Source organism: Sphaerodactylus townsendi, linkage group LG01 (genome assembly GCF_021028975.2).
Source record: "Sphaerodactylus townsendi isolate TG3544 linkage group LG01, MPM_Stown_v2.3, whole genome shotgun sequence".
Lineage (NCBI taxonomy): Eukaryota > Metazoa > Chordata > Lepidosauria > Squamata > Sphaerodactylidae > Sphaerodactylus > Sphaerodactylus townsendi.
The window spans coordinates 85,402,307-85,546,485 of NC_059425.1; the positions used below are offsets into that span (position 1 = coordinate 85,402,307).

A 144,179-nucleotide genomic window follows, 5' to 3' on the forward strand; every position below is an offset into this window, starting at 1 on the left:
ACTTTCAATGTATGTAGTGGTTAAGAGCAGGTATCTAATCTGAGGAACTGGGTTTCCCTGCTCTGCCACTTGAACTGTGAAGACTTATCTGGGGGGGAATTCAGATTAGCCTGTGCACTCCCCACGCAGGCCAAGCTGGTGGCCTTGGGCCAGTCACAGCTTGGGAGCTCTCTCAGCACCACCCACCTCACAGGGTGTTTGTTGTGAGGGAGCAATGGCAAGAAGCTTGTAGTTCCCGTCAGTCTCCTACAGGAGAGAGAAAGGAGATATAAATCCAAACTCTTCTTCTTCTTCATTATTAATTGAGGACTCCCAGATTTCTCCCTTTAAATTCATGCTTAAGAGGGTCATTTAAAACAAGAATCTGGAAAAATTTGGTGCTCTGTTGTCAGTAATTGTTATTGTGAAGCACTAAACTTCTCAGGTATCTTTAGAGCCTTCCTTTATACTAATTAGGTTTGGTGATGAACCAGGGGTCCAAAGCGGACCCCTCAAAGGTGTAGCCCCCATCTTCTATTAGCCCCATTGAAAACAATGGGGATGGGCACCCCCCTTTGGGAGTCCATAGCTTTGGACCCCCCCTGACCAAACTTCACAAAACCTGGTGGAAATAGCAAGAGACTCTCCTGATATAAGATCTCTCAGGTTTCAGGAGCGACCAGGGGTCCAAAGTTATGACCCTCAAAGTGTAGCCCCATCTTCTATTAGCCCCATTGAAACAATGGAGGATGGGGTGACCCCTTTGGGGAGTCCATAACTTTGGACCCCCTGAACCAAACCTCACCAAACCCGGGTAGTATCATTAGGAGAGTCCCCCAAACAATCTCTGAAAGTTTGGTGCTGCTAGCCCAAACAATGCGCCCCCCCTACGGGCCAAAACAAAAAAAGCACTAAAATGTTTTAAACCCACAAACGGGTGGGCGGAGCTGGATATGAATGGGGTTTCAAACTCCATGGAAAACCCCCCCTTTACCTAATACGTGCATGTGAGGGTAGACATGGTGGGCATAGTACCAGAGTTAATATGGATCTGCCCACCAGTTGGAATATAGGGGATGGCATTTCAATGGCTAACTCCCCGCCCCGCCCCCCCCCCAAAAAACCCCAGTGGAATAATTCCATTTTGCAGGCCCTGTGGAATTGGTTAAGGTCTTGCAGGGCCTGGACAGATGGTGGCAAGGAGTTGCACCAGGCAGGGACCAAGGCACTAAAGGTGGAAGCTAGCCATATAATGGAGAGGCCTTGGACCACCAGCAAATTGGCCTCTGCAGAGGCTGAGCGGGGACATAGGGGGACAGACGGTCTCTAAGGTATGAGGGCCCCAGGCTGCGAAGTGCCTTAAAGGTTATTACCAACACCAGGAGAGATATGATCCTGTATTGAACTACCTGTGAGCAGCCACACTGCAGCATGCTGGACCTACTTCAACCTCCAGATCAGTTGCAAGGGAAGGCCCATGTAGAGCAAGTTGCAATAATCAAGGCTGGAGGTGATCGTAGCGTGGATCACAGTGACCAGGTCGGTCTGGGAGAAGTAAGAGGCCAACCACTGTGCCTGGCATAGAGATGGAAAAACACAATCTGGGTTATAGAAAGAGACTAATCCAAGTGGACCCTCCAGGCTGCGAACAGAGGAGGTCACCGGCAAGGAGACCCCCTCAAGCAAGAGCGGCTGAAACCCCTCCCCCCATCGCAGTCCATCCACAAGACCTCCATCTCAGATGGATTCGATTTTAACCTGCTGTGCTTCAACCATTCAGCCTCCAAACTGTGCTGTAGACCTGCAGGGGCAGCGGCCAGCCCTCCCTCCATCAACAGAATGAGCTGAGTGTCATCAGTGTACTCTTCTCCTGTAGGGGCAAAGGGCAAGTATAGCCTTGTTGCTAGGAGATAGCTTTGTGGTGTGTAGTTGACTACAGAATTGGTGCAGCATCTGGAAAACAAAACAAAAAAAGTGGGGGGAATGAAGTTTTCACTGGCGGGGTGTTCAAAATTGAAAGAGGTTAGTGGAAGAATTTGCTGTGCATTTTGCAATGGTTTCAAAGTACCAGTAAATTGGGTTCACTAGCAGAGAAAATGATTTCAGTGTTACTTCCAAGGAGCTTGCTAAGTAGGTGTGCATAGGAGCTGGCTTTTTTCAAAATACCATAAAACCTGTCTGAGCAGAGTTAGCAACAGGACAAAAGGATACACAAGCATTCCCACTCACTTTTGATTCTCTTCAAAACTGTTATATGTTTCTGGTTGTAAATGTAATAGCTATGTTGTTTACTATTTCTCCTTGAACATATTTCCAGTTGAAGGGGTTATTCTAAATTCTACCATTTCTATATTTGTGTCTGGTTCACCCTGGATTTACCACATTGAACCCAACATTTAAAAACTGCAGTTAAGCTATTCAGTCAATATAAATACTAACTAATCAGTGTACAGCTCTTACTTTGAACTTTTAGAACTTTTTTAAAAAGTCATGTTGTAATAACAATAAGATCTTCCAGACAGAGTATTTCTGGGAATTACTGCTCTTGCATGGTGGTTAGTAACTTGGCCTTCAGCCATTTCTCTGAAAGTACAAAGAGTAATGGATTTGAGGGTTTTAAAAACATTTTGTGTGTGATCTCAGTGCTGGCAAAAGGTGCCAGAGAGGCAGCTCAAGAGACAGAAGTTGTCTATTTATCTGCAGACTAGAACAGTATTAAAAGCATTACACACTTCTCCACCCCAACACCACAGATGGGCCTTAACCTTGAGTATGTTGCAACCCTTTGGCATGCTCAGTTTGTCTTTGGATTATGATCATTTGAGATCTTTTTCTTTCTTCCCTAGATAGTCCTCTCCTGGAACCGTGGCTTTCAAGCATATGGCCAACTCTAGAAATTTTGGCACCTGAAGTAGAAAAATCCAAACAGTATGCTCATTTATGGCAAAAAATATAATAGTCCATTAAATAAGCAACAAACTGCTAGCCTTTTATTGTGTCCAAAATTCATTGACTGAGTAGGTCACTTCATTTTACCTAAATTGCCAAGGTGAAGATAAAATGGAGAAGAGACTGTAATCTGCTGTGGGCTTCTTGGAACAATGACAGATATAAATTAAAAAAAAATAGTTCGATGGCAATTCAAAGGCTAACAATTTTTGTGACATATTTATCAAAGAAAAAACCCTGCTTTTTCAGAAAGCTCATTCCACAATAAAATGCCCTGAACTGAATGCTGTGGGCTATCCTGGATACTTTTCTATTTTTCTGGAATTTTGTTGATTTAGGGGATTTAACCATGTCATTTATTGGCCTAATAGCAAAAATGCTGTATTTATTCTATATTACCCTAACACCTGTTGCCAGTAGCCTAGAGGGTTCAACTACAAGGCTTCCAGGACTCCACTGTCTCCAAACCAATAATTGTTGTATTATGTTTATAGCAGGAAGAACAGGCATGTTTATGCAAGACACAGAAAAGGGCTAATTTGGAACTTCCATTCATGGTGTCATTCTAAGCAGGTTACTCAAAATCATACTCAGGCCTGTCCCAGGAAAGAACTCACAAGATTGCAATAAGTTATGTCTAGGGTTTACAAAACATATTTTAGTCCCTAGTGACCAATCTTAAGCTTTTAGGAGGATTTGAACCTTTTAATTGCTTCAGTCATTTACAGTGTTGTTAGCCATCTCAGTGGAGACTCTATCTCATCTGAGTAGGGCACTGATAATTTTATGGTTGGCAGCAGCAAAGTTTCTAACAACATCTCAATTAAAACAGAAAAACATTGGCCTAGCAAATGACGGGTTTGACAGGGGGAGGAAGATCTTCATGCTAGATAAAGTAGAACCCAATGGAAAATAGGAAGCAGCTCCGTTTACTTCAGCAATGCCCATTGCCATTTGCCATACACGGGGAATCATTTAAGGTACCTGTAATGCTTTTGCCCACAGGGCAAAAAGGAGCTCAGAGGTCTTGTTACAGCGGGAGAATAGTAGGGTGAAAGGGCTAAATACCCTATTGACCAATGCTACTTCCCCTGCCCTGTTCCGCTTTTAAGTTTTAAAAAAGGAAACCTGATGAAGATCAGCTGTGTCATATCTGCTATGATCCTGAGTATCTTTCTGACTAGCATCAGCACACGCTAAATTTGAAATGGTGGATGTTTTTTTTTTACCCATGCCCCTGTTAACTACACTAGTCACATTAGTTACTCCTATTGTCTCAGGGATTTTCTAATTCCTTTAATTTTAATATCGGTTACCATCTTTTTTATTATACTCACATTGGGAAAGTCTTTCCTGTCTATGTTTCTGTATGTCTGTCTCTGTTAAAGACACAAGAGTGAATTGGTAAAAAAAAGTTCCCTGTATATGAAAGTTTCAACATTTAGTATGCAGGATGAGAACTAAAGAGCCTTACCAATCTGTCCTTTTAAATGAAATTATTATTATAAGCAATAATTTTTTCTTGGATAAAAATTATAGTTTATTATAAAGAATGTTATTATCATTCATTCATAATTTAAATTCCTGCAGATTTATATTTCAGTATTTTCATTAATACATAATATAAAATATTTAGGGGAGACTATGTCACATCTACTGTTTGGGAAATGACAATTAAAATTATGTTGTTGTTAGAGAAGGATGAGGTGGCACTGGAGTTGTCTAACTTCATGCCCTTATTAGTATTTGAATAATAGACAGAATGCTGGAAGAAGAAAAATAGTGTAGAAGTATTTTTTATAGCCCAACTGCAAAAACACAATATACAAGAAGGAAACAGTATGAAATTGCTAGCTGATAATAGATTAATTCCTCTTATTAGCTTGCCTAGGGGGATTTCAAAAGATCACTTAATGCATATGTGTTATCCTTCAATAATCTTCCATATCCTGGAAGAGTTTATTGTTGCAAACTTCCCAATTAACAACACTAGGCTGAACTAGAATAGAGGCATTTTTCAAATAACATGATAGTGGTTTTGTGTTGCAATACTGGACTGACAAATTATAACCCAAAATTCCATCAATCCCTACCTGCAGTTGAGGATACTCAGATGCTTGCTGTTTGCCAGAGATGATTTTTCTTCAGACGGAGATGATTTTTCTTCAATCAGTTTGTATGGTCAGAAACAATTTGAACCTGTATTGTCGAAGGCTTTCATGGCTGGAATCACTTGGGTGCTGTGTGGTTTCCGGGCTGTATGGCCGTGTTCTAGCAGCATTCTCTCCTGATGTTTTGCCTGCATCAGTGGCTGGCATCTTCGACAATATATTGAACATCTCTACGGGGAGAAATTGTTCCAAGACACACGGAGATTGGAAAAACTACGGCTCAGGAAAGCACACTTACTGTGTTCTCTAACCTTTCTTCTACGCTGCAGAGACACAGGTACTATCCCATCATTTCTTGCAGCCAAAAGGACTTTCAAAACACCATTCAGATCCTCTGAAGATGCCAGCCACAGATGCAGGCGAAACGTCAGGAGAGAATGCTGCTAGAACACGGCCATACAGCCCGGAAACCACACAGCACCCAAATTTGAACCTGGTCTTCAGGTTACTTTTCATGTATTCAAGCAGTACAGTATATTGGAGTCAGCAGTGTTTCATGTAGGCATGTTTTCACAGAGACCACTGGGAGTTCTACTTTTGTCTTCTCACCCACAGACCTGCTATCACTGTATATTGCTTGGCAGCCAATTATATAAATAAGTAGTGAAAAAAAATCAGTGATTATAAATAAAGACTGCATTTGAAAACAAAGGTCTTGGCATCTGGTGTCTAAGCCCATGATATCAATGTTATTTCCACATGCACCTTTGCACACAGCCTTAGTTCCCCATGCTTGTCATTTAATTACCTGACCCAGCCATCCATGACTGGGTAGCATCATCTCATCTACTGCACAGATGCAACAGCACCCATGAGGCAAAGAAATGAAACTCCATCAACATAGCTTCAGCACAGCTGTAAAGTCATTTGAGGCACACAGTGGAGAGGTGAACAGATTGGAAGTGTGGCTCATGGAAGATTGCAGCTGTTGAACATGGTATGTTCACCTGTCTTACATATTTGTTGCACATTTGATGGCACTCCTAGCTACAATCCATTATTCTATCCCAAAATATTTTCTGGGCAATGCAGACAGATAAAGAGCCTCCTGAACCCTCCCACCAGTCGTGCTTCTACCCATATGTTTGCCAGACTGTAACCCAGAGAGAATGTGTGTTTACCTCAGGATGCATCCTGATAATATGGGAGACAAAGTTGCATTAAGGTGTGTTACTGCAAAAGGAAAGATGAAAGTACTAACAATGAATAGGAGAGAGTGGCAGCAGTAACCTCATTTCCTGCTTTATCAGCGTGTACAAAGGCTAATGCATGCAAACCTATCTGAGTTCAACCCAACTATTCCTCAGGAACTCTGTGTGCTCAGATTAACTTGGCTTCGACAATATTTTCCCTATCTATCCTGCTCTGTTGTACTGCGTCTGTAACCCAAGAACTGGCTTAATGCCTACCATGATCAACATTCAACTCTCTCTGATCCCAGGGTAAGTGATTGCGTGAACAGTACCAGGACTTTGGGATGAAATGCAGGGGCCTGTGAATGCTCCAAGACAGTAAGAATGAATGGCTGAAATACCCAGGCTTTACTTTTTCAGCCAGTAAATAACTTAATACATTTGGCATTCTATAAGACCCACATTTGATTAAAAGCAAATATTTATATGGTAAGTGTATTTTAATCTGATTCTGGTCTACATAATTTTTTTTAATTGGCCACTTTTAAATTAGGAAATCTATATTGTTTTAATTTTCTCAGATAAGCAAAATTACAGCAATAGGTGGACTGGGATTGCATTACCATCAACAAAGTCTGTATCAAGAAAGCAGCTGATGTAATGTCTAGGTGTATGAAGAAGAAGTTGGAGTCAGATACATGCTATTTGTAATTTTTTTTAAACTGGAGCCACATTCTTTAATATTGGCAATAAAACCAGCTGTATTAGGGAAGTAACATGGCAGTCATTCCCTTAATTTGTTTGTTTGTTTTTAGAACAATTAAACACATTTGCCCTTTCCTGTACCTCAATTGGTTAATCTCCAGTTCTTTCAGCATTTTTTCCTAGCCATGCTGTTTTCACTCATAGCAGCCTGGCCAGGAGAAAATATGAATAATCTGTGATGGTGAGGTATCATAAATATATAAAATGAATACCAATAACATTGTATTGAAAAATGGTGGGGGGGGAAGGGGGGCTGATCTGAATTAGAATTCTGAGCCAAAAGGCTCACTGGTCCAATTTATATGTACATAAATTGTGGAGTGGGCAGTGTATTTTAAAACAAAAATACAGCGTGTGGCAGAGGAGCTGAATGCCAACTCCCAACTGTACCCTGCCTTGTTCTTCTTGGTTGATTGCTTCTCATATTTTCCTCACATTTTAACTCTGACACTGCAGCCAGGCTGAAGGAGTAATACTGAAACAAAAAAGTAATAAAATAAAGCATGGAAGGTACAGGGTTTAGCTCCTCTCTCCATTCTCCCTTGTTTAAAAATAGACAGCCAAAACACATAGCTGAGGTTTGTCAAAAAGAAATAAAAACTTTCCCTCACAGATGTTGTCATACTTACATGTGTCCATGCTGAGAGAATTTTAATAGGCTATAAAAATGATACCCATTCTCCTATCTGCCTGAAATTGGAAAAGGAAGATTCCTCTGGTAAATATTATCATTCATGATAAGTTAATCACAATACGTTAGAAAAGTTCCAGGTAGATATATTTCCAGTTGAAGCCAAAGAACAAATATAATAAAGAAAATGAACAGATGTTATTACAAGAAATAAAGGTAAAGAATACAATGTTTAAAAATGAAAACGAACTGAAGATTTTCCCCTCATAATCCTAGCAAGATCTACTGGTTTCCATGTGTCTGACTTCCTTCTACAGATGATTATAACCGCAGTCTTAAACACATTTCGTGATACAAAAAAATAATTCCATTTGTTTCGGTTAATATTGCCTTTTGCTGTATACTTTCCTCAACTATTCAAATGACGGAATTAACTGGAAGCATCTGAAATGTTGCCTACATTCTTATGAGCTTTGTGTTTGCGATATTTGATTACAGACAGTAGAGTTGCCAACTTTGGAACAGGTCATTTAGCTATATTTTGTCTGCAGCAATCTGCAGGTAGTCACATCATCTTCGTGCTAGGAAAAGTTCCACCAGTTAAGTTCTGCATATCAAGTTGCTGTTCAAAGTATAAGAACTTCCAGGGTATCTTGAGTATTTTTCTTGGGCAGTAAGCAACCCCTGTTCTTTGTGGAATGCTTTGTTCACTATTTTTAAAAGACAAATTCCAGTAACCACAAGTAAGTGAACAGTGATCTAGAAATCATGGCTTTTCTTCTCAATGAAAACTCAATAGTAGACCAAAGTTTATCTGTTTGGGACAGAAAAAAAAACCTTGCTGTGTTACAACTTGCTTTAGTGGATCTCCTTTCAGAATGCTCTTGCAAGTCCACAGTTTTGAGATTAGAGTACTATTGAATAACAAAGTATGTCTGAGAGTGCTCATGAATGTTGTGACTTAAATAGGGATTAAAGTGGGTACTTTAGAGACAAGGCCAGGAAGTCAGAGCTAGGTTGAAAAGTTACATTCTTGGAATAGGTGGAAGCCCAGGATGAGAAGATAGCCCAGTCAATTACACTACAGCTGAAATTCATTTATTCAGACATTTAACACCCAGTTAACTTAAAATGTCATTTTAATATTCAAATGTTTTCATGTTTGCTGCCTTAGGGATGCTATTTGGGTGGAAAGTGGCATAATAATGTTTTAAATAAATAAATAAAATCTACAGCCTACAGTGGCTGACATGCAATACGGCTATTGTGAACAAAATGTTATAGCTGATAAATTACATTTGTCAGCTGTTTCATTTTTATCAGTGTTCTCCATGTTTTAACTCAAATAATGAAAACATATGGTGTATAGTATGAATTAAATTGAATATAGTGTGAATTGGAGGTTTAGTTGTTCATTTTCTTCCTGGAACTGGTTCTGAAATGTTCAAACTATGATAAAATGAGCAAGCAAGAAGTTCCACCTGATTGGACCACCGCAATTAATAGAAGCTATGGAGCATGTGCAGCATGGTGTTCTGAAACTAAAGATTTGCCCAAATATTCACTGAGAGCATTTTAAGCATTTTTTAATTACATTGTTTTATTAATTTAAAATTTCATTTGGAACATGATAACGAAGGAAAGTACGGTTATATAAACATATTGCATTGGTGATTGCTTATTTTGTTTTGATAAATGTGAATTAAGCTTTGAAACAGTTTTTAGAGAAAGTGTATGTCAAACTAATCTAGCATTCACATAGAATAAAATTATATTTTAGGGAAATCACATTCTTAGGAACTGCTCTAAAACTATATTTGAAGCATTCAGTTTGATGTTTTCAAAAACAAGATATGAAACCACATATAATCTTGGCCTCTCCTACAGGTCAAAGCCTCAGAACAAATGTATATCAGCCAGGACCAGATCTAAGGCACCCCCTAAATTTCCCCAAATTTTCCTTTTAAATCCACCCCCTTCCTGCCAATGCTTGTTTTCTTTCTTTCTTTTATTCTCTCAATGCCTAATAAAGGTTATTATTATTATTATTAAATCCACCCCTTTGGCATGGATTTAATGGGAGAATCTGAGGTCCCCAGTTTAAACATTGAAAGTGATGCTGTTTCAGGGTGGGGGATAATCCATCCCAAAACAGCATCACTTTCAATGTTGTTTCAACTGGGGACCCCAGATTCTCCCTTTAAGGTGGATTTAAAAGGAGAATCTGGGCTCCCTAGTTTAAACACCTTTTAAAATAATGCTGTTTGAGGGTGGATTCCAGCATCACTTGTTTAAACTAGGGACCCCAGATTCTCCTTTTAAATCTCCTTAAAGGGAGAATCTGGGGTTCCCAGTTTAAATAACATTGAAAGTGATGCTGTTTCCCCCAATTGGGGGGGCTGGATACAACACCATAAAATGTTTTCATAGCAGTAATAAAACATTTTGAAAGCATTTTGTTTTCAAAAAAATATTTCTGCTGTGTGGCATGGCCCATTGCAGTATTCAGATTTGTGAGTTGGGGCACGTTCTATAATGTGATGGTGACTTTGAAATGACCTGGTGGAAAAAATAATTGTTTGGTCACGGTGGGGAAGGGTGGCCGCCCATTGGGGGGTGGGAATCAAACTCAGGTTTTGCCCAGGGCTCCAGTTTGCCTAGGTACGCCACTGCTGCCAGGAGGTGGGGGTGAGGCTGAATTACACAGAAGAGATGGCTCGTTCTGCAGCACTTGCATCCTACTCTCCAATTAGACTGCTGCTAGGAGGTGGGGGAGGCTCAACTATCTAGCAGTGGTGGCTCATTTTGCAACATGTGCTCCATTTTCCACTTTAGGCTGCTACTAGTAGATGAGGGAGGCTCAATGTATGAACAAGATGGCTCATTCTGCAGTGTGCATACCCCGTTACCCTTAATTAGGCTGCTAAGTAGTGGGGGGAAGGAAGAAGGAGACACAGTTCTCAAAGGGGAGTTGCAGCTCTTGGGTAGACAGAAACTGCAGCAGTTAATCAGCTGAGACTATGGCAAGTGAAGAGGGAGGGGAACTAAAGGTTCAGGAGGAAATGTTCAAAGATATTAAGTTCTATATAGTGGGAGACATAGACTCCCAGGTAGCCTTTCTTGGCATTACTAATCAAGCTCCCTTTGGGGGCTGGTGGTGACCTTAATGGTTTAGAATGCCTGATGCACCCGTCTTTCCTGGCCCCCTGCCTCGGGCTCTGCTGAGGCATTACAAACTCTGGAGCAGCCTGGAACAACAACAACAACAACAACAACAACAACAACAACAACAACAACAACAACAACAACAACAACAGGCTTCTGGGTGAAGCTCGAATTGTAATGAAGGCCAACAACCAGCTAAAGATCTGGCAGCTGTGAAATCTACAACAACAACAACAACAACAACAACAACAACAAAAATTCAGAAGGCAGCCCTGCTGGGAGCCGCACAAATACTACGCCGATACATTACAACTTCCTAGGCCTCTGGGTGAGGCTCGAATTGTAATGAAGGCCAACAACCAGCTAAAGATCTGGCAGCTGTGAAATCAACAACAGCAATAATAATAGGACCCATGCGGAACATTCTAGAACAAAGAAGATCCAGGAAATGCCAAATTAATATACAATTCTACTGTCATCTTTTGGTGGAAAAAGTATAGTCTGCCTCAGCTGAATAAATTTGGCCTTTTGGAATCAGGACTGGGGGATATGTTAGCTTATTGTTTCAGCAACAAATTCCTAGGCAAATTGCTACACAAAAGAATCACATATTTGACTATCCCTAGATAATTTATCCTAGTTTGATGCAGACCACACCCATTTCTATCCCCTTAACTTGATCCGTAGCATCAGCTTGGACTGTTATAGCTATTGCCTTTGGTTATATCCTTTTCAGCAACTAAGTTGAACTAAGTAGAATTGTAACTTCATCCGCCATGTGCTGGACTGTCAGTGTTTCAGAATGCTCCACTTGGGTCCTAGTGCCTATCTAACAGAACTAGGTAGGCACTAGGACCCAAGCAGAGCATTCTAAAACAAAGATGGTCCAGCACCTGCGGGATGAAGTTACAATTCAGCCTGCCAGCAGTAGATCCACAATAGGAACTATTCTGGATAAGAATTTGAAAATGAAAACTTAAGGAAACAAAAGCAAAGATTAGGAATCAAGAAGGGAAACAACAACAAAACAAAAGAAATGCTAAAAACGATTTATTTTGCAGATTATTGTATGGAGCTTGAAGATTAAACAATTTCTCATTCCTAATGAACTGTATTTCCCCTGGGTGGCAATAAAAATTTCAAAAGTAATATTTAGAACCAGTGTGTATCATAAATACAAACTCCTTAATTCTCTTTCTACATAGCTATTACATCTAGACTATTAACTGATTTTTAAAAAACATTTAATATTAATCAAACAAATGTGACAAATACAGGACCAGCAAGATAAAAATGTATTCTTGTAAAAATTTAATTTGCCAAAATAAAGGCCACTACATTAATAAGACTTAATTATATCATCAAATATTTAACAATTGATTTTGAAAATGTTGTGTTTTTGTTTCCCAGCCTTTAAAAATTATCAACATAAAACAAGAAATAGAACTTGATCATGTCTGCTTTCTGCAGTTCAAGTTATTACAAACTTAATTCTATTCTCAATGAAAATTTAACTTAATGGAGCCAGTTTTTGCGTTTGCCCCGTCCCCAATCAAGCAAGAGTCACACTAGTTCTTCTTCCCTGCAGTGTTTTTTGTTAACACTCATACACATCTCTCAATTAAATGCAATAGCCTCAGTGTTAATTACATAATAATTTCTTCCAGTAACACTTTGGTTTTAGTTGACACTAAGAAATGAAAACACTTTAAGCAAGTTATCAAGACATATATTATTGCAATATATATAATATATTTCCCGGCATATTATGATCAATTCTAGCAGGTATACATTTACTGGAAGAACATAGCTCTAATTTATAGTATACCGCAACAATAACCTTCACATTCTAATTATTTCATTCACACAGTTGACTATGTTTTGGCTAGTAAATTAACAACATAAACTCTTAACAGCAGCATATGGATCAGAAGTGTAGGCATCCTTCCTCTTTTCTGGTAATTTGGCACCATTATCCCATTGATAACATTCATCCTTACTACATGCTGATCAGGCAGACAGTGTTTTCTATTTCCCTAGTACAGATAGACAGACACATTCTTCATGTAGCCATTCTCTCCCGGCATCTATGTATCCAGCTTCAGTTTGCTTAGAAACAGCACAAGGAATCTCACATTCTGTATCTGGGCATCAGCAGTGCTGTTTCTAACTACTCTAGGCCAAAGCAGATCTTCTTAGGTTACCAGCAATCCAATACCAGTTTCTTTAACACAGAGGAACAGAGATGTAAGGAGAAATTTTACTGGGCCTAGGCAGATTCCACATGAGCCAAAAACAGCAGTGTGAAAATGGTGTAAAATGGTTTAAAATGGTGTAAAAGGGTTTACAGTGCTTTCACACTATTTTCACACCACTGTTTTTAGCCCATTCAGAATTCATCTTTGGCTCTTTCCGCACGGGTGGAATAGAATACCCCAGGGACTCAAAAATGCTGTCCCTGGGGAGGTGTTTGCATAGCAGCGCTGTGCTCGCACCACCCAAGCAGCACGGAAATGCTCCTTTTGAACCTCACTCCATGAGCGAGGTTTTTCAAAAGGGGTGCCTTCCAGCCGCTGCCGTGTGAACGGCAGCGGCTGGAAGGTGGCGTTTCCCTCCCGCCTTCCCCAGCCAGCTTACCTGCTTCTGCTGGCTCCTGTCGTGTTATGGAGGCCAGGAGACACGCCCCCCTGGCCTCTGTCTCCAGCGCCGTCGCTCTGGCCAGGAGGGTGTGTCCCCTGGCCTCCACAATGCGACGGGTGCCAGCAGGAGCAGGTAAGTCAGCTGGGGAAGGCGCAGCCTGTGCAAAGACTGCGCCTTCCCCTGCGCTCCTACCAGGACCGTCTGTGCAAACGGCCCCGCGGGGGGGGTGCATCAGCATAATTTATGCTGATGCACCCCTGCTCAGTGCCCATGCGGAAAGGGCTTTTGATTCAGATAATTTTGTTTATTAAAATGTTGTTTGGCTTTTTAAAAGAAAGATAATAAAATCATAACTATGGGGTCATTTTCCACCCCATAAAACTACATGGTGGCTATCATGGAATAACTTTGTATTCCACCTCACATTGCCAGCCAGAGCCAATTATAATTTTATTAAATATTACTGATTGAAAGAAGAATTATTGTATGTTGAGCAAGTATAGTATAGTGGTAAACAGAGGTGGATTCTAATCTGGAGAACTGGATTTGATTCCCTGTTCTTTCATGTGAGCAGCGGACTCTAATCTGTAGAACCAGGATTGATTCCCCACTCATGAAACTATGCTGATTTCCTAAGCATGGCAGAAATGAACAGCTCTTGTCAATGTATTGTTGTAATTTTTTTGGTTAGTTTTTCTGCTGCCTAGCCTCAGAAAGGATATTTATTCTTTAATAGCTACAGAGATGTTTTGCAGTGGTGAATTCTCCACTACTGCAGCACTGTGAAACATACACATAAAGCTGTCTTATACTACATCAACCCAATCAGTCCATCAAGGTTATCATTGTCTACTCAGAGTGGCAGCGACTCGCCAAGGTCTCAGGTATAGATCTTCCACATCACCTACTGCCTGGTCCATTTACAGGTAAAGGCTTGAATCACTAGTCCCTCTAAGCTTTCCCAGTTTATTTATTTATTTATTAGATTTATACCCCAAAGGGACTCAGGGCGACAATAACAATTAAAACACAATAAAATCATAACTTTTTTATGATTATTTTAAAACCCAATATCAGATAGTGGCTTACTATCACATATCCCCCCACCTCCAGGAGTCCAAGAAGATGTTAAAGATGTTAATCTGGTTGGCCATCAGGGAAAGCCTGGTGGAATAGCTCCGTTTTACAAGCCCTGCAAAAACTACTCAGGTCCCGCAGGGCCCTGATCTCAATCGGGAGTATATTTCACCACATAGGGGCCAGGACTGAAAAGGCCCTGGACCTCATCGAGGCCAGCCGGATGGTTTTGGGGCCAGGGATTACCAGGAGGTTCCCCTCTGAGGAGCGGAGGGGCAGTATGGGGAGAGGTGGTCCCTAAGGTATGTGGGTCCAACTCCGCTCAAGGCCTTAAAGGTTAAAACCAATACCTTGAAAATAATCTGGTACTTGACAGGCAGCCAGTGAAAGTAGTAAAGGACAGGTGTTATATGGTCCCTACTTGAGGCCCCTTCCAGGAGCCTTGCGGCTGCATGTTGAACAAGTTTCAACTTCTGGATTAGATTCAAAGGTAGGCCAGCATAGAGTGAGTTACAGTAATCTAACCTGGAAGTGACCGTTGCATGGATCACAGTAACTAGATCAGAATGAGAGAGATACAGAGCCAACTGCCTTGCCTGGTGGAGATGGTAAAACACAGTCCGAGCTGTTTTGGTGACCTGGGCATTTAGGGAAACCCCTGAATCCAGGATCACCTCCAGACTGGTCACCGATATGGCTAGATGTAAGGCCTCGCCATCCAGCACAGACCAACTAAAGTTTTCTGGCATCTCCCCATGACCCACCAACAGGACCTCTGTCTTTGCTGGATTCAGTTTCAACCTGCTAGTTCTTAACCAACCAGCCACAGCATCCAAACACCGCTGGAGAGCTTTAGGGGCTGAGTCCGGCCAGCCCGCCATTGTAAGGACCAGATGGATGTCATCTGCATATTGATGACACCACAGCCTAAAACTCTGGACCAGCTTGGCCAGGGGGTGCATATAGATGTTAAAAAGCATCGGGGAAAGGATAGCTCCCTGCAGCACCTCACATTCAATGGGATATCACCTGGAACTCTCCTCTCCCAACATTACCTTCTGTCCCTGGTCTTGGAGAAATGAGTTCAACCAGAACAAGGCTGTCCCCCATACCCCAACCTCGGTGAGGTGGTGGACCAAAAGGTCATTATCTACCGTGTCGAACACTGCAGTGAGATCTAACAATACCAGCAGCACTGAACCTCCTCTGTCTAACTGGCACCGGAGCTCGTCCACAACAGTGACCAGAACCGTCTCAGTCCCATGACCAGGATGAAAGCCAGACTGGAAGGGATCCAACACTTTAGTATCTTCCAGAAACACCTGAAGCTGACCCGCCACCCCTCTCTCAATTACCTTACCCAGGAACGGAAGGTTCGGTACTGGGCAGTAATTGACTAAGTCCTGAGTGGGGTCCTATTATGTAATTTTTATGTCATATTAATACTTATGCTGTGTTTCAGTTCTTTCTGGTTAGTTCCAGACTTCTAAAACTCTATGGTATTGGTTATTGAATATTTCATTTTGCTGATTGTGCTGACTCACTATGTGTAATCTGCCTTGAGTTTCAGTGAGAAAGAGAGACTATAAATAAGGTAAATACCGGTAAATAGATAAACATGTTACCAACATCTATGATTCTTTTAATCTAGATTCTTTATCTGCTTAGATATTTAAATACTTTACCATTTAGATATTTAATCCTGTACATTCACCTGGGGTATAAGGGATTGCAAGCTGACTATGCTATATAACAGAATATAATTGTCTGTATCTTGGAAATGGTATCTTGTGTTCCAGCCAGTTAGAGTTGCCAACAATTATGAACATATTTGACAAGTATAAAACAATACGAATTCAATTTTTACCTACGTAAGGGTGAGCGATACTATTCCTAATACAATTTCTCAAAGAAGCAGAGGACGAAATACCCAGTTCTAACATTCCTATCACCCAATCAGTTGTGGGGAGGGAGCATCAAATTGAAGCTCATGGGACCACACCAGCATGTTTGCCCCCTCCACCAGCATCAGGGGTACTCTCACCAGCAGAAAGGGCAAGGTTGCTGGTGTCCAGGCTTCCCACAGCTCCACAACAGCAAAACGCAAAATGTTTCATGACTGAGCCAAAGCCAGTCATGGAGGACGGGGGGAGGCTGGGGTGTTCCCAGGGGTGGAGCCAACTGTACTTGGCCTCCAGTCAGACTTCCAAGCCAGGGACGCTTGGGCCTTGTACTGGAAGGGTGGGGTAACTTGGACTACAGCCAGGGCTTGGACTGAAAGGGTGGCATAAGTCCATTTAGCGCTATGGAACTATTTAGCCCTATGAAGCTATGTAGCTTTTGTTTGGCAGGGGGATCTTTTTGTTTCTGCTGTCTCCTCACACTAACTGAAAGTGGTGCTTTCTCCAGCCACTGGGGACTTGTGGATCGGGCTGCCATAACAGCATGACCCCCTTCTCTCATACCAGTGAAAATGCAATTGATCTGTATGGCAGTAGCAGCAGCTTGATATACTCACCTATTCCTTAAGTCTGCTATCTCTGCCTTTGGAGGCAAGGAAACACAGGCTCCATCTACAAAGAAAATAGCGGGTTTAGTCAATATACCGTTCCCTCAATTATGCGTGTGAGAAGGGTGGCAGAAGAAATGTAAGCATAGGTGAAGAATATTTTTGCAAATGTATATGTAATGAGGAATTTTTGCTGATTTTTTTTTGGTTGGGGGCATGGTTCCAATTCAAACTGATTACAAGCCGTTGAAACCAATTTGCAGGAAACTAATTATTTATGGTAATTTGCAGCCAGAGTGCCCTGGGAATTTCAGTCGCTGCATGGCTCTAGGGATGGGCTTCGGCAGCAGTGACAGCTACTAGGCTCTCTTAGCTGAGCATGACGTGCACTAATCATTATTCTGGTGTGGTGAGCAGACTCAAAGTTTCCCAGTCACAAGAAACACGCTCCTTTGGGCTTTATCCTTCTAACTTTTATGGCTGGCACCGTGACGTGAATTGCAATGCAGGCCTCTCAAGTGCAGCAGCAGTGTCTACGTGCCAGCAAGGCTGCAGTGCAAAGCAAACAAGACAAGGCCATTTTGTCCACTGAACTAGCTGAACGGTTACTCTCGTCTTCCTGTGGACTGCATGTGAGGACCTGACAACGATGACTTTGTGTTACATTAATGTTTCATTTTTATTCGTAAAAGTCAAGTACAGATCTGGCCACACTTCACAGCAAAAAGTGATAGTTGATTTGAACGGTGCTACATGTATTTTCAAAATCTATTCAGTAGCACCGCCTACTGTTAAGAAAACACCTGCCTGTGCTGTGTGATACAACAGCAACCATAGTACAAGGACCTGTGCTAATTTTGAATGGGAGCGATAGGTGAAGGGACAATCAGTGGGAGTACACATTAGTATATACAGATTAACTATGTATATCTGCTCCCCAACTATCTGGGATTAGGGAACAGGGCTTCTAAGTGAACGGGTGAGATCTTTAAGGAGGCTTCAGCTTTCGCATCTCTTACTTTTCATGTTAAATATTGATTAGAAGCAAATGACTGCCCTTTTAGAAAGTCAACAAATATGTTTCTCATCCATGCATGTTAATGAAGTACAGCTCTAAAAATTTGGCCGTATATATTTAAGAGTACAGCAGAATTGATTTTGATTTCCCTTCAGCGCCAAAAATTTTCAAGACTATTTACATTTCATGGGAAAAATAAATCATTATTTTTTCCTGACAGCATTGTGATCACTGGCGCTGGACAGAATTCCTCTTGCTCTGGATGACAAATTCTTACTAGCACAGTAGTAGTAAACATCTCTTAGCTGCTGATTGCAGAAAATGTCCAATATTCTGTTGAATTCACTTTTACTGCAGACTTTATCATTCACCAATATAATGTACACATCTTCATTTAACTCCCTTTAACATAAATCTCCAGTAGTTCTATCCTGGATGCAAATGATAAATGTAGCTAATCTCATTCTTTAGCATCCCTTGAAAGGGGTCCTAAAAATATTATGATTCCTTCATTTCTGGTCTTTGCCTGCCTGCTTGTCTGTGTGGGTGCTTTTTACATTAGTTTCCATAGCAACAGGCTCTATTGTATCTAGGATGGAAGAAGAAAAGGATTCATGCAAATCCGACACCTTGCAGCAACTCTTATGGTGTATTGTCCTCTTGTTTCCTGCTTTAATTTCTCTCATTGCTGCCTCTTCTGAAATGGTACACCCATATGGTGGCTTAAAATTTGGAGCTGGGCACAGGGGAACACCATGATTTTTTATTATAAAACCTAATCTCTCTTCAGGTTTTTCATGGGTAGAACATAATGCCACGAAGCCAATTAAAGTGCCTGCTAGATCTGGGGTGCCTGTCAATAATTATATCAGAGGATTTAAAAGTTACTAACACAGTGTGGCATTCATTAAAACTTAACTTGAATAGATTTTTTTTCAGGGAAGTATGCCATATCCATAGAAGAGCTTATGTTTTCATCCAAGTGGAGTAAATTGCCATATTTTGGAGGGTTCTCATCCTCACCTTTAAGGTTGGGTGCTAAAGATAAAAATCTATTCTTTAAAAAACCCAGTAGCATTGATGTTATGATTGTTCCATCTATGATGACAAAGGGGCAGTTTTGTATATGTGTCTTGAAAAAATGCGGGGGGGGGGGGGGCTGATTTGTGAAACCAGCAAGTATTCTCACATGATTTCCATTGCAATAAATGAAAACTGCCCAAGAGAACTACCAAGTTTATATGCTACATTTCAGTGGAGTGTTTCATGTTGGAAAACTGCTGGTTGATTTTGCCAATTCTTTGTGGGCTCTGTAAGGTCCTGTATCTTGGTTCTGCATCTGCATAGAACCAACTTTGCAAACATCCTTCTAGGGTTCTAGTAAAGGAGCGGGTGCTTTGGCTCTTCAGTTTTGTTTCATGGGTTATTTTCTTGCCAAGCATTCTGGATATATTGAGTAGTTTTTTTAAAAAGTGTAGCACTTGGAGGTGGACACAACAGCTTTCTAATCTGTGTTGGAGAACAATATCAAGTGGACTCTTGTTCACTTTTTGAACTGCTACCAAACAGTTGTTTTGTAATCATTTGGGAGAAGACTTTGGTCATTAGCATTTTGGATGAAGTCATAAAACTTCAAATTTTGATCAGAAAGGAATAAAATGTGCCAGGTGAGTACTTCCAGTTTCTCCTGTGAATAAAGAACCAAGATTCTTCAGGCCTTGATACAAAAGCTGCTTCTTTGGCTTCAGATCCTGGTGCTCTGGATGAGGAAGCTATTTTTTTCCTCTTTATATGGTGATGTGGTGAAGAGAAATATTCTGCCTCATGAAAATACAAGAGAAAGGCCGTTTTTGCACGGTCAAAATATCCTGAGATGAGCATGGAAAATATCCCTGTGCAGACAGGAATTCCGCTTGTTTCCCGAAGCTGCACAGGGTCTGCCCCGGTGTTTCCCTGCTATTTTTCCTTTACTCCGTGACTTTCAAAAATTGCCAAATTGGTGGTTCTTTTAAAATACCCCTGGGTCACCCCGCTGCTGTGCAAACAACACGGGAGCAGACTTGGAATATTTTTCCATTCCCTCTTGCCTTTGGAGCCATTGAGGCTTGGATCATGCAGGGGAAAGAGGGGTAAATACAAAAGACCCAGGCAGTGTGGGTCAAACTGGAGTATTACCTCCCGGTCCTTCCTCAGCTAATGGGAAGAAGCGGGGAGCTGTGCAGACGCAGAAACCAGGATAAAATAGCCCTGCTATATATGATCCCACATCTACCCTTATGTAATTATGCTGTGCGGAAACGGCCAAAGAGCACTTTATGTATTTGGGGGTGGGGAGTAGTTGCTGCATCTAGAATGCATGTGTAAAAGCCTCTTTACTTCTGTGGAATTTTGCATTATAGGACCAATCTGTATAATAAAAACGTAAGAGAAAAGCTTGTTTGGGAGGAGGCATTTAATTTTTTCCTCATATGCCACATCGCTCCAAATTGTATATCATTCAAGTGAAACATATGTGTGCCTACCATGTGACTAGCAGCATCTTCCTTCCACAACTTCATGTGGACATTCATCCCAGCCAATTAACACTATGTATTATTTATTTATTTATTTATTACATTTATATCTCATCTTTCTCCTGTAGCAATCAAAATGACCCACTCAGGATTTCCAGGGAACCTCCCACACAGATAATCACAGATCAGACTCTAGCATGGAGCTCTCTGTGCATTCAAAGTAAATAGTATTTGTACCACAAGAATGACTTTTGTATGACCTGGCACCTTCAACAAAGCAGATTTGAGATTGCAATACTAAATATTGGAGGAAGTTTCACTAAATCATTGCATTTCATTTCCAAACACATTTAGGTTCTGCATGAAATTGGTTTTGTAACATTATTTTTTTCCCATTTTGAAGCAAAACAAATGTTTGCTTTGGGGCGAATCTAATCCTGATTAAAGCAAACCTATTATTAAAAGTTTGAATAAGCTTGCCTCAATAGCAGCTTTTTAATTTTTTACTATTCCTTTCCAATTCAAAATATAAGTACATGAAGTTATTGGTGACATTGTAATCCCAGGTAAGAATGTATGTGGACTATCGTTTTCCCAGAAGAACTCCAATGCTATGATTAACTAAAGTATTTGGAGTATTAGGGCATATTTACACTGGGTTAGTTTAATATTAATTCCCTGTCACTAGAAAATACTGGGAAATGTCATCATGTGAGAAGTGGGTGGATCTAACGATCTCTGCCAGAATTCTCTGTATCTTCACCAAACCAGAGTTATTCCACCAAATTCCTTGGTGGAAGCCATAATAGCCATGTTGCTATAAAAATTATAGGGGGGGGAATAAGCCCCACGTAAGGTAAAGTGCGATGACACAAAGCAGGGCAGGGCAGAGGGAAATTTCCCCCTCGAGTCCCACTTCTTTTATATGATTGCTTATAAAATAAAAGTGTTACCTTTCTTTTTTGGTTTTTGATTAATTTACTTATTTGGTCTATTTAGGAGAAGGTGTCACTATCAGATATTTCCAAATTCATAGTATCTCTGAGACCAGAAGAGTCCTTAGGCAGAGGAACTGTTTTATGGAAAATGGTGAGAGAACTGAAATTAAAGTATTATATTCTCTGTTATGTTAGCCTTGGAGGCAATGGTTACATTAGGATGTGCTCAGATGTATGAACTTGCTATAAAAGAACATCTAAAACTTTGTTCCCCAGATCAAGCTCATGAAAATTTGTTCTTTTGGTTTTGATCAGAAGTTGATTTCCATGTGACCATCTTGCCAGTTTTATTGTCTATCAAATGCCCAATTCCTCCATTTTCTAGAGCAGTTTTTCAAAACTGTACAAAAATGTTTCGTAAATGATTTAGCAGATAATTGTGCTAGGTGTCTGGAAGGAGCGGAACAAGAGGATTCCATGCTTGAAGAACAGAGAGGAAAACTTGATCTGGAGGCTTTATCTAGATCCAGTTCTGAATCAAAAGATGGGGAAGCAGATCTTACTCTGCAGCAGAAAGCTTACTCTTTCTCTGTGTAAGACTGTTATAGATTCAGAGAAGCACAGAAAAATATTCAAAAAGAAATCTGGTTTTATTTAAAATGCATTTGAGATTACACAATTTTTAAGTTATTACATTATGTATGCTTCACTTTCCTTACTGAGGCTCAAGGAAGATTACTCAGTATGAATTGGTACAGTCAATAGGATAGGACATCCAGTTATCAATGCAATAGAATTAGAACTGCAGAAACAGTATTGGGTTGTGGAAAGAGTAAATGTGATTGGTGGTGTGAACTCTCTGGTTGGCAAAAGAAACAAGTTTATCCAGTTGTTGTCAAGTATGACTAAAGGACAAGTCACTTTGCTACAAACATCACTTATACCTTCACTGTAAACATTTTTTCTACCATTAACTACATCCCTCCAGAGCTGATATATGTTGTGTCTGGTAACACTGTGCGGGTAGAACAGTTGATATGCTTCATTACAAACATGAATTTGCTGTCAATCCAAATGGTAGAATTTCTTCCAAAATGGAACAAACTTATTTGATATGTGTGCTTTTGATGTATTTGCAGTATTTTGAAGTTGCAGTAATGTAGATTTGCCTGTATATAATTTAAGTATGGTTTGACAGGTATACCATGTAAATAATTAATTTTGTTTGATTTAGCTTTGTGATTGGCTGCATGTAAATGACAAGCACTTTCAACGGCCTTTAAACTGTGGAGTGCCTCAAGACAGAACATTGTTAAATGTTTATGTGCAATCTCTTGTACAGGACTATCTGAAAACACCTCTAGCCAATGGTAAGTGACTTTATACATAAAGGATAATATGTACAATTTGATATATTGCATATATTACTGATGATTCAACCTCGGGAATTTTTGCCAACAAATCTTCAAACTTCATTTGGACAATGGTGTTTGGAGCTATGATTATGTTAGCAAAAGTCCCTGTTTAACAACCTTTTGACAAAGATTAGATGAGGAGAACTTCAGTTCGTCCTCAGCAATTGAACTGCTGTGCTGCCTGACTGAGTTTCTTGGAGTGTTGGGAACACATGAGAAGAGGGTGAGCAAACAAGCAGTTCCGTACATGGTGGAATATATTGTTTTAAAACTCACATTTTGTTAAATGTTTTAGTAAATTAAACAGGGGAAATTTTAACTGGATTTGTTTTGGAAGAGGAGACTTGTAGTCAGAATCAAAGATCTGAATCCCTTAAGGATTTCCTTCATGCACGAGAATCCCCATTATTTTAGAAAAGGAGTCAAATTAAGCAAATAATCTGAATCAGAAAAGATGTTCAGGCAAAGAGCTTCCCTGACATAAAATCCTGGATTGATGGGGATTAGACTTCTAGAATTCATAGCTCTGACATTGCTACTAGTGCTGAGTATTTTCTAATTTTGTTAAATTAAAACATTATATGACACACAGCTAACAAATTTAATAGCATTTGGAATGATAGAAAATCTTTTATAATTTTTTATAAAGGCTAGGACTCAGAGAACAGTGCAATTAATTTTGAGAGCCTAAATGGCATTAGAGCTTGTTTTTCTTGAACAGTTTCCAGTTACAATCGTTACAGCAAATTAGCAGCAAATTAGCAGCAAAAATGCTGCTAGAACACGGCCATACAGCCCGGAAACCACACAGCACCCCATTACAGCAAATTACTTTTGAATCAAAGAGGAATTTCAAAAGTACTTGTGATGTGGCTCTACAGGTACATTGTTCAAAGCAAAAATGTCAAAAATCCCACTGGCGGTGACCAGTCTTGAGCATTCATAAATTAGGTCTTTCAATTACAATTATGTTATTTGCTCAGAATTTATTTTTCATGGCAACCAGTTTTACTATTCATTGGGATTAGATTCTGTGCTTCAAGTAAATATAGGTGAATTACTAAAATAACTGAAATTTCTGAACATTATTCTTGATTACTTATGTTTTATTTAACAAATGTTATGCTTCTAAAAGTCCTTTATCAGAAGGTGAGACCCTTTAAAGCACATGAGTATGCTTGAAATATTCTTAAATGTTTTCACTTGCATTTGAGCACCCTGTATCTTTCTACAAACCTGAGAAAAGTCCTAGTTTTGCAGAAAAAAAATGAAACTTAAAAGAATATTTTCCTCAATGACAGTGAATGACCATGAAGATTTCAGTGGCCATTATGTGGGTTGCTAGGCAACGTATTCTTCCCACCCTTCAGACCTTGGTTGCTGTCAGTAATCTCTCTCTCCCTCTGGGGAGATTTCCAGACTCTTGTGATCTCCCAAGCCCAAGCTGCTGTCTTCCCTAGCAACCACTGGGCAACTTGCTGTTATGTAATTTGAACAATTTATCCAGCTGCAGTGGTGGCTGTCAGACAACTGGATGCTACACAACTTGCCTACGCCTGGCTGCTGCCTGCACACAACTTGTGTAACTTAGCTAGACCTGGCAGTAGTCACCACACAACCCACTTGAGTGACTTCCTACTACACAGCTTTTGTGCCTGGGCCAGACTTTCCCAGGAAGAGGCTGCCAGGGAAGGGAAAGTTGGCAACAAATGTGGTTTAGTGGCTAGTGTGTCAATAGAATCTGGGAGATCCAGGTGTAAACCTTCAGTCATTAGCCATATTTTGATTATATCATCGCTTTTGATGTTCATTATGCATGTTTTCCTGTAGTTGTGAGCTCATGTAATTGTGAGCTCATACTTGAATTATATACAGAAGTATTAGATTTGACCTTATTTTGCTTTAGAAAAGATAATGAAGACATGTCAGACATATTCATAGATGTACCTGTTTGATTATTAATAGTTAAGTCATGTATCTAGTGTATAATCACATGATTAAGATAAAAGAGCTTTAGAGTAAGAATGGACTAATCTTTTTCTATAAAATGCATTGACATGGTAAGCAGATCACATTTATCTGGATGAAAATCTCAGATGAGATTAATTAGATTTCTCCCTGTATCTGTGTGACTAAGGTTTATAGAAAATCTCTGAGCAATTTAGACCATAACCTGAAACTGGTTTGTTTTACATTTTTATTTGATTAAGTAAAAATTTGATATGATTAAGAAACGTTAAGAGCTTTGATAAGTTTGGCAGTTGCTTTTACAGTAGCTGTAGGGTTAATTTTCATCTGCTTGTATTTTCTAATATCTTGCCTAATAAGGAAATTTTTTTTTCCAAAGAAGATAAACTCTCGTAAGGTTTCCTTCATGGTTTATCAGTCTTAGTTCAACGAACAGAAGTCACAGTTATCTCTCCTTTCAGATTAAAAAGTTGCCAATAGTATTTTTACAGTTTTGCTGGCATCTTCATAGGCATGTCAGCCATAAATGCAGGCAAAATGTTTGGGGTAAAAACAACCCATCCACCACTGCACAGCCCAGAGAACCCACAACAGCCACTGATTCTAGGCCTGAAAGCCTTCAACAATACAGAAAGAGTAGAACTTCAGTTCTAATGAATAGTAGGGATTTTAGTTATTAATTTTTACATGACTTAATCAAGCAAAATCAATGCAGTTGTCAAAAGATACTTAATTCCATCTCTAAATCAGTGATTATTACTCATTGAAAAATCTGAAACATAGACAGTACTTATTATTATGGCAGTAGATTTGTCCCTTCTATTTACCATTTCTTATAAGAGTGTGGTTTTAAGTGAGGGTGGAATAAAAATCCTTTGAATAGCTAAACTGGTTACTTTTTATTGCTTTCAAAATTAATTATTTTGTTATTTTTTCCCTCTTATGTTGGCAAAAACTTACTAAAGTGTGTCCAGAGTAACAATAATGCTCGTGATGCTTTTTGAGAATATCAACGCATTTCAATAACCTTACAGCTATTTGGAAACTATTTGATTCCATTTTCAAACTAAATATTTTGAAATATTAATGCAAACATAGCCAATTATTAAAGCATTTATTCAGGCATAAATGTTTATTTTAAAAACTGGAAATTTGATTTTATTTGTATTAGTAGATTGCCTTGTGCCTGATTGGTTTGAAGCTAAACTTGTTGCTACAATGATTCTTCTGGCTGCAGATGTGGAAGAGACGACACATAAATGCAAGTAAGCAGAAGCTTCATGTTTTCCCATTGAATTTTCTTAAGATTCACTCCACAAACCACTTAGTTCCATTTGCCATTTACCTCTAACTTAGGTAAGGTTAGAGGTAAGTGTGATTGCAAATAGTGTATGTAAGGGATAGGTCCAGAATAAATCCTTGGATTATTAAGAGTTAAAAAAAGAATTATTGGGAGATCAGGGTTAACTGCTAGAGATGTGATCAGACTTGGCATTGAAATAGCTCAGATGTGATTGCTTAAATATATTATAGGTCATTATGTATTGCTTTGAAATTTGTGCCCATTTTCAGAGTCTGTTTTTTTTTTTACAAAGTCTATAAAGATTAACAGTTTGTAGGTTTGTTTTATATCACAGCAACTTATTCAGCATGGGCTGAATAAGGAATACACATGTGGACATGAATAACACTGTATAAGGAATATACATGTGGACATGAATCAAAACCTGAAATCCAAGTAACTCATTGTTATTACTAATTTGAAATTGTTATTCTAATTTGAAATAAAAAATTAAGATTAGTTGATAGTCTTGTGGTTTGGTTGTGTGTTGACCCTTTGCGGATATATTTATGTACCAAAGGCTCAAATTGGCAACCTTCAGAAAATACTGACTGATGACAACCATCGCTTTTAGAAGTGTTCAAAGCAGATTGGAAGAATGAGTGTACTTTTCTGCTTATTTTATTGTTGTTTCTGCTCAGACAGGTTCTCTAGACTTTGTGAATGATGTTGTTTTAAGAGCAGCAGCAGTAGAATAAGCATACACAAGCAGCATTTCCTTTCAAACTGACTTCAGATTTGATACGTGCATATTATAATCATGCACAAAAATTAGGACATAGTTAGGTCTTTTTGATTGACAGCTTACAAAGGAGATTACTGTGTGGCTTTCACCATGTTGCTGACTGAAGATGTATGCGTGACTGAAGTGACAGTAGCCTGTTTTTCATGTGTGCAAAATGCACTTTATCTAAAAGTCATCAAAACAGGCAGTAGGATTTTTAATCTTTTTAAATGTTTGTTTTGTGTAGTGGTGCTGGCAGTAAAGAACAGAGTGAGCTGAAGACTTTCCTAAATCCTCTGCTGGATGTCTTGCTGAAACTAGGCACTAATCCCTACATCTCAACACTGAAGACTGATAAAAGCCTCCAGCTATTGTTGAAGTTACTGCAGACATGTTCAGTCAAATGTTCTAATCCACAAAGTGGTCAGTGGTCTCTTCAGTATATTGCTATTTATCAATCTTGCTGTTCTATCTGGCGTTAAAAAGTATCATGCTACTGACAAGTATTTCAGTAACATATTACAGTGATTCCTTCCAGTGATTTGCTGGGGTTATGGGCACGGGGCCCCCACGGTTTGGAAATCTGCATAAAATTTTTTGCCTTCCCTTCTTATCACAGAATATGTCTGATGTTTAATTTTTTCTATTTTAACTTTTAATTTTTATGTTATTAAAATATAAAATATGTTGATATAAATACTATTCATATATTTTATACATTTCTGAATTTCTAAACTGTTTCAGTGTCATCTGCTGGTCTTTGCTTGTCATCTGTGAAACTCCCCCCAAATTCCCATTTAATTTCTTATGCCAACCTCTAATATATCAAAAACGTGATGGGAAAGTGGTGATGTGGAAGGGGTAATTGTATAACATCTCATTTTGAAACTGCAATTTATGTTAAAAGGATGCCCACAAAATGCTTTTAAGATAAATCTAAGTAAAATATTAATATTTAAATACAGAGTGTGTAGACATAGGCAGTGGGAAAAACAAAATTTTAACATGAAATGTAGTATAATTGAAATCAGTGGGGATAAACTTTATTTTCTGATTTGTCTTATTACAAGGACAGTGATTTCTTGTTCTACAGAATAACAGTGAAAACTATTTTAAATGTTTTTAAAATCCTATTTTAATTTGAAAGTTGACTGCTGAATTGTTCAGAATGCCCTCAAGACCTGTTCTTTAGAACAGTGATGGCGAACCTTTGGCACTCCAGATGTTATGGACTACAATTCCCATCAGCCCCTTCCAGCATGGCCAATTGACCATGCTGGCAGGGGATGATGGGAATTGTAGTCCATAACATCTGGAATGCCAAAGGTTTGCTACCACGGCTTTAGAACATGTTATACTGAGACATTAGGATAAGACCGTTCACTGTTCATATAAATAATTATATGAACTTTAGCTTGCGTTTTACTTTTTCTGCAATATGTCCAGTTGTAGGTTTCAACCACAGATGTTTTATAGTATTTTAAGTCTAATGGGTACTATATAACTTAGTATATTTTTGTACAGATGGGGTAATAACATTTCTTCAGAATGCATTTATGACTGCCTCTGACAGCATTTTGGATTTTCTCCTTAGAAGACTTACAACAAATGAATTAAACACAGTAAGTATTTAGTGTAGTTACTATTCTAGTGGACTGTTGCTTGCTGTTACACTGAGGGAGCAATATTTTAAATAGTTCTTATTTCAAGTGCTTTGAGAATTATATGAAAGAGAAATTCTGTCACAAAGTGTGTATATCATTTATCAAAACAAGTAATTCAAAATCTTTCTAACAACTTGTGTGTGTGAGAGAGAGACACAGAGGTACTGTCAAGTTACTGCTGATTTATGGCAACCCAATATGATTTTTAAGGCAAGAGATTAATAGAGGTGGTTTGTCATTGCCTTCTTCTGTATAGACCCTGGTGTTCTTTAGCAGTCTCCCATCCAGGTACTAGCCTGGACCAACTTCTGTCAACCGTAGCTTTGTAAAAATGCAGGAGATTTTGGTTAATATCATCTCTAAATTGTATCTTGATCATTTGTTTACTTAGAAAACTTTTTGGGATGCGGGAATATTTAAATAATGCGGGAATACTTCTTCTTCTTTATCCATTTAGTTGTGTCCGACTCTTGGATACTCTATAAACCAGTCCACTCCATGCTTCCCTGTTTGCCACAATTTCTTTCAATTGGTTGATGTTCATACCCATGTCCCTCTTAATGGTTTCCAACCAATGAGTCATTGGCCTATCCTGTTTCTGTTTACCACTGATCATTCCGAGTAGCAGTTCTTTTTCCAGTGAATTTGCCCTCATCACATGGCTAAAGTAGGTCAGCTTCTGTCTAGTGATCTTGCCCTCCAGGGACATCTCTGGGTTAATACACTCCAGGAAAGCTTTGTTGATGTCTCTAGCTGTCCATGTCTTCTCTAACACCACAGCTCAAAGGCATCCACTTTTCTTCTATCTGTTTTTGTCAGTGTCCATGTCTCACAACCATGTGTCATGATGGAGAACACGATGGCTGTTACCAATCTTTGTTTGGTGGTGATTTGCACTTGTTTGGTGGTTATTTGCACTTCCGTAGTTGATCCACTTCCATGGCTGTGCGCCTAAGGGCTAAGCATTGCCTGAGCTCTGCTGTCGAGCCGCCGTTAAGATGGATGAGGGATCCAAGGAAAATGAAGCTGTCAACCACTTCTATTTCTTCGTTGTTGATTTTAATATGGACTTCTTTGTTGGCAGTGGTCATGGTCCTGGTCTTTTTGATGTTTAGGTGAAGACCCATCTTTTTGCTTTCTTCTTCTAGTTTCAGTACCAGTTTCTTCAGGTCCTTCTCATTCTCAGCCAGTAGGGTTGTATCATCTGCATACCTCAGGTTGCTGATGATTCTTCCGCCAATTTTCACCCCAATATTTAAGTCCAGCTTTCTCATGATCACTTCTGCATAGAGGTTGAACAGAAAAGGAGAGAGGATGCATCTTTGTCTAGTCCCTATTTTGATCTTGAACCAGTCTGTGTCCCCATACCTGGCTTGCACTGTGGCTTCTTGGATGTCATAGAGTGATTTGATCAATTCGATTAGGTGTATAGGCACTCCTACCTCTCTCAATGTTTCTCATAAATAATTATTATACCTTAATTGTCCCAATTCAAGTCTTAAACATGAAATTAACGGTTGCACCAGCTTGTTTTTTAGGGTAATTGTTTGGTTCTGTGAAATAACATATCCATTCATTTTAGATTTCAGATCTGGAGCGCTGTAATTTATATCTTGCAGTGTTGTCAGAGCTTTTAAGCTTCTTCTCAATCAATGGCTGGACAAGGGGATTGTCTGTCTGTGGTTTCATCTCCTCTCTGATCAGTGCCTCCCTTTGCAATTTACAAGAGATGAGCAGTGAAAAGGTAATTTTCAAATCCTAAAAGAGGAGTTGAGGTGTAGCTAGGAAAAATGGAGCCTGGGGCAAAATCTGAGTCATCCCCACCGGCCCCTTATTGGCGGTCACCCCCCCCCCCCAACAAAAGAATGATTTTTTGCACCAGGTCATACCCTGTTTCTCCAAATATAAGACATCCCCTGAAAATATAAGGCAGTGCTTGGTAGAGGTTTTGCATGAAGTCTGAGGGAAATATAAGGCATCCCGAGAAGAGGAATAAAGGAACATAGCAAAGAAGTTTTTTTTGTTTGAGGAAGCATGCACAAAACCAAGGAGACCCAGAACCCACAGAAAAAATTAGGCATCCCCTGAAAATAAGACATAGCGCATCTTTGGGAGCAAAAATTAATATAAGAAACTGTCTTATTTTTGGGGAAACACGGTTTCAAAGTCACCATCACATTATAGAACATGCCCCAACTCACAAATCTGAACACACCCAGGGCTCCCTAGTTTAAACAACATTGAAAGTGATGCTTTGGGGGGGGGGGGATCCACCCTGAAACAGCATCACTTTTAATGTTGTTTAGACTAGAAAGCCAATATTCTCCTTTTAAATCCACCTTAAAGGGAGAATCTGGGCTCTCTAGCTTAAACAACATTGAAAGTGATGCTGTTTCAGGGTGGATTCCCCACCCACCCCATCCCCCAAACAGCATCACTTACAATATTGTTTAGACAACGGAGCCCAGATTCTCCTTTTAAATCCACTTTAAAGGGAGAATCTGGGCTCCCTAGTTTAAACACCATTGAAAATGATTCTGTTTCAGGGTAGATTCCCCACCCACCCCCCAAACAACATCACTTTCAATGGTGGTTGTTGTGGGTTTTCCAGGCTGCATAGCCGTGGTCTGGTAGATCTTGTTCCTAAAGTTTCGCCTGCATCTGTGGCTGGCATCTTCAGTGGTGTATCACAGAGAGAAGTCTGTTACATACAGTTATTGTCCAGACTTCTCTTATGACAGACTTCTCTCTGATAACACCTCTCACAGAATTGCCAATGCAGATGTAGAAATGATCCAGGAACAAGATCCTATGAACTGACCAACAACCACACAGCCCGGAAAACCCAGAACAACCAGTTGAATCCGGCTGTGAAAGTCTTCGACAATACTTTCAATGTTTTTTAATCTAGGGGGCCCAGATTCTCCCTTTAAATCCACTCCAAAGGGGGTGGATTTAAAGGAAGAATCTGGGGAAAATTTGAGGGTGCCTGTCAGGGGAGCAATGTTTAAGTTAGCAGTACCAAAATTTCAGGCTATCTTCATGAGACTCTTTCTGATACCACCCAGGTTTGGTGAAGTTTAGTTCAGGGGGTCCAAAGTTATGGACCCTCAAAAGGGTAACCCCATCCACTTAGCTTCCATTGGAAACAATGGGGGATGGGACACCCCCTTTGGGGGTCCATAACCTCGGACCCCCTGAACCACACTTCACCAAACCTGACTGGTATCATCAGGAGTGTCACCTAATGATAACCTGAAATTTTGGTGCCGCTAGCCTAAACACTGCGCCCCCTGCTGGCTGTCAAAATGAAAACACTAAAAATATTTTAAAAATACAAACAAACCCAAATCCCCCCCGCCCCCCCCCCCCGGGCCGGTAATCAAATGGTGGGCGCCCGGGACATTTGTCCCCACATGTCCCTGTGGTAGCTACGCTTCTGTTTGAGTCACAATGCCTATGTATGACCCACATATTCTCACACTGATTCTTCCGAAGTAGCATATACGAAACACCAAGACAAGTGTAACTTGGCTGTATAGAGATAACATATTATTTTCCTGTTTACTGCAGAAAATCAGATACTAGGATGTGACTGTGTAGGTGAATTTAGGTTTATCAAAACAGTGTTTCCAGTTTTTTCTAACAGTTATTAAGCAAAATAATCTGAAGCAACCAGAATATCTGGAAGGTAGTAGAGAATACATGGTTGGTGGATCTTGGCTTGATAATTAATTCTGAAGATCTGTTTGTGTTTGTAAATTCTGCAGGTATAAGTGAAACTGCTTCTAGTAGAACAAGCATTGTGTTAGTATTTGAGCTAGAACTGTGCCTTTCAATAAGTTATTGCAATGTGATATTTAAAAAGAAAGAGAACTTTTCAGTTTTGTTTTTGTATCTACATGAAGAACATCTTTTCAGACTAGATCTGATTCTCCCCCTCCCCTGGCATCTCCTTCTTCAAGGCCAAAGACCCATGCTTTTATTCGATTTAGATGTCTAATCTGTCACTGAGCATGCTCTTTACTAGCACCATGTGTAGCTCTTTATTAATGGTAAATGCTGTCTTCTCTCCCCAAATGATAAATCAGATCATTAGAATCTGGTTTGATTTCATTCTTGGGCTGACCAGATTTCATTTAGACCCAACTTACAACCCCATGCAAATCCAGAGGCAATGGGCTGTAGCGCCAATGTAGTCCTGCCCTGCCACCTCCAGAAGGACTTTCTGGCAGTGCAGAGAGCAGGGAAAAGCCCTGAAACCTCCCCGCTGTCGAAAAACCCCTAGGGCTGAAAATACATTTGCCACAGAAAGGGTAGCATTTGTTCGAGGGCTGGTGCACTGCACTTCTGGCCCTCAGTTCTAGGAGGGAGCCAACTAAAGTTGGCTGTGCTCGCAGGAATGCTCTGGCCTACCCCCTCCCCTGCTGGCATCCGAGTGGGATGTCAGCACAGCCCTGCCGCAGCCTGGACTTCCGGGTTCTGCAGCGGAGGAGCTGTGAGAAGATCAGCTGCTGGCGCATCTTCCCCTCCTCAGGGATACTTGTCCCGGGGAGGGCAAAAATGCCTGCGCAAGGGAGCATCACTCCAAGAATCCCCTTTGCGCCCCCCCCCCCCTTTGGATGGGGCTCTTAGTTTTAGTTGTTAGTTTTAATCTTCTAACACAAGGCACTTGTGGATGTAGATCTTTCCTGCCTTCTCCCTGTGACCTTAGAAAAGCTGATGCTGGAAGTTGCAGAACTCTTGTGGACAAAAATTATATGGCCAGATGGACCGCAGTAAGGAGACCTTGTAATCTGTATTTCAACTGTAGAAATATGTTTGTAAATATTATTCTTGCTTTTTCATATTTGATAGAGGTTGTTTTCGTGGGTTTTTAAACATCAAAACTGTCTTTATATCTTCCCTTTCAGGAGGTAGAACTTGAGGAACAGATTCAGAAGGCGGTGAGCATGGCATCACTAAGTGTGGTCTGTGAAATTATTGATCAGGAGCCAGCTCTTCAGCTTCAGTCTCTGCCGGCGGTTGAATCTTTGAAAACGGTTGTTTCCTGTTCACAGTTTGAGCATGTATTAAAGAAGCCTTGCAGTATGGAGAAAAACAGGTATATGGGTTAATCACTGTCATTAACAGTGATTGTTGAAAAATACTATTTTTACTTCTCTTGTAAGTTCTACTTTCACCAGAAATTAAGTATATCTTATAGTGCAATCCTAGCTAGTGACTTTGTTCATCTGACTTCCGTTTCTGATGTGTTCTTGTTATCTCACCTCCTAATAAATAAGAACTTTAGAACTTAATTAAATCTTGTAGTTCTAAACATGGTTAGTTGGATGCTACCAGTGAAGGTCTGTAGGTTTATGCTGTTCATGAAGTATCTTTCAATTCATCATCGGTCTTCTGTGTAGTCCCACATTAGCGCTGTACATGTGCAGGCCTGCCTCAGATGTTGTTCTATCAGCTTTTTAATAGTAACCTTCCCTTGTCCACTGTGACTGTTTTCCGCTCCAGTGGTGACATGGTCCAACAGTCTAGCATCCCAGCCCTCAGATTCTTATTCTTTGCCAGTGGATGAGGTTGTTCTTTTAGCTGTTTAGGAGTTTCTTCTTCATTTGTGCAGAGGTTTGTTTTTGTTATTAGACTGGTTGAATAATCCCTCCCCCGCCCGCCCCGCCCCCGACTTCACTATACAGTAGTTTGAGGAGTGTGGAAATTATGGCCAGAAAAAGCCTCTTCAGTGCACAGAATGTGGGGCTGAAATTACTCACACAAATGAGCATAGCCTGGCCTTCTATGTTTTAGTGAGGAGCACAGCGTGCAGGCATGTAAGCTATGCCAGAAGCTTACACCCAAGCCGCATTCTGATAGACCGTTGATGTCAAGGGCACTTACATCAGCTAACTCCCCAAATCTGGAGCATTCCATTCCAGCCAAGTCCCCATCAGTGGTTTTGACCAAGTTGGCACTGTCAGTTCTGATTAAGGAGGCAGATAGAAGGAGGTTGAGATCCCCACCAGTTCTGAGGAGTCTCTTGGAACTGCCTGCAAAAAAGGCTAAGAGCAAGACTAAACACAGAGAGTGTTCCAAGTCTGCCCAGAAGCTTTTATTGGAAAGTACGTGCCGAGATCAGAGCTTAGGCTTGAACCAGGGGAAGTAATTTTCCCACTCCCTAGGACTCCATCAGTGTGTTTGATGTCGCCAACAATTGATCTCTTGGATTTCTTCTGGGAAGTGGAATCAGAGCCTGTGGGACATCTTGAGCCAAGACTGTGTTGTTCAAGGTTGGCTGCTGTGGACCAGTGGTAACAGGGCAGGCCTTTCACACCTTAGCCTTGCTATATGTCTCAGGCATGTCTCTGAAAATGGGGAGATTTTGTTAGATTGCTATTGAATCTGGCAACCCGTTCATGTAGAGCAGGGGTCTCCAACTTATGACCCTTCAGATGTTCATGGACTATGATTCCCATCAGCTCTGCCAATTGGCCATGCTGGTAGGGGCTGATGGGAATCATAGTCTATGAACATCTGGAGGGCCATAGGTTGTAGACCCCTGATCTAGAGTGTTGCTGGTTCCAGTGACCATTACTGCTTAACATATTATGTTATTCTGATGAGGATGGTCAAAAGGAACAATTGATCAGTTCCAGTGTCAGTTTGGCGGTTCTGTTGGAGTTTACTTCTGAGGTTAGGGAAGCTTCTGTTGCATTCTTTGAGGATTTAAGGTTCTGTGCTGAACGTATATTGAGGATGGCCAAATATTTAGAGATTGATGGGACTACTACCTCTCAGAAGCTGAAGGATAAGATTTTATCACACCTGTGGCTACTTTCCCTGTATTATCCTGGTATGGCTGCTTTTTCCATATTGAAGGGATTTTGGGAAATATGTTAAGATATTTGGTCCAAATCTCCACTACTGCCAGCCAACTCTAAATGTCTAGAGAATTTTTATAAAGTGAAGTTAATTGATTACAGCTTTTTGCATCTTCTTCTATCATCATTGGTGACAGAAGAAATGCAAGGAGAAGCCAGTCTTACTTACCATGTGGCTCCTGTTGACATGGAGGGGAGGAAGCTTGATGCTATTGGAAGGAAGTTTTATTCTTCAGCAGCTCTGAATCGCAAAATTGCCAGAATCAGGCTATTGTGTCAGATTACCAACTGTTTCTGTGGAGCAAATTGAGTGCTTACTTAGATGTGCTTGGAACATGTTGGAACATGTGACTTGGAGTGGGAAATGGTTGCACTGGACAAAGGCCGGGTCTTGTGCCCCCTAGATCTAAAAAGTGATTATAACAACATCCATGGCACATGCGCAGTCCCAATGTATGTATACACAGAAGACCCTTGATGAACATTAGTTAAATGCAATCTTGTTTTCCTGTTAATTTTAATAGGTCTTGATTAGGCTTTCGGATTCATTGTGCATTTCCTTTGGAATACTATGCAGTAACTTTATCCTTCCCTTTGACCCCCCCCCCCCCCCCGTCTTTATGATGAACTAAAAATAGTGTGTATTTAATTTTTACAGTTCCCTTGAGGAGCCATCATCTCATCAGGGGTGGGGAAAAATCGTAGCACGTTACATACGTGATCAGTGGGTTTGTCACCATTTTACGCTCAACAACTATCAAAACCTTTCTAAAGATGAAGATCTGGAACAATATTCTTTTGATGTTCAGAAGCATACAAGGAGGCTACAGTCTGCACTGGACGCATTAACAATTCTTCCTACTGACCATGTTTTACCAGTATTTCATTGTATGAAAATTCTTATTCCCAAGGTAAATGACTGAAAGCAGTGTAGGTCTTTACTAAGTAAGTAGTTTTTTCCCCCTGAAAAATTAATCATTTCCTCTTTTTTTCTTTAGCTTATGGAATCGTCTGAATCTCTATGCATAAAGGCTTTTGATCTGGCATGGAAAATTATATCTTCGCTTAGCAACACACAGCTAATATTCTGGCCTAACTTGAAAGCTTTTGTACAGTTTGTATTTGACCCTGAAGTTCTTTCTGTTGCTGCAAAGAACAAGAGCAAAGCATACATGAAAATAAAAGAGGTAACTGTTTAAAATGGATAGAATTGAGTCCAGCAGCAGAATTCACAGAAGAAGTTGTGGGGTTGGATTTTTTCTTGCTCTCTCTTTTCCCATCTTCTGAAAATCATCTCAGAGGGTCAGGAGAACCTCATCAAGACAATGCATCACTGTATGAGGCTCTGCAGTGATGAGGAAAGATCAGGTAAAATTCCTCCAATTCCTGTACTCATTTCATGGCTCACAGAGAGCCCCTTTTGCAATTACCATCAACTAAAAGAGCCATATGGCTATTGTATGCCTTGTGCGCTATCCCCCCTCCCCACACACACATATAATAGAATACATACATATAGTAATGAACAATACAATTGTTAATATTAAATACACAACTATTATCTTTAAAATCACGATGAATACATTTTGAGTGATGCTCCAGTGGATGCTTGGCCTACTCTTTTTGATTGTGTTACAAATGAAGGCATACTACAAAGTCTTGGAATTACACCAATAACAAAGAAAATGAGGAAAGCACAGCTCCGGTGGTACAGGCACATTATGCGACAGCCCTAAACTTTGACCCTAGTGGCCACCCCCCACGTGGAAGACCAAAGAAACAGTGGATGGACAGCATTGTGTGCTGTCAACCTTACTCCTGAAAATGCCCAAAATTGAGCTATTTGTTGAAGAAAATGTCAGTGCTCACCCCCTCAAGGGGAATATAGCCCAAGAAGAATACATTTTGAACATGTCTCCTTCCCACTGTTCAACTTTAGCCAGAACTTGGGTGTCTGAAGTGAGAGGAAGGGCTTCCCTCTCTGCAGGTCAGATGAGACAGTGAGATTGCCAAGTTGCCTGCAGAAGAGTCTGCTGTGGGGAATGGGAGTAAAACTGTTACATCCCTGTGTCCATCTTGTTCTTTTCTTGGGTGGCTGCCACAGTGGTTTTTGCTATCTATGCAGTCAGTGTGCGGTCTTCACGCAGTTACACACATGCTGGGATGAGAGTGCTGAAGTTCTGGGGAGGGGGGGTGATTCTTGGAAAGAAAGACCATCCCTATTATGGGGCTGACAGGTCAGGGAATCTCACAGCTTACTTATTGTTCCATTCCTCTAGCAGTACCTTCTAAGTTAGGAACCTGCCAAGTACAAGCCCCACAGGCAATCACCTTGCTTGCTTTTCTGGGACATAAGGCAGATCCCATACAGGGGAACTGTGGAGCCACATTCATCTCCTGAGCCACTGATGTCACTGGTCTTCAGATACAAACCATAGAATTGGGAGAACGAAGTGATTTTACCTGATTTCCCCTTCTTTCTGCAGCACCTTTTATTGTGGGGATGGGTACTTTCCTGACCCTCCGAGAGGCTTTTCAGAGCAGACAGCAGCTTGGGGAAAGGAAGAAAAGATCCACCTCTCCAACTTTGTGAACCTTTCCATAGGTTCCAGCTTCTGATTTCTTTATTAGTTTATGATTGTTATGTCATTTCAAATCACTCTTCTGGTTAACTAAGGTTTTATGAAAGATTTTAAAACTTTAATAGGTATTTCTGTTCAGATTTAGTGGAAAGGAATGACTGGTCTTTTTTCAGTCTCGGACATAGACTAGAAGCTCTTCCATACTAATGGTTCTTAGTGTAGGAATAACTGCTAGGCTTCTAGACTCTCTTTCAGTTGATACTGCCTTTGGTTTGAAAATTGAGACTAGCTTCTTTGTCTCTACCTTCACAATGAACACAGCAACTTTTGATTTACTTTAGATCTAGGCAAAGCTAGGGTTGAGAGTGTAGAAAAAAAGGCTGCAGAAGCCTTTAATGTTGTCACACCAACACAACAGAAGCTAAACCTACCAGCTGAAGGAGAACATGCTTGTTTTTAACAAGGTGTTAAAATGGATGATTTAAATTGAATGTTTTGGATTTTTAGTTGTTGTTTTTCGGGGTCCATGATGGCTTTTTCCCTTCTTCTTTCAGATCATGTTTCAAATAATTGAACTGTCCTCTACAAAGACTGGAGTTTTTAATACACTGATAAGTTACTGCTGTCGAACTTGGATGTTTCCTACTTGTGATAACAGAAGTGTTGTAGAAAATGCTTTCTCAAATGCTGTTAATTATAGTGATCTTCTTGTAGAGGCCTGTTTGTTTGGAACTGTTTTCCGCCGTGATCAAAGGTAAAAAGGAATTAAGAATAATAATTCCATTTTCTTTTGTATATGGGCCATCGTTGCTTCGTGTTTGTAATAGTTGGACAGCTTAAAAGATTGTTTAGGAGCATTTTAGGAACTTATTTAAAGTTGAATTTTTAATTGTTTTTCTCTTTTAAATATAAACTAATACCAAGGCTCAATCAGGAGGTGTGTGCTTTTGTGGAAAATCTTGGAAGTGAATGTGCAGCAAATGTTGTTACAGAAAGGTCAGTATTTAAAAATACCCTTTTGTATACTTAATTGGGACTGCTTTTTCTGTATATAATGTTACATCCTTTGCATATATTCAGTTTTCACTGTTCTCTGAAATAGATAGATTTGCTGTAAAACAGGAATGTATTTGTTGATATGCTTTTCATAGTACAATTTCTAGTATGGAACCAAGCACATATTTTTAATCTTAAGAAAACTTAACTAATGGTTTCTCATATACAAATACTATAATGTATTACAGAAAAAACAGAGATGACCATTATGTGAGAGTTTGTGCCATCAAATTCCTTTGCTTGCTGGATGAAACAAATACATTGCACAAGAAGTTTGTAGATGATTTTTTCATGAATCTACTTGATAAAGTAAGACTATTTGTGGTGCATTGTGAGTACTTTATGTCTGAGCTTTACTTTGACTACGGGCTACCAACTCATCCCTCTTTATTGGTTCTCCTGTTATTTAGTTGTCTCAAACTGACAGTGGGAGCCTGATTAGCTTACTCACTCAGCAGTTGCATGCCTGACTTTTGGGGGTAGAGTGTCCTTTGTTTCTAAGGCCCTTTCTGCACTGGCCATTTACGGCGCCCTGGGGACGGCAAAAACGCCGTCCCCAGGGAGCCGTTCACACAGGCGGCGCTGCTAAAACGCAGCAGCGCCGACCTGACTCCCCTCTACCACCCCCAGGGTGGCATCAGGCCGCCTCCAAAAACCTCCCTCCTGGAAAACAGTGCATCCACTTGACTCACTCATTTTCAGAGATGAACAGATCAGCCGCTGCTTTATTGTCAAACCAGTTTTTACTCCAGCTTCCCTAAAAATTAGTTTAAAAAAGAATGTTTGCATGACCATCACTCAAGGACTGTTTTGGAATATTGTTTATTGTGTCACCAGTATTCGGTACAGAAGAGGGTATTGTTTGACCAAAGTTGCAGTAATCCTATGGACCAGTAAATTCTATACAAATGTTTATATTCTTCACAGGGTGAACTGATGTCCAAATCAAAAATTCACTATTATGTGAACTCCTTACAACACAGAGCTAAAAATCGACTATGGCAAACTGTGCTTGTCCTTTTACCAAAACTTCATGAGGTATTATTCTATGTAAAATGTCTCCTGATTACTTTTGACTTGTAGTACTCCAGCAGAAATGTTATCATAGAGCAGAAATTTGAACTTATTCCCTTAATGTGGAAAATATTCAGTACCTTGTTCACCACTGCTTGGATATGCTTACATTTTGCAGTGGAGAGGAAATTTTGTATTTATATCTACCTTGCATAAGAAGGATAGTAGTGTTTTGGCTTTGTACTCACTGATTTATTTGTAAAGAAACACCTTGGAAAACCTGGATTAAATCTATGTGTGCATGTATAATATAAATTAAAAATATGTATTTGCGAAGTACAATTGATTTAATACCTGCTATTTTATTTAGGACATTTTGACAAGGACTGTTGATAGGATTCTTCAGGCTGGCTATAGCAACAATCAAGCATCTATAAAGTATTTAATACAGTGGACCATCATCTGGATTCTACACAAGTTTCCTCATTTTCTCCAAAAATTTTGGAATTGCTTTAACTATGTAAGAATTTAGAGGTTCAGTTCAGTGCGAAATTTAAAGTGCAACAGTGATATATTATCCTTTAAAATAAGTTTTTGTTTACCCATAAATCCCCTTCAAGATTATTGGGTTTATTGAGTTCTCAAATAATGCAGCTACTTTGATTCTGGTGCTTATATGGATTTCTGTAGCTCACATGTGGTGCTTATATGGATTTCTGTAGCTCACATGCACTTAGAATGTTTTTAACAATATAACACTAAGGCTCATTCCGCACATGCAGAATAATGCACTTTCAAACTGCTTTCAGTGCTCTTTGAAGCTGTGCGGAATAGCAAAATCCACTTGCAAACAGTTGTGAAAGTGGTTTGAAAACGCATTATTTTGCGTGTGCGGAAGGGCCCTAATTTACTTAAGATTCTGTGCTGTGTCCTTTCATGCTTAATGCCACTTCCAGTGTTCCAGTACTAATTTCTTAGCATTTTATTTCATCTTCACTTATATTCCTTTTTGTTACCATTTCTGTGCTTTTTGTCATGCTGTTGTCAGATTGTCCAGAACAGCCCCAGTCTCCACTTTCCTTTTATTTCTCTTGAAGACCCTCCTCCCCAGTGTTCTTTTTCTGAGCTGTCCTGGCTTCTGCCTATCTGTTTTTCTTTTTGTCTTCCAAGATTTTGCCCTTTTGCCCACACTGATGATTACACTGAATATATAGGAACATAGATTCCATGTGATTTCTAGTATATTGTCACAACACTAAGAAAAGCATTGACTTACTGAAATGAGTGTTCTGCCTTCTTGAAGGCTGAAGTATCCTAACAGTTAGAAAATGAAATAGAAAATGTCATCCTAGCCTGAGATCCAGCCACTGAATGTCAGTCCATGCATGGTTCCTGTGAAATGCTCAACCACTGGCTTTAAGGAGGCTTGCAGGTAAGAAGAGTTTAGAGCTTATGAGACAGCCACTGAGAAGTCCCTCTCTGTATCCTTCCCTTCTGAGCACAGTAGTATTGTAAAAGGGCATTGAGAGGTGCCAAAAAGATGTTGGTAAGAGGTATGCCATAGTGAATTTATGCCCTAATATACACCCAGGACATTCATAGGATATTTAGGTCAGGTGAGGGTCAGCCTAATGAACTGTGGTCCAAAGGAAACCAGTGTAAACCCCAGAGCATAACATGCTTTTTGGGGAGTCTGTCCTGCTCAAGAGATTAGCTGCCACTAGCTTTGGCCTCCAACAGTTTTCCAGAATGGCTGCACAGTTTTGTAGTAGTCATGTCTGATTCTGCTTCTCAATCTGAGTCTGGTAGAACAATATTAATGAATTATATGCATTGAGAAATCTTAGTACTGATATATAAACTTATTTTTCAGGATGAAGGCTGGCCTAAAACTAGTATTTGTACATTTTTATCAGTGCTGTCACACTTGGACACAGTTCTTCAGAATACCTCTGAGAAGGTAAGTGTTTATTCTTGAAAATCAGATTGAGTATAGGGATAAAAAAAGTATAGAGAATCAAAGGCTCATTCCGCACTTGCAGAATAATGCACTTTCAAACTGCTTTCAGTGCTCTTTGAAGCTGTGCGGAATAGCAAAATCCACTTGCAAACAGTTGTGAAAGTGGTTTGAAAACGCATTATTTTGCGTGTGCGGAAAGGGCCAAAGTGTTTTTGAATAGGCTTTTTCACAGAAAACAACTTTTCGGAATTACACTTTTGTATGCATTACTGCAGTGTTATACCAAGTCAGAGACTGTTGCAGAAAAATGTTGTACTATAAACTGGAAAGTGTTAGACTGTAAATTGGAAAAACAAATCTGATTGTTAAATATACAATTCCTTAGTGCACTTGAGATTTACTCATTATTGTACCAAGTATAAAATGTCTCTTATTTAAAAACTGGATGAATAGTATTTACATGATTTCATTGCTGTGCAAAGATTCTCAGTTGTGAACTATAAAGAGTACTTTTTTCTCTAGACACCAGTTTTGAAGAAAGCCTTAGTTGTTGTTCTGCAGTGGTGTTTTCATCACAATTTTAGCATACGACTTTATGCTTTAATTGCTCTTAAGAAAATCTGGGGAATGTGCAAAGAGTTATGTATGGATGATTTTGAAACTTTAACTCCAGTCATTGAAAGCAGTCTCCATCAAGCAGAAAGAATGCATGGAACTGGGTTAGTATATTTTTATTTGATTTGCTTATTCTCATAAATCTAATGAAATGCAAAGACCACTTTTGGAAGAGTTGTATCTACTCAAAAAGTATTTAGTTATATTTATAGAGCTGTGATGTTGTTCTGATTAAGTTAGAACATTCAGAAGAGAGCAGACTTGAGTATCAAGTGAGAAAGTGAAATTCTTAATGAAAATTTCTCTTTAGTAAAAACTATTGGTATGTGCAGTAGAGAGAGAGGGCAGTGTACCAACTAAATCTTGACGGTCAATGAACAGACCTGTCTTCCACTTATTCGCAGAGAGCACTTCCTCTTCCATCTTACTCTGGATGGATGGGATGGGCCATGCAGAAACAGAGAAAAGCTAAAAAGGAGATCAGTATTTTCCCCTCTGTGGAAGAAAGTGAGGTGGTTTGTTTTGAAAGTGTTTGTGCTAAGGTTTGACTTCCCTTCTGGGGAAATGTTGAGTAAAAAGTTAGACTTGTGGTAATGGCTTTGATTCTGTTTTACACAAGCGATGTTCATGAAGGTAATCTTTTCTGTCTTGCCTCATCTGCTGCAAGTAGACAAGCTGTTCATAGACATGTTGGTTCAAAGCAAAATCCAAAAAAACCCCACTGTTCATCTAATACATTTTATTAGGATCAACCCAGTGAGACATACCAATGTGCAAGTTTTTGAATTCTCCAGGCCAGATGTTACAAAATAAATAAGAGGGGAAAGGTAGATTTTAAGCATATTCTTTAGATGCTGGTGTCAAGACTTCCTCATGACAATACATGGTAAATATTCTGGCAGGCATAAAAATTACAATGTGAGTTGCTGTAGGCCGGGGTTTTCCTTGAGTTTCAGTGAGAAATAATGTAAATAAATAAAAGCAAAAGGCAATAAAGCAGTTAGACTCCATAGCAACAATTCTGTTCAAAGTATCTATTTTCTCTCTTGTCCAGTGAGAGTCTATGTAAGACAGAATGATAGAAAGTAATTGTATCTAAGAAGTGAATTTGCAATGTTATGACATCTGTTTAGTCAAGTAAAGCCAAATTAGGTTGTTATTGCCCCATGTTTTCTTTTTATACTCACCCGTTCTTGCTGATTCCATTTGCTTCCAGATGTCTCCAACCTCTTACCAGCTGCATTCAGGTATCATACAATTTGACAAGTTGTTTACAGCCATGTTGGTTCAAAAGCAAAAGCCAAAAATGTAAGAGACTGGAGCCTTGCAATCATAGGACACAGTCCACTCGACTGATTGCATTGCTTAGATGAACCTTTTAACTCAGTTCATTGGAGATATCCTAATGAAGATGTCTATTGTATATTAGGGTCCCCTTTACTAGTAAGAAATCTCTTCATTTGCAGTCTCAGTGTTTGCTTTTTCTATCACTCTTTTGGAAGCTGTAACAAATCACAATTTAAATAAGTAACAGTACTTAGTCACTGATTTGGTATGTTAAGGGTTTATTGAGGTTTTTTTTTCAGTCAGGCATCTTATTGCCATTTTTTCCCCATCTGCAGAAATGCTAAAAAGAATTGGCAGCGTATCCAGAAGCACTTCTTTTTTGAAAACTTCCATCCACTTAAGGATTACTGTCTTGAGGTAAACATGCAGAGGTTAAAACAATGCTTCTTCCAGATCTGCAATCTGTTCTGTGATTCTTTGAAAGAGCCAGTGTGATGGAAGTGATAGTGTGCTGTACTTGGTGTAGGGAGACCTTGAAATCCCTGTTCCGCCATGAAGCTCCGTTGGACCACTCGCTGGTGGAATTCATTCATTCATTTACTCAAGCAGATACAATATACAAAGCCAACCTTTTGCCGGGATCTGGATGAATCCCTCAACCTGAAGGAATTCTGGATTCCTTCTCATTCCGGTTACGTATAGCATAAGAACACAGGTGCTTAACCAGAATTTGTTCCCCTGCCCCCACCAAGCAGTTGAATATAGGCTCAGATTCCTGGGGATAGGATGAACTCTGGCTAAACAGCTCACTAGCATTTGTATACCATGAGTAACTGGAGTTAGTTTTGAATCAGGATTCCTTCACACTCTGAGAGGGGAAGAGAGAGGAACAAGGTGCATTTTTAATGTTGAATTTTTTTAAAATCTGATTTTGCAGACAATATTTTACACCCTACCACGTCTTTCAGAAATTGCTGAGGAAGAATGGATATCTCTCAGTAAATTTACAGCATTCACAGACATCCCTATGAGTGCAACATTTCCATGCACGTCTTCTCATAATGAGCTCCTTGATCTGAAACCCAATGACTGGTCTCAACAAGATAAAGGTAAACTACAAGCAGACTAATTTTGATCTTAGCTACATAACTCCTATTAGCTACCAAGCGTTAAAGACTTAATCTGAGTATCTCGGGAGAGTTAGGATAACAGTTGTTACCTTCAGATAATTATTTTTCTTGAAATATTTGTAGCTCTCTTCTCCCATAAGAGGATAAATATTTTTGTATTGTCGAAGGCTTTCACGGCCGGATTCAACTGGTTCTGGTGGGTTTTCCGGGCTGTGTGGCTGTGGTCTGGTGGATTTTGTTCCTAACACTAGGAACAAAATCCACTTGAATCAACCATCAACCTAGAAACCCGGAGTTCACAAAATGATTTATCTTCCCAGACTCTTCTCCCTTCTCCCCACAATCAACAGCACACAATTAGAATTTTTAATTTATTTTAATTTTTATCTCAGGCTTGAAATCAGCTGAGCAAGATAATCAAAGGCAATGGACAGATGTTCAAAAGAAAATTATCCCTTGGAAGGACAGCACTTCTGATCTGGATTTAGAGCTTGTATTTCAAGATCGGGCTACTAAACTTGGTAAATCAAACAGTAGACTGATCGTAGTGGCTTCACTCATTGATAAACCCACCAATCTGGGAGGTGAGATTAATTATTTAAAACCAGTAGTTTTTTTTAAAAAGTTTCATAATTAAACTAATGAGTCTGTTTTTGTATTCATCCTAGAAATATTTTAAGGATTTCAGATGGAAATAGGTTCTTTTTTAATGATCCATCTGGAGCATAGAAGGGAAGCATTTTTCTTTTTCCTTCTCCCCCGTTGTGCTAATCACTATTAATTATGTAGTATAGTTGTGTGGAGTAATGAAAAATATGCAGGACTGTTATAAAATGTGTTTACTTAGTTCAAGAACTTAAGCATTACTAAAGTGGAAATCTGAGGGCTACTCCCCACTCACCTCTTACTGTGCAACCCCGCAGCGCCCCCGCCTGGAAAAGCCTCCGTGGCTTTTGACCACAGAGACATTTGTTTCCCACTCGCTCCCTGGCTTAGGCGAGAGGAACTGGCGCCGAGGGAGAAGCGCTCCCCCAGACCTCCTTCCACCTTCCTCGTTGCCGGTGAAAAATGTGCACTGGGGCAGGCTGGGGAAGGAAGAGGAGGGACGGAAGGAAGGCACGGCCTGCCTGGCTGTGTGCAGGAGGAGGGCCCCCGAGCTGCTGCCGCCGCTGCCACCGCCACGTATGGCACAGCGGCGGCGCCGACGAGTAGGCGGCCGCCTGGTTCAGCGATGAGAGCTGCGAGAGGCGGCCCCCCGCCGAGCTGCCGTTCAGCCCCTCCGAGCGCTCCTGCACCGGCCCGAGACAAGAGGGAGGCAAAGAGGGATTTCTTTTCTGTCAGTTCACTGGAGGAGTCTTTGCCGCTCTTCCACCTCCTTGCCGCAGGGTTTTTGAAAATGTTCCTCTTTGTAGAGGACCTAATTTGCCGCGCGGCAAGGAGGTGGGAGAGCGGCAAATTCCGGGCAGCTGCGCAGTGAGCGCCAGTGATGTGGGGAACGTCCGGGATCCCCGCGTCTTTTACAGAGGTGACCCCGCAGCTTGTGGGGAGTGGCCCTGAGCTTGCCGTTTTGGTGCTTGTCTACAACTGAAAGCTTATGTGTCAGCCGATTTTGAATCTCTTCTTCCCTCCCTTCCAAAGCCTCCCAGTACAGTAGTCAATTAATGAAATACCTCTGTAGTTAAAATTGCTTTGTTTATTTGTAGGCTTGTGTCGTACATGTGAAATATTTGGGGTGTCATCTCTAATTGTCGGCAGTCTACATTACATAAATGACAAACAATTTCAATATCTCAGTGTGTCTGCCGAACAGTGGCTTTCCCTTCTTGAGGTGGGTAAAAAAATCTTATCTCTGTACCACACAGATGTAATTGCTATGCAGAACTCAGAGGTGTGAATTTGGTCCTCCTAAATGAACATTAAAAACTTCATGTTGTTGGCAAGATCTTATCCACTGGGCTACCAACTTTGTGGCTCTTTGCTTTTAAGCTGAGCCACACTACAGCCAGTTTGTTATCAGATCCTCTGAAGATGCCAGCCACAGATGCAGGTGAAACGTCAGGAGAGAATGCTGCTAGAAAACGGCCCTACAGCCCGGAAACCACACAGCACCCCAGTTTGTTATTGTTATTATTTTAATGTTGTTGTTACTGTTTTTATTTAACGTCTGTCTTTTTCACTGAAACGTAAGGTGTATTTTATGTGTAAAGCACTGGCAAGCTGCAGCTGACTTATGGTGACCCCATAGGGTTTTCAAGGTAAGAGAACTGCAGAGCGGTTTGCCATTGCCTGCCTTTGTGTAGCAATCATGGCTTTCATTGGTGGTCTCTCATCCAAATACTTACCAGGGCTGACCCTGCTTATTTTCTGAGACCTGACAAGATCAGACTAGCCTGGGCTGCTCAGGTCAGGGCCAAGGTATATTAAAAGTATGACAGAAACCTTATTTTTTCAATCAGTTGGTAAATGGATTATTCAAGTATGGTAATATTTGAATCTAATAGCAAAGATTCCTACTAAAACAAATGCAGTTGGGCTAGATTAGAATTGTAGAATGAGAGAAAAACAAGAACACTGCATGTAAAACACCTGTCTAAGGCAACAAGACTTTATCCCTAATAAATTGTCTCCTTAGCTGATCCTTTACACTTTAGTTTTGGTCTTTCTACAAAAATCCCCACCCTACTGAAGAATTGTGGGAGGGTTTTCCTAATAGCTTCAGGCAGATCATTCCATAGTGGAGGAGCCACCACAGAGAGTACACATGAATTTCTCAGTTGCTGATTTTGCTTGTTTGTACCTTCAGAAAGCTTTGTTCAGGTAGATCAGTGGTTCTCAACCTTTCTAATGCCGCGACCCTTTAATACAGTTCCTCATGTTGTGGTGACCCCCAACCCTAACATTGATCCATTTTACAGATGGAGAACACTGATGCAGAGAGTCTTAGGCGACCCTTGTGAAAAGGTCATTTGACCCCCAAAGGGGTCCCGACCCCCAGTTTGAGAACCACTGAGGTAGATGAACACCATTACATTTTAGTGATTTCACACTGGGTCCCAGTTTTTCCCCCATTATGAAACTAAAATTTTTGTAACAGTGTATCTTAGATGATTTAACATAAGATAGTACTGGCTTTTATTTCCAAGTCAGTATAGATTCTGTAAAAATAGAGTACTTCTCTGTAAATATCCATAGAGTTATGAGATCTATAAGTTAACGTGTATAAATTTAAACACAATGTAACCCTGAAATTCCATTTTTTTAAAAAGTCCTATTGAAATAGCTGCCGGAATCTCATGACTTCTTACCTATGTGGCTCTGGAAACAAGGTTAGACGAACTCATGAAGAATAGATCTTTGCTAATTTGTTTTATATAACTATCATGAACATCTACCACATCTGCCTCTGAATATCAATTTCTGGGTGACAGAGGGAAGATGGCTATTTTCTTCACAGCTTGCTTGTGGGCTTCCTAGGGGTGTCTGGCTGGATACTGCTGGAAATTTGACGTTGAAGTAAATGGGTGCTGCTTCATTGCTGTTGAACAGAACATGATTTGTACAAGTGGTATATCTTGACCAGCCTTACCAATAATAATTTCAGTACATATAACATTAGCTTTTAGATTGATTTAAGAAAAATCTGACATGGCGTGACTGATGCAACTATTTTTATAATGTGTTAGAGAATGTTATAATACAGATCTTACTGGGATTTTTTTAAATGTACAGGTAAAGCCATTTCAGCTTATTGGTTATTTGGATCAGAAGAAAACTGAAGGATACACTATTATAGGTGTGGAACAAACAGCTAAAAGTTGTGATCTAACAGAGTATTGCTTTCCAGAGAAATCCCTGCTGTTGCTGGGGTAAGCAAAACCAGATTCTCCCCCATTCCCTTCCCCCCACATTCAGATTTGTTTTGCTAATGTTTCTCTGATGTTGGCTGTTTTTGTATAACAGCCCCCAACCCATCTCCCATGCTTCATCTTCTGTGACCTTATCTAGAAAAAGTGAGTTCTACACTATTTGCCTGCTCCCTTTCACCTATAAAAAATACCTGAAGGATGTCAGTGACTCCTCACAGCTTATTTGATACAATTGCACCGAATGCAGTTTTCAGGGACTAAGGGACACAGTTTCAGAGATCTGCCCCATGTTAGCTGTGGAAAGTGGTGGAAATAGTCACCAAATCCAAATAACTTTTATTGGTATTATAAAAAATGTATTATACAGAACAATAAATATAAAAAAAAGAATAAAATTATATAATTTATAATACAATGCTGTCTCAGAATGGTTTGAACGAAGAGCCTGTTGCTTGGTGGGCATGGACATCAGGCTCTTGTGTTTAATTGTAAATGTTGTTTCATAACAAAACCCAGGAACCTTGTGACTTTTTCAGTTACAATGCAAGACACATTATTTAATTACAGGTGGATTTTCTGTTGGCCTGTAAATCCTTCTTTGTTGACCAAAAAAGGGGTCAACAAGGAGCTCCTGACTATATTATAAAAAGGACAGTATACTACCGGTAATATGTGACCAAGTTTCTATGTGGTTTGCTTTACAAGCAGAAGTTCTTTCCTGATGGGGAATTTTTGAACATCTCCTAGCATAACTTCTGATGGTAAAACACTACATCTTGTGTTACTTGGTGTAACTATTTGGCCATGCTAGCTGCGCTAGGGGCAATTCCTAAGAATAGAGGTGAACAAGACATGTTGGCATCACTAATCAGATTCTGATATACCTGATCGTATAGTTTCAACTTTAGAGTTTGGAGAATTTCTTTGGCAGGCAACATTGCCAAAGATTCTAATGAAGTAATAGAAGTAATATTTTTTCCTGTATCCGAGCCCACTAGTCTGAAGCTTGCAAAGTAGCTAAAGCTTTATAAGGTAGGCTAGTATCGTCTGGGTTAAAGCAAAGATGAATCCAGAATCTGACAGTAGCTGGCCATGCTCTGGTGTCTAGGATATGCAGGTCAATCTCTATAAACAAAGGACAACATAGGGTACACAATGGGGTCTTATGTAGAAAGTAGATCTTATGTAGAAAGCAGGATTGGACCCTTTCAGCTGATCAATTCCAAGTACCCATCTATATTGGAGCACCAAAAAGTAATTGCTGGCTCACCTTGGCATTAAAGGCCTTTATTGCAGCTGGTACAAATTTGTGGCCCTTGTAAAAAAAGCACACTATGGCCAAGGCACTTCCAATACAGGCTGAAATCGCCATGTCCCTATGCTTGGCCCATTCTTCTCTGTGGTGGAAATACAGTCCCAGATTTTTGAGATACTGAATTTGTTCAAGATGATTACCATTTAACATCCATGTGGTAGGTCTCCATGCCCTTGAGAGTACCAATATCTTGGATGTGTCACGATTTTAAGCAAGGCTATTACTGGCAGAGTAGGCATTGCAGCCAGTGAGGAGATGATTTAAACTCACTCCTGAGCATGATAAGGGGACGGCATCAGCATATAACAAGATCAGAATCTGGGCTTCTCCTATCCTTGGACAATGTGATTCTCCATTGAGCAAGATGACATCTGGGTTATTGTCAGCTACCATTGAGGAAGGCAGGGGTTAAATAAAAACTTCTCAGGCTCCTCTCTGTGCTGCGGCTCCACCCCGTCTCCTGTGCTCCAGTTTGTTCCCTGCCTTAGGAAGAGCAGGCATGGTGGCTTTTAGAGCCACCATTTTTTTCCTTTTTTGGGGACGTTATATCAACTGTTTGATTCTAAATTTCACCGGGAGTTTATTAAGCCTTCCTCTCAAGCGGCTGAGCACTCCCATCACCACCGTACTGACCGGCAGATTGCCTAACAGCTTGAAGCGGTGAGCAATTGATACTTCGATCCCTCCTCCTCTCCTCTTCATGCCTCGGGGAGAAAAGCTTCTGTCCTCTAAGGAGGACAGCGAAGGCAGCCAAAGGTCCCAGGAGAATCTGGGCAGAGCAGCCAGTCACCAGAGGAGTGAGCCTTCGTGCCGAAATGAAAAGGCGCGCAAAATGGTAGAAGGCGGTTCTGCCGCTCCCTCCAACAGTCCAATGCACTCTGGTGTACCGAGTCAGGACTGCTTAATGGCTCAAACAGAACAGGAGGAGGCTTCAAATCCTGAAGAGAATGGTAAGATTTCCTTAGGGGATTTAAAGACTGAAATTTTTGCCTTCATTAAGGGCACCTTTCAACAGGAAAAGGCAGTAATGAGAGAGGAGATGTTAACCCTCTATAGATCACAGATGGATTTCTGTCCCCCCAGTCCCTCTCTCAGTTCCATCTCAACCTCTAAGGACTCCATTAGAGAAAATAAAAGGGCTGGCTCTGCCTGGCAAATCAAGGCTGCTCCCAAAAAGCCAAAACTAATCCCTGTACCCACTGTGGACTCCTCAGATTCTGAGACCCAGGGTAAGGAAGAGGGGGAGTTACTCTCTGATCAGGAGGATTTAGAGGAGATGCAGGTCACTGAGCAATCCTCCCGCCTATTTAAGATTGAAGACTACCATTATTTGCTCTCCAAATCTGTTGTTGCCTTGCACCTTGGAGAAGCCAAAAGCAGTGAAGGGTCTTCTAAACGTAAATCCACTTCCTGCACAAGGGTGACGGCGAATTCTTCCCACCTCACCCTGATTCCAAAAGGGTTTTCCCATTCCCAGAATACTTTGAAACTCAGGTCAATAATCAATGGGACAAGCCCGCAGCCAACAAAAGGTGCCCCAATTATTTGCGTAAACTGTACGATTTACCTGCTTATGCTAACAACATCTTACAAGTTCCCATTATAGATGGTCCAGTGGCAGCCTTACAGTCCTCAGGCCTGGTGTCCAAGGATGGCAGAGGCCAGCTCGAGGACATGCAGGATAGAAGATCTGATCAATTCTGCAAAAGAACACACGAAGCGACGGCCATGGCCATTAGAGCATCGGCTACAGCCTCCATTGTCTCCAGAGCCTCCATAGTATGGGCAAGAAAGGTTCTGGAATTGATACCCCCTACTGAGACCAAAGCCATAGAAGGGGTGAACAGAATGCTCAAAGCAGCCAGCTTTGCGGCCGACGCCACCTTAGATGCAGTCACCTTCTCGACCCGTTCTTTGGCCTCTTCAGTGGCCACACGTCGGCTACTCTGGTTACTAGCATGACAGACCGACTGGCATTCTAAAACCATGGTTTCCGAATGTGCCTTCCACGGACACAAGCTTTTTGGAGAAGAACTCAATGAGTTCCTGGTCGATCCTAAGGAGAAACCTAAACATCTCCCAAAACAGGCTCGTGGCCTTGACAAGAAGCCATCTTCTCAGTCCTTTTTTCGACCCCAGCAGAGCACCAGTCAATTTAAAAGAGACCATTTTCATCGCCCATACTGGAACCAGGGAAGACAACAATTCAAAAAAGGTTTTACTTCCAAGAAGGGGTCGTTCCCTGACCGATACCAGCAGGACAATCGACAACCCAAGGCATGACGCCAACAACAATGCAGTGGGGGGCAGGCTCCAAAAGTTTCACCAAACTTGGCAAGCCTCTCACGCAGACGCCTGGTCCCTGGAAATAGTCTCTTCGGGAGTGCGTAATAGAATTCATGTCTCTACCCCAAGCCTTTATTTATCATGTCTCCGCTGTCAGAATTCTGGAAAAAAGAGCCAGAAAACTAGAAGCCATCGCACATCTACTAAATATAGAGGCGGTGGAGCCGGTGCCACAAGAACAGAGGGGACGAGGAGTATACTCCATACTGTTCACGGTTCCCAAGAAAACTGGGGAGTGGCGACCAATCCTAGACCTGAAGTATGTCAACAGCTTCGTAAGGCTGAAACATTTCAGAATGGAAACTCTGAGGTCCATCGCAGACTCGCTTCAACCAGGCGAATTCCTCACCTCCATAGATTTGTCAGAGGCATATCTCCACATTCCCATCTTTGAGAGCCATCGCAGATTCCTGAGGTTTGGAGTGGGGAAAGAAAACTTCCAATTCAGAGCACTTCCATTTGGACTATGCACTGCCCCCCGAGTTTTTTCAAAGCTCCTCATCAACCTGATCATACTTCTCAGGGAAAGAGGCATCAGGATTCACCCTTACCTCGACGATATCCTGATTTGTTCGGACTCCTCGACCCAAGCAGAACAACACACTCAGGAAACCATCCGGACTTTAGAAATCCATGGTTTTCTCGTCAATCGAGCCAAGAGTTCCTTAAATCCCTCACGGAGACTGGAACACCTGGGTTTCATCATAGACACCTCCACCTGCAAGATTCTGGTCCCTCCAAAGAAACAACTGATTATGAAAGCCAAAATCAACCAAGTTCTGCACAAACACAAATGCTCGCTGCTTTCTCTAGCAAGCTTGATGGGCCTCATGGTGGCATTATCAGAGGCAATTCAGTGGGGAAGGTTCAGATCCAGACCACTACAGAGGTTCCTTCGCCCCTTCCAGGATCTCATCTCTCACAAAAGCCACAGAGAAGTAGTGATCCCAAGACCTGTCAAGGTCAGTCTACTATGGTGGATGAAACCATCCAACCTAAATCTGGGACGTGTGTTTTGGATTGCAACCACCAAACAGGTATTCTCAGACGCAAGCCTTCTAGGCTGGGGAGCTACTCTAGAGGGAATTCCCATTCAAGGGACTTGGTCAGCCCAGGAATCAGCACTTCACATCAATGTGCTGGAACTAAGAGCGATCCGGTTGGCTTTGAGCCACTTTCAACACCTCCTGAGGGGGTCACACGTGCTGATCAGGACAGACAACACAACGGCGAAGTCTTACCTGAACAGACAGGGGGGGTCCAGATCTGCAGAGCTGCAGTAGGAAGCCCTCCTGATCTTTCAGTGGGCAGAGACTCATGTGCTTTCCATCAAATCCGATTCAGGGGAATCTAAATGTTCAAGCAGATTGGCTGAGCAGACAGAGCATTCATCCAGGGGAGTGGAGACTAAAGAAGGAAATTTTCCTGATGATAGCTCATGCCCTGGGAGCTCCAATCTTGGACCTCTTCGCCTCCAATCTGAACAAACAGCTCCCCAGATTCATGTCTCAATTCCATCACCCAGAAGCGGAGAATACGGATGCCTTATCCTCCAGTTGGCCTCAAGGAATCCTGTACGCCTTCCCTCCCTTCCCCATGATCCCCAGACTCCTCCGAAAGATCAGGGAAGAGAGGGCAGATGTCATATTGGTAGCACCGTGGTGGCCCAGACGACCTTGGTTCACCAACATATTACAGATGTCGGCACACAAACCCTTGAGACTCCCTCTGCACAGGGACCTCCTGCAACAGGGACCCATTTTCCACCCGGAACCAGAACGTCTCAACTTGACCGCCTGGAGATTGAAAGGCGACAGCTAGAGGCTCAGGGATACTCCAAAGCCGTCCTTGACACCATAATGGCCTCCAGGAAATCTTCCACCAAAAGAATTTACAACACTACCTGGAAGGCTTTTGTTAGGTGGTGCTGGAGGAAGAGAGTGACTCCTACAGAACCTAGGATCAGGGACATTTTAAGGTTTCTGCAGGACGGCATGGAATCAGGCCTTAGAGCTAATACTTTACGTAGGCAAATGGCAGCCCTCACGTCTGTATTACCCAGACTGGAGGGGCATACTCCCACTTCACACCCACACATAGTTAGATTCCTTAGGGGTGCTACACTGAAAGATAAACCGGTCAACCATCATTTTCCCACACGGAGACTGCATATAGCATTGCAAGCCCTGACCAAGAAACCATTTGAGCCCATCATGGAGATTTCCCTTAAGCACCTTCGCATGAAGGCTGTTTTCTTGGTAGCCATCACTTCAGCTAGAAGGGTTTCAGAGCTAGCTGCCCTTTCCATGAAACCCCCATTGTGTGTCTTTCATAAGGACAAGGTGGTGCTACGTATTGACCCTACCTTCATTCCAAAGGTCAACTCCACCTTTCATAGGAAACAGGAAATTTTCCTACCCACGTTTTGTCCTAACCCAAAACACCCTAAGGAGGTGTATTGGCACACATTAGATGTGAGGCGAACCTTAAAAGCCTTCTTAATCAGAACTCAGGAATTCAGGAGATCAGATTCCATGTTCATATCCACTTCCAATCACAACAGAGGTCAGAAATTATCAGCCCCTTCCATCAGTAAGTGCTTGAGGGAATGCATCAGCGAGGCTTACAAGGAACAAAAGCTGTCGGTTCCAGTAGGAATCACGGCACACTCCGTCCGCAATGCTTCCACCAATGCGGCCTTTAACAATAACGTACCAGTGGAGGAAATATGCAGAGCAGCAACCTGGTCCTCCTTATCCACCTTCGTTAGGCACTATAGGCTGAACGTTTTCAGCGCTGCCGATGCTGATTATGGACGTAGAGTCCTGCAGCATGTAATTGGAGAGGATTTTGACCCCACCCTGTAAATCTGTCTGATACTGCTAGGGGAGTTCACCCAGATGTCATCCTGCTCAATGGAGAAATAACATTGGTCTTACCTGTGAAGGAGACTTCTCCATTGAGCAATGGATGACATCTGCCCTCCCATTGGTCGTCATCCTGCTCCAAGATTAGTTAGTTGTTATACAGTTAATAATTGGTTTCTGTTTTGATTAATGACCCAGGAGGTTTCCTCCCGTCTTAGGCTTATTAGTTCAGAGCCCCTTGTTATTTAGACTCCATAAGGCCTTTGTTAATGACTTCCATGGTTTTTTCTTATTTGCACATTGGAAGGGAGTTGGAACATTATAAGGTCAAGTTTTTTGCAGAGAATCTTTTGAGAGGCAGAATACTGCTTTGTGGAGAAGCCAGAACTGGAGCACAGGAGACGGGGTGGAGCCGCAGCACAGAGAGGAGCCTGGGAAGTTTTTATTTAACCTCTGCCTTCCTGAATGGTAGCTGACAATAACCCAGATGTCATCCATTGCTCAATGGATAAGTCTCCTTCACAGGTAAGACCAATGTTATGTTTCGCTCTTTTAGTGTGGGCATGAGGTCATTCAGAAAAAGATTGAAAAGTATGGGGGCCAGAACACAGCCCTGTTCGACGGATATTTTTGAGGTGACCAATCCAAATTGGGTACATTTGATTTGGCAGTCAGTGCCCCTATATAAAGATTTAATAAGAATTAGAAGCCTGCTGTTGATGCCCATTCTGGTTTTTTTCATAGCAAGGATCTTGAGATCCTTTAGATTCAGGAAGGTAGCATACAGTTTTATTTTTGCCTTTCTGCTATATTTAAATATTAGCTGTTCAAGGATCATTGGCCAATGTTGATTTACCCTTCCTAAATCCTACCTGCTCAGGGCCTAAGATCTTATTCTGAGTGATCCATGTTTATCAAGCAGATGTTTGAAAATGGTACCTAAAATGTAACTGACACAGTAATTCCGTCCTTGGTTTTGAATGGTTTGTGCAGTTCCAAACCCATAAAAGGAGGACCAAGTGAAGGCCTCCTGCAGCGTCAGGGACATTGCAAGCCCATTTTAAAATAAACATGCTGATGTCAGTCTCAGTCTTTTCTAATAACACATCAGTTTACAGTTTCTCTAATGTAAGATGCCAGTTGATAAACTTGTGACCAAGCAGGGTTGTTTGAAAAACCTCTGAGATCTGATCCTTAACATTTATCTGTTAATAATCACTTCCCCTGGGTGATCTGCCACTATACAAAATGGCCTTCTTTCTTCCATTTAGCTCACAAAGCACTGGGGAATTTTAGTTTCCACCATAAAATCAATTTAGCAGAAACACATAGACATTTAACATAATTGTGTTAAAATAGTTATACTGTTAAGAAATCAGATCACCTAGTGCTGAAAGCATAAAATACTTCTGTAAAAAGCTCTCTATGCAGTCATATTAGTTGAGTTCTAAGCATTCATTTTCCAAAGCTGAACAGGTCTAGGAATTTACTCCTGTGCAATACTCGCTTCAAAAGGAAAGTTCTCAAACAAAAGCTGAGTTCTAACACTTTGGCTTTGTATTCGCTAAATCTGAATGTTTGTGCTTTATCATCAGAAATGAGCATGAGGGAATTCCCACGTATCTGATTCAGCAGCTGGATGTTTGTGTAGAAATCCCTCAACAAGGAGTTATTCGGTCACTTAATGTCCACGTAAGTGGATCTCTGCTGATTTGGGAGTATACAAGGCAACAGATCATCAGGCAAAAAGTATGAAGATAAATATACAAGGTATACCAGAACTGCTGCTTTGATGGTGCTATAAAATCTAAGGAGCAATGACAGATGCCAGGCTACAGAAGAATTTATATTTTTGCATGTCTTTTTAAAAATATTAAATGCCTTAAATCCTTAAACAGTCACTGTATTAAGATTATTTGCTGATAATAAATGGTTTTGGAATACATGAGAATGTCTTAGTGCAGATGCCAGAGGGATATTAGCAGATGTTTTCTTCTGTCTTTGCTTAGTCTCCCCCCTCCCATTTCTAGAACATTAAAACTGGAGACAGAGCTACTCTAATGGATTCAGAATGGCAAGTGCAAGGTGCTGCGTTTCTAGATCAGAGGTATCATATTGGGAAAGAGGAATGTAGTGTGGAATCGTTTTGCAACAATATCTGAAACAAAGGATAGCTTATAAGTGGGTGCATCATCCTTCAAAATATAATGGGGGTAGAGGACTTCACAAGTTGGAAGGACAGGTGGTCACCCTTCTTCCTACCCTACACTCCAAAGAATGAATGAGAAAGACTGACACCAGATCTAGAAACAACTATATCTTTAGAAGTTTTATTTACAGAACAGCTCTCTCCTCACCAGAGCAGACAACACACAAACATTCTAGCCATCACATGATTGGTTGTCTTTTTGATTCAAAAAAGCCTGGTGGCACATAGGTGCTTTTCTTCTGCAAACATTTTATGGATGAAGAACCCAGAAAAGGGACTGAGTAGCTATGACTTCTCAGCAGTCTCTGAAGGCTGAAATTGTCCTGCTTCTAGTTTAGCTTTGTATCTTAAATACTCTCTTCTTCTATTGAAGTATTTTACCTGTTTTGAACAAAAATCATTTTGTTAGATAGCAGATTGGTACAGTAAAATTATAGTGTTATACTCAGAGCGACTGACCACTGTTACAGCAATTCAAATTTAAGTGTAACTATTTAATCATATGTATCTATTCTCTCCAGTGAAGACTGTTTACAGTGTTTTAATTGTGCAGTATACAGGCATAAAAACACATTGTTAGCTGGTACCAGAAACTTACCTTAGTCAACACCAGCAAGGTGTCTGTAGGAAAAGGTGATGCATAGTCGAGATACCATCACAGAAATATCCCTGCCAGATACTGGCAGCACATGAAGCAGGGCTTCAGATTATGACCACACTAAGCAGGGAAGTTCATACCAGCCAGTACTTTAAAATGACCAAGGGCCAGACTATGTAGAGTCTTAAAGATGCTAACTACCACTCTGGAAATCAAATTGCTTTTGGTTCAGTTCAATGAAAATGCTTTAGCACAGGTGAGGCATGTGGTTTAATTTGTGCTACAGTAGTAATCTTATTGTGTTTGACTTAGCTAAACTCTCTTTAAAGACAGGCCCAACACACACTGGATATTGTACTACTGGTGTGCTATTTCAGTCATTCACAATCACTTGAAATTGAACCCAGTTTCTAGATTGTTTAGTCTACACAAGAAAACCCAGATACACATGACTGCTGTAGTGCAGCGTCAGCATAATATCCAGCTATATGTAGGAGCTATATAGTTAATCAACCAAACCTAACCAGAAGTGTGACATGCCACAGAGGAGATACAAGCATCCAGACTGCAAGCTTGATCTTTCAAGGGGAATGCAATTGCATACAGTAAAAACTGCCTCCCCAAGACAGAGAACTGACTGACTGTACCTGCCTTGAGTCATCCAGCCCCAGGCACCTGTATAGAACATCTATCACTTTCCCTAGTGTTTAAAAAAAGGAAAAATAGGAAATCTATATAATACTGATGATGCCTACTACATACCCTTTATATGTAAAGTATCCTTTGGTTATCCATGAACACATGACTAGAAGGACTTTTGAAAAAGAATAACTGAAAGAACTCTTTCATTCCGTATTTCTTTAGTATCTGGTAAGTAGAACAGCTCAATATAGATTCATCACATTGGTCAGGAAAAAAGGTTCAGTAAATAAAAGGATACAATTGCATTCTGGAATTCCAATACAGAGTGAAGTAACTACAGTGCTATGTAACTTTGGTTACTGCCTTGGGTAGACCTAGTGTGACAAGCAGTTGGTGCCCTTGTATCCTGTTCAGTTTGTACAAGTTTATATTGCTAGTGTCACTTACCCACTGCTGTGGACATAAACTTTCAAAAGTGAACCTAGACTTATCACATTTGGATGTATCTTCCATATTTTCATCTAAGCACTTCCAGAACGTATCCCGTGCTTCCCAGCATGCTTGCCTTTCCTTCATTGATGGTGCTGACATTAGTTAATAATCCTGAAAGATTAAAAAACAAGTCTACCATTTTGAGCTACTTAAGAAACTCCATAACTACATGGTGATTCAATAGTTACCATCCCTCCTAAATATGCCACTTGGAAAAATAAGTCCAACTAAATTCAACAAGACTGTCTTCCTGGTAAATGCACTTAAAAGGCTAGTCATGTAACTCAATCCTATCCATGTTTACTTACTAGGAAGTAAGTCTTACTGATGCAAATGAAATTCATTCTTAGGTTGCAATCCTAATGCATACTTACTACAAGATTTCAAGAATAAGATGATGATATTCACACTACAAGATCTCAAGAATAAGAGTATGATATTCACTTACCACAAGATCTCAAGACTAGGATGATATTTAGTGATGTCATTTAAGCCAACATATCCACACAGCTTGAACTATTTACACTAAAAACTTAAGCAGGTTTAATAAGAGTTGTGTCAATGAGGTGAGCAGGACTTATTTTTAGATAACCTAAGTCAGTGGTGGCGAACCTTTGGCACTCCAGATGTTATGGACTACAATTCCCATCAGCCCCTGCCAGCATGGCCAATTGGACCTAAGTGATGACACCCAGATCCCACCACGTATTTGCTGAGAAATCAGTCCCAAAGAATTCAGTCCAGTCTTTTCCATAAGTCTACTTATCCCAACTATCACCAGACTTCTCTACCATCAGAAGCCGTAACACAGATAAAGAGGGAAAGAACAAGACTCATTTCATTAACCTGACTTGCCAATTACAACATGTGCTTCTATCAGTATCTAATTCTAACTACTCTTCAGAAGGATACTGCAAGTGGGTTTGTTTTGACTAATTTCCACATCTTTTGTTTTGGATTCTTCTGAAAATAATGATTGGAAATAAATGCAATATTTTTACTCCCAATGAACTGTGAAGAGCATAAGAACATAAGAACAAGCCAGCTGGATCAGACCAAAGTCCATCTAGTCCAGCTCTCTGCTACTCGCAGTGGCCCACCAGGTGCCTTTGGGAGCTCACATGTAGGATGTGAACGCAGTGGCCTTCTGCGGCTGTTGCTCCCAGTCACCTGGTCTGTTAAGGCATTTGCAATCTCAGATCAAAGAGGATCAAGATTGGTAGCCATAAATCGACTTCTCCTCCATAAATCTGTCCAAGCCCCTTTTAAAGCTATCCAGGTTAGTGGCCATCACCACCTCCTGTGGCAGCATATTCCAAACACCAATCACACGTTGCGTGAAGAAGTGTTTCCTTTTATTAGTCCTAATTCTTCCCCCCAGCATTTTCAATGAATGCCCCCTGGTTCTAGTATTGTGAGAAAGAGAGAACAATTTCTCTCTGTCAACATTTTCTACCCCATGCATAATTTTGTAGACTTCAGTCATATCCCCCCTCAGCCGCCTCCTCTCCAAACTAAAGAGTCCCAAACGCTGCAGCCTCTCCTCATAGGGAAGGTGCTCCAGTCCCTCAATCATCCTTGTTGCCCTTCTCTGCACTTTTTCTATCTCCTCAATATCCTTTTTGAGATGTGGCGACCAGAACTGGACACAGTACTCCCAAGTGCGGTCGCACCACTGCTTTATATAAGGGCATGACAATCTTTGCAGTTTTATTATCAATTCCTTTTCTAATGATCCCCAGCATGGAGTTTGCCTTTTTCACAGCTGCCATGCATTGAGTTGACATTCCCATGGAACTATCAACTAAGATGCCTAAATCCCTTTCCTGGTCTGTGACTGATAGCACTGACCCCTGTAGCGTGTATGTGAAGTTTGGATTTTTTGCCCCTATGTGCATCACTTTACATTTTGCTACATTGAACTGCATTTGCCATTTCTGAGCCCACTCACCTCATTTATCAAGGTCTGCTTGGAGCTCTTCGCAATCCTTTGTGGTTCTCACCACCCTACAAAATTTGGTATCATCTGCAAACTTGGCCACCACGCTACCCACCCCTACTTCCAGGTCATTTATGAATAGGTTAAAGAGCACTGGTCCCAAAACGGATCCTTGGGGGAACACCACTCCCTACATCTCTCCATTGTGAGAACTTCCCATTTACACCCACTCTTTGTTTCCTGTTTCTCAACCAGTTTTTAATCCATAGGAGGACTTCCCCTCTTATTCCTTCATTGCTGAGTTTTCTCAACAGCATTGCCACTATAACACCCCCCCCCCTTCTGTGACATTCTTCCGGTTAATTTTGGACAGTATTGCTTCTTGCTGATATCTGTTTTAAAAATCCATTCAATGAACTTCACAGAACAGTTTTGCGTAAACCAGTTGAAGATAATATTCTCACATTCAAGAGCAGCTCTTGATTTGGAGCTTTTACTGGGGATGTCTCATCTGTATAGTTACAATTCTATTTCTGTCTTATTACGCTACAGTTCTGGGTTCAGATTTTAGTAACATAGTAATTCTACATAGTAAGTACAATTAGCCAATTTGGAAACAGTTAAACTTTAATTGAAATATTAACTATCTTGGCATACCAAACAATTATGGTTACAGCAACTGCTTAAGGGACACAGCACAGCACTTCACAAGCCTCCCCCATCACTAAACTTCTACATCATTCAACCGAGATCTAGTCTTTCAAGTATTACAAAGTCTGAAGGCCACTATACTGCAGTGAATATTACCAAAAGGCCCTGCACAAACTGTGTGCTAAATTAAATATTAAATACAAGGTCTACCATACACATTAAACATTCAGGAGGACTGCGAAATGAGTTTACAGAAGTTTGCTCTAATTTAGTTTTGTAAAAGGAATCTGCTAAATTATTTACAGTATGATTAGCTGGCAAACCTTTTAAAAATATTTGACCTACCCTTGAACCGTAAATTCAAAGGAAGAGCGTCAAGGGGGAATGCCTCAGCAGCAGCAATTCTAATGCAATTTCTGTTTCGAATCGGACTGAGGAGGGGGCAGGACTGAGTTGCGGTAAGTCTGTACTTTGATGCACTTGAAGACACCGCTCAGAGAAGCCGAAATATCCGCAGAATGAAACCTGCTGTGCCAAAGGTCGATCTTCCTAACCGAGACTTGACACCTGAAGTGGGCACAACAGATTAGAAAACAGCAACAGCGCCAGTCGGACCGGAGAAGAAAGGAGCTTTCTCCTTCCCTCCCCACGTAAGGACACGGCTGGCGCTCTGGGAATGTCGCGGAGAGCTAGGAAAGGACCGGAAGACTACCAGCCTCAGTAACTCATTGATCTTTTCCGTCAGAACTGAAGAACTCCCGGAAGTAGAATCTAGGCGAGGAAAACCGGAAGTTTGATTATGCCCGTAGACATACAGCTGAGCGCGCGTGCGCACTTCTCTCATTCCGCGTTGCTCCGTTGCTAAGCAACCACCTGGTTCAGCGCTCTCAGCGTTCTTGTGTGTGGAGAAAGCGACCTGGGTTCAGTGGTGTAACCATGGCGGATGGCCGGGCTTCATTCTGCAGGGATCCATTTCGTGAATTTTAAAGTTTAAAGGGAGAAAAAGTCTCAGCCCTTCGGTCTAGATATAAGGAAAAACACGTGGGAGTCTTGGGTTGCATTGTCCTACTTGTGAGGAGTATATGTATTCCCACCTTTCAAACTTTTCTGCCCCAGAAACTTTGCCTAAATTTCATAAATACAAAATTGCCAAGCAATATTAATTAAATAACTTAAACTGTGGTTCTTGCTGTTCTACACTGACCTCCCTCCCCCACATTAATGTGACCTTGTAGAGTTCTGGGCTGGAAAGTTCTTAGAGATGTGGTGGTGGAGCCTGGGATCAAGAAGGACCTCAGCGGAGTATAATGCGATAGAGACCACCCTCCAGAGCAGCCATTTGCTCCAGGGGAACTGATCTCTCTAATATAGACACCATTTGCAATTGCAGAGGTTTCCAGTTCCCACTTGGAGGCTGGCGACTTGATGTGTCTAGGAATTTTCATGAATTATGTTCTCCAAAACCCTTGCTCAATGAAGGACTTAAGAGGCAAGAGGTAGCGTGAAATAAACAATTATTTACCATGGCTTGCTGCACCAATTTTCATTGAGGCAGAAGCAAAGAACACAAAAGGTTTCCAGAGTCATAAAGTCAGCATCATCACAGCATCATTGGTGAGATCAAATAGACCCTCCCTTTTACATACTAGCATATGTGAAGCCCCCTTCATATGATCCAAAAGACACACCCAGGTGCCTCCCCTGGGCAGAGATTTTACATGGAAATGAGGGCCAAGTTAGGCCAAATAACATCCTGAGGTCAAATGCTGATCTGTTTATTTTGGAGTCTAGGGGGAGTTCTATTTATTTATTTATATAATTTAAATTTGATATACCGCCCACCCCTGAAGGGCTCTGTTCTAGCAAAACAAATGTATGTTTCTCATCCTTCACTTGCTGATCAAAGCACATTGTCATTATTATAACTTTGCAGGAATGCAGAGCGTGACAGGATGTCTATGTAAGCTACCCAAGGAAGTCTTGAGTGTGAAAAACACTCACTTTTCCTTACATCTCTAACAACAGCTTTGTTATGTTTTATGTATTGTCGAAGGCTTTCACGGCCGGAATCACTTGGGTGCTGTGTGGTTTCCGGGCTGTATGGCTGTGTTCTAGCAGCATTCTCTCCTGACGTTTCGCCTGCATCTGTGGCTGGCATCTTCAGAGGATCTGATGTTGGGAAAGCAAGTGGAGTATATATATCTGTTGGAGTGTCTAGGGTGGGTGAAGAAACATTGTCTGTGAGTAACAAAGAAGGCAACCAGGTCAATAGTTGAGGGCATCTGAATAGAAGTATGAGTAATACTTCATACTCATACTTGTTACTCATACTTCTATTCAGATGCCTTCAACTTCAGGTTCATTTGTGTGTTTTTTGTATTTTTAGTGCTTTTTCTGTTTTCAGCCTGCAGGGGGCACAGTTTTTAGGCTAGCAGCACCAAAGTTTCAGGGATTTTTCAGGAGACCTTCCTGATGATACCAATCAAGTTAGGTGAGATTTGGTTCAGGTGGTCCAAAATTATGGACTCCCAAAAGTGGTGCCCCTATCCCCCATTGTTTCCAATGGGAGCTAATAGAAGATGGGGGCTACACCTTTGAGGGTCCATAACTTTGGACCCCCTGAACCAAATTTCACCAAACCTGGGTGGTATCATCAGGAGAGTCTCCTAAAGATATCCTGAAATTTTGGTGCTGGGGGGGGAGGGGGGGCGCCAAACTCAGGCTTTGTCCCCGAGCTACAGTTTGCCTAAATACGCCTCTGGTCAAAGGTGACAGAAATAGAATCAGAAGCCTAAATGCAGGGTTCCAGTAACTGGCACATAGAGACAAAGAGAACTGTTGTGATAACCAGTGTAAACAAACAGTAGGAGAAAGGAGGAACAAGAGATCTGTTCCACAAGATCCAAAAAATTAAAAGGCAATATAAAGCACAGTTAGGCATGCTGAAAGACTAGCATGGAAAAATATTAACTGAACAAGACAAAATAAAGAAAAGATGGGAACAATAAACTGGTGTTGTAGGAGAGTTTTACAGATACCTTGGACCACTAAAAAGACAAATCAATGGGTTCTAGTTCAAATCAAGCCCAAATTATCCTTAAAAGTTCCTCCTCCCCAAGCTTCACCCCCTCCCAATTCCAGGAATTTCCCACTCCATAGTTGGCAATCCTAACTGGTCCTTGAAAGGGTCCCGTCCACAGCACCTGTCATGCCCCCTGATAGTGTAGGACTGGCCAGGGGCAGGCCCAGTGGTAACCATCAGACACTCAGCTTGGCATGGTAGCAGCAGCCACAGCACAACTGGGCCAGCCTAGTGGCAGCTACAGATAACATGCCACTGGGCTCAGCCTGGTGATAGTAGCCACAGTGCAATTTGAGCCAGCCTGCCAATGGCCACTGAGGTTCTCAGCCCACTGCCCAGCAATGACTAGACCCAGCTTGGGGGTACAGTCTGTACAATGGGGCTAGGCCTAGGGTTGCCAGGCCTCTGAATGGCAGACCTTGTTGCTTGCCACTGCTTTGTGGAAGGAAATTTTTTAAAAATGTTGACATAATGTGCACCATGCTGTCACTGTTTTAGAACAGCCACACTCTGATCAGCAGTCCTTGTTCTGTTCTGCCCTCCATGGTATCTGGGCACCAGTGGCTATCCTCTGCCTGGCAAAGCTGGCTTTCCCAATACCTGTAGGGGCTTTCCCTCCTCCTTTTGGTTCAATGACCACCACTACCTAACCTTGTAGAACTACCTGCTGAGAGGACAAGGGCTCCTAGTCCCCCCGCCCCCCACATTTCCTTATTTACATATTATACTTCTCCAGAGGTGCATTCTTTTGTGTCCTATATTTTGCTGTTCCTACAAGTGCTAAAAAAGAAACTTTACTCCAAGTACTTATACTCTTTATAGGCATTTCAGGTATTGGCACCTGAGTTACTATACTGAAAAGGATGGAGGGTATTTAGGCAAACTTCCTGGTTCCAAAGACGTCTGTGATCAATTTTATTCATCTGTAACAGCCCCAAACTCCCTTCAGCATTTTGTTATGGTCATAATGAAGACCAACTATGCAAGATTTCCCAATCTTGGGATCCAAAATGAAGCATTTGTAGCACTAAACTGATGCACAGGTAAAGTATCTATCAGGGTAATGAACAAGGTCCTTTTTTGTCATTTTAGTATAAATAAAATGTTTATGAAGAAAAAAAACACATTACTCTGGTTTACAGTAAGGGAGGCAGACAAATAAAACACAGCTGATTGATTTAACAATCATTTTATTCATTACTTTTGTCAAGCAGAGAATTGAATCTGAAACTGATTCAATAAAAAGTTGAGAAGTGAATGCCACACCCCTTTTGACACAACAATGCCACAGAGGCAGCAAGGTACCACCAGGTTATGGCAACATTTCAAAATAACATTTCAAATTTTGTATGCAGCTATGTAAACTTCAAAAATAGTAAACTATAACCTTTGTCCGTTTCTTTGTACATGTCACATGATCTATCACAGATAGAAATTCAATGGCAAACCTAAATTGTAGAAGTAAACAGCTTGGTGCTTACAGGTTTGCAAAAAGTGTTAGATTTGATGTAAATAACTTGTATGTCCTCATTGAAAACACAGCAATGGAATAAAAGCAAGCGGCAGTTCACCTCTCAATCATCTATATTCTTAGCAGTGTTCACATCATAAGTGGCTGTTGGTTCCAGTGTTAGATTTAAGCAAGGTTCTTATGCACAGGGCTGGATTCTCCTCTCACTCACGCAAATATAGAACAAAATAGTCTCCATATCATGACAGACCCGTGCAAGTGAGATGTGAATCCAACCAGAGTAGAAGACCTTGTAGCCCCTAGGTGTTCAGCACTCCCATTAATCAGTGGCTTCAAGTAGGCACGCGTTGATTTCTTTGGGAGTTTCAAGAGCACGATGTCTGCAGAGCCACCTCTTCATGTGGTAAGATTAACTCAAGTAAATTGCAGTGTGACTTATTTCTACACAGACAAAGGACTAAAATTCTATAGAAGGCACGGTATTTTTCCTTGCATGAGATTATGCATGGATTGCAGTCATGCACAGTTAAAGAAGATTTTGGGCACAATCCACTGAGAATTTTTCCTGCACAAATTCCACTGAAGTGAATGGGAAGCAAGTAGGAAGACAACATTCATGCTGTTGTAGCGGCTGGCATTCATTTCAATGGGACCTTTGCAGGAGGAATTCCTGGTTGATGGCGCCCTGGTACTCTTGACTGCTTTCCCCCTCTTACTTTAGTGCAAAATATAACATTTTATCCTTCCTTTTGCTCTGGCACAAAGTGCACTTATCTTCACAAAGCAATCTCCCTCCCACCCACCCCTTTTTCTATCCCCATGAAAAGTTTTCTTTTGGTTTACTTGAAAATGTTTAGAGTACAGCTCTGGTTAAAAAATAAGTTTATGACATAGCATAGCATATATGCATCTTTCTCTATATATCTCTAAATCACAGTGTGCGATGTGTCATTCAGTACTTCATGTTCAAAACATTTGCCCTGCTTTTCATGATGATTTATCATTAAAATAATATCTGCAAAGAAAATCTATCTATACATTACATTCATTTAAAAAGTGTTTTGTTTTTGCCTTTTTAAAGTTCTCCCAAGTGAAAGGTCTGATGTGAAACAGTGCAATCAGTTTGGACATGCCGAAACTTGATGCCTCAGACTCTAGTATATCAAAACTGTACATCTATGTACACTGTATTGAACCTATGTGCTTCTTTACAAGAAAGGACCTGTGAATTAGAGCATACAATGTTAAGAGTTTCCATAAAAATAACAGCGTTAATGGGTGAAAGATGACATGGATGGGCGTGTTCTCCTGCTTTTGTTTTGTAATCCAGACACAATGTCTCCATTTCCTTCTGGAACCTCTTCCTTCTTTCGTACTTTGAGACGAGTGAGGAGCTTTATTAACCACTCATCCCACTCCTCTGGCAGCAGCAATAAAAGGAAGCCCAGGCCAATGATGACGATGGCAATTACACGAACGCTGTTGAAGACAATGTCACTCCTGTAGTGATCAACAACTGGATGAAACATGGAATAAATGTTATTAAAGAGCAAAAAGTACCTGAAAACCATGTCACACATGCTCTACATGAGATCTTTAATGCATTGAAGATGAAAACAATCCCTTTATACGTAAAGGTTTAGCACGATAAAACTGCATTATACAAACAGCACACAGGCAGCATGAACTTTGGAGATTCAGAATCTGAAGAGTTTACAAAACAATCTCATAAATGCTAGAATGCATCCAGCCATGAAATTTGAACAATTGAACCTGCAAAGTTTTAATTAGTAGTTTTTTATATTATGCATAAGCCACATAGTCAAAACATTTATGCATATACATGTATGTGATGTAAGTGTTGCATACTAGATTCCACTTGAAAAAGATCTATCTTTAAACCTTCCAGTCTTCTCCCTTGCTATTTTAGTTGCCTGTGGCTATTTTGTTTTTGGTATAGCTTTTGGCATATAATTTTATAATACTGTATCTCTCAAAGTAAGTGCATAATGTGGTTTTTCACTATAGATATTGGAATTAATTTCAGATACATAATAGTTAGCTAAGGAGTGCAAGTCATATTGTTCCAACCTCGAGGTGGTGGCTGGAGATCTCCTGGAATTACAAATGATTTCCAGGTACAGAGATCAGTTCACCAGGAGAAAATGGCAGCTTTGAGTGGTAGATTCTGAATTGCACTCCACTGTTGTCTGTCCTCTCTCTGAACCCCCCTTCCTCGGGTTTCACCAAGAAGGGGGTGGGGTGCTGGAATTCACCCCCAAGCAGCATCACTTTCAATGGTGTTTAAACTAGGGAACCCAGATTCTCCTTTTAATTCCACCTTTAAAAAAGAATCTGGGGTCCCCCATTTAAACAACATTGAAAGTGATGCTGTTTTGGGGTGGATTCTCCCCCACCTTGAAACAGCATCACTTTCAATGTTTAAACTGGGGACCACAGATTCTCACTTTAAATTCATGCCGAAGGGAGTAGATTTAAAAAGAGAATCTGGGGAAATTTGGGGGGTGCCTGCTGTCGGGGGTGCAATTGTTAAGCTAGCAGCACCAAAAATTTCAGAGTATCTTTAGGAGACTCTCCTGATGATACCACCCAGGTTTGGTGAAGTTTGGTTCAGGGGGTCCAAAGTTATGGACCCTAAGATGTAGCCCCCATCTCCCATTAGCTCCCATTGGAAACAACGGGGGATAGGGGCATCCCCTTTGGGAGTCCATAACTTTGGACCCCCCAAAACCTAACCAAAGCTGGGTGGTATCATCAGGAGAGTCTCCCAAAAAATCCCTGAAATTTTGGTACTGCTAATCAAAAACGTCACCCCCTGCAGGCCAAAAACAGAAAAAACACTAAAAATCTGACTTTTTGTGCCCCCCCACATGACCAAATGGGGGGCATCCAGGGACATTTGACTCCCTATGTTCCCATGGCAGATACGCCCCTGCAGATTTGTGAGTTGAGATATGTTCTGTAATGTGATGGTGGTTTTGAGATGACCTGGTGCAAAAAATTGTTCTTTGGTTGTAGTGGGGGAGGGTGGCCTTTGGTCATGGTGGGGGAGGGTGGCTGCCCATATGGGCCCACCCTGCAAAACTCAGATTTTGCCCCGGGCTCCATTTTCCCTATCTACACCTAGTTCATTAATTTTCCCCCTTTTTTTCTTTTCTTTATTGTGCCGCCTTCTTCTCTTCTCAGGATGTGATACCTGTATCTTCTGGTTCTGAGCTTTGAACTTTATCGTCTGCTAACAATTCTTGTAAAAGTGGTTCAGCTTGCTTTTTCTAACTTTTCTAACTATTATTTTTCTAACTTTTGTCAAAAATATTTCTAAAGCAAAGGGAACTTTCCAACAATACCATATTAGCACTTCTTGCAGCATGTGCTTCAGATTTTTAAGTTCTTTCCTTTTAAAAATTATGCTAGGAGGTAAATCTTGGATTATCTGTATTTTTGCCCCTCTATTGTGAGCCAATCACTTTTTTAAAAAAGGAAATAAATAGCCTAAAGGGTCAACAGCATAAAACTGGAATATTCATGTAGTTTAATGAAGATATTGAAAGAACAAACCTCTGTGATAGTTTGAACACAAACATGTTTTCAGCAATTTACCCTATATGATACTTTGGATATAAATTATATGAACAATAATCTGAAATAAAACAGGTCTTACCAGCATTTACAGGTACACTTAGTACAATTCCAAGAGATATCAGGGTAGGATATGTAATAGCAATCCCAAAATTTAATAAAATATTGAATGCTGAAATAAACAAAAATATTTCATTTTGTTTAGTGCTAACATTGTACAAAAGCAAAGTCTTTTCAGCCAGCACTCTAAACAACCCCAGTTTAAATCTCTGCAAACACTTGCAAGTATGCAAAGTCAAGATCAGAGCTATGGGGGGTGTATCCAGCATCTAAACTGGTTCCAGAGTTTTGGACTTTGGAACAGTAAGTGTAAGAACAACTGTAAGCTTTGTTCACTTGACTACATTCTCACACCCAGTTTACAGATATTAATGGATCTATAATCAGTTTACAAGATTTGGGGGCACTGTAGATTATGATGTTTCCCTTAATACTTGCTCATATGGATAACACAATATCACATGCATTGTTAATTACCTGTTTCTCTTTTATGGGCTTTCACCTAGATAAGTGTTGCTCTGATAGCAAATACAGTTGGTTAGATCCCACAGGAGATTTCTCTGTGTGCAACAGTCCTTGCACAAGCAGAATTGATGAAATTACTACACTTGCTTGCGCCAAGTGGAGGTAACTGTGTTTTCACTACCTATTCCATGTTCACAAAACTTAGTACAAGGTATTTCTTCTGATACAATTTCAAAACCGAAATAATGCAAAAGATCCTTTGTACATTCCTGCTCCATATGCACATTGTTACACTTATATTAATGTGCTGTATGTTATTGCAGCCACTGTTCAACTGCTTGTGCAAGTGGAACTGCACTAAATACATTTTTTTCTTTCTGTCCACACATCACTGGATCCAACCCGCAGTTATAGTATCAACCCTGCTTTTGTCAAGTGCATTCCCATTACAAAAGGTTGTATTCAAATAATGGATGGATAAGGACACATTTGCATATTTGATTCAATGGTTATCAGAATAAATATGGGTTCACTTACTTGAAACAGTTGTTCATTTGAATGGTCTACTGTGCAATCATACTTCAGTACTGTGCCTGAGGAGGCCTGCTTCTAGAGATCTTAAAAAGGCAATAAGTACTACCTTCCTTGCACTGTCTTTCCCCACCCTTTTTATAGTCATGAGGTTTCAATGGGAGGCACTGTGGCAGGGATCTTGCTCTGGATGGGGGCATTTCCTGTAGGGCTGCTGGTGTCAGTCTCCTGAAAAGAGCCAGCCAAATTTGCTAAAATGTGTGTGGGAGAGGAAAATGCTCTGAGCACCCAGTTGAAGGTGAACCTGATGCCCACAGCATTTGCCCCTCCCAAGCAAACTTTAGCAAAATTGGCTGGTTCCTTTCAGGAGACTCACACCAGCAGCTCTACAGGAAATAAGTGCCCCCACCCAGAGCAAGACCCCTACCACAGTGCCTCCCATTGAAACCTCTATACCACAGAGCCAGCTGGGCATAACAGAAAGCCCCATTGAACTGAGGAGCCTGGCAGATTCTGGGGAATTTTTGTGAGTGTGTAAGCACTGGCTGCACATTTTTGAAGATAGAGGCTCCAGACTTTCAAGGTGGCTCCAAGAGGTCTCCTGGTAATAGCATCCAAGCTTGGTGAGTTTTGCTTTTGGGGGTGGGTGGGGGCACAAGTTGAGAGAGTTCTGAGAGAACTCAGCCAGCAATCATGTGCAGGAGTGAGGAAGCAAAATAAGTCTTTTGGGGGGCCATAAAATTGAACCCCCAAAAGCAAAGGTCTCCAAGCCTGGAGGCTATTACAAGGAGAGCCTCCTTAGCCGTCTTGAAAGTCTGATGCCTCTATCTTCAAAAATGTGCAGCCTGCTTACACACTCAGAAATTCCCCATTGGCTACAATGAAGCCAATGCATTGCAAAACAAAGAATCTTGGGCAAATTTCTTGAGCTGCCTGTCAGAGGTGTATTTTTAAAGCTAGTGACACCAAAATTTCAGAGTATGACCTGTTAACTATTCTTATGATACCATCCAAGTTTGGTGAAGTTCAGGGGGGCCAGAGTTATGGACTTTCAAATGGGTAGCCCCCATCTCCTGTTAGCTCCCATTGGAAACAATGGGGGATGGGGCACCCCCTTTAGGGGTCCATAACTTTGGTCCCCCTGAACCAAACCTCACCAAACTTGGGTGGTATCATCAGGACAGTCTCCGGGTGACATCTTGTAATTTTGGTATTGCTAGCTTTAAAAATGTGCCCCCCTGCAGGCCGAAAAACACCAAAATACCCCAAAAAAGTCCAAATACCTTGCATTTGGATTCATATTTGGGCAGTACATATTCGGACAATTTTTGTCCGAATATGCCCAAATTCACCCAGATTCTGTCCAAATCTGGTATTTGTTTCATCTGAATCTCCAACCCTAGAAAGTGATGCTTTTTTGGGGGGGGGGGGGTCCACCCCCAAACAGCATCGCTTTCTTTTTCTTTTCTTTTTTTACCGAGGACCACAGATTCTCCCTTTAAGGTGGATAGAAGAAGAATCTGAGCTCCCTGGTTTAAACACCATTAAAAGTGATGCTATTTGGGGGTGGATTCCACTGGAGGTGTTTTGTGAAAGATGCTGCTGACATTTGTTTGGTAAATGTTTTGCTGGGGGTGATTTGTGAGAGATTTACATGCTTAATATCCACTTGCACTGGCTTGGAGTTGTTTCTCAGGCTAACAACCTACCTCATAGGGTTGGTGTGAGAACAAAATTAGGAAAGAGAGTTGGTAGGGAGAGAGCCATGTATGTTTTGCTGGGGGTGGGAGGTGTTTTGTGAGCTGGTGCAAAAAAATCATTGTTTGGTCATGATAGGGGAGGGTGGCTGCCCATATGGGGGGGACGCCAGCTCAGGTTTTGTCCCCGGGCTCCAGTTTGCCTAGATTCGCCTCCGAAGGTAGAAGCCAGCCTGCCACTGTTACACCCTCCCCACCCCTCTGCTGCCTCCCCTCCCCAGTCTCCCTACAGGCTTGCAAAGTTAAGTGGGGCATGGGTTGGGGGGGTACAGGGTGGGGGGGGGCACCCAGAGCAGGTGTTGTCCCTGGGTGCCATTTCCCCAGTACACCTCTGCACCAACATGAGTGTGAAAAGTCTCTATGGCAGCCAGGTGGACTCTTATGGAGCTGTATGTTAGGAGCTGATTCACTAAATGAAATAAATAATCTATTAGGGGCAAGTGACTAGATTCAGGGACTTTGTAGAGGCCCAGAAGATGAACTTGCCCTCTTAGACTTATAAGATTTAAGAATGGTTTTCTTGCACTGGCTATGACCTCTGTAACCTTATTATAAAAATATGCCCTTTGGATGAATTAGCCAGGCTATCAAGTGAAGTGTTGCTCTATTGCATCCAATTTTCTGCTGTCCCTGTCTACTGGGACCATGTGTCAGGAGTTCTGTTGCTTCTCTTGGAGGATCTCTACTACTAACAAACTGTCAAACTGAAACTTAAGCCTGACGAAACAGATTTGCTATTGCTAGAGGGAAGATCTGGCCCAGGAATTGGACTCCCACTAAAGGAGCAGGTTCATAGTTTGGGGGAGCTCCTGGACCCAGGCCTCATGTTGGAACAAACTTCAAACTCAAATGGTAGTACAACTGACTACTATGCAGAACAGTAATCAAGAACTTTAAAAAGGCAGTGTTCTCTCCATGGTGGCAAGTAAAGAGTTGAAGGTGTGTGCTCCCTTCTGCCTACTTGTCAGTAAAAAGGATGGGGAAAGATGGGATTGGGGGGAGCATTTTGCACCTTTTAAAGAGCTTTAGAAGTTTTTCCATGATAGACCTGTGCAGACACAGTACCCATCTAGGACAGCATGGAGACTACAACAATTAACCTTTGATTCTGCATAAGTAAGTCTGCTCACTCTCGCCACCCAATTCTGTTAACATGCTACAGCTTTCTGCATGGTTATACCTGATTACCTTGATCCAGAAGCAGCGATACTGCATCAATTTAACGTTTTGTACTGCTTGGCAATTATATTTGACATTTTCTGAGCTTAGCGGTGGCTGTGTGGGGCTGGTAGATTATCTTCAATTGCAATGTGCATTACCAAAAGTTGTCACCGGCCAAGCGGCAGCTCATTTTGATGCAATTGTTCAGGATGGTATTCTAATAAAGGGATCAGAACTATTCTATAATGGATTTGCTTGGGAAGTTGCTTCTGTAGTATTGTAGTTTATTGTAATTTAAATTTTATGTAGGATTCCTTTTTACTAGAGTGTGATGACTTCTACATTTGTAACCCTTTCTTCATTATGGTGTCTCAACCCTTAGACCAGGGGTAGGGAACCTGCGGCTCTCCAGATGTTCAGGAACTACAATTCCCATCAGCCCCTACCAGCATGGCCAATTGGCCATGCTGACAGAGGCTGATGGGAATTGTAGTTCCTGAACATCTGGAGAGCCGCAGGTTCCCTACCCCTGCCTTAGACAGTTTTTTTGCCGGCATTATTTCCCAATCCCATAATCCTTGCCACACTGCACTGTTTTTGTTTACTGGAGATATTTGCTGATTGATTGAATTATTTTTCATATTTTGTAGTCTACCTTGAGTTTCAGTGAGAAAGGTGAACTGAAAATAAAGATGATGATATATTTTGACAAACAGATGGAAGAGACCCCAAGGACCATCAAGTCCAACCCCTGCAATGCAGGAACACACAATCAAAGCACTCCTGACAGATGGCCATTCACCCTCTGTTTAAAAACTTCCAAAGAAGGAGACTCCACCACACTCTGAGGTAGTGCATTCCACTGTCAAACAGCCCTTACTGTCAGGAGGTTTTTCCTGATGTTTAGGACTTTTCCTTCCCCTTGAATCCATTACTCCTGGTCCTAGTCTCTGGAGCAGCAGAAAACAAGCTTGCTCCCTCCCCAAAATGACATCCATTCAGATACCTAAACATGGCTATCATGTCACCTCTTAGCCTTCTCTTCACCAAACATACCCAGCTCCCTAAGTCTCTCCTCGTAGGGCATGGATTCTAGACCTCTGGACCTGTTCCAGCTTGTCAATATCCTTCCAGAACTGCACACAATATTCCAGGTGAGGTCTAACCAATACAGAATAGAGAGGTACAATTTCATCCCTCGATCTAGACACTAAACTCCTATTGATACAGGCCAGAATCACATTGGCTTTCTTGGGCTGTACCAATCGGAGTATAGTGTCTAGATGGAGGCATGTGATTGTACCTCTTGATGTATTTCCACTGGAGTGATGTCAGCAGTCCCCACATTGGGGCAGATGCTGAAGCTTGAGGGCTTCCCAGAGGCCCACTCATAGGCTTAAACTTTTGTCAGTTTTACTGCTTAGTATAATGAATTGCTTAGGAAAGTCTGTAACAGCCAACAAGCCATCTGCTAAGCTCTTCCCCATGGAGTTTGCCTTACCAAAAACCACATTGGAGGAAACAACCAGTCTGATCATATGCATATTTACTCAAGAGTAAGTAACAATGAACTTAATGAGGCTTACTGATATATTACCATTGACATAATACCCTTATTTTGAGCAAACCAGTGACCTCCAACAGTGTGCAAGCTTCTGAGTTCCCCAGAACTGTTCCTTAGGCCAGATGTTACACAATAAAAGGGGGTGGAGAAGCAGATCTTAAGCAGATTTTTCAATCATGGTTCATACCAGCACATGATGGATTTTTCTGACAGGTAAAGAAGATTCAGGTTTCAGTTTGCAGCAAACCAGGGCCCAAAGAAGCAAGAGGTGATAAAACAAACTCCATAGCAACAATTCCCCACAATGTCCCTAATAATTCCCCCTTAACCTTGTGCATCGCATTAAATTTATCTCCAAAACTCTTAATATACACAATGACAAAGTATTTCCTTTGCTCTTGACCAACAAATGATATGTGAAAACTTGCTTGTGGTTTGAGATAGGAAAGGAACATTGCCGGCCTTTATAATTTTAGTGGAGAGCCACTACTTGTTTTTTCTTCTTCACAGGAATTAGGGCACAACCTGACACTATTTTATAGCTACTTGCCTGTCCACACTAAGTACAGAAATTCAGGTCAGAACAAAACAGGCAGCTTAATCCAGTTGGTGGTGGGGTGAGGGGGTGGGGGGCAAATGGTCTATGGGAGCAGTGCTGGGCTGAACTGACACATTTGCCCCCTCCACCAGTGTAAGGGGCAAAGAATGCTGGCGTCTGAGCACCTCACAGCTGTGCAGTGGTGAAACCCAGAAGCGGGTGCCACCATGGAGCTATGCTGGCATCCGAGCAGATGCTGGTGCGGGGAATGGGCCAGGCTAAGGAGTTCCTGGGGATGGAACTGACTTTAGTGGACTTCCATTCAGGCTTTCGAGCTTGGAACGTGAAGTCCAGACAGACCTTGGACTATGTTCAGCCCTATGGAGGGCTTTCCAAGCAGCCAGGGTTTTTTGTGTTTTTGTTTTTGCTGTCTCCCCACGCCACCTGGAAGTCCTCTGGAGGCAGCACAATAGTACAGCAACAGCTCTGTCCCTGGCTGCTAGAGCCCTTTGGATTAGGATGTTAGGGTGCAAGGCTTGAAACATCCCCCCCTCTACCACCCCTTTTTTATCCTGTAACATCCAGCCTGAAGTGTTCTGATGAACTCAAAAGGTGGCACAATGTTTTGTGTCATTTTGGTTGATCTTAATAAAAGTTATTACAGGGATTATGCTTTTTAAAAGAATAGTTTGAGGGTTTGCTGCTGATTCACTGCTCAGGGTGAAAGAGGTACGATCAGATACAGTACTATAAAGTCTAATAGATTACAATGGCAAAAGAATTCACTAAGCAAAGTAATAGCCAACTTTATCATAAAGAGTTGTAGAAATTATTAACCAGTTGTAAATACCTTATGAATTTAAGTTATGAATTAGAACGGACGTGATGAGGAAACGAAGAGATTTTTTCTGTGTATCTTGGGTTGTTTCTGTGGAGTTCTAAACACATCACACTTGACAAGCTGAGCCACTTGATTAACATAACTTAGGAAACAACATGAGCTCTTTCCCCACGTTAACAGTACAGTGTAGCAGTGGCGTTCCTGCCTAGGGACAGGGGGTACCCTATGTCCCCGGGCGCCCCCCATTTGGTCACATGGGGGGGCGCCAACATTTCAGGGTAGTTTGTGTGTTTTTTATTTTTTAAAGTGTTTTTTCACATTCTGGCCTGCAGGGGGCGCAGTTTTAGGGCTAGCGGCACCAAAATTTCAGGGTATTATCGGGAGACTGTCTCTTGATGATGCTGATCCAAATTTGGTGATAAGACTCAGGGGGAGCACAGTTATGGACCCCTGGGGCAAGTGCCCCATCCCCATTGTTTCTAATGGGAGCTAACCTTAAATGGGGGCTACCCATCTGAGGGACCATAATCCTTTGGTCCCCCTGAACACAACGTCACTCAAACTTGGGTGGCATCATAAGAATAGTTAATGATGATACCCCTGAAAATTTGGTGTCACTAGCTTTAAAAAATACACCCCTTCCAGGCACCCCAAGAAATTTGCCCCAAGATTCTTTGTTTTGTAGGGACTTTGCTCCATTGTAGCCACAATGGGGGGAATTTCTGAGTGTGTAGGCAGTCTGCACATTTTGGAAGATAGAGGACACCAGACTCCTCAGGGTGGCTCCAGGAGGGCCTCCTGGTAATAGCATCCAGGTTTCAGACCTTTGTTTCTGGGGGTTCACTCTTATGGCTCCCCCCAAAAGGCTTATTTTGTTTCCTCAGCTCCTGCACATGAAAGCCTCAGGGCTGAGTTCTCTGTGAACTCTCTCAACTCCCCCCCTACTCCAGCTAAAGCCTCACCAAGCTTGGATGCTATTACTCGAAGGGCCCTCTTGGAGCCACCTTGAAAGTCTGGCGCTCTCTATCTTCAAAAAAATGTGCAGCCTGCCTGTGAAATTCCTCATTAGCCGCTACACGGGAGCAAAGCCAAATTGCAAAACAAAGAATCTTGGGCAATTTTCTTGGGGTGCCTGGAAGGGTGTGGTATTTTAAAGCTAGTGACACCAAAAATGTCAGGGTATCATCTGTTAACAATTCTTATTATACCACCCAAATTTGGTAGGAAGTTAGGTTGGGGGGACCAAAGTTACGGTCCCTCAAATGGGTAGCCCCCATCTCAGGTTAGCCCCTATTGAAAACAATGGGGATGGGGGCATCTCCATTTGGGCATCCATAACTTTGCTGCCCCTGAACCAAACACATCGCTAAACTCAGGTGGTACTCTTCATCAGGGCAGTCCCCTGGATGATGCCCTGAAATCATAGTACCACTAGCTTTAAAAAAAATACACTCCCCCTGCAGGCTGAAAAAAAACACCAAAAATATCCCCCCCAAACCCAAATACCTTGCATTCGCATTTGTTCATATTTGGGCAGGACATAATCGGACCATTTTTGTCTTGAATGTGCCCACCTGGGTTGCCCAGATACCAGCCTAATCTGCTATTTGTTTCATCTCTGAATCTCCAACCCTCAAAAGTGATGCTGTTTCAGGGTGGGGGAGAATCCAACCCAAACAGCATCACTTTCAATTTAGGTGGATTTAAAAGAAGAATCTGAGCTCCCTAGTTTAAACACCATTGAAAGTGATGCTGTTTGGGGGTGGATTCCACTGGAGGTGTTTTGTGAGAGATGATGCTGACATTTGTTTGGTAAATGTTTTGCTGGGGGTGATTTGTGAGAGATTTACATGCTTAATACCCACTTGCACTGGCTTGGTGTTGTTCTCAGTCTAACAACCTACCTGATAGATTTGTTGTGATTCGGAAAAGAGCTATGGGGGGAGAGCCATGCATGTCTTTGTAGTTGGGAGTGGGAGGTGTTTTGTGAGCGGGTACAAAAAATCACTGTTTAGTCATGGTGGGGGAGGGTGGCCGCCCATATGCCGGGTGGGGGGGGGGGGCGCCAAACTCAGGTATTGTCCCCGGGCGCCAGTTTACCTAGGTACGCCCCTGCAGTGTAGCAATATATTACATCACTTTCCAGCTGCAAGCCAAGCACTTGCACTATGGCTGTACCACAGTGTCATGATTTTCTGTGTTGTTTTCATACAACTAAAACAGCAAAATTTTGTATGATTGCCAGAGTAATCAGATTGAAACGGAAAAGAGTAGAGCCTAAAGGGGAGGGGCCAAATGGAACAGGGAAGGGTTAGAGGAAAAAGGGCCCCCAGCTATGCTCCATTGACCAGGGCCCATGGAAACTTGGAACTGGCCATAATTTCCACTACAGTAAGTCTGGGAGAGGTCTTGCTGACAGATATTCTAAGGAAATATTATTTCTAGACAACAAAAGTGTATGTATGATGGCAGTTAATGAAAGTGCACTTATTTCATTAAGGTTGCGACAGAAATTATTGATGTCCTAAAGAAACATAAAAGGTTTCAGGACACGTAAAATAACTTAATTTTTGTTCAATTTAATGTTCAAGTTGAGTATGGCGAAAGAAGGCTGTACAGCACCACTGTCTACAGTATATGAACTTAGTGCTACTGGGGGGATGTTAGAATGCAGTTTTTACTTACTCAATAATAAGACTGAAAATCCACAAATGCTTCCCCAAGGAATGGCATCAAAAGAACTCCAGTATTCAACTTTGGTAAAGTAAAGTATGACAGGAATACAGGTAACAAAGAAGATATTGAAGACAGATAACACTGACAAAAATAAGGCAGCTTCTCCAAATTTAGCACTCCCCAGGAGAAGCTTAAACAAAACCTGTAACACAGAAAGAGAAAGAGAATAGAAACCAGGCATTTTGATTTATGTATGTATTTACTTTGGACTCCACCTCCCTCCCCCATGTAATGTTACAGATGTCATTTCTCTTTTCTCATCTGATATCCTAAGGCAGAGCATTTGGCTTGCTCTATTATGCTCAGGCAGATTTGCATGTTTTGTATTCTGTGAAAAAGTTACAATAATAATATTATAATAATTTTAAAAGGCTAAAACCGTGGTCACTTGTGAAATGGTGCCTAAGGCAAAACCCCTATGCAAATTTTCTGGGGGACATGTCTACTGGAACAAGTCCTGCCACCAGTATGATACCGCATGTGGCGGGGGGAGTTACAGCCTGGTATCCAGGAGAAACACTCCTTCTCCCTCTTTTGCAAATTGAGTGAGAACTTGCATGCATGCCTGTGTGGTATTTTTTGTGATTTCTTCTTCCAGCTACAGCCCCCATGTATTTCCATAGGGTTATTTTAGCTCAATTACACATGCAAATTTACAAAATATAATGCTATATCCTAAGCATACCTACTTTGAAATAAGTCCCATTTAAGATAGATTTTTTTTCCGAAGCAAGTAGGTTTAAGATTGGGGTGTAAACAAGTATTTATGGCTTTTAGGTTCTTCTGAAGAACTTGAAACTTTTCCTGTGTGGCTTTGTAAATGTGCCAGATGCAGCATAGCTATGAAATAGCACACTGTGTGCCAGTTAGGATGTCCATTCCAGCTAGGATAGGGCGGTATAAAAATCTAATAAATAAATAAATAAATAAAAATAAATAACTGCAGTGCATCTAGCTCAATAATGCAAACTGCCTCCTCTTTAGAGGGAAATGGAACAGAGAAAAGCTTGATGCACTTTACTGGCAGGTGGTAACAACCTTCCCTCAAGAAGACTCATACTAAATGCCACTAATAAGCCCTAGATTTCTATTGTCATTCACCAGTGAGTTTAATCGAGAGAGCTGCTAAGAGAGGAAGTTAATTTACCCACCAGCCTCAATAAGACCAGCAAAGTTTAAAAATAGGAGACAAAGTTATACTACTAATTAGCAGTATGGCTGGCAAAAGCCCATGCATAACCCCCCTTTTTAAAATATAGCAAGGATGGGGTGAGGCAGACATCCCTCAAGAGAGTTCCAACCTATGGTGCTGCGACAGAGAAGATCCTCCTTTCATACTTCAAATGGTGAGGGCACACAGAGAAGGATAAGTGCTCTTGCTTCCTGGCCAGGTCTATCTCCTCTTCTCAAGCCCTGTTCTCTGTGCCCCCATCTGCAAAGGAGAAGCAGATGGCAACCAGAGACAAGGCTTTTTCAGTGGTGGCACCTTGCCTTTAGAATGTCCCCCCAGCTTGCTTTCCTTTGAGCACCAAAACATGTTTAATTAAACTTTTAACTGAGGAGTTTCATACTTTAAGCTGTTTTTATGGTCTGATTCTAGGCCAAGGAGTGTTTTATAAATACAAATTTAGGCTGTCGTTTTATGCTGGTTGGGGGCTCTGTTTTACTTGTGACGACTGTACACTGTTATTTTTATGAGTTTATCATTTTATTTCATGTTGTGAACTGTCTCTAGAGGGTCTCAGGAGTGATACCATATGAATATTCTAAAAAAATGAAGGAGGGTATATCTTAAAGTTGTTGTCCCTGCATAACTGCCATCCTATCTAATTTGGTATACAATGGCAGCAAAAAGGGGAAACCATCCCAGTGAAATTAGGTAGCATCTATTTTGATGTCTGTTTTGCTTATTTACTGTGAGGAGGTAGTGACAAGACAAGTGGCATAGTGAGTACTATTTGCTACCACAATATACCTCTCAGATGTTGCAGGGAATATGATAAGGGCCATAGATAGTTCCTCTCCTGCCCTGGTTTACCCAAGCTAGCTCAGGTTCATGAGATCATGGAAACTAAGCAGGGACAGCACTGGTTAGTACTTGGATTGAAGACAGCCAAGGAAGTCCAGGGTTACTATGCAGAGGCAGGCAATGGCAAACCACTGCTGTTCATCTCTTGCCTTGAAAACCCTACAAGGTTGCCATAAGCCAACTGAGACTTGGTAGTATTTTACATACAGAGATAGTTCCTGGATAAAATATTAATGGATTTTTTTGAATTTTATCTTGTTATGCAGCATGTTTTATATGGCTGGTTGGTCTCAGACCAGTTGTTGAAGAAATAAAGGTCTCTGTTTTAAGATATTGTACAAAATATTGCACAAATCATTCCTAGTCTTTGCACAAACATTTACATGAAATCTTGCACTAACTCTTGTTACGGTTGTAATCTTTTGGTGGCTTCTAGGATCCTAGCCAATCTATGTTAGCACACTGAGACAGCAACCATAGCCTGAGGGAAGATAAGCACAGTTACCTTGTACAGAGCTGACATTGAGGCAGATCCCACAACAAGTGCTATTCCAATTACTGAATAACTGTGAAATCCATCAGCATACGTCATCATGACTATCCCTGCAATAGCAAGTATAGCAGCCACAATCTGTTAGAGAGAAATCATAGGATTAGAATTTTCTTAACACTCTTACACTACTATCTCCCTGTAGGTTCCATTGGTAAATGTTAGAGCCTTTAGCAGCCTAAGCACATACTGAAGTTGGAAGGGCTATTTAATGGAAACAAAGGAACTACAAAGGTATGTTACTGTAAGTACAACAATCAGAACTGGATCTTGACTACCAAATACCCATATTAACAGACTGCTCTCTGAAATCTTGTGTGTATTGCAGGTAGGGCAAGAGGGATGGGTTGGGGGAGGCGTGGATAAGGGCCAGGTGTTTGTGGGTGCAGATCCATAAAGACCATTTCAACATGATTGAACACTCAAGGGAAGTTGGCTCGGAAACAGATAAAAAGACATTGTAGAAAATAAATGAAGTAAAAACTTTTCTGGAACCAAATGGAGGGGAAAACAGAGCAGAATTAAAGGGGGGGAATAGCATTTGGTAGCAAGATACATTGTAAACAACTCAGGCAAAAAAGGCATAAAGCATGTAGTGCATAAAGTAGCTGTCTGATTCTCAGGTTTTATTCTATGAATTTTTAAATTCTTCTGAAAAGGATATCTTCTGCATTTTCAAGACCATCGTGACAATTATTTCATAGCATTTCCTATCGCACTGTCACTCCTGAAAAAACCGGTTCAAACATGTATCAATGACCAAGACGCTCTCAAAGGGTAAGGTGTTTGCCAAAATGTATGCCATCTGTCGTCTACCACACTACAATCCTGATTGACTTAAAGGATATTTATTTCCAAGAAGTATAGATCACAGCTAAAATGTCCACGAAGTAGTACTGCTCCCCCTTCCTAGTCAGAAACTTTGCTGGCTAAGGAAAAGAGTTCCACTTCCTTTCAGGTCTCATGTAAGAGGGATGGTTCCATGGGAGACAGCTTGACCTAATCTGTGGATAGTGTCTGTCATGGTAGTATATAACTGAATTCTCAGTTGAGCACAGCACATCCCCCTTGAAATATGACCTCACTGGTCTAGCTGCTCCTTTCCTCAGGAATCACAAGTTGTCAATGAAAGGCAGACATTGCTCTGCAGGCATTGATTTTTTTAAGGTATAGTGTTGAGTTGTTTTTCCTGACAAAGGACTATTTGAGAACTGTGTTTACAAATGATTTTCTGACGACTCAGCTTCTGCTCTGTTAAGAAGAAAAAAGTACAAATTGAAATTCACCCTCCTCATCACTTCATTAGACTACTGGATGAAAAATACATTCAGAAAGTGATTTTGTATTACTATTAGAGAATTACTACTAATGATTGGATTTAGGCAGTAGAATTTCCTGCATATATTTGTAAGTATTCTTTTAAATCTACAGTCATAGAGCTGACGTTTGTCCTTTGCCATTTTAAAAGTCCAGAGATGCATTGCTACACATGCTTACCTAGAAATATCGTAGAGCAAGCCCCATTGAACACAGTAATCCAAGGGGGCTCAAAACAACTAAAATAAATAAATAAATGGAAATAATTAGTATTTTAATAGTTAATGGAAATCAAGCAAAAATGTAGAACAGAGTAAAATGTGTATAATCTGTAGAAATAATTCCTGGTTTCATATTTTGTTTACAGGTAAAGCTATGTATTGAATTAAAAGTTTTGGCCCAGCATATTATGCAGCAAAAACAGTTTCCGATAGGTAGCAGTGTCAAGCACAATTCCAATAGCCTGTAGCAAAATACAAAAATCAGTGTCCAGTGGCACATCAAGAACTAACAACTTTTATTCCAGGATAAGTTTTCTTGAGTAACTGTTCCCTTCATCAGATTTATGAAGAGTTCGACCATGTATCACCAAAACCTGGGTGCGCGAAGGTGAGACCGTTGCCTTAGGCGAAGTCGCGCCCCTGGGTTTCGCGTGCCTTCACCGATCACGAACCCAGGGCCGGGGGGGCGGTGTTGCATTGTTCATCCGTGATTCTATTCCCTTCAGGGCAGCCCCCGTCCCGGAGGTCTCCGGCATAGAGTGTGTCGGCCTGGAGTGGTTGGCCCCGGAGAGGTTGGCTGTTCTCCTGGTGTACCGGTCGCCTAGCACACCGGGAGACAGCCTGCCGCGGCTGCTGGAGGTGGTGGCGGACTGGGCGCTGGGCGGGTTCCCCAGACCTCTATTGTCTCTGGGGACTTTAATAAACCATGCCGCATTTCGCCTCATGTAACGGCAAGTCAAGGACCTAGTGTGTCATCCATGGCTTAATGCTTAGGCCTCTCCCTGATAAATTCTGGCCCCACCCATGAGGCTGGGTAACACGCTGGACTTGGTCTTCGGGTTGGGGATCAGCTGGGGCGTATCCTCTATCGACGCCATGGTCCGGACCATTTTGCCCTGAAGGTCCAGGTGGACTTCATCGCACCAACTGGGCTTCCAGGCTACCGGCCGATTTATGCCTTCATCGGAGACTTACATGGATCCACTCGGCTTCCTGAATGCTTCCACGGACCCCCCTGAACCCTACTGCACACCCGATGAGCAGGTGGAGGATTGGAACTCCCGACTCTCCGATGCTATCGATGTTGTTGTTCCCCGGCGTCCTTCTTCACCGGGCCTCCTGGCACGCTCCATGGTATATAGAGGGAGCTGCGCCATATGAAGTGTGGGCTTTGAATGCCTAGAGCGAAAGTGTGGAGGAAATCTCGTGACGAAGTTGGGCGAAATATCCTATAGGACGCTTTTATGAAAGTTTTATGAGATGGCGACGAAGGAGGCGAAGAGGACTTTCTTCTCCTCCTCCCTCGCGTCCGCTAGCTCCCGCCCAGCACAATTATTTCGTATAATTCAGTCATTGACCTCCTTATCGGAGAGATCTTCAAACCCCCAATTGGATATTAGCTGTGAGGCATTTATGAGCTTTTTCGCGGATAAGATCACGTCGCTCCGCCATGACCTTCCACCCACGTTAGCTACAATTAGCGAACTGGAGACTCCCTTGCCATCTTCGGGCGCTTGTTTGACCCGGTTCTCCCTGCACTCTGAAGCCACTGTCGACAGAGCCTTAGCTGCTGTTAGCCCTACTACCTGTCCTCTGGATCCGTGCCCGTCCTGGCTTGTGAAAACTTGCCGGGTGGAGTTACGACCCCATCTGTTGAGTATCATCAATGGTTATCTTGAGCAAGGAACCTTCCCGGATGGGTTGAAGGAGGCGGTGGTCCACCCACTCTTAAAAAGACCATCGTTAGATCCAGGAGATCTGGCCAATTACCACCCCGTTTCGAATCTTTCGTTTCTGGGGAAGGTAATTGAGAGAGTGGTGTTGGAGCAGCTTCAAGGTTTTCTGGATGACGCATTGGCTTTTGACCCCTTCCAGTCCAGCTTCCGTGCTGGGCATGGGACAGAGACTGTTCTCGTCGCCGTCACATGTACACTCCGTATGCAGCTTGACCAAGGCGGATCGGCGCTGCTGGTGTTGTTAGATCTCACCGCAGCGTTTGATGTGGTCGACCACGACCTTTTGGCCCACCGCCTGGTCAGCCTCCGGAGTGCGCGGGCACTGTCCTTCAGTGCGGATAAACTCATTTCCTCCGGGCCGGAAATCAGCAAAGTGAGGTGCGGGGACCAAGCTTACTCCCGGAAGTGCCAGGCTTCAATGCGGAGTACCCCAGGGGCACTACTGTCCCCGCTGTTATTTAACTTTATCGCTACATGCGACCCTTTGCTCCAGTTGAGTAGCGGAGTTTTGGGCTGATTCGCCATCAGTACGCTGATGACATACAGCTCATTCTGTTGATGGAGGGGGGAGCAGCCGCCGCCTCTGCTGCTCTACAGCACCGTTTGGAGGCCGGGTTGCTGGTTCGGTTAGCGACAGAGCAGGTTAAAACTGAATCCTTCGAAGACCGGAGATCCCTCTGGCTTGGCCGTGTGGGGGGGAGGGACTTTCCAGCCGCCGGTGTGGGAGGGGGGCCACACAAATGACGCCTACTCCCTCCATTCGCAGTTTTCCTGGGGGTCCACCTGGATTTGTCTCTCTCAATGGAGCACTCCAGGTGGCCCATACAACCCAGGCTGCTTTTTTTTTTCCACCTCCGCTCAGGCCCGGGCGACTGGCTCCTCTCTCCTCTCCAGAGCGTGTGGATCCTAGCCTCCTGGTGATCCATGCAACGGTCATCTCCAGACTTGAGCTATTGTAACTTCGCTTCTACATTACACGGGCCTCTCCCTTGCCATTTGATCCTCAGCGCTTTGAAACTGGTTCACCATGCAGCAGCACCGCCTGCTTTCACAGGCAGTGCCTTTCGGGAACATATTGGCCAGCCAATGCTGCGCGCAGCTGCATTGGCTTTCCAGTAGAAGTCTCGGGATCATCTTCAAAGGTGCTGGTGTTGGACCTTGTGCTAAGGCCATTCGTTGGCATGGGGCCATCCGGTATCTTCGAGACCGGTGATCACCCCATATGGTCCCTAGGCGGCCTCTCCGCCATCGGGCGCGGAGGCCAATTCTACTGGTGGTCCCTGGCCCCTCGGACAATCGCGGGTTGGCCTTCCACGCGGGCCAGGACGCTTTACAGCCCTGGCCCCGGCCTGGTGCGGAACACTCTTTCTCCAGCTGGTCCGGGCCCTGTGGGGACCTTAGGGGAGTTCCGCTTGGGAGGCCCTGTAAGACGGAGCTGTTCACTTGGGGCCTTTTGAGGATCCAGCCGCTAATAGTGCCCCGTCATTGGCCCTTAACATCTGGGCTGCTAATCCATCATTGAGACTCGCCATGCCTCCCTTTATCATAGGGAGGGAGGGATTTTATATTATTGGAACGCTGGACGCCAACCAACCTACATCTTGAATCTTAAATTAAATTTAAATCTGGGCCTATATCTGATAAATGTATTAGGAGATTTTATTGCTGCTTTTAAATGCTATTTAATTGTATTGTTTTACATGTTGTACACCGCCCAGAGCCCTTCGGGGATGGGGCGGTATAAAAATCTAATAAAATAATAATAATAATAATAAAATAATAATAATTTTGCAGATGTGTTTATACTCAAAGCTGCAGACAACAAAAAGGTATGAGGTGGGGAAAGAGATGTTACCAAAGGAGGCCAGTTTAAAACAAAAGCATTATTAATCCACTCAGAGTGAGGAGAACTACCACCTGTTGGGTGATAGGCAAAGTAGGATTAACATAAAATTGGTTGAGTACAGGCTAAAAGTATAAAGATATAGCCAAACATTAATATCTGTAAAGGATATGCTAATAAAGCATGAATTCACCAACACCCAGGTTATCTGCCTTGAGTTAAATGGTTTTGGGAAGCAGTGTTTTCCTTCTTCTCCAAAGCGCTGTGGTTCATTCAGGAACCTCAGGGTTTCCTCAGATTTTTTCTGATATTTCTCAAACTTGCATTGCTTCAGAGTTTTGGGAAAGATCACAGTAAAGCCTGGATGGCTCCTTTGTAGGCAGGAAAATCTGGATTTTCCTGCACGCATGGCACTCATTTTCTGTCTCCAGAGCAGCCATTTTCTCCCTCACCACTTGGCGGAGGGTTATTTTTAAAAATTGCACTGGAATGCCATTGTATTGCTATACCATTGTAGGAATAAGTGTATGAATTCCGACTTCCTAAGTTTCGTTTTCAAAAAGCAAGTTCCTAGACCTTTCCTTTGCAGAGATACAAGGAAAAAGATATTTGTTGCAAAAGAAGCTAGAGATGCACTTTAAAAAAAGCTGTGAATTTAGAGAACATGCTATTGTATTAATAACAGTATATTGATATTACGATGTTCCAGTGCCATTTTTAAAAAACCCTGCAAAAGTCTTAGTGGTCCAGGGGAGGATGGGTGTGGCCACTACTGGGGGACTGGAGAATGGAAACCTGCCATGTGGAAGCCCCATTGCTGCTGCACTTTATCTGCAGTTGCACAAGCAACAAGGAAACCATCAAGTCCTGTCCCCATGTGGAAGTCACCATAGTCAGTAGAAATTCAGCAATTTACAGTGAGTGAGAAATGTTGAGGCCTGATAGGAGGATAGTACTGAACCCCTTAATGAAGGCTAACTCAGCAATTTCTGCTGGATTCTCCATTTGAAGATCTTTTTATGGGGAATAGTGACTTCTAATGAGCAACAGAATGCCCTGGAGGATTAAAATGTTCACATACTAGTATCTGAATACTGTGGTTTTTAACCTTATATTTGTATCCATTTGTTTTTTTGCATAGAGACTGACCTGCTTGCCTAATGTGGAGCGCATGCTTGCTTGCCTGCCTGGGGAGACAGACTGTTACTATCAAGGGCAGCATTGCTACTATGGACTCTGCTCCTCCTCCTCTCGGTCAGTGGTAGAGTTGTTGTCAATTTAGGTTTAAGTATTTTTGGTTTCTGTTGTACATGTTTTTTTGGGGGGTGGGTAATGTTGAAGGTGATTTGAGTCTACAGCTAAGTGGGGAAAATCTGATTAAAAGTATCCTAACTACTAATAATTAAATAAAATATACTAGAACATGAGCAAGCAAGTATGCCCAAAATGGTATAGTTGATGCTATTAGGCCCTGATAGCAATTGTCTGAATATACACGTGAGAACTTCATATACACTCAAGTGACATGACTGGGGGACCTAATAGTATCAGGGAATAGTTTGATCACTCCTGTTTTATTCTACAGCATTTAGTGTGCTATAGATGATTTATCAGCCATGTCTCTACAGACAGATGCACTCTTTTGGGATTGACTGTTGCCCATTGTTCTCCATGAAATGCTGTTCCAGATAGGGAATGACATGTTGGGGGAGGGGGTCTGCAGTGGGATAAGAGTATTGGTGGAAATTGCCCCTTTAGTCTGGATCCAGTTTTATCCCGAAAGTAGTGAGCACAAGGCCACACTGAATAATATTGCAAAGTAGGTGAAGCAGCTGGCTATCTAAAGTTACTGAAAGTGGTTTCCAGGCTGTAAGTGGTTCTCAACCTTCCTAATGCCGTGACCCATTAATACATTTCCTCATGTTGTGGTGACCCCCAACCCTAACATTTATCCATTTCACAGATGGAGAACACTGATGCAGAGAGTCTTAGGTGACCCCTGTGAAAGGTCACTCAACCCCCAAAGGGGTCGCGACCCACAGGTTGAACCACTGCTGTCAAAGAACACACTAATGGGTCTCATCCTATGATTTTCATCCCTCCTATGCATGCAAGTTCACCTGCTCAAACTTTAATTAACTTATGCAGATTAATTACCAGAGATGTAGTGATGGCCACTAATCTGTACAGATATTTGTTTATCTAAAAAAATGTATACCCCGCCTTTCTACCCTTACAAGAGCTGACAAGACGGCTAAGAATTTAAAACATCCATGATAAAATTACAATATAAATCCATTAAAATAAGCCCTCCTACTTATAGCAAGGCAGGTCTGACAGGTCTACTTATAGCAAGGCAGGTCTACTTATAGCAAGGCAGGTCTATTAAACTACAATTTTTGAAAAATTTCTATACTATTTTATCAAGCAAAATATTAATAGGAATCCATGTAACACACACACACTACATATCATATCTCCTTTAGTCTGTGTATGCTTGGGAAAGTAACAAATTAATTATTTTCAAAAGGAAGAAGCTACAAGAGTCCAAAAAAAGCTACAATTATAATACGTGGAAGTAAGTTTGTTTTGCAATGTGTATATTAATTTAAAATTCTACGAAAAGTGGACTGGAAAGGCTGTTTTAAAGTCTAAAAGGAAGTCTGTCATAATTGCCCATTGGCATCTTTAAGACTAGCATCATAGTGTTATTTTCTCAACAGAGAAACTGCTGAAACATTAACAGAAAAAACAGTGAGTGGAGAAAAAAAGAGATCATGAATCACTTACCCTCACTCCCATGAACTTGTCCCTGAGAACAATCCATGAAAGCAAAAACACAAAAGCTTTGTTGCAGCAGAACAAGACGGAAACATCCGTTGTGTCTATTTTTTTTATTGCATGTAAGTACAGGTAGTTTGTTAGTGTCCAAAGTACACTGAAGGGTGCTGCCTTGGTAAAAAATACCTTCAAAGTCAAGCCATTGTCTCCGAAAAATCGACAGCACTCCCTAAAATAAGAAAAAGGAAATTATTAGATCCCATAGAAATACATTCTTTACTAAGGATCTGAAAGCTTCTTACCTGGTGATCTCTGTGTTAAGTAACCCCTTTTGAAAATTAAGAGCCTGATGAAAGCATTGTTAGGAGCTCCCTCTGTTCTCATTTTGCCATTATGCCTGGAAGGTAATTTGGGGGGAAAGGAAAGGGACAGAGGGTTGCAAAAAGATGTGTGTATAGAAGGGGTGGCCTTCAGGCTTCATCACGTTTCCAATGAACACACTGGCCCCTGGGATTCAGAATGAGGTTAAGCTCTAGAACAAAACTGATCCAGGCCCAGTCTGAACCAAGCCCAAATTAAGTCCTATGGGGAACTCATTTTAAACCAAGACAGGAAATTTCACCCACCATCTAAATTTTGCAAATGTTTGTAAAACACAACTGGAACTGAAGAATAAAAAATGAGTCTCTTGAATCAGAAAAAGGATCAGATTGAAAGTTGATGCTTTGTCCATCCCTGCCTGGTCAGAATATCAGGATCACCTTAAAAGTATCTGGGAGATTGTTATCATTTTGTGGTGAACATGATGTAATGCCTGCTCATTCTTTAAAGAGAATAGATGAAGATTCAAGAATGCAACACTGACTAGTTCAAACAAAAAAGGAACAATTATATTATCCTAATTGTGCTGAAACAAACCAACAGTACTGTAGTGCTTTTATGTAAAAGTTAACCACTCTGCAACTCCATACATGTACCATCCCAACTTAAAGGAAGTACTTACACAGCAGCATGGTATAATATAATCAAGAGTCCATGGTTAGCCTTGTCAGAGTTCTCTGTGTTCTGATCATGTTCAGATTAGATGACTGCAGTGTGCTATATGTGTAAGACTATTTGGAAATGTCTACTAGTTCAGAATACAGAAGTCAGGCATTAGCCAGAACATGCTAAACTGGGCATATTTTTGCCAGCGACAACAAACTTTCACCAGGGGTATTAAAAAATTGGTAAAATTCAGATTTGGGTATATTGAATCCAAACATTTTGGGATTCCCAAACATTTTTAAATCCCTATACCAGCATGGGGGGATTGTTGTTTTTTTGTCAGGAATCTGAAAAAGTTGGTTCCATTATAGCCCATGGGGAAACATTCTGGGGTTCTGGGGGTGGGGTGGGGGGTATTTTTTAAGGTAGAGGCACCAAAGTTTCAGCATTTTTCTAATGTATACCCCTAATGTTCACTGCCTTCCAGTTTGTTTCCAGGCAGCATGTAACATGTCGTGGTTGAACTACAATAGTATGGAACCAAGGTACTGAAAAAACTATCTCTTCCCATGTGAACCTGTTTTTTTGTTTAAGCATTAATGCTGGCTCTCTGGCAATATCACAATCACGAATTGCAACAAAAGGTGACAACCAGCAATGGCTTTCTTTTCTATAGAATATTCACCCCACCAAAAAAATATTTGTGTGACACCATTTTTATTATCTTTTAAGTGCCAAATTGAACGTTTATTTTCCCAAGCTTTTGATAGATGATGTATTTGTGTTCCTTGTGCATTTGTGGTTGATAAACTACTGTTATTATGTTAAGTCAGCAATAAGGCTACAGTTATTAAAATGCCCTCTTTGTTATCAGCTAAATGTTACATCAGTACAGCTGAGATGATAATAGCCAGAAGTGGCAAGACTCACAGACCTGGCCAGCATCCCTGAAAATCAGAACGGAATCAGTTTCTAGAATGGAGGACCAAAAGCTCAGATAAAAGTACAAGGAGGTACAATCGCACACCACTAGCAGAACAGAAACAAACACTCTCACACAATTAAATACAGTTCAAGACTTAAGTAGGTTCAAAGATGCAACCCAAATTTAAGAAGCATTGTAACTTTCCTTTCTTTTCTTACAGGCTGCTACAGGCTGCTAATTATATTAGACATTTTATGTGAACACAATTCTATCAAACTTGTGTGCTGAAGATAGAGCTAGCCTTCCTGAAATATAAATTGCACTTAACATCACATTTCATTGCAACTAAATAAAAAAAATGGCAGGGAAATTCATTTTCTAACTGAACAGAATAGGAGAAGTTACTGCTGCACAAGTCTTGCATGAACAAAAGATCCCAGGATTCCAATACCTCAGAGTACATGTCAGATATGGTTTGTGATATGGAATATGCCCCAAATCTAAACACAGATTCCCACTACACTCTATGTTAAGGACCCTTTGACAAAGTGATGGATTGCCAATACAAGGCTAGAATGAATACAGAATCAGAGATTCAGCAGAATAATCAGAGTTTAGTGAGAAAAATTAAAGTACAAGCATGCCATCGGGGTTAATCATATCCAAGTAATACTGTATTACAGATACTTGTATCCAGTCCCAATACTCACTTAATATCCACCTATACTGTGCAGTGTATATTTCAAGGAACAGATGACTGAGGATGGAGAAAGAAGGAAGTGAACAGCAAGGAGGTTGGAAGGGAGATATTGCCTATTAATTTATAATGCCTATTATTTTCTATGTGGGCATATCATTAGCAGTTTGAGAAGAGGGCTGAATGGCAATGGTACCAGTGGCAATGCTGGAAGTCTAGGCTGCAATGAAGTCAATAAATCCAAAGAGGGTCCAAAAGTACAGTCCATGGAGGGGAAATAATTCTGTGACTCAATGACTCCTTAAACAAGGGAGAACCAGAAATTTCTGAGATGGCAAGACTCATCTCTTTCACCTTAAAGTGTGGAAACTGAGCCCACAAAATGGAGGTAAAGCAGTCATAGCAATAACAAACGCATGCCCTTAATACTTAATAATTAACTCTTTGCACTCTAAGGATTTAATGCAATGCTTACTGTAGGATGAAACTGATGGAGATCAGTTAAGCACTAGCAATTTGAGGGTGCAGCATTTATAATGCTATGAATAGAATTAATTTCTTGTCTCCATAAATGCCAAAGATTGCCTGAAGAGGTCATTAGGATACTAAATAACTCCAAAAGAAAAAGAGTCCTTATTGCTATGAAGCATAAGAAAATTACTGCAGTGTAGGCAGGATGCCAACATCACAGCAGAGAGATGCAGTAACATTTCCAGTCATTCAAAAAACAGGGAGAGCATTTAAATAAGTACCCATTATTTTAAGAGCGCCATTCTTTTCAGAAAGCTCTGTCAAGATCTTCCCAGAAAAGCTATTACATGCTATGATTTAACCTGCATTTCCTCACAGCAGAGTGGCTTGCTGTTTTATAAAACTTATGCTTGATTTGGGTGAAATAGATTAATGCAACTACTCTTCTGGAATTATTAAACTCTTAGAAGGAAATTCTTTGCCAACAATCTTGCAGGAAGACAAGAGTATTAGTTATGTCAAAGCCCTGCTACAAGGCACTTCAACAAAATGCTTCAATGTATTAAATGAGTTCTCAGAAAACCAAAGTGGAAGCATTTTCTGTGTTCACATGCAACCATAATTCACCAGTGCTACCATTTTGGTTTCTGTCCTATAGTCAAGCCAGGAACCAGACTGAAAAGAATCAAGGGTAGATATTTTATTCAGATAAAGATGAAATCATCTACCAATGTGCCTAAACCAGTTGATAACTGGTTGTAAAGTATGCCAAATTATATTTATAAAGGGAGGACTTTTTCAACAAAAAGCACATAATAGTATCTTTTAACCCTTTTTGGGAAATGGTCCTTAGCAAGTAGAGAATTTTATTCTCCAGGCAGATGTAAACTAGCTAGGAGAGGAAGGGATTGAGTTTACAGATGGTTATCTTTGCAATTCCTGAGAATTCTGTTTCTTATCAGTTAGGATGACCAACTCAAAATGATGAATAGGAAACTGACTTGTGTTTCTGATAATCCCAACGCAGGACAATATAAAATTGGCATTGAACTTGGGAATGAAATTATCAGCTGATAGTCTTTTAAAATTGCTACATGGGCCACTGAGATATTCCCAGCACCTCTAAGAGTAAACAATTCCTAAACAATTTAAAGAATAGCTCTGAACATAAGAACATGCCAGCTGGATCAGACCAGAGTCCTTCTAGTCCAGCTCTCTGCTACTCGCAGTGGCCCACCAGGTGCCTTTGGGATCTCACATGCAGGAAGTGAAAGTAATGGCCTTCTGCGGCTGTTGCTCCTGAGCACCTGGTCTGTTAAGGCATTTGCAATCTCAGATCAAGGAGGATCAAGATTGGTAGCCGTAGATTGACTTCTCCATAAATCTGTCCAAGCCCTTTTTAAAGCTATCCAGGTTAGTGGCCATCACCACCTCGTCTGGCAGCATATTCCAAACACCAATCACATGTTGCGTGAAGAAGTGTTTCCTTTTATTAGTCCTTATTCTTTCCCCCAGCATTTTCAATGTATGCCTCCTGGTTCTAGTATTGTGAGAAAGAGAGAAAAATTTCTCTCTGTCAACATTTTCTACCCCATGCATAATTTTATAGACTTCAATCATATCCCCCCTCAGCCGCCTCCTCTCCAAACTAAAGAGTCCCAAACGCTACAGCCTCTCCTCATAAGGAAGGTTCTCCAATCCCTCAATCATCCTCGTTGCCCTTCTCTGCACTTTTTCTATCTCTTCGATATCCTTTTTGAGATGTGGGGACCACAGCTGAACACAGTACATCAAAGTGCAATTAAGCACTCCACTGGCTTTATATATATGTAGGGGCATGACAATCTTTGCAGTTTTATTATCAATTCCTTTTCTAATGATCCCCAGCATAGAGTTTGCCTTTTTCACAGCTGCCATGCATTGAGTTGACATTCCCATGGAACTATCAACTAAGACGCCCAAATCCCTTTCCTGGTCTGTGACTGATAGCACTGAACCCTGTAGCGTGTATGTGAAGTTCGGATTTTTTGCCCCTATGTGCATCACTTTGCATTTTGCTACATTGAACTGCATTTGCCATTTCTTAACCCACTCACCTAATTTATCAAGGTCTGCTTGGAGCTCTTCGCAATCCTTTGTGGTTCTCACCACCCTACACAATTTGGTATCATCTGCAAACTTTGCCACTACGCTACCCACCCCTACTTCCAGGTCATTTATGAATAGGTTAAAGAGCACTGGTCCCAACACTGATCCTTGGGGGACACAACTCTCTCCATTGTGAGAACTTCCCATTTGCACCCACCCTTTGCTTCCTGTTCCTCAACCAGTTTTTAATCCATAGAAGGACTTCCCCTCTTATTCCTTCATTGCTGAGTTTTCTCAATAGTCTTTCTTTATATCTTCTTTATATCTCTGAGACCGTATTGGGATTTGACTCCATTTTGAGTCTCCCAATGCCCTCTACCTATTTCTTTGGGTAGTTTTGTACTTTATATAACACTGGCCTGTTAACATCATACTGTTCTCAGTTTACTTTACTTTTCGTTAACACAGACTGCTTCTCTCTGTATACAAAACCCTACACAGTCTCTTTCCAGTCTCAAGCAATCACTTCACGCTCTCATCCCCCTTCACCCCCTTTCATTCTACAACTTACCTCTCATTTCAAAGAAACACACACACCATTTTAAATCATTACATATTAGATTAAATAACCTTTAAGTTTTTCATTAGCATTTCTCAGAATTTTACAGCAGCATTTTATGCTACTTTGGTATAATTCATCAACACCAATTCATATAGTTAACACCCCACTCCTTGGACCATAGATAGACAAGGCGGATAGTATATGTGTGTCAGAGAATGCTGCTGAGTCCGTATTAGTCAGTGCAATGTTGAGCTTGATGAAGTTCTCACAACAGTGTGGTTAAGCCATTTTTCACAAAACATCTCACCATACAGCAATTAAAAACAAATTAAAACAAAAACACAAGGGTGCAATTCTGAATGAACAGAACAAGGTGCAAAACAGCCTCCCTCCCCCCTAATCTCCATGCTCAGTGTGCTTCAGCTCAGCAGGGACATCTTCCTAGACAGAGACTCCTCAGAATATTACCTAAAAGAATCTAATTGCCTGGTTGCCTTCCAAGTCCACTGCACAGTTCTACAGTTCTACATGCAGTATAAGAAGATCCACAAGACAGAACTTGGGAAAACAGCAGCCTACTGGTTGTCCAGAAATGGTGCAAAGAAGATAATCAGTTTGAGGAACACAAAACACTCATCACGAAAGCAGGGTATTGAGTATGGAGGCTACACTGACAAGAAAATGCTGCTCCACAACTTATTCTTGCAGGCTTGCGCTTAGGGTAAGAAGAGCCCACAATTCAAATGACTTCATAATTTGACCCCCCACAATTTGGCAAAAAAACAAACAAACCCCAAAGAAGAAACCTAGCAGGCCCTTCTGAGGGGAAAATGTACAGAGAAGAAATCATATAGCCCTGCTGTCACCGTCTGAAGGATAAGTTAACTGGGTCAAGGTGAGGCACGTGAGGGTTTAACATGAACACAGTCCTCCTAAGTCAGGGATGTTTAAGGCTTTAAAACATCTTCATAAGAAGCTTGAACTGTGCTCAGAAACTATCCAGTAAACTTTACATGATCAAAATAAATTATGCTCCTTTCATTAGCAGCTTGACAATTGCTAGACTGCAGCAAGGAGCCAGGGTAGGTAAAAAGAATATGCTGGATATAGGTAATATCTCAGGGAAAAGACTGGCAAGAAGGCTAATATGCCTCTTCTTGAGAGGAGGGAGGGAGGGGCAAATCATGAACATTTTTCCAATATGTTTTACAGATGAAAATTTGGAAGTAGGATATATACATGGCAAGATATGGTGATTGACAGGATGTGAGAAAAAACAAACAGATAAAAATCAAAAGGTGTCCAAAGCTGTGTACTTCCTGGTGGGTATGTAAGAGAGCAACACATTTGACATGGATCACGTTTGATCACACTACATGCTTCATTTGCAATGAACTCTTTATACTTTGAAAGGAAGGTGAGACGTAGTTTAGTTATTTTATAACGAACAACTTATGAATAACCTATCCAATAGTCAGAGCTTTTTTCTCTCAAGCTCTATATTAAAGCTTTTATTGCTTGTTGCTGCTGTTGGAACACCAATTTGTATTCTTCTACATAATGACAAAGCAGAAGTAATTAGCACAGATAACTGGCATAGATCTCCAAGTCTAGCAAGGAGCGAGCCTTTAAATAAAAGCTTCACCAACACTGTGACAATCAGATTGTGTGAAACACCAGCAGCTGTACTACAACCCAAAGCTCACTGATTACAGTTTACACCTTATGATAGCCTATCCTGTAAGGCATAATGGCATAATCTGCAAGAACACAAATTTAACTGAATTCTTACACAATGTCCCTTTTAAAAAGTACACTATTTTCAGGTTATGGTTTGTATCCCACATGCATGTGTACACATTAAAAGGGTTGCAGAAACTAAGCCAAACCTGTTTCTCCTTATTTTCAGTGGCCTGCTCTCCACATTCATGTTCATGCACAGGAAAGAGAAGTACTAAAGATGAACCCCCACCCCACCCCCAGAATTACTGAAGATGGCAACAGTAAAAACCAAACTGCAAAGCTTTCATACCACATATTATAAAAGAAAAGACAGAACAAAATGTCAAACTGGCAGAATTTAGATTTGGATTCAAGATAATATTTAGTTTGCCAGCAGCAGAAGTTAAGAGTAAAAACAAACAAGCACAGGAACTAAGCTTATAATAGGATGTCTGTAAGCAATCACTGAATTGTCAGTTATGAAAGGTTAACCATTTGACAATTACTGAAAGGTTAACCATTTGGCTATTTACTATAAAGTCGGCTCAAATGGGAATAGCAAGGCAATGGTGATGATGATTTATTTAAGTGTTGGAAGCTGCCCTGAGCTATCCAATGTCTGGATATAGTCCTCCTTCGTACAAGACTTCAAGGGCAAGAGGGATGTCCAAAATCTATGTCAGCACTAATAAGAAATGAAATGGACTCAACCCAAATTGTGTTGAAGTGAGTGGTCTGTCAAAGAAACTCACAATGCTGCACACCACACACTAGTTACCGTATATATTCATGTATAAGTCGAGTTTTTCAGCACATTTTTTGTACTGAAAAAGCCCCCCTCGACTCATACACGAGTCAGGTATATTTTAAAAAATATTTTAGGGTTTTTACTTTGTCAGCCGCCAGGGGGCGCAGTTTTTAGGCTATTTCAGGGTATCATCTGGTGACACTCCTGATGATACCAGCCAAGTTTGGTAAAGTTTGGTTCATGGGGTCCAAAGTTATGGACACCCAAAGAAGGTGCCCCCATTCCCCATTGTTTCCAATGGGAGCTAATAGTAGATGGGGCTACATTTTGAGGGTCCATAACTTTGGATCCTTTGAACCAAACTTCACTAAGCCTGGGTGGTATCCTCAGGATAATTTCTTGCTGATACCAGCCAGGTTTGGTGATGTTTGGTTCAAGGGGCCCAAAGTTATGGATCCTCAAAATGTAACCCCATCTACTATTAACTCCCAATGGAGAATGAGAGCACCCACTTTAGGGATCCATAATTTTGGACCCCCTAAACCAAACATCACCAAACCTGGGTGGTATCATCAGAAGGGTCTCTTAAAGATACTCTGAAATGTTGGTACTGCTAACATAAACATTCCTCCCCTGACAGGTTGTGTGAATGTTCCTTCTAAAATGACACCTGCCATGTGCAATTTTAAAAATATGTACACTAAAAATAATGAACTATTATTTTAAAAAGCAGGGTAGTTTTGAGTCCCAGTGAACAGGCATGTTCATTCCAGTTTTTATTGTAAGATTCATTGTTTAAAACCCTTCCTTACAAAAAGCTTAAGGTTTTTGTACTTTTACAGTTATTGTTGATACCATATTGTTCTTGTTGACCCTCTTTTCCACTTACAGAGCTAGTTTACTGTTTTTCTTTGAAATAAATATTCAAACACATTTAACCTACTGATGCCTCAATTAATGTAATTTTATTGGTATCTATTTTTATTTTTGAAATTTACCAGTAGCTGCTGCATTTCCCACCCTTGACTTATACACGAGTCAATAAGTTTTCCCAGTTTTTTGTGGTAAAATTAGGTTCCTCGACTTATATGTGGGTCGACTTATACACGAGTGTATACAGTAAGTATAGTATGTGCTCTTATCTGTAAAGAGAAAACAATTCTTAATAAGAAATGTTCGTTTTCTTCAGTGTACTGAGTTCTTTAAACCTATTGTTTGAAAGAGAACCATTATTATGATGCACTGTTGGTGCACTTTTGAGCTTTTGTACATATGTTTGTAAATAGATTAACTGACACCTAAGAATTTCTGAATCTTGATCTGAATACTTTAAAAAAGATTTTTCACTTTGTAAACTAACTTAGGCCCTTTCCGCACGGGCCATAAATGGCGGCTTGGGGACGGCAAAAAGCGCATCATCCCCATTTGCCGCTGTTCATTCAGGTACAAGGGGAGCTGTAATGCGCCGCAGCAGCGCCAGCTTCTCGCAGACATGTCGCCTTACGTCCGTCCGGGACGCCGGGCGTTTTCCCCAGTGTTGCTTCGGGTTACATCTCTTGTTGAAGAAAGCGGCAGCAGCTTCCCGAAAGTAGCTTCCCGCCACTCCCCTCCCTTGTAATTTACACCTTGATTCTCCCGGGGCCTCGGGCGTGGTCGCCGAGGCCTGGGACGTTCGCCGCTTCACCTGCACCTGCTGAAGCAGGCGTGCATGGCAGGGCCATAGGGGTTGTCCCCAGCAGGCTTCCGGCGACGCTACCGCCAGGCTCCAGGGACATGCTCACCCGGGTCAGCCGGTAGCTGGCGCTTCATGCGGCCGAGCTGCTTTCGGCTCTTTCTAGGGACCGTCCCATGTCGCACTCCAGCTGCTTCGCATTCGTGTGAAACTTGACATTAAAACATAGCTATTGCTGCTAGCGGTGTGCAGTGCACTTACTTTGTTTTCATTTATGCTGCACTAACTCCTACTTGCTCATTATCCTTGTTAAGAGTCAGCATCTGCCAACTCCCATCTGCCCCCGCCCAGACCCAGACACAAGACCTATATCTTACGTGGATTTAGCTTCAATTGGCTCTGTTTCCACCATCCCACCACAGCCTCCAGGCAACTGGCCAGAGTCCCTAGAACAGAATTTGGAAGACTGTCTATCAACAGATACAGTTGGGTTTTATCAGCATATTGGTGACACCCAAACTTGGAACTCCAGATCAGCCTGGCAGGAAGGGGCGCATAGATATCAGGGAGAGAACTGTCCCTTGCAGGACCCCACACTCCAACTGCTGCCCTTTGTCTCTGGCCCTGGAGAAATGAGAACAGCCACTGTAAAGTTGACCCATGAATTCCAGCATCAGCGAGGTGGTGGGTCAAAATGTCACGACTGACCAGGTTGAATTCTGTTGTCAAGAAATAACAGCAGCACCGATCTACCTCAGTCCAGGTGTCTCCAGAGATCATCTGTGAGGGTAGTCAGAGCCATCTCTATCCAATAACCAGCAGGAGGCCAGATTGAAAAGGGTCCAAAATAGATGTGTCCTTCAGAAAGGCCTGGAGCTGCTCCGTGACCACTCTCTCAACTATTTTGGTCCAGGAAAGAAAGCTGGGACAATGGGCAGTAGTTGGAAGGGTCCGGATAATCCAAGGATAACTCTTTCAAGAGTTAATGTACAGCAGTCCCTCAGAGGCTCCCTGAACTCAGGGACAGGTTGATAATTTTCTCTAGGGGAGTATCCCATCCTAACTGGTTTTTCACCAGCCAGGATGAGCATGGATCTAAAAAGCATGTGGTAGACTTGGGACCCTGTCAATATTATCTTGGGAGAGTCGACTGCAGGGGTCTAAAATAGAGAACACACAAAGACTCACTGTACCCCAATTAATGGGGAGGTCCTGGCAAAGTGATAAGACATTGTCCACAAAAATCTTGCAAAAGCCTCACATCTAAGGGCTGGATTTCTAATAATTTGGGGCCGCTCAAACAGGGTTTTCAATGACCAAATTATTCTAAACAGGTGAGGGGGCACAACACTCCCCTGTCCCCTTATAGCTACACCTCTGATAGTACTGTATAATATCAACATATTTTATCTTTCAGTACCAAAAATATACACAATTTCTTTTTTAAAGTTAAAATAAAAGAAAAAGAATAAATTCTGACTTATTTTCTGGTACAAAGGGAGGGCCAATTTTTTTACATGGATTCCCAGATCACAGGGGCACACGGCTTTTACCTCATCAATATGGAAGGGATAATTTGAAATATTTTAGGGTCATATTAATCTGATTTGCTTTGTTCTCTTCAAGCATGGCAAAATCACAAGCAGCAATATCAATCTTTAGATTGTTAGTGGAAGCTAGGCTATAATGCTAGCACTGAGTCATGTACTCAGAATATTAAAAATCAATAAGAAACTGTTCAATGCTACTTCCCAGCTATGACCTCACAGTTTAATTGTTATTATCTGACTGACCGACAACAGTAGATGGTTCTGAGATTTTGCAACAAGTTTGCTTCCTCTGAAGGTTATACTAAGTTATAACAATATTCAAACATTCCAATTACTACCAAGTTTTACACTAATTATTAAAACACACGAAATGTTGATAGACATGAGAAATGTTGTGGTCCTTTGGTACTCAGAGGCAGTTCTGATTTTTTGACGATATTTCCTCCATTATTCTTACTGCTCACAAAAATGATCAGAAAATAGCATAGTTGACTACAATTTCAAAATAACATTCTTCATCATTTGGACTCCACTAGCAGATTCTTCAATTTTTGCTTCTGCTATTTAACTTCTCTCAATATTCTTTCATCTTCCAGACCCAGTTCTGACACACTGTAAGTGTCAAATACTTTCTTATTATCCATTAAGAACATCTTTCAAACAAACTTTCAAGCAATAAGTTGTGTCTCCCCTCCAATCTTTGCCTGTTTTTGTTTCTATTTGCCTCATCTGAAGCTACCTTTAATATTCTTCTTTCCACTTGTCACATTTAACATGTATACTCACAATCCTATTGTGTAACAGTATGAGGAGAATGTAAAAAACAACACACACACAGTAAAAAAACTAATTGTTCCTCAAGTTACCTGTATTTCTCCTTTATATGATACCATTGTTTCTAATTTAAAAAAAAAACGTGTCCAATGTAATATAAAGGAAAGAATAAAAAGTTCCAGTTTGTTGCAAACCATGTCAAAGTGAAAGGTGCATCAAATTTCTTAAAGGTCAGTTTTGCTAGCTGAGTTGAACCCGACCAGGAGGAACATACACCAAGCACCACCACCACTCCCCAGAAAAATTTCTTAAGTTGGGCTACAGAGCATGTCCAGCAACATCGGCTTCCTCTTCCACCAGCTTCCATCCCAGCATGTGCCTGGGCTTCTGCTGGGGCTGGGGAATCACAGGAACGCTCATCCCCTGGAAGGAAAAAGAAAGAAAAAGGAGAGAGAGAAGATCTTGTTAGAAGTGATGGAGAATATTCTAAATCATTTTACTTTCCAAGAAATAAAGCCCAAACCACATGGTGGTACGAATGCATTTTGTACTCTGGCTCTTTGCACGAGTACAAAATTAAAGCATGAAGCCACCCTAAGTGAATGTGCTTTTTTCAGAGTTTAATTATGGCATAAATTATATCAACCCATCAAAACTAACTCAATTGAAATCAATGAAATTAAAAAATAGCATCTGACAGACAGACCATTCAGTGACATAAACTAGGGAACAGAACTAGCCTTTCTTGCACAACTATTCTAAAATATGTTTTGATGTAAACAAGAGTTGATTTGTTCTCATAAATACTTTGAAATATAAGCCTTTCTAATAGTCTGGAACTGGCTAGATAACTGAGTTAATTATTTAGTCTGTGCTAAATTAACCTTTCTACAGCTCCTGCATATTCAGATACATAATTCTTCAAGAATTTGGTTTTTAAGACAAAAAAAAAGCTGAAAAGAACATGAATACAGTCAGGAATAATATAGATATTATAAAACCAGCTGACAGCTGTAATGCATAAAAGGGTGTATGAACAGAGACACATATCCAGTTGATTGAGGAGGATATGTACTATGTGCCCAATGATCCTACCATTTGAATACAAAATAAAAATATTACAGAGAAACAAATATTAACAGGGTGCAAATCATGTAATGATACATCTGAGAAAAAATACCCAGATGTGCCTATGCTGTGCATGTTCTGTTCCCCAAGTAAAATATTCTATGTGCCTTGTGGCCAGAACAGAGTGGGAGACTCAAACTCAAAAAATAGTTAAAAAAAAAAAAAAAAAAGGGGTTATTGCTTAGCACCATTGAGACCCCAACTCCTCCCAGGGTCTGACTAAAATAAAGTACTTGCTTGACTGGAACAACTTGAAGCTTGAAACTTTTTATCCTTTCATGACTCCTTCCAAGAAATCTCTAATTTGTCTGGGCTTCCTGGTTCCACTAGTATCCCTCTTATCTGGATTCGAATTTTCTGTTAACTTACCTTAACTTGATGCCCAAGTACACCTTAGATGGTAGAAATGACAGTACAGCCTTCCAGCTTCCCTGGCACCTTTAGACTAAACTAACTAAATAGGAGCATTACTGGGCAATGAAAGGAAGACTAGGGGGATTTCTTAGAGGGACAGGGTCTAACTACATTTTTTCCTCCCTTAGAACACTATACAAAAGGAACTAAACCCATTGTAACTGTAGGGAATGCAATTGAGACTTCTATTAAGAAAATAGTAAGAGCATTTCTTCTGGGGGCATGACAGTGCAGACATCCATTGCTAGCAAAGGTGGAACACTGTGCCTAGGAAAGCCAGATGTTTAACTGATCTAGCTCAGGGTCTGTAAAATGGAGCTGTTCCACCAGGCATATAATTTAGAGCAATGATGCTATACAATAAACTATATCCATTAGTTATACCTGGACACTTTGTGCCTCCAAGTATCAAACAACTATAATGCTACCATGCACCTATTTGATCATCTCAGGCTTTACTGTATTACCACTATGTCAACTCTGGTTTATCCAGTTGTGTGTCAGCTCCATTGTGTCCTGAATCTCTTCAGCTGTATTTACACCCAAAAGGTACTTGTTAGAGTACGTACATTTATTGTCTTTTGCCATCCTATAATTGGCAATTGTTTTAAATTTAATTTTTAAATTATGTATTATTCAGTGTATTTTAAATTGTTACCTGCCCTGAGCCTGTTGTGCATTGGTGGCAATGGGCTATAAACACAAGTATAAATAAATAAATTTTGTCCCTGTAAGTACCGCTGGATAACATTCTCATCTTTGCAAAGCATTTAATGTAGATGTTAGCAAACCCACAGCCCATTTAATCATAAGGAAATATGTGTTATGTATAGCTCTTCCATGTACACTCTTAAAGGTGTTAAAATACACTAACAAAGGTGCTGCACTGGAGAAACAGCATGACATACAATACTTTGTGTATCACTTTACTATGAAAATGATCTGACACATCAGGGATTGAATTTCCAAGGATGCTATTATGATCTCACACTGGAAGAACACTCTACCTAAAACAAGCTACACTGCTTTCTGAAGTAGTCTGTGTCTTTCTTCCAGAATGCCTTCTTTGTTCACTTTGGCTATGAAAATCACCTTCTCCACCCTACAGTATAAATAATACGAGTTCATTTCCAGTGAAATGCTCCAAGACATAAGTATGCTCAAGTGCTTTTGACTTAGTTCCTCCTAAACCTTCAGAACCTTCACTCCTAAGCAGTCTATTCTCCAATCTACAGCTTGTAAGTCTTGAGAAATCAGAAAAATAGCTGAGCCAGTAAAACGGGGACCATGACATTATCTTGTCATGATGGGTGCTGGAGTGTTCCCTATGGGAACTGTGGGAGACATGGGAGGATAAGGGAGCTGGGTAATTTTCGTCTTGTGGGACATGAACCTGTGCTCTATTGGGCACCCTGGCCAAATGGGTACTTTTGAATTTCCTCATGCATAGCAGCCCTTAACCTGTTAATGAGGGCTTCATTAGAGGCATTGAGCTGAGTGGAAGTGTTACTTGCTAGTAACATGACAGGTGAGGAGCGATCCACCATCTCCTCTCCTCCCCCTGGGGGCCCACGATCTTGCCTTGTCTCGGAAGGATGATCGTCAGGAGAATCCCTCGTTGTTTCAGGAGCCAGGCACTCCTTTGGTCTTGGGAACCTGGTGCTGCTGGCAGGAGTGCAGCTGCTAAATGAAGCACCCTGGGAAGGCGTTCGGCTGAACTGAGGAGAAACGCAACATTTTTGTGCTCTGTCTGCAGGTTGTGCACTGTCTGCAGATTGGGCCACTTGATTCTTAATGTGGTCAGCGGAGCTGTTCTTTCTTGTGGGGAGGTTTTGAGCTTCCCTGGAAAGTGAGTTGGCAGCTAAAACTTGATCCCGAGCTACCTTCATTGCCTCAGCTGTGGAATGGGCAAAAATCTCCCTTTCAGGGAAGAAGGAGCCAGTCGCCATTTTGAGGTGGGCTGAAGAGAAAATGGTGGGGAAAAGGGAGCTGTGTGGCCTTGGGAGCTGGTGCAGCTTAGTTCTCTCCAATTGCTCCAATAAAGAAGCTGAAGATGTAGAAGGGTGTGGGGCACAAAATACACACTCACGAACAGAAGGAATGGATGAAAAAAATCTTTTTTGTAAGAGCCTGAAGAAATCTGCAGAGGTAGGAAATAAACTGGGGAGAAGATAGCTTCCCAGGCTCATACAGGAAGTAATGTGAAAGCTTTTTCTGCCTCCTAGCAAAAGGGAAAGGAAGACCCTATAACTGTTATATCCATCATCTTTCTCTGTTCACTTTCTGTCATATTTATGTAGATGTTGTTACACTCAGGCCAATATCTGGCAGTCTGAAGCCGTCTTTTTCTTTAGCCCTCTCTGGAGCTCTGTTGAATAACAACCTCTTTTCCCCAGATATGGAAAGTTCATATATAATTCTAATGAATTATAATTAAAATTATTAAAAAGGTCTGAGAGCAACAACAAGAGGTACAGAGGCTATTGGAGGAGATTAGCTGTCCCCCTCCTGAAAACACGACCGCTCCCACCAGCGCCCCCTGTGACATGCTTCTCCACAGAACCTCCATCTTGAATGGATTCAGTTTCAACTGTCTCTGTTTCAACAATTTCACCACAGCCTCCAGATATCTGGTCAATATATTTGTCTGCGAAGCTTGTCTGTGAGGTCGACCAACACAATCTCCTTACCATGACCAAGCTGGAAGCTGAAGTGAAATGGGATCAACCAGATGTTTATTTGTGAATCAATGTACATTCCACTATTTGTATCCATCTAACCAGAGGAGAACAAATAAGTTAAAGTTTTAAAGGTAACCATAAAACATGGGACACAGTCTTTTGAACTTACTCTGCCTAAACTAGACAGCATACTGAGCATGATGCTATTAATCCCTGTAGAATTAGATTTATTGACCCAGAAGAAAACTCCTAGTGTTGTAGGTTTGGCTTCTATCCTGTTTTAATAAGAAGTTACTGGAAGATCTATCAATATTTAAGGGGCTGTATTACTTTTGCCACTTTGAAGCTATGTTGAGAGAATCAGTCTAGGACTTCCAGCAATACCTTACCTGTTGTGCTACCATAACAGAATATCTGCAGAAGGAGGCGTAAAATGAACAGAGAAATCACACTGGCAACATTACAAACTCCACCAGTGGACTTAGCATCTAACCAGGTAATTCAGGGAGCAAATAAAACATTATAAAGCCTTAATTCCAGTGTCTGATCCTGTATCTCAGCAGCTTCACTCCTAATGATCCTAACAGAGGAATGATATAGTATAGCCACTGGCGTAATGCCCATTCGGCAAGGTGGGCAGCTGCCCAGGGCATCACCTTGTGGGGCACTCAAAACAAGCTGGGCTCTTTGTTTCTTTTGGGTATTTTTTTAGTGGTTTCCTTCCATTTTGGTTTACTTCAGGAGTGCAGTTTTTTAGGGCTAGCAGCATCTTTAAAAATTTCAGCATTGCATCAGGAGAGACTGTCCTTATAGCTACTCCCCAAGTTTGAGGGAGATTTGGTTCAGGAGTCCAAAGCTATGGATCTCTAGTGGTGTTTCTTATCCCTCATTAAAGCTTCCAATGGGAGCTATTAGGAGATGGGGTTGGTTAGTTTTAAGGGTCCATAATCCTATGGCCTACCTTGAACCAAACTGCACCAAAACCTGGGGAATCATTAGCAGTTCTCTCTCTTGATGATTCTCGAGTTTTGAGGATTCATGCCTTCAAAATGTACTTTTCAGTTTCGTAACTCCCCATTGACTTAGTAATGTAGAATCCTCATTGTAGACCACAGATTCTTGTTAAATTTGGGATGTTCTTGTAGGAGGGCATTCTTCTGATCGAAATCATCACTAAAATTTCAGGGTATCATCTGGACACAGTCAGCGATGTGCACTTCAAAAGGTTTGGTGCAGTTTAGGAAGGGTCCAAATTCCATGGACCCCTCGTGGCAGCCCATCTCGCCTTAGCAAAGAGATGGTGTGATGGGGTAATTTCTGAGGGTCCATAACTCGGACCCTAACTCAAACTAAAATTGCACCAAATTTAGTACACCATAAGGACAGTTTCCAGATGAAACCCTGAAATTTTGGTGCCGATACATATCAATCAAAAAGCCCCTGCAGGGAACATCCCAGAAATTTGCCCAAGAATCTTTGTTCTGACCATTGAGTTTTCTGTATTGCTGTCCATGGGGTTGCAGGTCTGGGGGCATTCTGAAGGCACAGTCTCAAAACTTTCAGGGTCTCATCAGGGTGACTGCTCCTGATGATAGCCTCTCTATTTGGTGCAGTTTGGTCTGTGGGGGGCCAAAGTTGGGACCAAAACCGTGTAGCCCCATCTCCTATTAGCTCCTATCTGGAAAGCAATGAGGAGATGGGGTACCCCTTTGGGGAGTCCCAACTTTTGGACTCTTTGAACCAAACCTCACCAAACTTGGGAGTAGCATAAGGAGACAGTCTCCCAGATAAGGGCCAGCCCCTTTGGGTGCTGATATGTCTAAAAAACTTCACCTACTGTAAGGCACCAATATCCCAGTGCAAAACAAATTTGCAGTGGTGGGAGTGGCCGCCCATGTTGGGGGGGGTGGGGTGGGCATCCAACTCAGGTTTCTAGTCTAGGGCTACAGTTTGCCCAGAGGGCTGCTCTCGCTAAGCCCTGCAGTAGCAGCCCAATCATCACTGTGATCTTGGGAAGCAAAGCAGGGCAGTTACTAGAAAGGGAATCCATCAAGGTAAACTCTACGGACAAAAGGCAATGGCAAACCACCTCTATTTTATTCACTTGCTTTGAAAGCCCTTTGCTGGGGTCATTGTAGGTACATTGTGACTTGACAGCACTTTATGTACATAAAAGAGAGAACCAGAGGAATAGCTGGGCTATGCACTGCTCAGTCAAGACTTGTGCCCCCCCCCCGGGAACTTGGGGCTCACAAGGTCTCCTTGAAAGTGTAGTTCCCACCCGCCCGTGCCAGCCCAAGGCATCAGGCAGCTTCTCCAGCCTGCACCTTGTTTCCTCACTCAAGGTGAAATGGGGGGGGGAACCCACGGCGGGGTGCATGGTGTGTGTGATTTTCCGCCCCCTCAGATGCGTGCCCAGTGCAATGCGCCTGCCCTGCCCCCTGATACCTCTGCCTTTGGAGAGAACACTAAACCCTTTTACCAGCCATCCTGCCTCTGGACCCTGACCACTGGCCAGTTGCAGATTACATTGCTTGCCTCCTCCCAAATAGGCTTTTGTTCTGTTACAGGATGTAAGCACTCAATCAAGCAAATGAGTATGCTACTTCCTTAAGTTCTGTGATTTATAAAACTTTATATAACAAGTTTAACTAGGGTCAATTCTGCACAGCACAATAACAACGGGTTACATCCGTTATTTTTAAATCCAGGTCTATTTTATTCCATTTTTGTCCTTTGCATTGATGTTTGATTTTCCTTCTCACCCCCCCCCCCCCTTTTTTTTGCAATGCAAAGTGCAGGTGCAAACATTCCATTTTTCCTGTGTTCTGATTGGCTGTTCCATCACCACAGTCCCTCTTCTGCCAGCTCCCACCTTCTGCTAAGGCAGTGGTTCTCAACCTGGGGGTCAGGACCCCTTTGGGGGTCGAATGACCCTTTCACAGGGGTTGCCAAAGACTCTATGCATCAGTGTTCTCCATCTGTAAAATGGATCAATGTTAGGGTTGGGGGTCACCACAACATGAGGAACTGTATTAAAAGGTCACAGCATTAGGAAGGTTGAGAACCACTGTGCTAAGGGAATGCTTCTGATTGGTGGAGAATCTACAGCAGGGGTCCCCAAACTTTTTAAACAGGGGGCCAGTTCACTGTCCCTCAGACTGTTGGAGGGCCGGACTAAAAAAACTATGAACAAATTCCTATGCACAAATGATTGTAAAATGTTTGATTTCACCTTTCAGCCTTTCTCTGTCATGGTCTATTTTTAGAACAGTGACCAAAGTATGTCAAGTACAGGGTGGGCTTCCAAATATTGTTGGGGGAGGCTGTGGAGATACCTTCCCCTGTAAAAAAAAGCAGAACTTTCCCACTGAAGCATTCCATCTAACCCAGGATCAGGTATCTTCCTGGGTTCTTTCCTCCCTAGCAGCCAGCGAGCGATTCACCAGCCTGGCTGATGCCAATGGGAGTGAGGCGGAACAGAAAGCCTGAGAGCAACACATGGAGTAGCCGAGAGGGAAGGGCGGAGCAGGCGTTGCCACATGTAAGGTTTCCAACTCCGGGTCAGAAAATTCATGGAGATTTGGGGGTGCCATCATGTAACTGCAATCAACAGCCGTTGTGGCCGGTTCCTCCTCTCCCTCGAGCCCCCACTGCACATGAATGGAGCCATTGCTGCCATGCCTGGCGGGCTGGATAAATGCCTTCAGGGGGCCACATCTGGCCCCCGGGCCGTAGTTTGGGGACCCCTGATCTACAGCAACCCTAGGAGCCCAAGCAGGACCTCTCCCTTTCATTTCTACAGCATGGGAAAAAAGCTTAGAGCTTTGAAACTATGGGACATGTAAACATGATACATGTTTGTGATATACAATATAATAAAATTTGTCCCCAAAGGGAACAAAGTGATATGTCCCATCCACATCCAAAGGTGTGCATCTGCCTAGCTATATGCTCTGAGAACCCAAGAAATAAAAAGAAAAGGAAATGGAGCCATTGCTTGCAATGGTCCCATTTGTTGTGAATCCATTGCTGTACACTTTTGGGTGATATAGTGCTCACAGTCGCTGCCAAAGTGAGAAAACATGCTTGGGGTATATTTCTGAAATGGTGGGCTATTACACTGGTTGGCAGCTCAGCAGAAATAAAACTGACATGACGAAAGGCGGGGAGAACAGGAGTTGGGCAGGAAAAATAAAATGTTTTGGCACCCATGGTGTTTTCTTGGGAGTTGGTTCAACATGGGATTTTTGGAAAAGATTGTGATTTTGGGGTTATTTGAAAAACCTGGATTGAGGGAAATATAATGGGTCAATCCTGCTTTGGGGAAGGGAACCATGCAAAGTTCTTACCCAAACCGGGATATTTCCCTTTGTCAACCTATTATATTTGTACCATGCAGAATCAGCCTCAATTACACTTCTGAACCTTACTGGTCACATTTAAAGTAGTACTATCAACTTGTCAGCAAATCTGAAATGATACATCTGGTAATTAACAAGAATGTAAGAAACAAGGATAAACATGTGACTAGAGGTTAAAAGTTATTTGGGATGGAGAAATGGTAAAAGAGAAGATTATTAAGTCCTGTCTCACCTGCCATTTCTCTATTCTTAATTCTCCTCTCCTGAAGTCTTCTATTTTTAAAATGGTATTGGGGCACACAGTTTGTAGTTTGACCCACAAATAACATGTTGGTAATATCAACATGTCCTGATCTCAGGGACTTTTCTACCTTTACTCAGTATCACTTAGCAACAATAAGTCCTTAAAATTAACTGGAGCTACCACTAACTTATTATTAAAACATGAAAGAAGCCAAACTTGTAATGAAAAACATTTTATAATGTGACCAGCTGTATATTACAAATTAGAGGCATATATAAGCCAAAGCCCATTTGAAAGAAACAGTATATAAAGAAGCCAAATTCTAGGAAGGGAAAAAAACCTTAATTATGAATAAAAGGATGAAGCGTGGATTTACAGGAGCTTAATTATTAAAAGCTAAAAATAACATTATCCCACTGATGCTTTCATTTTTATAAGGGCAGTAGTTTTGCTTGATTACCAGATCCCAGGTGTTAGTTTATCGAAAAGGACAAAATAAATAAGAATCTTATGTCATCTTAAAAACTAACAGATTGTGTAGTCCTATGGGAGTAAACTATTGTATACAGTTAGACTTACTTCTGAGCATGCAGATTTACACATTATATAGTTCTTTGTATTAGACTGCTTTGGGAACCAAGAGTCCAATTTATGTATCTTGAAACAAAAAGACAATCTCTGCTTCTGCAAAGCATAATGACACCCTCTGGACTACATCTCCTAGAGTCCTTCACTTTTGCTGGTTTGTGGATTAGGAACACGCTGCTCAGTCATATAGTAAGATATCCCTGGGTCATAGATAACTAAGACAAAAGGGCTCAGACTGATGATCCCATTACCTGAGAGCTTTAGGATGTATTTTGTAAGTTCACCTCAGGATTAGTGCAGAGACTGAATATGGGTTCTTCTATCTAGAGATGAAATCAAATTCAGACAACTCTCTGGTTTGATTTGAATATATAAATTGGTGAGAAAATAATCACATGAATCTTTATTTTACCACCTACTTTTTCCTAATACTAAATTCATCCCAAGGTCTTAAAAGCTTCTACCATTTCCTTTTTCTGTTGTTCCTCAAGAATCCTACATAGACAGACTTCACTTAGAAGAGGTATGTGATAGCCTTGTCAGTGATGACCTACTTTCCACAGTCAATAATAAAATCAATCTCTTCAATGGGCTTAGTAGGGTATACGTCTGTTTAGGTTTGTGTTGCTAATCTCGTGAGTTAAACAGTCTTCTATCTAATTTGGTTAACTTCTCAAAGTAGCAAAGGAGCTATTAAAGTTAAGGTGGGAGAATTTCAGTTACATTTGACAAATAAAAGTGATATTCCAAACAAAAGGAATGTTGATTTAAATCTGCTTTCAAAAGGATATCTCAATGATCACAGCAACTTTTTTTTTAAACTGGCTGTTTGGTTCTAAGCAAGCAAAAAATCCCTTATATTTTGAATTTTTTCATGTACTCAAGTAACTTTACAGGGTAGGTACTGAGAAGTAACAATACTGAACCAACAGCCTTAAATGTATTGTCGAAGGCTTTCACAGCCGGATTCAACTGGTCCTGGTGGATTTGTAGATGACACTTTTACAATCTGGAGCCATGGTGAGGAGGAACTGCTGAACTTTCTGGACCACCTTAACAGCATCCCCCCCAAACATTCAATTTACCATGGAAACTGAAAAAGAAGGAAAACTGCCTTTTTTAGACATTTTGGTCTTTCGCAGACCCAACCACCAATTGGGCCACACAATATACAGAAGACCGACACACATAGACCGGTATCTACATAAAAACTCCAGTCACCATCCACAACAGAAAAGGGGCATAATCAAAACTCTGACAGATTGTGCAAAATGAATTTGTGAACCTCACCTCCTCCCTGATTTAAATCAATCATCTAAACTGGGCTCTGCAGGCAAATGGCTACTCCACAACAGAAATCAGGAGAGCTTTAAGACCAAGAGAAACCCAGAGGACTGAAGAGAAACAGCCCACTACAGGAAAAATATTTCTACCATACATCAAGGGAATCACTGATCAAATAGGAAAATTGATGAAGAAATATAACCTACAAACCATCTTCAAACCTAACAGGAAAATACAGCAGATGCTACGCTCAGCAAAGGACAAGAGGGACCCCCTCACTTCTGCAGGAGTCTATCGCATACCCTGCAGCTGTCGAAAGATCTACATAAAAACCACAAAATGCAGCATTCAGACTCGTATTAAAGAGCACAAAAGACACTGTCAGCTTAACCATCCTGAAAAATCTGTAGTTGCAAAACGTGTCTTGGACAAAGCTGGATATAACATTTTATTTGAAAACACTGAAATTCTGGACAATTCAGAAGGTTACTTTGTCAGACTGCACAGGGAGGCCACTGAAATTCACAAACACCAAGACAACTTCAACAGGAAAGAAGAGACTCGGAGAATTAACAAAGCTTGGCTACCAGTACTTAAAAACACCAAAAGCAACCCCCAAAGCATTCTAAGTTCATGAACAATGGACTCCACCCAAACACAGGATTTGCATTCACCAATACTACTGCTGCTGCAGGGCATGAAAATGTGAATCACTCCCTGGACTGATAAGCCCCACCCGCAATACAATACTATCAACCACATCTTTGCATAACAAGTTCCACCCAAACACTTACGGATTGGTTCCCCGCCCCCCCGGGACATGTACAATATATACTCCAAACATTCCCTTCTCTCCGGACACAGTGTGTAACAGACTTCCCTCTGTGACACACTGAAGATGCCAGCCACAGATACAGGCAAAACGTTAGGAACAAGATCAACCAGATCATAGCCACACAGACTGGAAAACCCACCAGAACCAACAGCCTTGAAGTTCATCTATCTCTAGTATTAATCTTAGGGGAGAAAAAGTACAAAATAAGAAAACAGCTACTCTTTTTTTTATTAACTTAGAATTCTGGAACTTGGTGATGGTGGTGATAAGGGGGAGATGAGATACACACCATGTCTTTTACCAGTGACTGCTTGATCAGTAATTTTCCAACTGGGTTCGGTGGAATACTGAGGATCCTCCAAAGCTTATATCAGAGATTCCTCAATGAGAAGATTTTTTAAAAATTGGGAACAAATGTCTGTGAAAGACATAGGACATAGTCATGGGGAGCACTGAGTATGCTTTTGGGCATAGTCTTACAATACTGAAACAATCAGGACTAGTTGGCTTTTGTTCTTTGTGTGTCCATATGCTCCAAAATCCTCTGCAGTACAGAGATACATAGCAGACAAGCAGAAGTTTCTTGACAAACAATTGATGCAGAAAGTAGAAATTTTACAAGAAAGCTTTTTTATACTGAGTCAGACTATTGTTGTGTCTCAGTTCAATACTGCCTGCTGCTGGTGATAATGACTATACATGGATCCTGGCTATACAAGGTCTTATCCTGGAATCTTCTGCTTGTCAGATCAATGAGCCATGCTCCTCTTCGCCCATCTAGTCTTCCTCTCTGCCCTCATGCTGGTCATCTCAAAACATAATCAGTGCAGCCCTGCACAGCAAACTTGAGTATGTTCATTCACTAACAGCAAAAGGAGGAAGATTAAAAATCAGTGGGCTACCAAGATTCCAAAGTGAAAAAATACAAGACACAGTAGCATGGGCAATTCCCCCGCCCCACCAGCTCTTGCAGGCAAATTTGGAAATGGGAACCACCAGGGAGCTAAACTGGCAACTGAGTGGATGATGGTATGGGAGTGGGGCAGGCCAGGGTATTCCCAGGGGTGGAACTGCTGTTAGTCAGTTTCCACCAGTATTCCTGCCTGGGAATGCTGCCCTCTAGTCCTGCCGACACACACCACACTTTTTTGCAGTGTATGTGCACCACACTGTTTCAGCAATGTGGTAATTTGGATAGCAGGAGGGTTTTTACCACCCAAAGCCCCTGTGAATGTGGCATGGTGCCAGCTGAAGCTACCTCCATGCTCCCCCCCATCTGGATTGCAGTCTAGATAAGAGTATCCCCATCTATTCTTCCTCTCTGCCCTCATGATGGACCGTTCATGTAGCCCTGCATAGCAAGTTTGAGTATGTTCATTCAGTAACAAAAAAAAAGGAGGAAGTACATAATATTTAGAATTTTTTTAATTTTGCTTTCAGTACAAAGTTTAAAAGAAAATAGAAAGGAACCCTAATAAGCTTCAGGTGAGCCACCCAAAGTGCACAGTTATGTAAACACACACACAAAGATTCCATATGCTGCTTCATTGATTGATGAATACATATTGATGTGATGATCTTACAGGCTCAGTTCATGGTGATGAATCCACCTCTGTAATATTCTGAAATGGCAAATCTTCCTTTTTGGGATTAAGCAGTTACTGTGCAAGCAGTGAGATGAAAAAGCTTGAAGGCGTTAAAGTAATGCATATCAATGAAAGACCTCTGGAGGCAGCCTATCTGTTAGGTGGCACATCCACAGACTTCAACAACTGTAATTCCTACATACTGGATTGACTTTATGTCTAAGAAAGAGTAATCAGAGATACAGATATTCTCGTTCTCTTAACCAGCAGCAATTCCAAACTAACACTTTTTTTTAAAAAAAAAGCATGGTACTACCAGCAGCTCTATACAAAAGGTTTGGGATGGGAGGAGAAGGCAATAAGAGCCACCAGAAAAACAGAAGTCAAGGCATGTAATAATCAGGACTAGTCAAAATGACACAAAAACTACGTATAGTTTCTCTAGAACTCTTTATGAAGCCTAGTGTTAAAATAACAGAAGTCTGATAAAAAATTCTGGAAAATTCCATCGTTTGCATACTTTAGGTTGGTCCTCATAAGATATATTAAATGCATTTTGTTTGGGATTTCACTATGAACCAGTGTGGCGACTTACATCATTTATCTAGAAAAACATGAATGCATCTTAATTTGCATAGGTGAAATAGGGCAGACAACTTAAGTTTACTGGCACATCTTTTTATATTTTAAAGTATGCAGCCTCACAAGCAACTTCTTCAGAATACTAATGATTCTTCCAGAATGAACAAACTGTCTAAATAACTTGAACATAGTAAACTTCAGAGAAGCACATACATGGCTGCCAGATGATAAAAAAATTGATATGAATATGGGTGTATAAATTCTGCAAGAGACTGACAATTCTAAGAACACTTACAAATACTAATCAGGACTGACCCTGCTTAATTTCTGAGATCTGACAAAATCAGGCAAGCCCAGGGCTATCCAGATCAGGACTAAAACAGAATATAAACATATAAAAAACACAAACAGGGGCGAGGGCTAATAAGAGAGAGAATGCCAAACAAAACCAAAGAAGTCTTCACTTGCTGATAGAAGACAATGTTAGAGCGAGACAGATGGTTCTCTCTTGGGGTCCCATTCCAGAGTTGTGGAGACACAACAGAAAAGGTTCTTTTTTGGGTTGTCACCTGTCTTGCCTCAGATGGTGGGGGCACTTGAAGCAATGCTTCCAAACATGACTGCAGGAGTGGAATAGGTTCAGAAGGAATTAGGCAGTCTTTCAGGTATGCTGATCCCAAGATGTATAGGACTTTAAAGGTGAATGCTAGCATTGTGAATTAAAACCCAGATACAAATTGATAGCCAGTGTAGGTGGACAAGACTGTAGTGACATGATCCTATGACCCATACCAGACAGTGTTCTAGTTGCAGCATTCTGTACCAACTATATTTTCTGGGAAGTCCTACAGAGAGCACATGGCAGAAGCCTAATCTAGATGTTGGTATTTGAAACCCATTAAACAAAACTGTGATGTTCATGTGCATACAAAAGCTAGTAAAGTGCAGCACATGCAGAAAAACCACTAATATGTTTAAAAGGGACAATGTGACATTCCCCATTATTCTTATAATTTGTTAATCCTAGCATTGTCCTTAAAAATTAAACTAGTCCAACAGATGATGGCATGGGCTTTGTCCTGTAGAAGTTAAAATTTGCATGTTCAGGCACATGAATGAAAACCCAAAACTTGGGGTTCTGGTGTTCATTTGTGTTATTGAAATATACAAAACAATCTACTTTTTCTTGGTAAAAACTTATTAAAACCTCATTCTTTCCCCCCTCATATTTTTTCACCTTTGCTTAATGTTTTTAAACCTATCTTCACCATCTCACCATTTTTCTTTTATCACCACCATTTTTACCATTCCATCTTTTCCATCCTTTCTGGCTAATTTTTCCCTTGTCTTTACATGTAGCTTAACTTAGACTTCCAGACTCACAACTTATTTTCCTTCCTCACCACCTTTATGCAATGTTTTGAATCATATTATTTTTGTCACATGTTAAGTTAACCCCCCCCAACCCCTTTACTACAGAAGCAATTGACAGATTAAATCACTCGCTGTTATATGAAAGCTACAAATCTTCTCCTTCGGATACTTCCAATAAAAAATAGAGCAGAGGCCTATTGTTGATGCCCTAATTTTGAGTAACTGTAAGCAACATCTTAACAAGGGCCAGGGCCTTTTTGGTCCTGACCCCTACCTGGTGGAATGGGCTCCTGAGTGAGATCAGGGCCCTGCAGGATTTCAGTTCTTTCCGCAGGGTCTGCAAGACAGAGCTCTTCCACCAGGCGTTTAGGGCCCAGCTGGGCTGATTTTTATTATTACTTGCCTCCCATGGGATAGTGGGGGTTAAGTCGCCATCGAGATGTTGATTTGTTATATAGTTGTTTTTTAAATATTTATTCTATTTTATTGTATTGGTTTTATCTTGTTATTGCTGCCCTGAGTCGAAGGGTGGGGTATAAATCTAAAAATAAATAAATAAATTGATGAACTAAAAAGGGTGAAATTCCGTTTAAGATTGCACTGTTTCTTTTACGATGCACATTCAGTTTTAATTAGTACCTTGCATCTATGACCCTTGCTCTTCTGATTATTTTTTTCATAGGTACTCTCTTCTCATTCTTTCTGTTTTTCTGACTTTTCCAATTTCCATCTTCTAATTACAATCCCCTAATTATTAAATCTCCTAATTATGTATCAATCATAACACTTATATTCCTTCTTTGTACTTGTCTGTCTTTATGAAAACTTCTCAAGGGCCATCTTTCCCTCTCTTTCCCTTAACTCTAGATTCTCCACAGAGGCACTTTCTTCAGCTTTCCCCTTCCCCTCCTTCACAGTTATACCGCCCTTCACTTTCCTTGTGCCCCCAAACTTCCAAGTAGCCTGTTTTTCTGAGCAAAGCACCGCAAGCCTCCTTGCCCCCAATCATGTCATGGGCACTGCATCCTCTCTCCTTGCCAGGGCAGCCAACCGTATCAGTGGCACAACCGTTTGTCCTGTCTGAGGCGGCCTCGGAAAGCAACTTCAATTAACAGCCTTCTTGCCTCGGCTCATGAAAGAAGAGCCATGGCAGCTCGAGATGCTCAGCGGCTGCAGCCCAACTTGCAATTAAGGCAAAGGCAAGCCCCTCGGAACTAGCATAACACTCATCTATCTGCCAATGCCGACAGGCGGGATCAAACAGTAATAAATTGTCTGGGATCCCCCCACGCCCTTTTGGCGTAGCAAGAAGTTCCTAGCCTTTAAAGGGGCTCTACGAGCCTGAATGAAATGCCCTTTCCAAACTGCGGCAAGGATCTGAGCTATCAGCAGAACACCCCCAAAGTGTTTCCAGAAGTCTCTCCGTCTCTACCTCCAAACAGCCAGGACACCGTCGTACACGCAAGACCCAAAACAGCAGCCCAGAGGTGGTGTGGGCTTTCCCCTGCACTCCCCGCGGCGCGGAACATCGACTTTCCTTCCCCCTTAAAATGGATACCCGCCAAATTACCTCATGCCCAAGCCTCAAAGCTGAGCCCGACCCGTTTTCCGGGGGGGGGGGCAACTACTGGAGCGGTGCTCCCCCTGCCCTGCCCTGCCCCAATGCAGCAAGTTCCTACACCCGCCTCTTCTTCCTCATGCGCTAAAAGAAAACTTCGCCGGGCACCGGGGGGGGGGGGGGGGGGGGGAGGGGCGAGGACCAGGGTCTACCGCGTTCCCGCTCGCCCGAAAAGGTGACTTTCGACCCTCCGGACGGGAATGCCCGCATTGCCTTGCTGGCGAAAGGGAGTCCACTCAGGGATGGCATTACGGACCCCCTCCGTCCTGCGCCGGGAGGGCGAGACAGACTGCAGCAGGGAAGCCACCCGGCACCCAAAGCGCGGGGCTCGCACCCTTTTCCCGGGCATCGGGAGATGCTCGGGCACGGGCAACGGCAGGACTGTCCGGCTCGGCAGGCACAGTTACCTTCCACTTTGGTGAGAGTCAGGACCGGGCTGTTGCACGCGCTCAGAGGGGCTACCCTGGCCGAGTGTTTCTTCATGATGAGCCCTTCCGCCAGCAAGAGCCCTTCAGCCGGTCGCCTACATCCTGAAGCCGGTTGCAGCAGAGCGCGCTGCCCCCTTGCCCCTTATTGAAGCACGCCAGGCTCTCGTTTCGCCCAGTCTCGCCTCCTCCTCCTCCTCCTCCTCCGCTGCAGCAGCTGCAGCTCTTCGCCACCTCCCTCCAATCCCGCACGCTCGCCTCTCCACGCTGGGAACAAAACGTCACCAGACAGGCCCCTCCCGTCGCCGTCAGTTTGTGGACAAGTGCAGGAGCTCAGCAGGGCTTCTCCTCACGAGGAAGGAAAGTATCACCCGCCGGCAACCGATGGGCGCGGGGGGGGGGGGGGTGTCTCCCAGAGCCGAACTGAATTCCAGCATCAAATTTGGGAGCGGGGAGATATGACGGCAGCCGGAAGTCAGAAAGCCGCAAAGCTAAGAGGGTCCATGGTTCTTGTTGACTCACCAGGGCAAACCTCTGCAGGGTGAGTCGTTGAGACCAGATTTAACCAGGGGAAAAATCGGACCATTTAGTTAGTCCATTTGGCGCGCTGTTCCAAAACGATCACAGATCAATAGGCGGTTCTTAGCCCCCCCCCCCCTTTGAAAGCTATGTTGTGCTCCTTCTGTTTGGAGTGTCTAACTCGTTCTGTCCATGCCTTTGTGATGATACACCTTTTAACAGATAAGTATAACAGTGAACTTTCAGTTATTTCGAATTCACTGGTAAATAGATCACATTACTTTAGACACTTTACCTTTATGCCATAACATGGGGATAACAAATGTAGATAGAGCAAGAAGATAACTGGATGGTGAAGGTCACTACTCTCTCAATACCTGACTTGCAGATGCAGTACATTTTCTGTGGAGTCTGTCCTGCCCTTTTTCGTCTCCAAATGAAAATAAAATTTGGACATTTCATCAATGTTATACTGTTCGTCAAAGTGCCTTAAAACAAAATGCCATTTAAGGACACAGATTGGGCAAACAAAACAAAAGCACTGAAATGTGAGTCCACACACCACAAAATAGCACTGCTACCAGCCCCCATTACTATCCCAACTGCCTCAAGCCCTCCCAGGTCTAAGAACAAAGAAAGTCAACCCTGCATGTTTGCACACTTACAAGATGAGCTTCAAAAACAGATTTTTCCAATTGCTGCAGCCAAAGTAAGCCAAAGTATTTGATTCAGAGTGAAGCCCCCAGAATTCAAGTACACCACAGAATAAAATTTAAATGATTGATTAAAAGATAGTGCTGGAATATACAATAAAAAGTAGTGAACAATACAATACCAAAGCTAAATAACGAACCTTCAGTGCAATCCACCAGGGAGGGGTGCAAAAGGGTTTTGGAGCTGGCCTGACTTGGCCCCAGTACTATTGTCAGTCCCCACGGCCTAAGTGGCACTTTTCACCAGCTTGGGTAGGCGGCACTTACCCCAGTGCCATGGAACTGTGCAACTTCATGTTGCCTGGGTGCCACTGCAGCCACTGCACCAGTATTCCTCCATTGCAGGAGTCTGTACTGGGACTGACGGGGGAATTCCCAGTGGCAGAAATGACTTCATTGGGCTTCCTCAGGCCTTTCAGCCTAGGAACAGCTCCTTGTGTTGGTGCTGACTTATGCCAGCAAAAAGACAGACTCTTTAGCTACTATCCCCCCCCCCCCCCCACCCGTGGATTGGGCTGCCTGGCACTTTTGCAAGCATTGGTTCCAAGCTAGATGTTTCCTTGACAAGACTGAGTCCACGTTAATTCCAGAGTCCAAATCAAACAAGATCTTCTAGCCCATCCAAAATCAATAGCAACCCAAAGCTGGTTGTATTCTAAGCAAAATTAAAATGAGGTCACTTCCCTGAACCAATCACTGTCAGTTTCAGATAGTTATGTTATTTTGCAATCCTTGCAATCAATTTTTTTTCCAGGTAGAATTAGATTTGCACATGAAGGACCCAGTCTTAAACAAACTTAACTGAAAGAAATTGTCATTAAACTCAGGCGTTTCCGCACGGAGGCGGAAGGGATCGGGTTGGCGCAATCCACGCCGACCTGACCCCTCTGGGACCGTTTGCATGGACGGTTCCAGAATCGGCCGAGACGACGGCGCACGTCAGAGCGACTCACCTGTCCTGCGGCCCTCTGGCACGTCACTGAGGCCAGGGGACACGTCCCCCAGCCCTGTGCAACCACTCCAGGATCGCAGGGCAAAGGGGGCGTGTCCCCAGGCCTTGGCGACGCACCGGAGGGCCGCAGGACAGGTGAGTCGCCCAGTGGGGGGGGGGGGGGGGAAGGCGCCTGGAAGCCACTGCCGTTCGCACAGCAGCAGCTCCAAGCCGCCGTTTCCCAACAACCTCGCTTTCCAAGCGAGGTTGGGAAACGGCGGCTTTGCACCGGTTGGGCGGCCCGAGGGCGGCGTGGCTGCGAAGCAGCTGCATCCCCTGTGCGAATGGCTCCCTAAGGACGGCGTTTTTGCCATCCCCAGGCCCCATAAACCACCCGTGCAGAAAGGGCCTTAGTGACACTTCAATGTAACAACTTAAAATATATCATAGAACTCTATATATGTATAGTAACTGTATTCTTTTTTAAACATTATCTTCAGAATAGGGAATAAGCAGATTGTGAAGATAATGGAAGCCCAATGAAGAAAACCAATAGGACTTTACTGGTTGCATTTCTGTGTGCCTCTATTCAAGCTTGTAAGTATACAACAAACCCAATATGACCAAATGAACCAAAGCTCTGCCAACAATAAAGAAAAGATTCTTATAACATAACTAAGCCGTTATTATTGTTACAAGCCAAATATAAGAAACAATTAAAAACCAGAGGGCCAGCCCAATCCATGGATGGAATGAATCCCCTTTAGCCTGGCTACTGCTGCAACCTGTGACGGCCGGCCATGGTGCTTGGCCTCGTGTTGGTATTCCCAAATCACCCCCAGATGTGTTGGCCGGTAGGGCTTTCCAGGGGGTTGGGCTGATTTTAGTCAGCCTCCAGAGCTCACTCGAATTTGAGGTCAGTTCTCAAATTCATCTCCAGAGATACTGGTGAAAGATTCCATAGAATCCTATATCATTGAGAATCCTGAGAATAATCCAGGCATCGCTATCACATTTCTTTTTCTTACTCTTCTTTGTCTTGTCAGAAAAAGCTTTAATTTCTACTTCAATCTCATGCATCTTTTTTTTCAAAAATCTCCTTGGGTATCATATTAATATTATTAGTCATAGTATCTATTTTAGTTAGAAACTTTTAAAATTCTTGCATAGACTGCTCTGTAACCAAAAGCATCAAATCATGTGAGCATTTGACCACCCACTTAGTCTTAAATTCCTCTTCATCAGCCAAAAGGGTAGGAAGTTTTTGCATCCTCAACCCTTGTGGTATGCAACTGTGAATGCAATATTCTTTCAATGGAAAAGCATGCCATTGATATTTAATGGCTTTCCTGTTAAGACAAGTTAATTGGGTCCATAGTTCCAAGGATACACCCCTTTCTCCACTAATGGTAGATAATTCAATGTGTATTCTACTCCTATCAGCATCAGAAAATGCAAACATATCATCCCATTGAGCCATAATGTCCGCATTAAAGGAGTTCATTTCTTTATGTGAAATTAACTTTTGTTTTGTCAGGGATTATATCTGGTTGATTGAGATAAATTCCTGCTTCAATGTAATCACTACAAGATATATGTAGTCAGCCTGCTATATATAATCACTGCTGTAATGGGACATTCTTCCCTTGATCTCTATGGTTTCACACGCTTTGTAGATAACTAGGCTTACCCCTGACACCTTCTCCTCCCATGGGAAATTGAATGTTTCCGTTGCTCCATGGAGGTAGGAGTCCAGGTGGCTTTATCTCTATCTGTCACCGATCTTGGGGTTCCTCGGCTCTGAAATAACTCTTTCTCACATTCTTTGGGAAAACAGGAGGGGGGATTATTTCTGAATAAAGGGGATAGCAAAAGCCAGGTTTGCAGGAACTGGCTTTTTACAAGCTGGGTTCTTTGTTGCCTTCCAATAAACGCTTCTGATCAACAATCCAGAGTTTGTTTATTGATTCAAGGGTCGAGACCTAACAAGCTTATAATTGTTTCTTGTGTTTTGCCTTTACCAATAACAACAGTATAATAATAATGCTATTAGAAAACTTTTATTTATTGTTGACCTAGCTTTTGTTCATTTGGGTATGCTGTATGCTTAGTCTTCATTCTGTTCAGTTTTTCTGCTTTGTCTATTCAGGCTTCAGCACTTGTGTGTCCCCCTGGTGGCTGAAGATTCAAAAAGCAGCTGAACAGTTAACAAACATGAAGAAAATGGAGTAGAAATGAAATCAGCGTGTCACAGAGGTAGAAGCTCATCAGAAAAGTAAATGTGGGTGCGCTCTCTCACGTATGACTTCAGCTAATCAACCTTCCACCAAGTTTCATAATGAGAACTCAATTCTGCAATGCATCTTGGATCAATAGGGAAACATATCAGAAAAATATTTCGTGTTGCGCTGAGAAACACAGTGATAACTATATATTCAGAAATATAGGGTAGAGCAAGGAGAGGAAAAAAGAGTTCAATGTCAAACCAACCACCAGGTTGCAACAGCTGGTCTCACGTTTCTGGTTTCCTCCAAGGCTTCATGGAGTCCAATCTTCTGTCCCTGCTTTTTGCTGCAAATGCTACTGTTTATACTACCCTTCTGCCCATGAAAACATCCACTTCCCACTCCTTCTTCAAACCATGTCTTCTATACTACCATCTTTCACTTTTCACCTCAATCTGCTTCCTCATTGTGTTACCCCTTTCATCCATATATCTTAGTATATGATCACTATAAAAATCTTTGATCACTATAAAAATCTTATTTACCAAATCAAAGCTGGTCATCTCTACTAGAATGATGACTTTCAACTGTATAAAAATATGAATCATACAGCTGGTGCAATAGTTGCTTTGTCTGCTCGTTGTGCATGACTCAGGAAGAAAACATAGAAGAGCATTAGCAACTGAATTAGCTCTGCTTGAATGCTTGCTGAATACTTTAGACAACATGATGTTTTAAAATACCAACTTAAAAATGTACATGACCTTTCAAAACTTTTGAATCAGCAAATAGCCAACACAATAAATTTATCTAAGGGACAGATAGTGGAACCAATTGCCTGCAATGCATTTATATGATCATGCTGGGATAATGCACAACTTTAAACATCAGATCTTCTAGTCTGCGTATGTTTCTTCAAATATGAAATAAGGACTACAACCAATTGAAAATTCAGCTCAGTTTTTCCCCAGCAGGGAAACTGGCCTTACATATTAAACATAAATAACACTGTTCCCAGCATGGACAGTTCAGCATATATGACATTTTATAATATGAACTGAATGTTCAAATGGACTAGAGAATTGGACAAGATAAACTATAATATCTACAGCACAATTATCTGTCCTTTCCATAGAGCCTACGGAGAGAGATTCCACTCTCCCAAATTCTCTATGATGTACAATACCAGCCTGACAACAGATATATCTTCCCTCCTGCAGGTAGGAGAAATACCTAGATTGGAAGAGAGAGAAATTCTCAATCACCAACAATAATCTGGCAAATGCATTTTGTGGAACCTTTTATATTAACCTAGCAAATCACAGATATGACAAGAAAGTGTTCAAGTCATCCCCCACCCCCCGCCAAAAAAAGTGTAGCTCAGATGACTTCATGCCAGCTATTACAGCTTTTCAATAGGATTGTGTACATAAATGAGCTGTGGTGTGCTAGTTAGATCAACGGACTAGGAACAGGGAGACTTGCTTGCCATGAAATTTACTCAGTGACACTGGGCTAACTATTCTCTTTCAGGCTAATCTCACTGTGCTGTTGTAAAGAGAAAATGGAGAAAGGGGAACCACTTACGTCACTCTAGGCCCCTCAAAGGAAGGATGAGATAAACATCTGCTAAATAATAAATACATTAGCCATAGTTTGTATGCTTATTTTACCGTTGTCCTTGGGAATGGATAACTTGACACCAAGAAGTCCAAGTCCCCTGGGGCTTCTATATGAAACAGGAATTCTTCCAATGATTTTGAAAGAAAAAAATGGATTATTATATCTAGATTTAGATCTAAGCCTGTAGTATTTGCTTGTGCAGGGTGAGACTTGGTGGGGTCCTCTAGCTTCCTTTACTCCGCCCATGTGATAATGACATGTGCAGGGCCGAGGGTGCCAGAAGACGACAAGACAGCAGGATTTCCTGCTGCCTTGCCATCTTTCTGGTCATGCGGGGGGCTGGTTTTGCACCCCCACATGACCAGATCAGTGGCGCCCGGGGACAGAGGGTACCCCCTGTCCCTAGGCAAATATATCACTGGGTTTGTGCCATAGATGCTGAAGCTTGATTTTCAAATCATGATATTTAGTGACCTTCTCATGTTCTTTTTCAACAACCTTGCTGTCACTGGGTACTGCTGTGTCAATGATGGTCACTTTCTCGTCCTTGATCACTGTGATGACTAGTGTATTATGTGCCAACACTTTGTCTGTTTGGATTTGAAAGTCCCACAAGATCTTGACGTTCTCATTTTCCATGACTTTCTTGGGACAACGTTCCCACCAGTTTTTAGCTGTCCTAATGTTGTAATTCCTGCATACATTCCAGTGGATCATCTTGGCCACTGAAGTGCCATAACTAGGCCAACTGGAGCCCTGGGCAAAACCTGAGTTTGATGCCCCCCAGGGCAAATGCCTGGTGCAACGTGCACCCCCCATTCCCCTTGTAGCTACACCCAGTGGAGTTTGGCGCCCCCCCATGGGCAGCCGCCCTCCCCCACTGTGACCAAGCAATGATTTTTTACACCAGGTCATTTCAAAGTCACCATCACATTATAGAACCGTGGTGGCGAACCTTTGGCACTCCAGATGTTATGGACTACAATTCCCATCAGCCTGCGCCATTGGCCAATTGGCGTACTGGCAGGAAACTTGATAAAACAATCCACTAACTATCTAGATATAAAAAGGTCGCCACCCTATTAGGAACATGCCCCAACTCACAAATCTGAACACGGCAATGGAGGCCATGCCACAGCAGAAGTAATCTTTTGAAAATATTTTCAAAATGCTTTCAAAATGTTGTATTACTGCTATGAAAGCATTTTATGAGAATTGTTGTATCCAGTCCCCAATTGGTGGAAACAGCAGCATCTCACTCAATGTTATTTAAACTGGGAACCCGCCAGATTCTCCCTTTAAAGATGGATTTAAAGGAGAATCTGGGCTCCCTAATTTAAACAAGTGATGCTGGAATCCACCCCAATCAATGTCATTTTCTTCAATGGTGTTTGAACTGGGGAGCCCAGATTCTTTTTGAAATCCACATAAAGGGAGAATCTGTGGTCCCCAGTTTAAGCTAACATTGAAAAATGATGCTACTTTAAAGTTGATTCTCCCCCCATCCTGAAACAACATCACTTTCAATGTTTAAACTGTGGGACCTCAGATTCTCCCTTTAAACTCCATGCAAGATCACCGGAAATTTGGAGGGGGTGCCTGCTCAGGGGTGCAATTGTTGATGGCTAGCTTGGCACCAAACTTTCCAGAGGCATCTTTAGAAGACTCTCCTAATGATACCACCCAGAAGTTTGAGTGAGTTTGTGGGGTCGAAGTTATGGACCCTCAAAAGGTGCCAACCCCATCTTCTGTTAGGCTCCCATTGGAAACAATGGGTGATGGGGTACCCGCTTTGGGAGTCCATGGCTTTGGACCCTCTGGACCAAACTTCCTAAAGCACAGGTATTATCAATGAGACTCTCCTGATGATACCTCTCCTTATCGTTTGGTGAGAGTTTGGTTCAGGGGTCCAAAGTTATGGACCCTCAAAGAGTGCCAGCCCCTATCTCCTATTGGCTCATCGTGGAAACAATGGGGGATGGGGCGCAGCACTGGGAGTCCATGGTGCGGACTCCCTGAACCAAGCTCATAAACCTAGGTGGTATAACATCAGGAGAGTCTCCTGAAACATCCCTGAAATTTTGAGACAACTGGCCTAAAAGAGCACACCAGCTACAGGCCAATTAAAACAGGAAACCCACTAAAATGCCAACCAGCCCCCCCCCACAAGCGGAACCCTGCATTTTTTGAAGCCTGCCACAAGCACCTTGGCCAGCTGCCCGCTTTGCCCATTGGGCATTCGTCCCCTAGGCCACTGGAGTTATTATCTCTGCTTGTACTCAGTCAGGCAATCTTTGGCAGCAGCTGAGGAAATGATTTACAGTTTCGTCAGCTTCTTTGCACAATCTTCACTTTGCATCATCAGAACATTTTTCGATTCTGGCCTTGATCGAATTTGTTCTAATGGCTTGATCCTCAGAAGCTAAAATTAGGGATTCAGTGTCCTTTTTCAGAGTTCCAGTAGTTAACCACAGCCCGATCTTCTTTCTTTCTCATTGTCTACCTCGTCCTTTGATCTTCTCCAGAAATTGGATGTGCAGTGATTTGTTATGCCAACTTTTAGTCCTCGTTTTAATAAAAAAAAATTGTATACTCCTGCTTGGTTCTCTGGACTTTCAGTAAATTTCTGTTCTTCACTTCAGTCAATGCCTGTTCTTGACTTTCATTCACATAATTGGCCAGGGCATGTTTCTCCTCCTCCACTGTTTGCTTTACTTGCAGTAAGCTTCTGCCACCAGATCTCTGGGGAAGAGATCAGTATCACTGCGTGGGTGTAAGGCATGATGGAATGCCATTAGGGTTGGTAAATGGGGAAAAATTCGTGAGGCTTGGATTGAGTCCGGATTCAGGTGTATGGGGTCGGATCCCCATATCCGGTAAAACACCCTCGAATTTGGGGTGACATCCGAGATTCTTGGATCGCTGCTTTTATTTTTTGCCTGTTTTCCAGCATTTTAAAAGGAATACTGTCCTGATGATATCCCCAAGGATTTGAATTGCGAAGTTTGGTTCCAGGTGGGTCCAAAAGTTATGGACCCCTTAAACAGGAAGACCAACCCATATATCGCCCATTGTTTCCACGGTAGCCATTGATAAGATAGAGAATTTATTTTTTGAAGGTTCATGGAGACTGATGGAGATGGGCCCAGCCCTTTTTGGGGCGCAGGACCGTGGCGGTGAACCCATGGAAACCGAGAGTCCACAAACCTGTATGTGAATTGTCATCATGAGGGAGTCTTCCTGATGACATCCTGAAAGTTTGCGTGCTGATAGCCTTTTTAAAAAAATGTTTTGTCTCACTGCTCCTGCACATGGTGCTCGCTACAAAGGAATTACCAGAAAACCTGTTTTTCCAGTTAGGCATGGAACCATTTTTCAGAGTGTCTTTAAGTGCCTAATTCTGATCATGCACCCCACCGCGTTTGGTGCAGTTTGGTTCAGGGGCCCAAATTTATGGACCCTCAAACAGGTGTGGCTCCATTATCACCCATTGTTTCCAATGAGAGAGCCAATGAAGGCTATCTTTGAGGGGTCCATAACTCAAGAGCCTGAACCAGACTCGGCTCTGTGAAATTTGGGGGGTATCATCAGGACGGTCTCCTGATGATACCCTGAAATTTTGGTGCTGCTCGCTTTACAAATGCTGCTTTGTGTTTTTTCACCCCCTCCTGCACATGAAGCCACCTGGGTTTCCCTGTTGTAACGATTGTCCATAACTTTGGTCCCCCTGACTCAAACTTCACCAAACCTGGGTGGTATCATCAGGACAGTCTCCTGATGATACACTGAAAGTTTGGTGTCACTAGACTTAAAAATGCGCCCCAGAAATTTGGCCAAGATTCTGTGTTTTGCATGTGAACAGTTACTTTGCTCCATTGCTGCCAATGGGAAATTTCACCAATGGAAGGAGCTGTGGAGTGCATTTTCATTTCTCGCTGGTAACCAGCCGCAGAGTGTCTTCAGAGTCTCTTCGCCAGCCCCATCCAGGTTTGGTGACGGCTGTTATTTGCTTCAAGGGGTTTATAGATTTCAGAAGGGTAGGGTCCATCTCCACTTACCCTCAAGCAAAGTTCGGCAAACCTGGATGCCGGTGTCATCCAGAGACTCTCCACAAAGATACCCCTGAGAGTTTAATGGGTTTACTATGAGAAATGCACTCTGCTGCTCGCCTTCAGAAATTCCCCATTGACAGCAACAATGTACGGCTAAAATCACTGCAAAGCAAAGAATCTTGGGCCAAATTCTGAAATTACTACAGGGGGGGCGCATTTTTTGATATAATATTGAGTACCAAAGAACAGGTATCATCGGGGAGACTGTCACAGTGGAGACTCTGATACGGTTAATTCAGTTTGGAACAAAAAATGCCATGAACTCTTTAAGCCATCTCGAAACTCCCATTGGAAGAATGGGGATAGGGACGCCTTTTGAGGGTCCATAACTTTGGTCCCCCTGAACCAAAATGTACCAAACCTGGCAGGTATCATTGTCAGGACAAACTTCCCTGGTGATACCTCGAAATATTGGTGCCGATATGTTTAGAAATGCGCCCCTGAAGGCCAAAATGTGAAAAAACACCCAAAATTAAAAGCGCCAATTCTGCTGAAAGTGGTCACAGACGGCTCTTCCAGATTGGACCCTCTTGTCGAATCCATCCGGAATCAATGCAGATTTGGGCCAAAATCCAACCCAATTCCGAAATTTTTTTCTACTTAAATGCATCCCAAATCGCAGCTTTTGTATTGTCCAGTTTATGATTCCCTCACTGGCCTGATAGCAGGTACTTTAAATGGCCCGACATTGATTGCCTTAAGGGTATTTCTGCCATTTAATTTAGTTTTCAAAATTTTACTGATCCTCTGGGTGTATTCTCTGTTGACCACAGTCTTCACTTGCCCATGCTTAATGTTATCCAGGTGCAAAATACCCCTATATTTATTGGCTTTCTTTTGGTTCCACTTGATTAGCTGTCCATCAGGCTATGGTATGCCATCACTCTCAGTAATCTTGCCCCTTTTTATTGCCACAGTGGCACACTTTTCCAGGCCAAACTCCATCAAAATAGTGCTAAATATTTGGACTGTGTTCACTAGTGACTGAATTTCTGTATCAGATTTCCCGTAAAGCTTCAAATCATCCATGTATGGCAAATGTGAGATGTTTTCCAAGTCTTTGACCATTTGATATTCAAACTTTGTTTTCTTTAAAAGCACTGTTAGTGTGATCATGGCGATGATGAACAGTAAGGCCAGGGCGATAGTGAATCTCCTTGGAAAAGTCCTTTCTTGATGTTGACTGTTCCATAGTTCTCATTTCCGACTGTCAGTTCAGTTTTTCACTGTCTCATTGCTTTTTCAGTGAATGCTCGAATGTTTTTGCTGACACCCATTGTTTCCAAGCATTTCATGATCCAACTATGGGGCAGTGAGTCAAATGCCTTCTTGTAATCGATCAAGGCTATATGCATATTTGTTCTTCACTTCTTGCAGTTCTCCTTTATCATTTTGTCTATCAGGAGTTGATCTTTTATAACCTTGCTCTTCCTTTTGTTCCCTTTTTGCTCCACTAGCTGAATGTAATTTGCTTCCAGGTAGCCTGTAATGTTATTTGCTATTATGATGGTGAGCAGTTTGAACATTGTAGGCAAACATATATTGAGTGTTATTACATTTTTTGGATATCACAGCTGCGCCAGTTCTTTTAGCTGGTTGTTGGCCTTCCATTACAATTCAAGCCTCACCCAGAGGCCTAGCAAATTGTAATGTATTGGTGTAGTATTCATGCAGATCCCAGCAGGGCTGCCTTTTGAATCTGATAGATGTTAATTTTGTTGATTTGAAGATGTGCACAAAGAGTGCTGCCCTAGTGTTTTGGAATGGCTCCCCAGGGTGCTGCTTTCACTTCACTGGGATGATCTCAGCTGGTTTTGTGCCATGGGACGGCTGAAGCTTCGATTTTTTTCAAATCATGGTATTCAGTGATCTTCTTGCGTTGTTTTTCAATGACCCTACTGTCACCGGGGTTGGCTATGTTGATGATGGTCACTTTCTTGTCCTTGATCACTGTGATGTCCGATGTATTATGTGCCATTTTTTCCATTTGGATTTCCTAAAAAAGTCCCACACAGAATCTTGAGCCTTCTCATTTTCTGTGACTTTCTCTGGACAGTGTTCCCACCAGTTTGTTTTGTTTGTTTGTTTTGTTTGTTTGTTTGTTTTGTTTGTTTGTTTTCTAAGTTTTATATACCTACCCCCCTGAAGGGCTCTTGGAGCAGTGAAGACAACATAATGTTACAACATATACATTAAAAAAATCATTAAAAGAATAAACACAGCTAAAATATAATAAAACGAAGCGTCAGCAATAAAGGTATATTAAAACCCTCCCAAAGAGGGAAAGAATGAAGATGAACCCATGAATAATTAAAAGGGACCCCAAGCGCAGGAGAATAAAGGGGCGCTTTATGCATCATGACTTTAAAAGCTGTACTTATGTTGTAATTCTTGCACAAATTCCAGTTATTGTTGTTGTTGTAGTAGTAGTAGTAGTAGTAGTAGTAGTAGTAGTTATTAGATCCCGCAGTAGTTTTTGTGGATGGAAAGTATTTCTACCCATGAATCATGACTTCCTTGCCTCCCCCTCCTATTGCAGCCCCAAAAGATCCTCCAAAATTCTGCTGCAGATATTGCTGCTTCTAGGGGAATGGGAGACCTCCAGATCAGCTTGAGGATCAGGTCTGGAGATCTGAAGCAAGAAGGGGAATCAGAAAAAATTACACACACTTTCAAGCATGGAAATCCCCTGTTGAATCCAACTTTACATGTATCAAGCTCACCAATTCTTTTCAGAGGATAAAGCTATACAAATAACAAAAAAATCAGTACTGCATATGGAGTTAGCCTGAAAAAACACAATATATAAATTACTGTGAAATTTAATTACAAAGATTGTTTTAAACCAAAGATTTTTAATTTGGGCTTTTTCCTATCAGCTTTGTGATGGTCTATTCTGTTTTACTAACAGTTTTTATGCTGCTTGGGGTTTTACTGGATGGTATTTTATACTGTGGTTTTTTTACGTTGCATTGAACAGCATTCTGAAGATGTAGCACAGTAAGATTCTAAATAAATAAATAGTTAAAAGATCCTTCAAATACTGGCATTTGTCTACCCACACAGTTTTTCCAAAGGAAAGGCATTTTCAATTGCAGAACAGATTTCAATCGATTCTCTCTTCCCAGTACAGCCTCTTAACTTTGCCTCCTATGCTGTTCCTGAAAATCTGCTGACCCCCACGAACAAAATTTCTGGAGGTTCAGAAGATTGCAACAGGAGGAAAGTGTAGCCATTCTACTCTGCCAAGTCTGTAGTTTGTTGGATACACGCCATTGTGAATGAACACATGTAACAATTTCAGAGCTGTATTCACAAAAAACTCCCCGAAGTTAATGAAAACTTCCTAATGTAGGAACATTTGTATTATTGGCACATGGAATTAAATAATATACATACACGGAGGGGTATCTGAATTCCAAGGCAATCTATACTGAAAACAGATTCTAACACCCTCAAAGGACAACCTGTATTATTGTCCGAGTATATATCTACAATATGTATAGGCAAGGGGACCCATGAGGATTTCTGGGGGAATCCCTCCCAGCCCATTCCTCAGTCTCTCTCTCCCCCATCCCGTTCCCCACAGTTTTCCCCCTGCTTCCTGGTCTCATTTCCCACAGAATTTTCCTCCCTATGCTTTTCTGCCTGTGCCTGAGCCTCTTCTTCCCTAAGCATCTAGACCAGGGGTAGGGAACCTGCAGCTCTCCAGATGTTCAGGAACTACAATTCCCATCAGTACTCTGTCAGCATGGCCAGTTGAAATTGCTGGTGAGGGCTGATGGAATTGTAGTTCCTGAACATCTGGAAGAGCCGCAGGTTCCCTACACCTGATCTAGATGATGGCAAAGTGGGGGAGGCACTTACCCAAAGAAACCAATCTTAGGTGCTTTTGTGCTCCCAGCTTCCCTTGCCACTGCTGTCAGTCTGATGATATGGGGAGGGCTGAGGTTGAGACATGCTTCCCTCATCAGCTGGCTGACAGTATCAGCAACAGTGCTGCTGGAACATACAACACCAAGGACATTCTTGGATGCAAGCACTTGCCTCCCTCAGGTCCCCAGACATTTGGTGCTGAAGTTGGGTTAGGTAGCATCTTCAGCCTGAGAATCTTGGGGAGTATTTCTGCGTGGCCCTCAGCTTTTTTTTTTTCTTTTAAAGATGTTTCTGTAAACCTGAGGGCTATCTCTGGTTTGTAAGGAGAAATACCCTTCTCTGTACATGGATTTCTATTATTGCAGATTTTTTTTTTCGCCATTTCACCCAAATGGGGGTCATGTTCAAAAATTAAGCAAATAAGATAAATCAATGTCAAAATTAGAGACATAGTGCTTCTTTACATCACTAAAAAAAAGCCCTACTTTGAAGAGAGTACAATTATTCCTTGATCGATTGGAAAGCAATGGAAAGCAGTGGACTATTGATGAATGTAAGTAATCAGCCCCAAAGTAGGACAAGCACTTTGTCACTTCTTACATCATACATCTTTCCAAGTGCTTTGGACTTTTAAAAGTTCATTAAAACTGTCATCCATTGATCCTCTTTATTGAACTTCAGAGAGGGTAAATTAATCCATTATATATGACTAATAGCCTAATTACATAAAAGGCTAATCGAATTCAATTACAAAGCACATTTATAATTGATCATGCCTAAAGTGAAGACGAGGGACTTGGGATATAACAGCAGGGAGAGAGGGACAGCTTCAACTGAATGCTGGATTCAAGTCCATCATTCAGTCAAAGGTCTCTCAACCATCATTTCCAATGTCCATAATTTCCATCATTCAGTTGAAGTTCTCTCTGCTCCCATGGCTAGCTTTTTCCAGAGTCACCGTGGACCTGAGAAATGCTGGCCAGATAGAGATTGAGGCATTCAGTTCTCTGACATCGCTGCTTCTCAAATCCTTGTGGACAGGGAAGTGGCAGGGGAAGAACAGAACTGAATGCCCAAGCTTCAATGATGCCAAGTTCTCCCACCATGTGAACTTGAGAAGTGCTGGTGGAGAAAACTGGGAAATTTCAGGTTTGGAATTTAAAGCCCAAAAAAAGTTAGGTAAAAATGGATATTGTCTTTGTGCGGTTTTACTGAAAATTTCCGGGTTTTAAAAACCCAAACCCAAAATTTACCAAGTAAGATAATTTAATTTGACACCCAGAACTATCACAGATCAGAACTATCTAAAGTCAGAATTAAGGTATTCCAAGATCACAGAGTTTAACTTAAAGCACATTTTGGGTTTTATTTCTAAACCTATCTCCAATACAAAGGAGGCAACAAGCATTCTTCGAAACTGAAAGCTGTGATCCTAACTCTCTTGTCAGGCCTCAAGGCGTATTGCTTGGCCAGCGGCAGCTTGCATTTCACATGTTCTTGGAGCAAGATGGCCCAACTATTATCATAAGCCTGGCAAGGCCAATGGGGCCTCTTTCATTCACTTAAAGTAATCTAGGGCAATGGTGCTTAATGAAAACTACTTCTTATCTGCCTTCCTGGAAGAATTGGCCTGCCTGTCCCAAAAACAATGTCTCTTTCTCACTGTCCTTTCACATGCTGATATTATGGGAATGCAAGGGAGGGGGGATTCTGGGATGAGTCAAACTGTAACCTCCAGGTATATACTGGGGGCCAGAGAGCCAAACCTCTTGGCTATCTGGCCGTTGGGCTGACACGGTTCTGAATAAAGCACTCGAATCTACCTTGAGTCTTATTACTGACTGGAGTACCAGACCCTTACAGACCCTTTCTTCTTCATCTCCTCTTCTTTCTCTCACTATGTCCCATTGTCCCCATGCTTTTCCTTCCCATTATTCTGACACAGATCCTTTTGTCTCTCCTTTTTAAAGAGTAAGGATTTTAGGGATTGGATGTACATAAATATGTATATGTACACACAATAAATAATATTTAAGTTGGGGGTACACATAAATTCACTGTTCTCTACACATGGCCATCGACTTGTATGATTCACCCATTTTCATTAAAGTGCTTGATTATCTCCTCAGAGCTAGTGACAGATTAGTTGTTATTACTGTGACGTATTATGTCATGTCTCAGAGCCATTTAGCTCAAATGAGTTTTTGAAAACTTTAATTAAAAATATAATTCAGTTGTTTTTATTATCTAAAAAAAATAGCGTACTTACTCGTTGGAAACCACATAGAAACACTGCGAAGAAGACATCATTGTAAATACTTACATACAAAATGCTTCGAAGAGGATGATTCCTCAAAATTGTAATAGCAAACCACTGTTGATGGCAATTATGCATGAATTAAATTAGCTTTACAATCAAGAAGTTACATAGATGCATTTCAGCAATGTCAGACCAATGACTTAAAGACATTTCTACTTTGGTTATTAATTGATAAAAATTTGTACTAGCAATATAGATTCTTAATGAATTGTAAATATTTTTGTCAAGGGGACTTTTCCATCTCAGGATATGTCAGAAGGAAGATGATTCATCCCACTGGAGATTTCCTGGGGAATTGCTCTAGATTCAATTGTAACCTGTCTTCAAATAGCATGATTTCAACCCAACTTGTATTATGAGTATTTCCTCCCATCAGTATTTATTTTAAATATACTGGTTTTAGATTTGAAAATTACAGTACAAAAGTCTGATATAATCATATTAAATGTGTATCTACTTGTGAACATGAATCTATTTATTTTGCCATAATGGTACCTGTGATAGGCATGATTTATGTGGAATTTCTAGGGTTACCCATGGTTTTATCGGTTTCGGTTGATTGCTCGAGACATAGAGGCTGGCATACAAACTATCTGGGGTTGTCAGCTGTGCAACTTTAACCTGCTTGCCTACTTGTGAAAGGACACATGTGCAAACAGAGACCTCATATGATTTCGATAAAGTCTGGTTAGCTTTAACAAGAGTAATCCATTGTTGGAGAGAGAGAAGGAATTGAATGATTCTGTATATTTTTTGCACCCTTTTGTAACCTGGTTTGGAGTATGAGTAAGATTACATACTGAAATTATATATGTTAATACCCAAATAAGTAAATAAATCAGCTCAAAGCCATTATTTAATTTATTTATTTAAGAACATTTTTATCCCAACTTTTCTGGCCGCAGACAACTACGAAGGTGGCGTACCAAATAGTTTAAAACCACAGGTAAAACATAAATCCAAGAAATATCTAGACCCTCCTAGATTAAAAGGAGCAGTTTTTCAGCTTTAGCTGGAGGCCTATATAGGAAGGAATCTCATCTGCAGTTCGTGGAGGAAGGAGGGTTGGAGTCCCCAAAGGCAAGAGAGGTCCACAAGCTAGCGTAAAAGCATGTGAGGTGAACACCCACACAGAAGCTGGGGGGTTTTGGGGGGTGGGGAAAGAAAAGGATTCCCCTTTTCTCACAAGTCCCAAAATGGAGGAACTATCTCCTCAGAAATTATTCCCACCTTTTCCTCTGAGTACCTCTAGAATAACCAATACCAGAGCCTGTACTGCTTTATAGCACAACAAAAGATTTTATTAAATAAACATTAAAGCTAAAACTTCCCTTGGTAAATTTGAGGAACAAATAAACATATAGCTTGAAAACAGAAGTATGTAGGGTCCTTCTAGTATTTAGGCTCTCATATGTTCCAAAGAGAGCCCAAAGGTGAGTTGGTTGGGTCCCTGCCTAGAATCCCATTGTCCACTGACTTATACCAAGAAGGGTCGCAGCTCTCCCCCCCTCAGGAAGCTAGTCTTCCACCCTTCAAAGTGACCAATCTCTCTCCAGGCGCTTCCCCTGCAGCCATATCTGGGGAGACCCCCCCCCTTTTTGGGAGAGAATAAACAAGCTCCAGCTGCACACATTTCTAGGGTCACCCCTAATTTTATTTCTTTTTTAGCCCTTTCAGTTTTTTTAGGCTCAGAGCCCGCTTTCTCAGAGTCTCCCTTCCTGGGACTCTCCTAGAGAACACCAAACAAAACCTCCCTCAGCATCCTTGCTGCCTCTTTTTTTTTCAACCTACATAAGAACATAAGAACAAGCCAGCTGGATCAGACCAAAGTCCATCTAGTCCAGCTCTCTGCTACTTGCAGTGGCTCCACCAGGTGCCTTTGGGGAGCTCCGCATGTAAGGATGTGAAGATGCAATGGCCTTCAAAGCGGCTGTTGCTCCCGATCACCTGGTCTGTTAAGGCATTAGCAATCTCAGATCAAAGAAGATCAAGATTGGTAGCCATAAAATCGACTTCTCCTCCATAAATCTGTCCAAGCCCCTTTTAAAGCTATCCAGGTTAGTGGCCATCACCGCACCTCCTGTGGTGGCAGCATATTCCAAACACCAATCACACCGTTAAAATTGAAGAAGTGTTTCCTTTTATTAGTCCTAATTCTTCCCCCCAGCATTTTCAATGAATGCCCTAGTTCTAGTATTATTGTGAGAAAGAGAGAAAAAATGTCTCTCTGTCAACATTTTCTACCCCATGCATAATTTTGTAGGACTTCAGTCATATCCCCTCAGCCAGCCTCCTCTCCAAACTAAGAGTCCCAAACGCTGGCTGCAGCCTCTCCTCATAGGAAGGTGCTCCAGTCCCTCAATCATCCTTGTTGCCCTTCTCTCTGCACTTTTTTTCCTATCTCCTCAATATCCCTTTTTGAGATCACAGCTATGCCCAGAACTGGACACAGGTACTCCAAGTGCAGTCGCATTCACTGCTTTTATATAAAGGGGCATGACAATCTTTGCAGTTTTATTATCAATTCCTTTTCTAATGATCCCCAGCATAGAGTTTGCCTTTTTTTCACAGCTGCCATGCATTGAAGGTTGACATTCCCATGGAACTATCAACTAAGACGCTTAAATCCCTCTTTCCTGGTCTGTGACTGATAGCACTGACCCTGTAAGTCGCAGTATGTGAAGTTTGGATTTTTGCCCCTCTGTGCATCACTTTTACATTTTGTTACATTGAACTGTATTTGCCATTTCTCGCTACCACTCACCTAATTTATCAAGGTCCGCTTTGGAGCTCTTCAAGTAATCCTTTGTGGTTCTCACCACCCTACATAATTTGGTATCATCTGCAAAGCTTTGGCCTACACCACACGCTTACCCCCCCCCCTACTTCCAGGTCATTTATGAATAGGTTAAAGAGCACTGGTCCCAGAGGCAGGATCCTTGGGGACACCACTCCCGACATCATCTCCATTGTGAGAACTTCCCATTTACACCCACTCTTTGTTTCCCTGTTTCTCAACCAGTTTTTAAATCCATAGGAGACCCTCTTATTCCTTCATTGCTGAGTTTTCTCCAACAGTCTCTGGTGAGGAACTTTGTCAAAAGCCTTTGGAAATCCAAGTAGACAATGTCCACTGGTTCACCCCTGTCCACATGCCTGTTTACACCCCTCAAAGAGAACTCTAGTAAGTTTGTAAGACAGGATTTGCCTCTGCAAAAGCCATGCTGACTCTTTCTCAGCAGGCCTTGCTTTTCTACATGTTTTATAATTTTATCTTTAATGATAGATTCTACTAATTTACCAGGAACAGATGTCAAACTGACTGGCCTGTAATTTCCCGGGTCCCCCCTAGATCCTTTCTTAAAGATTGGTGTGACATTGGCCATCTTCCAGTCTTCAGGGATGGAGCCTGATTTCAGGGGATAAAGTTGCATATTAAAGGGTAGAAGATCAGCGAATTTCCTTGCGTTTGAGCTCTTTAAGAACCTTTTGGGTGAATGCAATCTGGGCCAGGGATTTTGGTAACATTTAGTTTATCAATGGCTGCCAGAACTTCTTCCTTGTCTACCACTATCTTCGCTAGTTCCTTGGATTCGCCTCCTAAGAAGCTTGGTTCAGGTGCAGGAATGTTCCTCACCTCCTCTTGGGTGAAGACAGATGCAAAGAATTCATTCAGCTTCTCTGCAATCTCCCTGCCATCTTTTAGCACACCCTTTGTTCCTTTGTCATCTAACGGGCCTACCGCTTCCCTTGCTGGCTTCTTGCTTTTGATGTACTTGAAGAACTGTTTGTTGTACAGGTAATTCCCCTCAGCCAATCAGGACCGGGCAGGGATTAACCATTTCTGTGCTGTCTTTGATTTGAAACAACTTCCCAAATATGGGCATTTGTCACAGCATGTTTTCAAACCACCTTATAAACCTATTAATTTCAGCATAGTCCTTTAATTAATCTCTTTAAAACAAAGATCTATTATAAAAATATCTTTTACAAGAGACCCAATGAATCAGTTGCAGGTAAAGAGGCTTTTGGAGAAATTTCTAAGTTTTTCAGTCAACAGTTTCAGTGTCAATAACCAGGATGAAAGAAGACCTGGAAGCAACAGATAACATTTGGAAAGAAAAAATGTATCTCCAACTTAAAGCCACTTTTGTTATATCAACGGAACGCATTTCATTGATACTGAGTTTTATTTTATGACTCTCTTCCACCAAGATAAAGATTTACTTCTTTGTTACAGAAAGATATTTTTCAACAAAGAACAACTTTTCTCCTTCAGAAGTGGTTCTTCATTAAAAAAAATCAATTCCCCATTGGATGAAGTCTTTCTCTTTTGAAGGAAGACTAAGCAGAAGAGAGTTGCAGGATCCAACACACTAATTTCTAGCATCCTGCAAGCAGGGACAGATTCCTTGAGTACAGGAAGAGAGGGGGTGGCTTCCCTCCTTGCTTCCGCCCCACCCTACCAATGGCCTGGTGCTGGTGTACTCCTCTGGCAAAACTGACGTCTTCCAGCAGCTGTAGTTCACCAAGGGCAGCTGCACCTGCTGCCTCTAGCAGACCTTCAAGGAGAGTGCCCTGCCTCTTCTGAAGGAACGAACATACAATGGCTGATAGCTTCAAGACTGAGAAGAGAATTAAGAGTGACAGGAGGAGCATTAAAGGAGCTGACAAAACATGAAACAGAAATTACCCAACAAAAAAAGCATTTGTTGGGAAGAATATAGAAGCATTTGTTAAAATATGAGACTGAAACAGAACAAGTGAAAAAATGAATGATAAAATGCATACAGAACTTCCAAGAAGAAACATCTTTCCAACAATGGAAACATTTAGGGGAAAACTGTTATAAGATGTTTTATAGATGGTACATCACTCCGACAAACAACAGTGAAGATGAGCAAAAGTTTGAAAGGGACCTGTTGGAAATGCAAAGAAGAAAATGGAAAATGGAACATTTTACCATATGTGATAGACTTGAAAAAAGTGAAAAAATGTTGGGAAGAAGTACATGCAGAAATCCAAAAAATATTGAAAGTCAAGTTGCAAATGGACACAAAAAGTCCCTTTCAAACTTTTGCTCATCTTCACTGTTGTTTGTCGGAGTGATGTACCATCTATAAAACATCTTATAACAGTTTTCCCCTAAATGTTTCCATTGTTGGAAAGATGTTTCTCCTCCATGAAAACTGCAAGAACTATTCTTACAGTTATTAACTGCAGCCAGAGTGGTATAGGCATATCGATGGAAAGCAGATATTTGTCCTGATCAGGAAATGTGGAAAGAGAAGGTGAAAGAATATGCTACAGTGGCAAAGCTAACTAGTCTTGTAAACAGATGCCCAAAACAAGAGTTTCATGAGAAATTGAAATTATATTTCTTGCATTGTATTGATGTCTAAATAATGTTTTGGAGAATTAAGAAAGGCAACAAGGTGGTGCCCTGGGCAGCTGCCCACCTTGCCCAATGGGCATTACGCCCCTGCCCCACGACAGTGGGTGTAAGGATCAGATGGTGGCAGTTTTCTCAGCGAGTTGGACGGGGGAGAGTTGGTGGCAGAAACCCTCCCATAGCAAAAAGGGCGAGGACAGGTACAAGCAGGTGGTAGGACTATCTTACTACACCGAGTAGCCAGGAGTCGAACGGTGGGGAATCAGTGGCAGAGATTTCTCCGCAGCGGCAGACTAAGACTTCTAATAAGAGCAGACATGGATCCTGCTGAACTGGCCTGTGCTGCCTGTAAGCAAGAAATGGCTTTGAGTCTTTGAACTATCATCACGATTCCCAACAGACCAGGGCTATGGACTAAGCAATGGGCGTTGGTGGCAGAAACCCCAAGTAGACTGGTCGAGGAAAAGGAGACATTGGCCTTATTGGTTCCTGAGCTTTTGCACCACTGCTCTTTCTGCTGCTGCTTAATGTAGTTAGTTAGGAGTATGGGCTACTAGGAGCAGTTGCACCTTTTGTATTTTGTTAATTAGTCAGCTTTCCCCTTATATATGTATATGGTTAGGGAATGTAGTTAGCTTTTTCCTCTTCATTGTTAGGAGTGGAAGTTAGATGGATGTAGCCAACCCCTTTGGAGTAACCAGGTAGTACTATTGGGTTGTTTTGTGCAGCATTTGTAGAGTAGTTTTGTGAAGCATATTGTAGAGTAGTTTTAGTATTTATCAAGGTTGTAGCTTTTGTTTTATTTTTAATGTTATAGAGTTAAGTATTACTATTAATATTATGAGGAGGGCATAATATTGGGGTGGGGCTGTCCGCCTACCTGCAGGCTGGCTTGTGCTGTCCCCAGGCCCCGGTGATGGAAGGCGACGGCCAGCTGGGAGGCAGGAACGGGCCTCAGTGGTGTTTGGCTGGGGCGCATGCTGTTTTGTTATGTGGGGGTGCCCGGCAACCCTTCATGTGACTGAAAGGCGTGCACCCAGTGACCCCATGTCCCTATAGGCCGTACACCTCTGCTTGCAAGTCATATAGCGTGCCCAGCTCCCAGTATATCCAATGGGCATTCTAGGATCTCTCATTCAATCAATGGACAATCTTGTAATTTTTTAGTACATCCCCTCTGGATGCACATCTGGCTTTCTCAAAGTCCTGAGTGAAATCCAGCTGCCACTTCAGGTGCTTAGCAGCTGCTGCCACAGATGCTGCCTACTATTCCATGCCCAAGGTGAAAGCATCTTTCCACTGTGGCAGAGTGGCAGCCACTCCCTCTCAATTGCCAGGCTCTCAGTCTCCTGCTGCAGCATCAAAAACGTGAGTCAGCTGTCCTCCTCCCATCTCAGCGTCATCCCCATTCCCCTTTGAAGACATCTGTTGAATTGCCTCCCTCCCAATCACTGACTCTGGAAACTTCAAGATCCCCTGTCCCCTCAGTGATACCTGTCTAGAGCCACCTCTCCCAGATGAGGCATGCATTTACTTCATTCATTTGCTGTATTCATATCCCATCTTTCTAACTAATGGGGACCCAAAGTGCCTTAAATTGTTTTCCTCTTCTCTGTTTTTGAGGAAGGTTTATTTATTTATTTATTTATTTCATTTTTAAACCGCCCTCCCCCGAAGGTTAGGCTGAGTCTCTGTGACTGGCTTTGCTTCCATGCTCACAGGTTCAGATCCTAGTCTGGCACTCTAGCCACCACAAAACAGTGGCTCATTCACCCACTGACTCACCCCCCCCCCTTCATACAGCAGCCAGTGAGGTGAGTGCATAAGGGTTTAACAGGCCCTTATGCTGATTTAACTCAGAGGTGCACTGGCATAAAGGTCAGTTATCTCCCTGAGTGCATTCCCCTCATGATTGTATTGTTAGTTGGGTGCTGTGTGGTTTCCGGGCTGTATGGCCGTGTTCTAGCAGCATTCTCTCCTGACGTTTCGCCTGCATCTGTGGCTGGCATCTTCAGAGGTGCTGGAGACAAAACAACACTCATACAAGTCTCAAAGTCCTGAACCCCCCCCCCTTTTTTTTAAAAAATGGTTTTGCATTTTAAAAATATATCTTTTGCACTTTATGGTTGTTTGGTTCCACTATCCAAATTTCCCCCCTTTATAATAATGTATAAGAGAATTTATGTTATAAATCTGACAAAGAGGTCGCCATTCTAAAAAGCTTATTCCATAATAAAACTGTTAAGTCTTTAAAGGGCTGCCAGACTCAGAAAGCATATTCCTGTGGTGCCACCTTGTGTTACCTCAAAGAATAATATGCTGTTTACCAAGCATGTTTCTCCAAAATTTTGCCTTTTGCAAGCAATGTCTTCTAGCCACTTCCAAACACTAGAGTTACTCCTGATTTTCTTGGAAGCTGATTCACAAGCATTAGAGAATTGGTTTGGGTAGGGTTCTTCTGCACATCTGCCCCCTGTGCTTTTTTTTACAGCTGTGCAGCTAGTTTATTTTCTTCTGCTCATGGCTTAAATGATGAGGATTTTCAATGTTCTCGTCAAGGGGGTTGTTATTGGCAGCATCAAAGACCCCCCCCCTTTAAAAAGGATTTAAAACAGTGATATCATGCTGTAGTGTTATAGTGATAGTTTAAACAAGTTCTTTGAATTCACTAATACACACACATAGATAGATAGATAGATAGATAGATAGATAGATAGATAGATAGATAGATAGATAGATAGATAGATAGATAGATAGATAGAGAGAGAGATAGATAGATAGAGAGAGAGAGAGAGAGAGAGAGAGAGAGAGAGAGAGAGAGAGA

General features: G+C 41.7%; 3 protein-coding genes across 3 annotated transcripts; 1 reads left to right on the top strand and 2 right to left on the bottom strand.

The window, feature by feature from the left end:
* The first annotated feature begins 21,555 nt into the window (after positions 1 to 21,555).
* On the top strand, positions 21,556 to 57,456 carry LOC125427036 (probable methyltransferase TARBP1). The gene is made up of 22 exons (XM_048486015.1): positions 21,556 to 21,639; positions 22,723 to 22,858; positions 26,046 to 26,136; positions 27,185 to 27,360; positions 28,462 to 28,559; positions 30,184 to 30,345; positions 33,515 to 33,705; positions 36,132 to 36,384; positions 36,472 to 36,660; positions 38,610 to 38,809; positions 38,980 to 39,051; positions 39,300 to 39,420; positions 40,039 to 40,149; positions 40,496 to 40,645; positions 41,999 to 42,085; positions 42,608 to 42,804; positions 44,323 to 44,404; positions 44,925 to 45,096; positions 45,510 to 45,701; positions 46,821 to 46,945; positions 48,847 to 48,983; positions 57,107 to 57,456. Exons 1-22 carry the CDS (start codon positions 21,637 to 21,639, stop codon positions 57,264 to 57,266), a joined length of 3,105 nt encoding a protein of 1,034 aa, XP_048341972.1. The 5' UTR covers positions 21,556 to 21,636; the 3' UTR covers positions 57,267 to 57,456.
* A 359-nt stretch (positions 57,457 to 57,815) lies between these two features.
* LOC125427043 (cytochrome c oxidase assembly factor 6 homolog) lies at positions 57,816 to 62,796 on the bottom strand. Its single transcript, XM_048486026.1, has 3 exons — positions 62,388 to 62,796; positions 59,408 to 59,563; positions 57,816 to 58,101 (listed from the first exon to the last, which is right to left on the bottom strand). The coding sequence occupies exons 2-3, from the start codon at positions 59,549 to 59,551 to the stop codon at positions 58,006 to 58,008; spliced, it is 240 nt and encodes a 79-aa protein (XP_048341983.1). The 5' UTR covers positions 59,552 to 59,563; positions 62,388 to 62,796; the 3' UTR covers positions 57,816 to 58,005.
* Positions 62,797 to 66,297: 3,501 nt separating this feature from the next.
* On the bottom strand, positions 66,298 to 119,797 carry SLC35F3 (solute carrier family 35 member F3). The gene is given in 7 exon segments (XM_048486038.1): positions 66,298 to 68,111; positions 70,278 to 70,367; positions 79,798 to 79,990; positions 82,383 to 82,508; positions 90,335 to 90,554; positions 102,614 to 102,944; positions 119,627 to 119,797. Coding segments are annotated over 7 exon segments (1,281 nt in total). The 5' UTR covers positions 119,703 to 119,797; the 3' UTR covers positions 66,298 to 67,866.
* Between the last annotated feature and the right edge of the window lie 24,382 nt (positions 119,798 to 144,179).

Bases quoted from the DNA above. Each gene is read 5' to 3' on its own strand.
- LOC125427036 (XM_048486015.1), top strand. The intron at 36,385-36,471 runs GTAAATGACTGA...TTTTTTCTTTAG, and splicing joins TGAAAATTCTTATTCCCAAG to CTTATGGAATCGTCTGAATC. The intron at 46,946-48,846 runs GTGGGTAAAAAA...TTAAATGTACAG, and splicing joins AGTGGCTTTCCCTTCTTGAG to GTAAAGCCATTTCAGCTTAT.
- LOC125427043 (XM_048486026.1), bottom strand. From the start codon at position 59,551: ATGTCAGCACCATCAATGAAGGAAAGGCAAGCATGCTGGGAAGCACGG. The intron at 58,102-59,407 runs GTAAGTGACACT...TGTTCAAAACAG, and splicing joins GTTTATGTCCACAGCAGTGG to GTAAAATACTTCAATAGAAG.